At 37.2% G+C, this 144179-nt stretch overlaps 1 protein-coding gene across 5 annotated transcripts; it reads right to left on the minus strand.

The window, feature by feature from the left end:
• Positions 1-5714: 5714 nt before the first annotated feature.
• GLS (glutaminase) lies at positions 5715-84683 on the minus strand. 5 transcript variants are annotated; one of them, XM_032860210.1, is made up of 18 exons: positions 84049-84679; positions 69608-69704; positions 69125-69246; positions 64250-64379; positions 63413-63492; positions 60766-60929; positions 54452-54510; positions 46597-46629; positions 46447-46505; positions 43117-43183; positions 42531-42581; positions 39932-40108; positions 37906-38037; positions 34634-34726; positions 10143-10204; positions 8947-9023; positions 8803-8866; positions 5715-6082 (listed from the first exon to the last, which is right to left on the minus strand). In XM_032860210.1, exons 1-18 carry the CDS (start codon positions 84450-84452, stop codon positions 5926-5928), a joined length of 2028 nt encoding a protein of 675 aa, XP_032716101.1. In that variant the 5' UTR covers positions 84453-84679; the 3' UTR covers positions 5715-5925. The 5 variants fall into 5 exon arrangements, with proteins under 5 accessions (XP_032716101.1, XP_032716104.1, XP_032716105.1 ...); XM_032860211.1 differs by lacking the exons at positions 5715-6082; positions 8803-8866; positions 8947-9023; positions 10143-10204 and adding an exon at positions 30936-33587 and having other exon boundaries at positions 84049-84683; XM_032860212.1 differs by lacking the exons at positions 5715-6082; positions 8803-8866; positions 8947-9023; positions 10143-10204 and adding an exon at positions 33535-33646 and having other exon boundaries at positions 84049-84683.
• Between the last annotated feature and the right edge of the window lie 59496 nt (positions 84684-144179).

Raw genomic sequence — 144179 nt, forward strand, 5'->3', positions numbered from 1 at the left:
GACATACAATTGCGTGAGTCCGGATTTTTGAGTAAGGCTGGTAACACCATGTTTCCGAGCACCGGCCCTTCTTAGCCTGCTTGCAGCCCGGACTGCTCTGGCGGATGGGTCAGTGGGAGAGAGCGGGCAGGAAGCAGTTCTGGAATGAGCTGCAGGAGTGCCATGAAAAGCAAACAAACAAAAAAAGTGCTTTGGTCTCGATGACCACAGCTGTCTCCAAATGCGCAAATAATTTGGCAGTTAGTTTGAAATATATTTTGGTACTGCTAGTTTAAGTTCCTAACTTAAAAACACATGGAAATGGGACTCTTGTCTTGGCTCCAAAGCCACATCTCAGACCCACATCCCAAGATCAGAGGGGCTCTTCCTGAGGAGACACTGTGCCCACGCCCAAAGGGGCCATTTTTCTCCAAAGATGTTTTAAGCTAGAAAGCCATGGCCTTCTCAGTAAAAGGCACCCTGAGCTGGGAGAAAAAAAAAAATCTTGTAATGAAAGACATAATCACTACTTAAATCTGGCAGCCTTGACCTAACTGTTGTTTGAAGAGTCATCAGGGGATAGTGGTGTAGGCTTGAATGCTGGCATCATAACAGGACCTTTCTCATCTCTGCATCTGCAGTCTTCACAGCTTGGAAATACAGTTTCTTTATGATAAACATGGAGAACCGTATTTCTCCAGTAGATAAGGGCCTGCCTAGCCCTAAGCTTGTATTCATATATAATTGATCATTATCATGAGTCACCATGTAGATCCTGGCTTAGGGATGTTTATGAGTTTTAAGAGTGCTTCTGGTGTGGTTTTGTAGAGGGTTTGATAAGCACAGAGTTTTTATATACCACCTGAGAAAAATTTCTCCTTATCAAATAGGAAGGAGATTCCTGAGATGGCAATAAATGATTGAGCTATTTATTCAGCATTAAATGACCAAAATCTACTTAGTGCCTGTAAGCTAAAATGGAATATTAAGTCAATAAACAGAGCACTCCTTTCACCTCTGACTGTCCCGAGGAAAAAAACTAGAAATTGTTTTGAAAACTGTGGTACCTACTGTTTGGACCAGGATGCTGTTGCCAGAGCAATGGGTATTTTGTCTGAGTGGCTTCTTTTGGGTAGTTAAGACTCACCCACTGTACTACTGTACTAGTTCATCAAATATTACCAAGCACCTGCAGGCAGCCAGCACTATTCTAGACATTTGGGAAACGTCGGTAAGCAAAAACAAAGAGCCCTGCTCTTTTGGAGCCCGAGATGTGAGATACTGGATCATAGGTTCTAACTGCATTACTTATGGAAACATAAGATTTTGTGAAACAGCCAAAAGCTACAGATAACTTAAATTGTTCTATAAAAATATCCACAATTCCAAGGAAATGGCATTTAAAACAGTTTTAAGAAGGCTAAAGATAATGTGGTTTTTAGAACCTTCTAATATGAATTTTATAGCTCTTTAAAGATACAATCATACCCCGCTTCCGAGTTTTGGTAGACTAACTTCAGGTTTATGTGTATGCTGTACTGAGGAGTTAAACCTCTTACTTGGCCAACTGAAAAAAAGTACTACACTTAAGCATTTGTAAACATAGTAAATTTATATTGGGCATACAAATGTAGGGGTACCTCAGTGGTACCTTTGGCAGGAAGCTAATAATCGGTTTTGCATTCTCATACTATGTGAAGTCTGTGTTTCCTAGTGCCCTCGCACCACTTCAGTGCCCTGCTGGTGGTGTGTTGACAGCCTTTCCCTGGTTTTCTGTACATGCACAAAGCAGTTTTTGTTATTAAGACTGCTTGTTGGACTCAATTCTAGTAGACTCTTTAAAAGACATGTGGAGACGAGCACCTGGGTGGCTCCATCGATTAAGCATCTGCCTTTGGCTCAGGTCATGATCCTGGGGTCCTGGGATCAAGCCCCGCATGGGACTGCCTGCTTGGTGGGGAGTCTGCTTCTTCCTCTCCCTCTGCCTGCCGCTCCCTCTGCTTGTGTGCGCTCTGTCTCTCTCAAATCTTTAAAAACAAAACAAACAAAAAGACATGGAGAGGCAGCCAGGGGCAAGGCTGGAGTGCGTGGAGGCATGGAGTTGGGTCCAGGCTCCAGAATAGAAATAAAATGCCCAGTCTTTGCCCCTTTGCAATAACTGACTTAATTTTCTATCCTTCCTGTCCCAAAACACACATACCTTCCCTGATCTTCTAGTAATCACATCCTTTCTTTATGTAACTATAAAGTACCCCTTCCCCCAAAAGCCCCTTTTTAAAGTCTGACCTAACACATTCACCAGCTGCTTCCCTGTGCTGTCTGGCCTATGAGTCACGAATTTACTCATTTACTCATTTTACTATGAAAGTAAGTAAAATTAGAAAGATTACCCAGTCCTTAAAAACAGCCCCAGAAAAGTAATACGCTCCTGTTCTATCAAGGATAAGCATGATTTAACTTTTCTCTATTTGGTGTTACTCGTGTTTCCCCTGTGCTGCTGCGCTGCCTCTGTGCGCGGGTGTGCGCACGCGTGGCTCCTGGCGGCCACACGCGGCAAGGCTGAGCGCTGTAGCACTTAACGCTTGTCTTTAAAACTCTATAGTTTTAAAGTCCATAGTTTTCTGTCTGAAAAGTCCGAGTTTTCTGTCCATAGCGGGGACAGTGTGGTAGGATGTAGAGAAAGGAGAGGAGACTCGGAGTTCTGTATCACAGCCCCCTCCTGGGTCTCAGCTTCATTTGTGAGTGGGATTAGATGAGAGATGTCTGATGTCTCTTTCTGTCCTAAAATGTCAGTGATGCAGATGGTTCACACCGCCTGACTACTGCAGAGCACTTTGTGACAGACAACTCTGGTAGTTGAAAATGGCAGCCGTGTATTCTCATACTGTCTCTACGGTAAACCACACACTACCCCTAACCCAGTAAACAGGGTTTCTGGCCTTGGGAGCGAATGCCATCCCATAGACCCACGAACCAGGAAGGTACTGCCATTTGCCGGCTTGTCCTGCTCAGACCCTAGTGTGGCTGCACTGGATACAGCTCCCTAGACAGAGGACAAGGCTCTGTGAAAACCACCTCTCCCCTCACTAGTGGAGGTCAGAAGCCCTCCTAGTGAAGGACATGTCTAATGACTGAATTCTACAGATACTTAGAGTGTGTCCTAACTGCAGAATGATAGCGTTAGCTTCTAGAGTGCTGGAAACGTGCCTGTCCATCCTCCCACCCTCAAGGATGAACTCCTTACAGGGTTGTCTTAATCATTGTGAGAACTCCCGCTGCCACCTTGCGTAGTTCCTGGCTCAGAGTAGGCATTAGAAATTGATTTGAACCAACAGATACAGTCTGTATACTCAGCAGAGTTCCTAACCCAGTGATGTAAGAGAACCTTAGTGGTTTTAAAAAATTCATTTTTACAGGTATTTTTTGGATACATGTATTTATTATGCTGTAAAAAGCAACACGACCTGATTTCATTTAAAATAAATATTTCCCAATTTCAGAATACTTACAACTTACAGTTTTAAGATTAGATTCACTTTGGGAGGTTCTGGAAGCGAATACATTCATAGCTGTACAGTCCCCAGGAAGAATCTAAATCCAGCATCAGGTCATTCAACCCCCCAGACTGACAACAGCATCAAACAGTGGACTGCGAATCAGCTCTGCAGCTAACGGGCAGTGTGGGCCGGTAGTGGGATACAGCACGTTACACCCCAAAATGAGATCATTAGAATTGAGACCACCAAAAACAACAGTGTAGACGGAGCTTTAAATAAACAGGACCCTAGAGGCTCTCATGGTACAGAAAAAGCACTGACGATCCTAAAGCCAAAAACGAAAGGATCTTCGGAGTATACTGACCGCAGCAGTTTCGAGCACAGTCCAGAGCACGGACGCCAAGTGTACTTGTCACCAGCAGCCAGAGCGCAGCCCGCGGAGCCACACACAACTGCGCGGGTAAATAAGGGCACATTGGACTAAACCACAAAGATTTTACAAGGTACTTTTGACCTGAAAAAAGATGCAAACTCTCTTCGTTTCCAAACAATAGTTAGAACCTCTTTTCATAAAAGCCTCAAAATTGTTGGTAACCTTTAAGCCACACAGCGGAATCGTCGTAGTGTTTCATTTTCATCCCACAAAGCAGGCGGCTGCTTGAGCAGTCATTTCAGTTAAAGAACATCCCACCCCGTTAACATCTGTGGGGACGGTGCCGTCCCTCCGCAGCAGTCTGCCAGCACTCCCTGTCTGCACGGCTTGGCAGATCCGGGGGGAGGACACAGTGGCCGGGCTGGATGCCCGCCCCCCGCCTCCGTATTCCTGCAGGAGCAGCCAGGCAGCGCGGCTTCGTGCCTGCTGCAGCTCAGGGAAGGGACTGTCCGCGGCTCCTCCGGGAGCTCCTGCTGTCTAGGTAACAGAAGGGCAGTGCCCGAAGCCTCTCACTTTGACTGGAAGCAAAAATGGAAGCATTTGGAGGGTGTTAGAGGGGAAAGGGCCCTTCGGCATGATAAAGACGGAGCAGCAGGGCGTGCTGATAGAACGGGGGAAAAGGAACTCGCTGGATTTGCTACAACAGCATCTGGGAGTGGAGGATTTTGTTCATTTCACTAAATAGGGCTTTGAAAAGGTCCACTTGTATGTGTATGTGCCTGTGCGTGTGCTTTAGATCAGAAACCCCCATTAGCAGACCCCTTTACCTCCGAGGTATGATAGGATAAAGCACAGGTACGTGCCTCCCCAAGACAACAGTGGGTCTCCATTTAAAATGAGGCCTTTTCTTACTAGAGTCGGCCACCAATTATACAGTAATTATACAGCAGAGAATCAGGAGAAAACTGGAGTGATCTGGGGGTCCCCCCAAAAGAACAAATATCTTGATGCCTTTAATTATGCGTTTAAAAATAAAGGATAACTTAATGGTTCCCATACCATCGTAACAACTTTGGTAGCTTAGAGAGTTGATCTGAATTTATCCTCATCTTTATCCTGGAAACGGAAACGTATCTTAAAGAGCTGTGGTAGCTCATCCCTTCCTTTTTTAGGTTGATGAATTTGACTAATTTGTACTTAGCTTGACGAATTTGTACTTAGCTAATTTGTCTCTGGTTCATCACCTGTAGACAAATGGCATAATTGTAGCTCGGATGCCAGATAACGTGAGACCTTTTTTGACTTACGGTGGAAAACATGAAAACTGCATAGAGTGCCGGCACCCACATTCCCAGCTAAAGCAAAGAGGCAAATCGCTAAACATCTGGGAAGAGAGGCTGGACGAAGGGGGATATAGAAAAAGGAAATTTTTTCCAAAAGTATTATATAACTACATTCGCATAAATATTTTGGTCACCAAACATATCTTAAACAGATTCCCTGATAAAGTCTAATCAGAATTGGTCTATGCTACAACACGTTAACTATTTTAATTTTTAAAGAGTCACGCCAGGAAGCTAGGGTGTTGGGAGACATTTAAAACACATAACCCTAAGTGCATATAGTTGTTCAGACACTCAAACTAAATCTACATTTGAAGTCCTGAAAAATCACACACTTTTTGCTCTTAAAGGCAGCCTTGACCCATCTGGACAGACTATACAACAGAACTTCATTTATAAATGCCTAAGTTCATCATACAAATTGAAAATTCACAGAACACACAAAAATCATGAAGACCACACAGTTAAGCTAGCATCGGTAACTACTTCTTTTACATCAAATTATACAATGCACGAGGTAAATATTGCTCACATTATGGAGGGAGATTGTTTTATTTCTATTTTTTCCCAAAGAGATCAGATTTGTCCTGTGTACAATGAAGAAAACTCCAGTAACACTGAAATGACAAATGTTGTAAAATATACATCACTACCAGATAGAAATACACATGTTCTTCATAATCATTTTCCACAATTAAATAGGTAAGTGATTTCTATTTGGGGCTTAAGACCGTTACAACAATCCATCAAGATTCTTATGGACCGTTTGGTTTTCTTTTCCGTTGTCGGACTCTCCTTGAGGCGTGTACTGGACCTGGTACTCCTGGAGGATTTTAAATACATCGTGGTGTCCGAAGTGCAGCGCTTCATCCATGGGCGTGTTATTCCACCTGCATAAGTAGCACAACACGGACGGGGCGTTAGATCGTCCCCACACAGAGATGAAAACGCAGCGTTCTGAGATGCTAAATCTAGCAGGCTTAAGGGCCATTCAGATTTCGCCATTTTACCGCTGTTTACACGGAAGGTACAGAAGGGGATTCATAATTCAAAAAGAGGTCTTCCAGGCCACTTGAGATATGGGGAGGAAGGGAAAACAAGCAGCCATCAGAAATGGATCTTGCAAAAAAAAAAAAAAAAAGAAATGGATCTTGCTCACATATCTGAGTGCGTATGGAGGGGAGGTTCTAGTGTGGACAGATACCATGGACTCCTCTGGGATTCCTGAATTTTAATTTCATGAAAAGCCCACAGGAATGCTCCTTACATAAAATATTCAAGGAAAAGTCAGATATATAACACCCATCACCCTATCCTTTGATCAAAAATTTGTGTTCCTGTCAATTCAAAAATTCCAACCAATCTCAGAAGTCTGGGAATAACCGTGACCTCATTAAGGCCCAGACACACACCGGAGGAGCGGCCTCAACCCCAGAGGGCTTGACATGGTCCTCCTCTCTGGTAAGGATGGGAACCCAGGGACTCAAATGGACCACTGCACCCCCAGAACAATAACAACGCTTTCCACGGTGTGTTTCTGGGGTGTGCTCCTCAGTGACGGGTGAAGACTGCAGCAACTGACCATCTCAACAGCCCTTGGAGAGAAGAGAGAATACCGGGAACTCACAACGCAGGTAGAGGAGAGCGTGAGAATCGGTTCCCTAACACTCGACACAGCTACTGAGCCTCCCCCTCTCGCCGCTGGACTTCTCCATGGCTGCCAGGCGCCCAGACTCCCACTTTTCAATGTGCTACTCCCCCAGCCCTCTGGGTTTCCCTCTTGCCATTTCTTCTTTCCCGTTCTGCCTTCAACGGGAAACCTTTTACCTCTTTAATGGGATCACAGCAGGGAATTGAGGTTTTTTTGAAAAGTCTCAGAAAATATTTCTGGATAAAATTTGGTAATCTTCATTTTAAAAATCAGGTAAGTCATATTTTACATGCATCTTCGCATTTCTCCAATAACAGCTCCTTTTCCACACTGGCCTTCATTAATTTGGGGAGTTGGTGGCCTTAAACGGGGGCAGGGGGCTATTCAGGCATCTACAGCATATAAGGAACTTTCTGGAACAAGCGCGTGTTAACGGCAAGTTACCTTTCTGACAACTCTTCCTCCATGAAATAATACAAACTGTCCACTTCAAAGAATACATTCACTCCAGCCTACTTTACAGTTGAGGGAACACTGACTCTGTGAAATGGGGAAAGGCGTTGTCTCGGTTTAGCTTGTATTCTAGAGTAGCTGAATATCCAGTGACCAAATTACCTAGTTAACTCCTGCCTGTCAGGTGGGCGCATCTACTTCCACATTCCTAGAGGCCAATGTAGGGCAAAAACCAAAACATCTCAATCTTTAGATTAAAAGGATAAAATATAAAGCACAGTAACTGTTTCCAGTGTATGTGAGTGTTTTAGCTGGCATTAGACACAGAGGGCACGAGGACGGGTGGGGGAAACACTCTCTCCTCGGTGTCTTCCTCTAGAAAGAGCTGGTATGAACGTTACCCTTGGGGATAAAAGGGAAGATTGTCTCCCCTAACGTGAGGTTTCAGAATTTTGCAAGTAAAGGTCATGATGAGATAAAGTGTCACCATCCTTACATCACTACTAACAATTTCCAGACATCATAACTTTTCTGCATTTCTTGCAAGCAGCTGGAATTAATAAAACCCAAACTTCTAATTTAAAAAAAAAAAAACAGTGAAACAAAGATCTAATGGCTAGAAAACAATCAACTTGCCCCAAACTTACTGATATACTCCTCAAATATCCAATCCAAAACTCCTAGTGAAACTTATCAAACCTCTCTATGAAGTATTTTTTCCTTCAATTCTTAACCTTTATTCTCATTACTGACTCATCCAGTTCCATAACTCCGGTCACACGATGCGCAAGTCTATGGGCCCGGAGTTGACTTCACATATCTGCATGTGTGACAGCTGCACTCGCGCCTCCTGGGACCATCCTCTCCAGGGACAGCATTTCCTTCCAGATGAAAGGCAGTTTGCCACGTGCCCCAGGAGAGAGTGGAGAGGAGCAAAGTGTACTCCAGGCAGGTTTCTCCCATTGCAGACAGGGCGCCCTTCTCTCCGTTCCATGCCTTCAAATCTCATCTCTTCCCCAAACGATTAAAATTCCACTGCACAGAGCCTTCTAACACGGACACCAACCAAATCTAGGAATTTCAAGAAAGTCTAATATATTCATTTTAGCGTTCTAGGACAGTGACTTTCTTACACATTCTTAATATGCTCCTATAAATGTTTATCTTGTCTACCTGATGAAGTTAAAAGCCCCACAAAGACAGAATTCCTATTTTTTTCTTTTCCAATACAAACCACTGTTTTCTTCCTACAGTGTATTGACTGACAGAGTAACCTGAAAAATTCTGAATAAGACCATCCTTAGATGAGACAGGATATGGGAGAGAGAATGATGAACGTAGCAGAAACGAGGTTTTGTTTGTCACCTTCGTAAGGCACCACAGCAAGCTGAAGAGCGTCTCCAGTATACAGTGCATTTAAATATACCGTCAGCTCAAACGGTCTGGCCCTGTGTAACGAAATGCTGACTTGCCAGCTACGTGGGAGAAGGAAACAGAAGTGCTCACCTGTCCTTGGGGAAAGGGTTGACTTTGCACGCTTCCAGCAAAAATTTAACAACTTCAACATGACCTGTATCCAAAACAAAACGGGCAGATTTTAGTATTAAGTTACATCTGGGAAAAGAAGAAAAAGAATGGTTCATATGTTACCCTCGGCGGCGGCTACGTGGAGGGCTGTTCTGGAGTCATAGTCTCGCTGCTCCATGTCCATGGCTGACAGAGCAAATCTGAAAACACGTGAGAATAGCCATTCGTGATCTACGCGATAGAATTCACACTTGTCACATTTACCCCACCAATCTAAGGTCTTAGAAGACAAGTAAGTGCCATCCTTCATGAGGCTCACTGTTGTTCAACCACTACACAGGCCTCTTCGGGTAAATGCCACCTCCCCTCTTTTCCTTAGCTTTGTTCTTTTTGGGTAAAAGGAAATCTTCACCAGCTGTCCCAGAATTAAGCTTCATTACGTTAAATGTTCAAAACGCAAGAATAGGAGCATACTAAGGTTTGTGCCTCAGAAGGGCGAGAAACTAATACCTATTACTAAAGTTAAATGTTTTTACTGAGGCTCCCCTTCTGTAAAATAACATAGTGTACAGTGTACAAGTATTAATGAGGGAACTTTAAAAAGAACTTTTAAAGTGCACATTGTTTTATTGAGATAAAATTACATAGAACATTATGGAAGTTTAAGGGGGAAAACATGTTGGATTTGATACGTTTATATACCGCAATATGATTACCACAGTAGCAGTAGCTAACTCTTCTATCACATCAGTAATTACTTTTTTCTGGTGAGAACAATTAAGATCTGGTCTCCAAGCAACTTTGAAGTTGATAATGTAATACTGTTGGCATAAATACTAATCAGACTTTAAGACAAAGGTAGGAATTAAGCATAGATATTTTTCCATGTTACAATCCAGTTGCTACTCCATACAAGAAGTCGTAGGTTTAGTGTGCAGCACTCCACAACCCTTCTCGACCCGGTGATCTACCGAACACTAAATGCCCCTCTTTTCACTCCCCCTTCACCTCCAAATGTGGGAAGGGAAGAGGAGATGGGGCCAGAGAAAACATTATTCGACTCCAATAAAACGCTAATGAGCCAGATTAGCTGAACAGGTACACTTGGGTGGACAGAGGTCTAGGCTTCTTGGGAGGTAGAAAAGGACAAAACTACACAGGAAGCCTGAGGAAGTGGGATTTAGTGTAAATTTGTTTGGGTCATTTTTATTAGAAATGGAAGTGAGATTTTAGCCTTAAGAAATGGCCACCTGCCCCAAAGCAACTTCACAAACTCCTGTAAACCATACACTGAGCCACACGCCACCCCATGAACACACCTCCGGAGCGCAGACACATCTCCAGTGTACGCGGCAAACAGGAGGTTTATCACGGACTTCACCTGTGAAGAGAAGAGAGTTCAGGCATCCGAGGGGAAGTAAGTAGAGAGACTGTGCTACTGTCACCGGCAGTGATCTCCGTGTGCTCCGAACTCTCAGCTGGGTCACACGCACAGTTACCCCAGTGCACTTCTATCACCAAAGAGGACACACGTGTATTTTTTTTTTTAATAGAGGGTTAGGAGAGAAAATTCATCAGTAAAGATAAGCTACACGAGAAGAGGGAGTGGAATAATATTGGCATGAAAGTGGAAATTTGGGACCTGGGAAACACACATAGTTGGGGCAAGAGAAAATTGTTTAGAACCTTTCTAATTTAGTCAGCCTCAGTACCATGAGTGGACTTCTTCTACTCACAAAATTCACATCACATCTTTGTTAAAAAACTAAATCCTGCTGTAGAACTGTCTAATCCCTGCCAGCAATCACTGTCCTCACCAATCACTGGCTTCTCTGGAAATCCTAGGAGACAACGTTCAGTCTTAATCACCTTAAACTTAAGGACTCTACCTCCCTGGAAAGACAGTCTTCGGGTCGATGCCCAGGTGGTCTAAAGTAGGGCGTCCCAGAGCCTGTGGCCACTGCCTCTGCTTAAAAGGAGGGTGAACCCAGATTTTAAGTCACTGCTAATGAGTGCTCCAAGACTTCAAAGTGTATCTTCCTCTGACAGCTGCCCACTTGCTTGTCTTTACAATTAAGGAAAAGGCTAGTTACCCTAAAAGGTCATTAGATTTTGGCCTTCCTTCAGAGACTTTATCCAGCCCTATTCTTGAGAAACTGCTGAACACACAATGTAAATACTACAGAAATTCCCACTTTCATCTTTTGCAACTTCCATATTCATACTGATGCCCCTACTGGCACTGGACTCAATGGTTGAAAACAGGAGTTGAATTGGAGGGATGGAAAGTAACACAGCTACCCACCAACAAAGCCACGGGCCTGGGACATGCGCTTCCAAGAGCTTAACCGGGACCCTTCCCCTTTCCACAATGGCTTCCCTCTCCCCGTGGCTTTCCTTTTAAATCAAACTGGAACTCGCCATGGTTGGATTTCTCTGGGTCAGCATTTTCACAATATGTTCTGTAGAGACTGCCACACATGCTCCAGGAAAAAAGGGTCCTATAGTCAGGTATTTTCTTAAAATATTAAATCCCCTTCTTGGAGATTCATGGGCATATGAAGGGCTCTGTAAAGTTCTGCAGTATAAGAACCTAATTACCAGTACTGTAGACATTACTCCAGGAAACCTCACCCTTACTCTTGTGGTCTCCCAGCTTCCCTTCCAAGCCGCCTGCTCCTGCCCGGCCTGTGCTCTGCGGTCCGTCTCCTGCTAACCCTGAATCTGGAACCGTATTCTCATGGAGGTGGAGGGAAAAGCTTCGTGGAATCACAGAGAATGTTCTGAGAGGATATAGTCGCATCTCTCTTCCCATTTCTAACTGTCCTAGTCCCACACCTCAATTTGATACATTTTAGGAAAAACAGCCTTTTGAAAAAATGTCTTCAGATGATTTTGATAGGCACTCTTCTTGGTTAGAAACCACTGTTCCAAGTGCCCTTAACTTTTTTTTTTTTTTAATTGGATCCAATGGGAATCTCCTTCCCCTTGCAGTCTTGGGCCCACGGGAAAATACTGGTGAGCTATTATAAAAATTCATCTTCAAATTTCCAGCTGGTCTCTCATCAGTGCTTGACAATTTTTTTTCCCTGATTGATTCCCTTTCGCTCTGTCTTCAGGCCTTTTAATACCTGTGGTGTCCCCTAAAGCAGATGACCCTGACCACAGCTGTACTTCGATAGCTCTTCTAACTTCTCCCTTCTCTATTACACAAAACATCTGCTTCCAATACCTATTCTCCCTTTTTTCTCTCCAAACCTCCAAGCAAAACACATCTATCCTTTTTCACTTCTGAGACTAACTTCTTTACCTATTCCTTAAAATATATATCCTCCCAGTCACCTAAACTTGCCCCCTCATTTACCCTTCTTGTTTCCACACCTCCAACCTTTCCCTCCCTCGCTGGTACCGATTTCTGCCTTAATATGGACACAACCTCAACCTGTTTTGAAAAATCAACCTATAACCCTACTGCTACCCCATGCTGGTGCATATTTTCTGAAAGCAGCTTGTATTTTTAATTCCCTGCAAATCGCCTCCTCATCCACGATCACTTCCACTCCCCCGAGCTCCCGCAGCCTTCCCGAGCCTGCTTCTCGCGGACCCCCCGCCACGCCTGCCCTTTTACTCCTTGTGTTTGGAGGGGCCGAGGCCGCAGCTCGTCCTCCGGCTGTGCAGAACCCCCTCCCGCGGCCCCTGCCCGAGAAGACACGGAAGGCGGCCCCCATCCCTCTGCTGTGCTGGTCCTCAAAGGTCTCCCATTCCTTTCGCCCAAATGACTCCCCAATCCACATCTTTCATCGAAATCTTTGTTCCTTCGGCTGAACTCAACAGCTCGCTTGCCTGTCACGCTGCCACTTCAAACTCAAAAGCAGCAGCCCCTCCGCGGCTGTGACGGGCTGCGATGGCTCCGCCACGCCTGTCCCCGTCTGCCCGCTCGACGGTGCCTCCGGAACGCTCCACAGGCACCTCAGACTCGCACGAGACCGAACTCGATTCCCACCTCCCAGCCCGTTACTTCCTCCTCGGGGCTCCCTCGCTTGGGGAGGACGCCGCGATGCTCCCAGCTGCTCCGGCCCAAAGCCGAGCGTCACCCAGAGCTGCTGCAGGAGCTGCGCCCGCCGAGCCCCCGCCCCAGGACGCCCGGCCCAGTCGGGGTAACCGGCCCCGCTGTGGTGGCCGGCTCCCAGGGACGCCTGATGGGGGGGAGGGAGCCTTGGCGTACACGCGCCGAGAGGGTCTGCTCGGGCAAAGGCAGGACTGGCTTCTTTCTAATTCACACAAACCCACTGTGCCGACCCTCGTGATACTCCCTGAAGCCGCTTCTCACAACCCACGTCTCACCCACCCACACACTTGCTCTACCTCCCCAAAAGCTATTTGGAATCCCACGGCTGGTCAGCACCTCCAGTAATTCCATCCTAGGCTCCCTCGCCTCACCCGAGGACGGCCATCGCCCCCCAACGGGTCCCTCCTCTCCTCTTGGCTACCACGGGGATCTGAAAACACAGGTCATAGCACTCCCAGCGACCCCCCTCATACTGGAGTAAGATTCAGACCCTTTCCCACGGCTTTCAGAACCCTCAGGGCCTTGCCGCCCAGCCACACTGCGGGCCCCCTCCCGACCACTCCGCCCTGGCAGTGTCGGCCGGCCGGCGGGCTCCCTGCCGCCTTCGGGCCTCGCTGTGCTGCGGGGACGGGCCTGGCCCAGAGAGGGAAGCTCCCGCCCTCATCCTTCAGGGCTCTACTCAAACGTTACCTCACAGGTTCTAAAATACTGACCTCTTTTTCATCATGCCTTAACCCTGACCTCGCTTTTTCTCCTCAGAGCACTCATCGTTATCTGACATCACATGTATTTCACATTACAGATCTGGTTTTATATAAATATATACTTAAATTAGTTTCTTATCTCTTTCCCCCATTAAATGTAAGCTCCATGTGAGGCAGGCCTTACGTTCACCCCACTGTAACCCCAGGGCCTACGGCACGTAACCGGTGCTCATTCAGTGCGCACGGACACCAGTTAACACACTGTACGCCACAGATGCAGAGTGTCTACACCAGTTAAACCACAACTGAAAGAATGTGTTTACTGGCTAAACCAATATTCTCTCCCAAAGCATCAGATATCCACATTGTTACCACCACCACTTGGGGAACTAAACTGTAACCATTACTAATTCTTCTACCTTTTTTAACTTTTACTTCAAATACCACCAAATTTGTTCAATCCGAACTGCTGCCTCTGCTTCTGGTCCTTCCACTCACCAGCACTCTCCCGTAGATTTCTCCTCATCTTCCCCAAACATTGCTCTGGTCTTTAAAGGCTTCTCGGCATGGGAGTGCCAAAAAAGTCCCCAAATCATTTTTGATAAAATTTGAATTCTTTAGCCTTGCATTCACGATTCCTCACTCTGGCTAACTCACTCTTTTCTTCTTAACCTCAACAGAACAAACCTGGTCTTACCTACTGCTCTTGTTTCTACCTTTGTGTCTTTGCTCCTTTTTCTCCTTTTGGAAACCTCTAGAGCCAAACCCCTCCGTTCCTTCAAGGGCTGGCCGGAAAACCTCGGAGACCCCTTCTTGGCTACCACACTGCCTCAGGCATCTCATTCAGCCTCCACTCTCCATGTGACCTGTTGCCCGTCGCCTGCACAGTGTTTTGTGACAGCATGTGCCAAGGGGTCATCAGTCAGACCCCGTATCTCCCACTACAACCCTGAATATAACTTTTGCTCCTACGAAGTCTAAGTACACACTTTTCACTGCCTGAAAGCCTCTTTTCTCCACCCATTTCTCACTGCAGTGTGATTTGCAGCCCCTCTCCACGAGCTCTACTCCGATCTCTTCGATCAGAAGTCATCTCTTTCACCGACACTTCCCTCCCACGGCACTACCGCATATGGTAGATTTACTTACGTGTCTTACTTATCTCCTCTACCACCCAAGAGAGATCCAGAGTTCCAACATGGATCCCACTAATGCATTAACTACCCGTAGTTCTTATTCTTTAAAGTATATTAGTCCTTCTGAGCCATAAATCCTTGATGATTTCCAGTGACTGCATGCCAAGAACTACATCCCCTTTATAAAATTCTGAATTCAGACCAAACTAGTCTGAAGAGAGTTTTTATACATTGTATGTGTCACTTAATTATTCAATATTTCCAAAGTTCTAAAACTACATATTAAATAAGGCCCAAGCATGGCTGGTTTTAGAATACAATCATTTCACTGAGAGTGTAACACTCTACTCACAAGCGTGTTTCAGCTCAGAGAGAAACACAAAACGAGGAAAAAAATCAGGAGACTGTAATGTACAAAGGCTCTGTGATTTATCGGGGGAAAAATACTAGCTTGCCCTAAACAAATTATTAAAGGGTAACATGGAAACGTAGTATTCATCCCATGAAAACAAAAAGCTAGCTGCAGGACTGAATTTAGTCCAAGTCATAGATCAAGACGAGAAGGAGCTGGGTCACAAAATGAGTGTCAGGCACTTCTCGACAGAAAAACACTAGGGGGGAGCACAGGCATGGGCACCATTTAAAACCACATTTATGCCAGCAAACAGCCACCTATATTTTTAAGGTTTGCATAAATCACGAAATGAGCTCTGAGCAGAATGCCAAGAAAGAAAATGGAACAGTTTAACAGTTCTGAGACAGCAGATGGAGTGTTATTTCATTTAGGGACGGCGCACTTCCTGGTCTCCCCAGCTACACTGGCACATCCTCTGGAGCGACGAGCACCGTGAGCCAAACTGGAGGGGGAGGACAGCCTATGAGAAGCCGCGTGCGACCCCAAGCCAGCCCTCGCAAAGGATGTGGGTGTGCTCACCACCGATTGAGGCTCAGTCCCCTAATTCCCAGCAGAGACTTGGGTTATGTTACCTTTAAAATACCTGTCAAGAAGGCCAGTGTAGACAACAGGGAGTTGACATGAACTGCTGAGACAGATTCCTCTGTCGTGATGAATCACTCCTTGGTACAAAGCAGCAGAACACACAGAGTTCAACAGTGGCCTATACATGAAGGGCTCGGATGTTTAATGTCTGCTTCTCCAGAGTAAAGAGAAACTTCACTTGGGCACGTAGCCACTAAAAATATATAAATTGTTAACCAGCTTTCCCTTCATACTGCATATTTTCCAGTACTACTACATTTTTCTTATCAAATCTCTGTGTCAGAACCTGCCAGAACCAGACAACCTTATCTTAGTTTATTTATACAAAGTCATGACAACAGTGGGACAAAAATGTTACAGTTCACATGAGTTCCTTTAACACTAGCATGCTTGGCATATCAAAATTATACTTTTTTTTTTCCAAAATAGCTAAAAGCAGTTGGACATTCTATCAATTTTATAATTCTAAAACAAGACATTCCTAACTCTCCAATCCTATCAGTCTGTTCATTTTAAGCCTGTGTAAAAGTTGAATGGTGTGGCTTTTGTCTCCTTTTCCCAAACGCCTTAATTCTGTACAAGAAGCAATTAGAATTACACAACACCATTTTACACTTATATAATGAGCAACCTTGAAAAATTCAACATTTTAAAAAGTTGTAATTGTTTTTAAACATTTCTGATAGGCTGGCTATAAAATAAAATTATAGGTATATTTTATTTATTGCTACCACTGAGGTTAAGGGCCTTGGCTCAAGGTCATATAGCATATGAATTAGTAATGTAGCTGGGCTACATTCTCAATTCTGTACAACTACACCATGGTAATGTGAGTCCTTAGTACACCTCACTGCTATCCAAAGGACAGAAGAAAACCAAAGGATGAAATGGCAATTTAGTTCTAATCCATAAAGGTCCTTTGCTAAATAGCAGAAGAAAGCAGGGGAGGCTGGGAGGGAAAGGCTGGAGAAGAGAGACAAAGAGGGAAGAAGAAAGGGAGGACTGATTCATTAGCTTATTTCCAACTCTGCTACCAACTGCAACACTGTGGCTTACCCTTGTTTTTCTTTATTGGCTTCTGTCTTCATACAAAGACTAATGCAGCCCTTTGAAAAGGCTTTAATGAAAGAAGAAAAAGCACGTAACCGAAAAAGCATCCCTCTGTTCCTACCACTTCTAGTGTGACGTAAGCCACTCTCTCATTTCCAGCTCACTACAGTATCTGTTGCCACTGGACAGACACTCTTCTTCATCTGTTAAATAAACCATCATCACTCCAGATCCAATTCTGCTTTAAAAGCTTCACGCCAACTTGGCCTTTTAGAGCCTTTAAATGAAAATAAGTTTTCAACCTTCTTTCACAAATATTTTTCTTAAAGTCACATTAAGAAATACAAACCTATCATAGTATGGCTAAAGAAAAATTAATATCCTACCAACAAGGGTAGAAATAAATATAAACCCGCGCCTCTTTCCCTTATTTAATATTCATGTATTTAATATGATCTTATTTAATATCATATGGCCACGTAAAAACAAAATTATAGTACTTTTGTGATTAGAAAGTGGAAGGTGAGTAGGAGGCTATACATGCTCCCAAGCTTTTCCACGGACTTACTCAGACACAATTATTAATCTGCTACATGCAGACAAAATTAATCCAAACTGACATGATCAGAGGATTAGAGAAAATCCCTTCAGGGAATAACAGTCCAGCAATTTCATGACACTTCCAAATTTTTAATGTAGGAGGTGCTCATAGGATAACTATAATAGAGAGGAATACATTGAATAGTAAATTTTACCCTAAAGAGGAACACAGAAATTTCACTTACAAACCCTAACTTCAAAATGGCAGGTCCAAACACTGCATTCTGCTTGATTAAAGAACTCTCCTAAGAAGACCATTTTCAAAATTTCTCTGAACAGATTAACCTGAAATAATTTTAGTTATTCTTAAATTAAGAAGTTGCGACTCTATCAAAGAAATCTGACAACCCATGAAGACAAAAATTCAGATTATTTGGAAAAAATAAATAATATGAAGCACCTACTCTCTCTGGACTGAGCTAAGTGCTTTAAGTGTTACTGTCTGTTATTATTCAAAGGACAGGAGACTGAAGGCTAATGCATTTAAATTAACTCCAGCAAAGTAATGTGACCGAGTGAGAGCTCATGCCCAGTCTGACTGCTGCTCTGGGCTCAGCTGCTCTCAAGCACTTCGCAGGATCTCCTGCAGATTTCCTAACAAAACCTGAGATGAGATTTCCTTACCAATATAATACCAAGACTAAAATCAGAAAATAGCAAATAAGGAAGTTCGAAGGGAAATCAGAGATCCTAATTTTCTATTGAGGTGCTAACCAAAGGTATTTTGTTTTTAACTGAAAATAGAGGAACAAAAATCATTCAACTTGGCATATCAATGCCACAAAAGGAAAAAAGCTAAAGATATCTACAGTCTCTGCCCCGAAGTCTTTAAAAGTGAAATATGAGTTTTGGCTCGATGTGAACACAGCAAATAGGATTGCTACAGCATTAGCAGCAAATAAGTAACTTCTCTCAGTGGTTCATGTTATTCTGGTAAACGCCAATGAATGGCCTAAAAAATACCAATGGGCCCACTAGCAACCCTCCCTTCATAGCCAAACATAAAAGTAGCCAACAACGCATCTTTGTGTGGCATGACAGCATTCCTAATTGAGAATCCAGCAACAAAGAGGAAGAAAACTGAAATGAGCAAGGGCAAAGGCAGTGGTTTCCCTGAAGAACAGAAGTGCATTTTCCATGGGACAAACCCAGAAGTACTGATATGGCACAGAAAACTACCAAAGTTTCATATTCGCTGTCTTCCTGGCTCTCTTTCTCTCTTATACAAATATCTGTAAAACTCAATGAGGCCTGGTTAACATTAGTGTGTTCAGACAGAGGACAAGGTGTCACACTTCTGGCACGATCAAATGTCATGTTCATTTACAATTATCATTAACTAAAAAAAAAGTAGGTAAAACCCCAAAGAGTCAAAGAAACTAAGATCAAAGAATAGGACAGAAAGAGAAGAAAACGGTCACCAAATGCTTGTACATAATACTTTAAAACAAAACAGGGTCAGGGCAAACAGAATTATTAAAAGATTCTCACACTGTCTAGTAGAAATTAAAGATAAATATACACAAGATCCCTGAAAAGAGAGAAGGTTTTTTTCTGCCAAGGAAAGCAGCAGTAGAGACAGAATTACATCTTCAATTTAAAGGACTATCTGTGCCTCGCACGCCGTCAATGCTGCTACGACAAAGCAAGGCACGGGGACACCAATATTCTAGTTACTCCAACCACAATACAGTCTTACTGACTGCTTCGATTCTAGAAAGTAAGTCTCATCTCCAGAGAGCCATACTTCATTCTCTACATTCTTTAATGTTTATTTTACGGTTCTACTGAGGAAAGTCTGACATGCCGACTTTATGGACAACACACAGAGCAGGCAAAATCACATCTGTTTTTCTAGCACTGTGCACTTTTCAAAGCACTTTCATAGACATCGTAATATCATTGAATTATGCTAACAGGTTCCTCCAGCACATATACAAGAAGCTGCTGGAGAATAGGGTATTTTTAAGACCCTTAAAAATAATGCAGTGTAACACTGTGTGAAAAAAATACATAAATAGGCAAAAAAGAAAAAAAAAGTCATTCGAGCACCATTCTTGGGGCTTATCATGAGACTTCTTAGCATATATCTGTATTTTAACATTCATAATTCTTATCAGTAATATTTTATTTGAAGAAAGGAGGATGGACATGGCAAAATTATACACGGAACTCATCTGTGAGTGAAAATTCTTTAAGTAGAATCAAATTTTAAAAGGAAAAAGCCTAAATGTCTTCTATATAGGGAGGGTCTAGATTCCCAAGGCTACTGTCAAAATCACTCTCTGGTAAATGCTCTAAAATCCTTCGCCTGATCTCCTGCAGCCCTTGAACCTAAATTTGGAGTGCGGCTATAGGATAATGGGGGGGAGGGAGGCGGGGGCAACAGAGCAGATTAGCGTCACTGCAAATCCAGGGTTACCGACCTCAACACTATTCTGACAATGTTGCTATTTTCTTCAGCTCTGCCCCACGCTTCAAGAATAAACATTTCCATCTTCTTTATGCCCTGAACCGCACAGCCTCCCACCAACTCAACTCATTCTCAGCAGAAAACCTCTTCGTACTCTTCAGGAAAATGGAAACCAATGGGCAGTAACTTCAACTTCTCCCTACCATGTCTGCAAACCTACTTACCAACCTCTGGATGTCCTAATTTATTGGAAGAGATGCTTTTCTTCCCACCAAAGCCAATCCCCGACTTGTGCTGAGAGCTCCATTTCTTTCTAGAGACATCACTTTGCTGGTCATTTCAGCTCTCCTGTATCTATTTCAAATTCTCCTTCTTTACTTTTTTTTTTTTTTTCAATCAGGAGCCAAACCTGCTCTACTCCAATAGTTCTCTGACCTTTAAATCTCAAAGCGAAGAAAATTTTCGTAACTGTGGGGAGGAGATGACCAGTATGGACTGCCAATTTTTTAAAAATTTCTGAGCACATATAATAAAATAGTGCCACCATCTACAGATATCACTTACTAAATAAAAGGGCATTTTAACACCAAAAGAAAAGTAGGAAAGATGTAATGTAAATGGATACCCCTCATTTTACTTAATGCTAATCTGCTTTGGTATAGTTGACTGTTCCAAATTTCTTAAAATACTCTTTCCTTGACTTCTACTGTATGATGCTGGATTTTCTTCTAATGGGACATTTGTCCGTAGTGGGAGACTTGTGAACTACACTACTTTTAAAATGGGAGTCTCAAGGTTCCCTCTCATTCTGCACTGTCTTTGGAGCAATCTCACACAGCTTGCCAGTTTCAAATCTACTCTCTCCACGCTAACAACTTACAGAAATGTATCTCCAACTCAGACCACTCTCCTAAGTATTTAGGCCTATATCTGATACTCAGCATCACTACTTGGGTATCTCACAAATATAAATATGGCAAATGGAAGTTGGTTTTCTCCCACTGCCAATTGCCTATTATCTATCTATTCCCTACCCCATTCATGCAAAAGAATCTCTACTAATTAAGGATAGCAATGTGCCAGATAAAAATTCTTCCTTAGATTCCCTTGTAGCTAGTCTGGTAAGTATCAGATGGATTTCTGGAAACTGATCTGATTTAGGTATCCCTCTTTCTTTTCTTCTTCCACTGTGACCATGCGAGTGAGGCTAAAGGTGGAACAGTTATCTTGCAACTCTAAGGTGACAGGCAGGAAGTCTGAAGCCAACACACTAAGGTTGGTTGCAGTCTATCTTACAGATGCTGCACATCCTGGATTTTCTAACCCCAGACTTCTTGATATATTAGAATAACCACATTCATCTAAACCGCTATTAATCCTACTCTTGATATCTAGTCAGACCCTTGTTACCATAACCAAAATTCATTTCTCCCTGTACTCCCAAGGTTGTCTCCCCAGCATTCTCCATCTTAGTAACACAGCACCATCTGCCCTATCACTCACACGAAACCCCGGTGGTCCATGTGACATTCTCATTCTTTTCCTCCACCAAATAGATCACCAGGCACTGCCAAGCTTCATCTCCTCAACATTCCTCCTGTCTACCATTCTCCCATCGATTTCCCCCTTTAAGCCACTATCACAGCTCATCTCAGGCCCAGAACTCAACTTTTGTCTGCCTCTAATCCATTCACTACAAAGCAGAATTTTAAAGCCAAATCATGTCATTCCCCTTCTTACAAGCCCTGAAGTTTCCCACTGCATCTTTAGTCCAAAACTCTGAATGTGGCAAGATCCTACATAAATATTTCCCAAACTGTATTCAGAGAACAGTCTGCAGCAGAAACACCTGGGGCGCTTATTAAAAATGTAGATATTAAACCAAGTTCAAATGTACATTAAGATACAAAGCCCACCTTACCCCATGTGGTCTTTGGAGACTCATCCAGGGCCAATCTCCAGTCACTTTGCCTCACCCCTTCTCCCATCATTTTTGCCTTCTTTCACCTTCACCATGTGCTCTTTCCTGTCCCTGGGCCTTCAAGGCAAGCTATTGTATTAACCCTCACCCTCCCTCTAACTCATCCAGAACTTAACTAACACCTTTCAGAAAAAAACCACCGTACCTACTGAACCGACAAAATGTTTGTTTTTTGCTATACCCTCTGCTGGCACTCTGTATGTTTCTGTCATTTCTTATATTTGCTTATTTCTTAAAGAAATAAAATGTTATAGATATAGCTGAGTATTCTCCGTGCACTCATTCCCCTCCTTCCCAGAGGTAAGCTTTAGTGAAGACTGGTACGCACATTCTTCTACTTGAACTATGTTGTACATTTATCTCATAAAGTCTGCTGTATAGGTGTATAAAGTGTATATAGTATATACCATTTCCCGTCCATAATGTTAAAATGTACTAGATCTACATGCATCAGTATGAACAAATCACTTATCACCATTTTAAATATTAATTATTCCTTCGATATCTGCATCCTCTTCTAGATTGCAAATAGGCAAGGTCCTGACCACGCTCACTATCACATATCCTAAGTACTCCGCAGTATCTAGCATGTATCAGGCAAGAGACAAGTACTGACTGAATGCAGAAGCAATCAGTGAATTAACAATAGGATAATGCTCAAGCTAATTATACAAAGTCTGAACTACTCCATCAAATTAAATTGGCTAAATATCTCAAATTGTGTGCTGCTTAAACAAAAACTAGTGAAATACTGAGAGATAACTGGTTCTCAGTAGGAAAAAAAATTTTGAAGTTATACTTTTGCAATTATATAATTGGATTTAATCTTAGACATTGGTAGAAGATCTATATGTAATGCCAGAAATGAAGAAGAAAAAAAACAAGAGGAAAACAAAATTCTTGGTATATAGAATAGATGAAAAGTTGTTTGATAACTAAGTAAACAGGGACTAATAGTACTGAATTGGGGACCTAGAAACCAAGAAATCAGAGTCCTGACCACTTTCTTAGAGCCACTTCAGTGGAAAAGAAACTTCATAAAAAGAATGAAGTATCTGTCCACTCTTATACCCTACCACACTATTATAAAAGCAATATTGGAAGAACAACTTAATTGGAAAATGGGTACATTTACTATCAGTTTCCCTAAGGGCATTGGGATAGGCAGAAGTTATTTTTTAGATATAATTTCGTAGCAGAATTGTGTTTCTTCATAGTTCAGTACACATGGCATGTTTCTTTGATTTTGTTTGTATCAAATATTATAATTAAAAATTGTAATGTATCAAATATTATCATTAAAATAAAATGCATATACAAGAACTATAAATGACTGTAGATGAGAATACAAAATTTATCACTGAATCATTCTAGCTTGTGTCTAAAAAATGTTATTCTAAAGACGTGCAGATGTGAACAAAGATGAATTCGTTTTTGGATATCAAGGTTTCAGATCCTGGAACGCTTATATGTAAGATCAATAAAAACCCCTACAATTGAGTTCTATAAAAAGCTTTATGGAGTCAGGGTTTATAAAGGTTTTAATAAATTGAGGTTAGCTAACAGACATTTAGAGAAGACACGACACAAAGATTTAAAAACAAATCTTCTAAGTTTTAAAGAGTTATAATAAACATCAGCTTTTAGTGCTAATACACTAGTTTATATTTAATGCTGTAGGAATATACAATGAGGAAACGTTTAAGTAATGAAAAACACATAAAAAGCTAAGCTCAAAAATTATTTCACTGTAATAGTTGGGGCTGACTTGTTGTCTAGTATGGTCAAATTACATTGGAATTAATTTTCTCACTTATCCGGAGATATTGGTGAAATGTGATGGAGACACTGACTGCATTATATATGTTATAGTGAAAACTGAAATTCTCACAGGAATAACCTTGTTCAACATAATATTTCCCTTTTTTTGTTCTGTCAAGGCACTCTGAAATTGTTATTGTCCTTAAATTTTCAGGGAATATCCCAATTTTATTAACAAGGAGGCGTAAGTTGCTCCACTTACATCTTGCAAAGGGAAATAATATAGTCTGTGGTCAAGACAATGGGCTCTGGAACCAAAACTGCCTGAGTGCAAATCCTGGTTCTACAGATCTAAGAATTTTGTGATTTCAGGGAACTTTCAAGATCTATACAAATCTATAGAGGTAATAACAGCACCCACTTCATAGACTTTAGGGGGATAAAAAAAAATTCTCAAAACATCACCCTGGTTAAACCATAGTTAAGTCACAGTAAGTGCTAAAAGTTATGCTTTTAAAATTTTCAAATTTTGATGTTATCAAATTTCTGCTGATGGTGTATTGGGCAGACACCATTGCTAGAGTTGACTGAAATTACTGACACTGAAAGCAAAAGAGTAAGTCTCCAGAAAACTGCAAGATCCCTGGGTCAGCAAACTGGATCACCTCCATTTTGGCCCACACCTTTGAGGACAGGTCACTGTATATTCACTTCTAGTCTGTACGCTGCCAGGCTTCTTGTGACAAGGGGCTGGGAAAGGAATGCTAGACTTCCAAGATCTTTGTGTACGGGGGCAGGCATAACTGAGACATTCTTTTTAAAATCGCTGCCAATTTTAGGTGCAAATGGTAACTTCAAACCCGTGATTAAGACTTTTTATAGATTTACCATTACCTGTATCAGAGTGAATGATAATGGTACACTTCCTGAAGCCAAGTGTACTCCAACTCTGGAGAAAAGGTTAGTCACAGAACCTGTAGTAAATACTGTGTCTTCAAAAATATTAGAACAGGGGCACCTGGGGGGCTCAGTGGGTTAAGCCTCTGCCTTCGGCTCAGGTCATGATCTCAGGGTCCTGGGATCGAGCCCCACATCAGGCTCTCTGCTCAGCAGGGAGCCTGCTTCCCTCTCTCTCTCTGCCTGCCTCTCTGCCTACTTGTGATGTCTGTCTGTCAGATAAATAAATAAAATCTTTAAAAAAATATTAGAACAGGTAAAAGAGAATAACATTTATGTAAATTTTTAAGGTAGAAATCAAGACTCAGAAGTTCATGCCAAAAAGAAAAAAAAAAATTTCCTGCCTTATATCACATTGGGTTACCCACCCAGATCCTATGCCCAACTTCCAGCATTCACTGATCCTATTTAAGTCCAAAAAGCACTAGGTAACACCCAAGTTTCAATTTATTGAGAATGTTTGCAGAAGATTCTAAATCCTTAACTAAAACAAAATTCTAAAATTCACAATAGCACTGAATGGGGATTTTTGCAAAGCAAAACTACAAAACTCCATATGCAAACATAGCAACAGCCCTCTATCCAGAGTCCCCAAACATGAGGTAAATGCACTAATACATGAGACCATTACATGACCATTACATGACCAAGCCCAACATGTAAGGGATACCAAATAAACAGCACTGCTGGTTCTGAGGCAGACATATATGGTGGATGTAAAATAAAAGTGCACAACAGAGACAAAATAAAAATTAATGCTTCTCAAGTTTTTATTACTTGGCTAAAAACATAGCAAATTAGTTTTCTTATTCCTTTGTTTCTCCTTCAGGTGAAAAAAAGTCATAGGTACTCTAAGTTTTGTTGTAATACCGTGTTTTAGTTGAAATCACAAACACATAAGTAGAAAGTTAAGCTCTACTCCCCCACCTCCTTAAAACCATGCTCTAAGGTTTCTCTTTCAGGTAAAAAGAAGAGACATTAAGGCAGGAATATTTTATTGGTATGATTTAAAAGGGTTAATTGTATTAGTCCCCACAGAATCTTAACAGAATCACTTGTTCTATAATTTCATCAAGAGATATTAATAAAGTTTCATTGTGCAAAAAATGTAACATTCATTTCAATTCAAAGTAGAAACAATATTATTTAGTTCACTTCTTTATTTATGTTGTAAATCTTGTGCAGAGACCTGGACTCAGATTTTGTATTCAAAGTTGAAGGTAAAATATTAAATTACCAACAGTAGATTCTATCATAATGAAAAAAAAGCATGAATTTTAACACTCATGTTTTTAACTTTTTAAAGAAAATAATTCTAGAATGGCTAATGTCAACAATACCTAAAAGATTTGGAAATGAACATATCACAATACAAAGGCTTGAAAATGAAAACCCATTTTGAGTAACTCTGATATAATTTGTATGTTACCTCATTTTCAGCCAAAAATAAATTATGACAGGAAAAAGTTAAAGAAAGAATACCTGAAATTAATTTATTTTGTATTTTTCAATTAGGATCTTTAATTGTGACTGTGAGAGAGAACAAAACAACAAAATATGGATGGAGTCCAATGAATAATTTATACCATGGTTTTATACAACATAATTAATCTCATGTAATGGAACTAAATGAACCCTCAAAGGATAATTGTAATTGCCCCTTAGTGATGATTTGTGAAAGGCACATACAAAATAATGAAAAGTAGTAATTAGAAAGAAAAGTTTAGCAAGAGGCTAAAGATCATGATTTTAATTTGAATTTTCCAACAGAATGGTCCAAATATGAATAAATAGTATAACTCATGGGAGAACTTCCAACCACTCTAATTTTAGTAAGCGCAACGTGAAAACAAGCAGTTTATATTGCATAAGAGCCAGTCTCCTAGAAGTCCGGAGTCCGGGTTCTCATCTATATAAACTTGTGGAGAAAAGAGCCAGCCATTAGGTAAGCTTAAATTTTGAGAAGTAACGCATACTTTTTTTTAAAGAATAACACAATTTTAAGTTGCAACATTTCTAAGTCAACAAAAGCTTTTAAAAAGTAGCGCTTTTCAAGAACAGCAATATAAATTTCCTTCATAAAGAAAAAATAAAAGTCCCAGAACTATTAAATGGACACTGGAGCTAAGGACAATATACATGATAGAATTATATACTGACAACTTAGAAGCCTTGTTCTGAAGTCACCCAGAGATCCAAATATGTAAAATAAAAACAAAGGAAATTAGCTAGATATTTTGCATAGTATATGCTGGGAAAAATTAACTTGCAAAGAAAAAAATTTTTCTTCTAGAGAACATTTGTTTAGAACTCCAATAACCTTTTGCTTATTTAACCTTTTTACTTATATATTTAACCTAAACCCAAAGAAAGTTATTTTAAAAAGCAATTGGTGCAACATTCATTTTTAGAGTCACATTTTTGCGATACTTCCTTTCTTTCAAAAGTTCCAGGGTAGTGCTTTATTTTTAGAGCTACTGTATAATTGTTACATTCACTTCTAACTTTACTAGTCTTTATAAACTGCGGCCTAAGACTGTTTACGAGAAAACTACAATTAAGTATTATAACTACTTTTTTGATGGGACAATCAGTGTGCCAAATAACTTACAGTCATATTAACTATTGTCAATTATGCTTTTCATTACAAATAACCAATACACAAAAGGCTGTTGTAACAAAACACAAAACAGACCAACTCCATCAAGACAGACAAAAAAATATTGTACTTATGTTAACTGAGAAAGCAAGGTGTTAAGAAACCTGGAAAAGTGAGTTTGCACTGGATAAACTTTAAGATTACTTTCAAGTGCAGTTATGGCATTCTTATCTATTTTATTTTTTTAAAGAGACAGCATGGGTGCATACGACTGGGGAAAGAGAGAGAATCTTAGGCAGACTCTAGGCCCAGGGCGGAGCCTGACTCAGGGCTCGATCTCACAACCCCAAGATTATGACCAGAGCTGAAATCAACAGTCGGACACTTAACTGACTAATCCACCCTGGCGCCCCTCAATTAATAAATTCTAATAAATTACAAGATTATGGTAAGAGAAAGATCAAAGAATTAGGAAGGTATAAATATGTTTTAAAAATAAATTCTTCAGCTGCTTACAGAATATGAACTAAAACTGTAACTCAGGGCACCAAGTGGAATTACTAGACAGAGGAGATTTTCATTATATAAACAAAAATTACCAATCATGTTAATATGGAAGCAAACCTAAAACTTGATCAGTAAGAACTATTCCTTTTAAAAGCTAAGCCTTCCAGATAGATAATTTCAATAATCTGAGGTATTAGCATTGGAAATATTTTATTTAGCAAGGTAAATACTTAATGAAAAAAAATCATTATTTTTAACAATACTATGTCCAGAAAAATCATATCCTCAGATGTCAAAATTTGGCTTAAAAATAGATATACCAAGCTGTTCTTTATCATTGAGATTTAATATTTCTGAGTTAGTAAATGAGATTTAGAGTTGAAAGTCTAGTAATGGTGTTATAAGATCAACTGCCAAAATTTGTCACTTCATTACTCTTTCTTTCAAGTTCATCGCAGCATTTGGCACCAAGAATCAAAATCTCTTTTTTTTAAACCCCATACATAAGTTCTCAATAAAAAGTAATTTATGCAAAAAAATACACAGATACCACAAAGAAAAACAATGCCCTCAAATGCTAATTTGTGTCATTCATTTTAGTCAAATGTTAGTGTAATTGATTAGAAAGCCATTATAAAGCCTAATCAACATAGGCTTTACATATCTGCATATCTTAAAAATCTCTACAACTTCTAAAATTCACTGTAGTAGATCTACAATCCACAAAACAAATGGTAAAGTCAACCTTAAAACTAATGATCTTTCATATTTCAAAATATAAGTAAAAAAGAACATTTTAAAACTATAGTATAATAGAATCACTTCATTAGGTACAAAGATTTATGACTGGTCTCCTTAACATTTTCTTTTCAAAAAGTAAGTATGTTTTCTATTACTATTTAAGAAATTAAGGACTCTTTAACATCAAGTTTCGTCAGCTCTGTTTTATGTTTGATAGATTTTGCTCTAGATGCCTTTATAGTCGTTTTAAAAACTAAACTGAAACAGACTAAGTGTAACTCTAAATTTCTTCAAGTCTGTATGGAATTCACTTTGATAAACAACTTGGGCAGGGGAAGAAAGAAGGAGGATAAAAGTCCAATGAAATTCTCTCCCAGTCCAATGAAATTCCTTCCATTTTTATGCAGTGTAAGAAACAAATGTTTTAACTATATTACAATTTGAAATAAAAGAAAAGTGGCTGAATTTAATTAACTTGAATATATTTTCCTGTTTAATTTTGCCTTTGAACTCCAGGACTAAGGTAAAGTCTATCCAGAATAAACCTAAGTGAAAATCTGAAGGATGGCCATGATGCATCCTAACAGCTGTATCTCCAACATCCAGTTTTGGTTTTATTACACAAAGTAAATATTACATTTAATGTAAAATAGTAAAGGAACTGAGCAGAAATCATGTTACTTTTTGAAAAAGCTGTATTCTAGCATTTTCAAGATCGATTAGAAGAAATACCCAAATTTTACAAATGAATAGTAAAGCACATTCTTAAAATAAAAATTGTATACAATTTTTAGAATAAAACTATTCCATAAGCTATTCAAAATGAGAAGTACATTATTTAAGTTGAATATAATCCTTCCATATAATAAATTTTAGAAACTGCCATAAAGTCAACTTTCCACATGAAATTTGATGTTCTTATTTTCCCTTTTATGGAGTTCCCCAATACTCTTATGCTCTTACTCTGACAGTGCAGGTAGCGAATAGGCGTAAAAAAAGAAAGCACAATCCTTAGAGTTAAGTTGAACAAGTAAAATATGTTATGTTTTATAAATCCTGGGGGCAGCAACAATATTAAAGAGTTCTATGATAAAACTTGGAATAGGAATAAAGCAAAGAACCATTTACACATAACATACTATGTGGAAAAGATTGCTGCTGATTTTCAGAACATGGATGGATGGATAGGTAAATGGACGGACAGATAAAAAGACAGACTTAGATGTACTCACAAACACATACATATATAACATGCACAATTTATATATACCTTTCCAGAATATATCAGTGTTTGTTTCCACATACGTACATGCCTATGAAACTCTACACTGTCAGACAAGACCACCAAGCTCTTTGAGTCACCTCTCCCTTTCCTTCAAACGGATTAAAAACAACAAAAAAATTCCAAGTGTATCTTTAAAAGTAAGCAATCAGAAACAATACATTTTGAATATATCACGACACTTGGAACTCCATATTTACTAGTCCCCAAAGAACTGTATAAAAAATCCCACAGATAAATACAAATTCTTATAAACAATGGTATTTCCCTTTCAAATAGTTTTAAAGTTCTACAAAATATTTGGGACATCTTCTATGGATACAAATGATAGATCTGAACAAACAAGAATATTTAAAGTACAGTTGACCTTGAACAATGTTGGGGTGGGGGTTTGGGACACTGGCCCCTATGTAGTTGAAAATCTGCACGTAACTTTTGACTCTCCCAAAACTTAACTACTAATAGCCTACACTGACCACAAGCCTTACCAAGAACATAGAGTTGATTAAAACATATTTTGTATGTTACAGTAAGCTCTTACAGTAAGAGAAAAATGTTATTAAGAAAATCATCAGGAAGATAAAATACATTACAGTACTACACTATAAATTAAATTACACAAGTAGATCCATGCAGTTCAAACTTGTGTTGAGAGTCAACTGTACAATGCACGGAGCCTCATAATTTGGACTGTGCTGTGTAAACATACAGAAGGAAGTAAGCTCCTTCTGAAAACTAAATTCCTTAAAACGTAGGTAAGGTGAAAGTCTGTATTATAGTTATTTCACTCAATATAAATTCTGCTGTGAATGACAACTCTAAAGCAGTATTATGATACTCTTCATTTGGTTTAGCAGTATGTTTTTCTTCCACTAGACAACAGATAAAACAACACTGACAAGTGAGTAACATCAGTGATACTCTTCCTCAGAAAGCATAAACAGCATACAGGGTAGACTTTTTTTTTAAGTTGTCAAATGGAAAAACAACAAAAAAAAAATTGGGAGAAAAGTCTTTATTCAAATACTTCTAGTACAACCAATAGGAAAACGTCCTCTCCATCAAAAAACCCCACCAACTCTATACTTTGCTTAAGAATAAAAAAAATCAAACAAAGCCCTTTTGAGTATTTCCAGTATCTCTTCACAACAGGCTCAGAATTAAAAATATAAAACATTTTTAATAGTATCTTCATAAAAGAAATTTTCTAAGTTAAAATTCCAACTACTTGTACTTAAAATGCTAGGGTTGCTTTCATCAAAACAAAACAAAACAAAAAAAAAAACCAAAAAAAAAAAAAAACCCAATAAAATCAGCTTAAAATAAATTTATTGTACAATACAAAAAGTAGGCATACTAGAAAATAAAAGGTACATTATTAAATATACAAAGCAAACAAAAGAAAGCTAAATAACACAAATGTTTTAATCCAAACACTAAGATAAAATGCACAACATTTTGCTAAAATAATTTCTCAGGAAGGATATGCATTTCAAACGAAATGTTAATAATGAAAAAAAAAAGAAAAACAAATGAGCTAATTTCTAAATGCTTGAATATCAAGAATCTGTAATGGCATGAAACATTAAATCCACAATACTGGGTACTTTTCAAGAACTTTATTTGAAAAGGCATTAAAAATACTGATGGAATTGATTTAAAGAACGTCCTTAAATCTGGCAAAGATTTTCCTTCTTTTTTTCTTTTTTCGTTAAAGTTTGAGGGCCTATTCACAGTATCTTCCATCTTCTTCCATTTGGATAACTTCCTACAAAAATTTCTGGATACTCACCCTCACAAGATTCTTTAAACAGTTAGCCTAGATAACATTACTTCACTGGTAAGTGTGCATTTACTCCTTAGCAATGTAAGTGCAATACATTAACAACATAATTTTGAAATCTATATATATGGGCACAATAGGAAACATTAAAGTTTCATTTTATAAAGTAAAACCAATCTCCAAATGAAATAGTAAAATGTAACAATTTAGAGCATAGGGGAAAAAATAAAGCTTTTCCCCCCAATCTATCAATTAAGACATTCCCCAACTGCAAATGGCTTTGGTGGAACTCATAGTACAAATGATACTGATTAAAGGTGTTGCAGAGGTGAGGGCTTCAAATAAAAACCCTCTCCCTTGGAAATGGCCAAATCGGAAGCATCTAGTGACATATGCATATGTACATCAGAGAAATATTCAAGTAACCATAAAACCCTTGATAAAATCCTCTAAAAATTAACATATAATTATTTAAAGTTAGCTTAAAAAGCTTTTGACCAACACCTTTGGAAGGGAACTTCTTTTTCTATTATCATAGTTCCCAAGTTCCAGACATCATATGATCAAATTTTTTGTATTTATATTTAAACCAGTATCTAAATTACTCAGTGAAACCTGTTTTATTACACTATTATTTACTTTCATAGACGTTATCTACCATATATATGCCATAACACTAAAAAAAAAAAAAAAAATCAACTATCAAGTTCTCCTTCTAGACCTGAGAACCATCACTGCCCCTCCAAAATCTACAAGTTTAAGAATGAATAAAACAAAAACAAAAAATACCTTGCAGGTATAGGATACTGTGGAGAAAACTGAAGAGATATTTGGAAGAAGGAAGAAGTGTGAATAGGTCCTAAAGAATTTTACAATCACTTTGCCAAGACAGTCTTTAAACACTGTAAATTATCCAAAATAGTCCTTCTCTTAAAAACAAGTTTTGATTCTCAATATTGCATTTTTATAACCAAACAAAAGGATTCAGATCTAACATTTTAGTAGTATGCTTACTACCATCAGACTGAATTCATTTCCTAAGTACTCTAAAAGAGTTCAAATAAAACAAACTTTATGAGATGTCATTATAATTTATCATATAAGATTCATTAGCATCTGTGAAATTATTAGGATAATAAAAATATTAAAAGCTAAAACCCAAGACTTCACCATTCATACTTAAATATAACATAGAAAAAGTAACGTGGGTAATACAAAAATAAAACTGTTTAGGTAAACATCTCACTTGAGGACACTCACTGTTGCTCCTTCTGAGTAACCATTATAGCTTTTTAACAGTGAAATGTCATTATCTTACTTCTGAAATTCTTTGGCTGGAATGTTTTAGTAACATAAGACACTCCTGTACATGACAATTTTGACAGAACATAGAGGAATTGCAAAATAAAAAAAGCACAGACATGATTTATATTTTAAAGTATTTGATAAAATTTAAAATGAAGTTTTAAAAAATTTAAAGGCAATCTATCACTAAAAATGGCATAAAATGTAAACTTAAGCTAATTTTATAATCTACTGCTATATTAAATAATTTGGGATTCATTATTTTGCCTTTTTAGTTTTGTATTTAGCATAGAAATAGCTTTCTACTGCCCCTATAGACATCACATAAATTTTAAAACTGGGAAAGAAAAAACAAAATGTAACTAAATTTATGAGTTCAATGTGTGGGTTTTAGAACCTAAAAATTAATATTTCTTACTATTTTAAAATGAGGGTTAAGTTAAAATTTTAATTATACCATGAAAAAATTTAAAGGAATTTTTCCTTTTTGCATCTTTAAAAATAAAGCAAATTTGCTTTACTTATTTATAAATACTTTTTAAAGACCAACAAATCCACTTTTTAATCTCTTATCTTTATACAAAAGATTTAAAGGAAAAAAAGCTTTACGGCTCCAGCACCCAAGGTTGAGAACACAAAAAAACTCAAATAAATATTTATAGTATGCAAAAAGGCTAAAGATGTTTGAGAGATTAAGTGAAGAACATTCTGAAACTATAACCCATTTCTTTAGCTTTTTTCTCCCAGACTTTCCATTCTATATACTACAGTTGTAGAGATGTCCTCATTTGACTCAGGTGACACTTTTTTCCATACTGTCTCTTTTAAAGCAAGTTCTTGTTGGAGACTTTCATAGTCCAATGGTCCAAAGGAATGCTAGTTGTTCAAGCAACATACATAATTTATTAGTGCACTTGAGTGAAGAAAGGTCCAAGCTATAAAACGGTATTTTTCAATGAATGTTATTAAAATCTGTTAACATTTTCACCCACCACCATTTGATGTTTTGTTCCATGTTACTCATGTTGACGCTCATGGAAGTTTCTATTCTGTTGGCTTTGCATAATTCTCATATATTATTATAAGTTACTTTGGAACTAACAATAGGAAAGTTTTCTTACTATGCATAAAAATAATTTCTACTTTTAAGTGCTTCATATTAGCTTTAAGTCTAATTAGTTATTTACTATAAACATTTTCCAAATGGGATATAAAGGAATGTAATTAAAATTCAAAACAAGTCCTTGTTCCAGTGAGTAACTATGAAGACAAAAAATCTTGTTTCTGAAATTTAAGTTCTGACTCTTAAATATTAGCTCTAAAAAAAGTATGTATGTGCAATAATATGAAGCCAAACATACTGATAAATCAACAAATATTACTTTAAAATAAGAGTGTCAAGAATTCTGTGTCAAACACTTTTTATAGAAAGTATTTCATCTGTAGTGGCCACTAAAACTATGAGGCTTTGAAAGATTTTTCACTAATACTATAATCCCTTTCCCATTTATAGATCCATCCACACCAAAATAAACTTTAAGACTATAACTGACAAATATTAAGAGTAAAAAAAACCAAGGCTTTCTTTTATAACATTGTAGCACTTTCCAATGTTGTTTTCTTGGAACAGAATTAATTCTTCTTTTTAACAGAATCAATTCTTAAAAAAATTGCTTGAAAGAGCAGGAAAATGGGTGGTGGGTAAACTCTGCTGCTAGGCTAACCAGTAAATTTAAATAAAGCAGCCACATCTATATACTATCACGTCCAGGGTAAATATGTCAACAATTTGTGTGCATTCATTTGTGATTAGCAAATAATGAGGCCACCAGCAATTAAACTAAGTTCTATTCAAACAGATGAATCTCATTTTCTCTCTTAGAAAAATATTACATAATAATCTAAATAAGAATTTTGCTTACCCTTTGATCACCGCCTTCTCTTCGAGGATCAAGTTTTTTTGCAAAGTGTCTCAGATTATCATAGTTATGGAAATTACAGAGAGAAACAAGATCCTGTAAATAAACAGAACAGGTGTTAAGAAACTGGCTATTCATTGGCCATTGTTTTTTCACATTTTAACAAATCACACTAATATTGTCTAACTTAACTACTATCTCATGGAAAACACCACTGCTTGTTATAAAGCTGCCTGATGAATCAAGAAGAGAACTGAAATCAGAATGAGAAGACAGGGACAAAAATTTTGAGAACACTGCTTACTAGCATGACCCTAGGACTCAACCATCAAATTGTTTAACTTTCATTTCCTATAAAATGGGCCATATGAAAGAACTATTCTATCAAATAACTGTAAAGCACCACAAAAATATAAATCGATATTCTGGTTATAATCTATAAGCAATCCAACGTCATCCTCTAGCTTTTGTAAAATATAAGAAACTGAAAAATAAATCAGAATTTTAATTGAGAAAGTTTGCAGAAAAATTATGGTACACAATATAGAGTCTATGAAGCAGCAAATGTACATAAAACCAGAAGCTGAAATATTAGCAAACTTGGATAACATAAAATACTGAACTAATCAACAATAATAACAATTTTATTTTGCAGGGCTTATGTCCTCAAAAAACAGACTTTTCAAGGTAGTTTATGGATAAAGATATTCAAACATGAAGATTAATGATGATATAATAAACTATAATATTCTTAATTGTCTTTAAATTTAAACCTTTCCAAGTTTAATAATTTTAGTTGAGCTTCTGGAAACTGAAAACTATTTAAAACCATGACAATTAAAACATCAGCTTCAAACATAATTTTCTGTGGGAATGAGTATATGGGAACTGTCTGATGGAAGCAATTTGAAGCTCCTCTATGAGTACTTCCACAGCTACCCCAGTAACTGGCAGAATGCCAACAAGCAAAAAACTACCTAAATGACTTAAAAAAAAAAAAGAATCACTGGATGGTTCCACTTATATGATCATTATCATACAATATCCATTCATGATAAAAACCTTCAACAAAGTAGGTTTAGAGGGAATATACCTCAACACAATAAAGACCATATATGAAAAACCCACAGCTAACATCATACTTAATAGGGAAAAAAACTTCAAAGCTTTTCCCTTAAGATCAAGAACAAGATGTCTACTCTCACCACTTGTATTCAACACAGTATTGGAAGTCCTCGCCAAAGCAATCAGACAGTAAAAGAAACAAAAAGCATCCAAATTGGTAACAAAGAAGTAAAACTTTCACTATTTGCAGATGAAATGATACTCTAGAAAACCCTAAAGACTCCACCAAAAAACTACTAGAACTGATAAATGAATTCAGTAAAGTCACATGATACAAAATCAATATACAGAAATCCAATGCTATTGGATTATTAGTTTTACACACTAATAATGAAACCACAGAAAGTAAAGAAAAAAATCCCATTTATAATTGCACCAAAAATAATAAAATACCTAGGAATAAACTTAACCAAAGAGGAAAGACCTGTACTCTGAACTCTAAAACGCTAACGAAGACGACACAAAGCAATGGAAAAGACATTCCATGCTCATGGAATGGAAGAACAAATATTGTTAAAATGTCTACACTACCCAAAGCAATCTACAGATTTAATGTAATTCTATCAAAATACCAAAAGCATTTTTCACAGAACTCGAACAAACAAGCCTGAAATTTGCAAAAAAAACCCCACAAAAGACTCTAAATAGCCAAAGCAATCTTAAAAAAGAAGAACAAAAACTAAGGTATCACAATTCCAGACTTCAGTTCTATTACGAAGCCATAATAAAACAGCACAGTGCAGGCACAAAAACAGACACAGATATCAATGAACAGAACAAAACATCCGGAATTAAACCCATAATTATATGATCAACTAATCTTTGACAAAGTAGGAAAGAATATGCAATGGTTTAAAAAGATAGACTCTTCAATAAGTGGTGTTGGGGAAACTAGACAACTGCATGCAAAATAATGAAAGCGGACCATTTTCTTACACCATACACAAAAATCAACTCAAAATGGATTAAGGAACTACAGTCAAGATCTTTCTAGATATGTCTCCTGAAGCAAAGAAAACAAAAGCAAAAATAAAGTATTGGGACTACATCAAAATAAAGTTTCTGCACAGCAAAGGAAACAATCAACCAAACTAAAAACAACCTATTGAATGGGAGAAGATACTTGAAAATTACCTATTAAAATTAAGGGTTAGTATCTAAAATATATAAGGAACTGATATAACTGAACACCCCAAAATCAAATTATCTGATTACTAAATGGGCAGAAGACATGAACAGACATTTCTCCAAAGACATGCAGATGGCCAACAGACACATGAAAAGATGCTCAACATCACTCGTCATCAGGGTAACGCAAATCAAAACCACAATGAGGTATTACTTCACACTCCTCAGAATGGCTAAAATCAGAAACTAAAGAAACAAGTGTTGGTGAGGATGTGGAGAAAAAGGAACCTTTGTGCACTGTTGATTGGAATGTAAACTGGCGCAGCCACTATGGAAAACAATATGAAGTTTCCTTAAAAAGTCCAAAAAAAATGTTAAGAAAGAACTATTCTATATCCAGTAATCACACTATTTGGCATTTACCCGCAAAATACGAAAACACTAATTTGAAGGGATATATGCACCCCTATGTTTACTGGAGCATTATGTACAATTGCCAAACTATGGAAAGAGCCCAAGTGCCCGCTGATGGATGCATGGAATAAAGAAGAAGTGATGTGTACATATATACACAATGGAACATTATTCAGCCATAAAGAAGAATGAAATCTTGCCATTTGGCTACAACATGGATGGATCCAGAGTATAACACTAAGTGAAGTAAGCCAGTCAGAGAAAGAAAAATAGCATATGATTTCATTTGTTTGTAGAATTTAAGAAATAAAACAAATAAAGAGGGGGAAAAAAAGAGATAAACTAAAAATAGACTCAACTATAGAGAACTGCTGGTTACCAGAGAGGTGGGTAGGGGGAGATGGGTGAAATAGGTGAAGGGGATTAAGAGTGCACTTATCATGATGAACAATGGATAATGTATAGACTTACTGAATCACTATATTGTACACCTGAAACTCATATACATCATCATATATTAACTATATTGCAATTAAAATTTTAAAAAAATGGATTCATTGGATGTTCTACTTATATGACCATTATTTTCATTAAGAAAATTTGCTTACATGACAGAAATGAATTCCCTTAACACTGTTGCCCATCTTGTCCAGAGGAGGAGACCAGCACATCATGCCCATGACATTGGGCACAACTAAAAGAATTCCCCCAGCAACTCCGGATTTTGCAGGAAGACCAACCTGAAAATAATTTGAAGAAAAAGATATTCATGTTAACATTTTAAAAAAAGGGAGCTTATGTCCAACAATAAGGGAATTGGCTTAAAAATTATGGTTTACATACACACAGAATTCTAACATTACAAATGTTGTGGAAAAGTATCTTTCAACATGTATATAAGGAACAAATGAGAAAACACTATTAGAGCTGAAATATATTTGAATATAGAAAAATTTGAAAAGATATACTCTAAGGATTAAAGTCCATTACCTCATAAATTGTGGGGCTATGCATGTTTTTATTTTAGTCTCTTGGCCTATATTTTTTAATTCTATAATAAATATGAATTCAAGTATAAAAAGTTACTTTGAAAAAGATATTCTGTGACTAGAGAACAATGAGAAATTATAGCTTCTTAAAAGATTCTCTGTAGGGATGGCTCACTCATTAGCATCTGCCTTCAGCTCAGGTCATGACCCCAGGGTCCTAGGATCAAGCCCCACATTGGGCTCCCTGCTGGGGGGAGCCTACTTCTCCCTCTCACACTCCCCCTGCTTGTATTCCCTTTCTACCTCCTGCTTGCATTCCTTCTCTTGCTATGTCTCTCTGTCAAATAAATAAATAAAACCTTTAAAAATTTTAAAAAATTGAAAAAAAAAAAGATTCTCTGATACACTGTCAGAGAACTGTCTGAGGAAGAGAAGTAAGATGGTAATTTAAACTAATCCTCTTCAAAACTTTTAAGTTTGCATTCTGTAACACTTGACAGTAACTATGATAAAAGACAGTATTAATATCATCAGGGCAGTATTCACTAATGGCTTACTAACATTCCGATATTAAGTATCTATTGCTAGAAGTAATCTTGCATAAAACCTAAGGAAAAAAAAAAAAAAAATCACCTGAATGGGATATTCCAATTTACCAGGAATGCAAGATACAAAGAACAGTGGCATGGATAAAATTAAATCTACACTGTGAGGAACTGTACAGGATAAATGACCCAGTTTTTTTCAACTAAAAACAAGAAAAAAGAAAGGTCAAGGGGGAGAACACAGATTTTAAAAATAATAATAAAGGGAGATAAAACCAATCACAGTGTATGCCCCTTATTTGCATCCCAAGTCAAACTAGAAAATAATTTATAAGACAATCTAGATCAGCTGAACACTAAATATTTTGATGCTATTAAAGACCAAGTTGTTTTTATCTTTTTAAATGTAATAATGTTGCTATGGTTTTTTAAAAACGTCCTTGTCATTTAGAATTACATATTAAACTACAGCAAGAGTATGACGTAAAGATAAACAATATTGGTCATGCACTGATAATTACTGAAGTTGAGTAGTGGATAACACATTAAATGCATTTCTCTATTTTTCTGTTTTAAAAATTTCAAGTAAAATTTTTTTAGGGCATTTTGTCTTCACATAAGCATGAATAAGAAAGTCTATAGATTTCACAAGAGTACACAAATGTTCACAAGGGCAGGACAGAGCTTTATGCAGTATATTTTTGTTAAATATACTTCAAGTGCTTTAAATATCTATGACAATAACCAAAGATGTTAAACATCACAATTATGTGCACCTTCTGAACGTAAGGAGTTCTTGAGCATATGTAATCACCATAATGCTAAATATTAAGAAAAAGCAAAGAAAGTCTATACTAACCGTGTACATTGGAATGCCTTAAAAGTAGAAGTCATGCGGTTCTATAAATTAAACTTCAAGTACTCAAGAATATCTGGTAGACTAACTCTATTCCTTACCAAGTCTGTAACAAATTAACCTTGAAAACAAGTCTCTCTTGTTTTTTGTTCAGCTTTAAAACCAAAGTTCAAACTGTATTTTTAAAAGAACTAGTCCAGACTAGTTTCTTGCAGTAGAAAACTGAGATCAAACAATTACTTACATGGAAAGCAAACTGCCCTGAGAAATCATACATGCCACAGGAGTGCATCAAACTCAGTGTGTTCCGAACTGCTTCGGGGCTCAGTACTCTCTCCCCAGTAATTGGACAGAAACCTCCGTTAGCCAGCGTTGCAGCCATCACACTGGCTGATTCACAAGTTACTTCAATGGAGCATAACTAAAAGGAAAAAAAAACTGTCTGAAAATCCAAGTTCATGCTACCAAGTTCACACTATTTTTTGTACTGCAGTTGACTTCTAAGATAATCTGTTTCATCTGGTATTTTATACAGATCTGAAACCTTTCTTCTAAGGGGATTATTTTAATATAACTTAATAACATTCCAAAGATTTTAATTTGAACGAAGTTCAAGCCCCTTTAAGGTTTATCCCAATTTGCCAGTTACATAGTCTTCTAACAGCAAAACTAGGATAGGAAGAGCCAGCCCCTAAGCACTAACATTTGTAACTGTCCAAATGATATTAAAAGTTGTTTAAATATTAATACTTTCTAACAATTGTTTTTAAATCAAAAGAAAAGGGAGCCATGATATATTTTTAAGATAAAGCAACATACATCAGTAGTATGATAGAAAGCATCTACATGAGAAATTACCACTCAAGGAAAAAAATGCTAAAATGCCTGACATTTCACTATGGCAAAGTTCAGCATCCCTGTGTAGCAATATGTAAAAAATTAAGGGAAGAAAACTCTAAGATCGCTCTAGCCTGAATATTCTGTGTGCCTAAATCAAAATGCTACCTTTTAAATCACTTATTAATATTCAAATATTTATTTGATACTGCTTATGGGTGCTGGATAAATTATAATCTATAAAAAAAGGCAAAGTCCAGTTGCAGTATAGTTCAGAATTTTCACATTTAAATACAGTCAAAATAATGGAAAGAGTTTATCATAGCAGACCCAAATTTACCCGTAAAATGGGAACAATAAATATGCTCCATTTTATTTTTCCTTTATAGCAACCAAAACTGTGGGGGTGGGGGAGGAAGAAGAAGAGAAAGAAGATGGAAGAGGGAGCAGGAGGAAAAGACTAGGTTCTCAACGTGTAAGCATTCCTTATCCATAGTTCAAGATTCTACAAGAGGCACAAAGAGGTTTGGGAGAACAAGAAGGAAAACTAGCTACAGTGCATTAGGAAACTGACGGGGAGCCACTTTTTGTCTGACTTTTACTTTTATTTGTATTAAAATCTCTTCCCTATTTCTTCAAAACTAGAAAACCTAATTACTATACTGACCCAGACAGCAAAGACTTATTAAGCAGATTTAATCATGAAACTTTCTAAAATAAGTAAGATTTAAATTCCAATAATCATTTCTCAATTTATACTTGGTATTAATTGGAATTTTGTTTGCCATAAAATGATATACTACAAATTTTACAAATCCCAATCTGAAAGTACTTTCCTGATACCCTGATGGATGTTCAATTACATATAGCCATTCTCCAAAAAAGTAAGGCTTCTATGGCCTTCTCTTAATTTTTGCCCAGAAGTACAGACATTTCACAGTAGATTAGTAGCACCTAGGCTGTAATAGCCAAAGTAAAGTATGTATACCAAAGGAAAAGAAGCATTAATGTATGGAAGAAATTCATACGGGCTAGGGCAAAAAATAGGGTTACTGGATATAAGTAAATATGATACTATATATATAATACCTTTTGAATTCAAAGAAATTTCACACATATCATCTCATATTATCTTCAATGTAATGCAGAAAGTTAGGGTAAGCATGTGCTATACATAATAAAACAAGGTCTAAGTAACTGAAATTAGGTCACATGGTTAAAAAGTGGCCAGATTAGACCTTTATTTTATATTGATAGTCTGGATTCTCGATTCACAATTCTTTACATTAGCAGGTGACAAACTGTCATCAAAATGTACTTCATTATCAATATTTCTTATATATTCTTGAAGATTACAAGTTCTAAATTCAAGCACATCTTGTACAGACAGATAAATGTAAGGTTAACTAGAAATCAATGGTAAGTAATTTGTTATTATGTAGCTTGATATTATAGCCCATCAGAGGCTCCAATGTTACTGTATCTGTAGGAATGAAATGAACTGAAAACACAAGGAGAAAAGAGAGCTGTCCTGGAAGGTTATTTAAAACCAAGTTCTATAACCACAGATTATGTTTGGTTCACCTCTCTCACAAATGCGGAGAGCTACTTTAACTTGGGAAAAAAACCATCAGATGACACTGCAAAAATGAATTAAACCAACCAAAAAACTGCCTCTTCAAGATGAATATAAACCCTCTGATAAACAAATAAATTCTCCAAAATTGAAAAGCTAAGAAATCAGCTTAGTTTAAATAAGGACAAGCGAATTTCTAGAGTTATACATAATTTTTGACACTTCTTAAATATAGCGTTTTTACAGAAAAAACCTCCCTCTTACATTCTGAGGCATGACATTTTGGAGAAAAAGACATGAAATTATCTTTTATGAAGGCTTTTTTGGGAAGGTCAATGGTAAATGTATTCTATCTTAATCTGGAGCCATGATTCCGCAAAGTGTGACACACCTATTTATATATACAATTCATACAGTTAAAGTAAATTACCTGGAAATAGAAGTCTAATATACCAACCATGTCTGTGCCTTCTGGAAAACACTGAAAAAAACAGAAAGGCAATTAAAAACAAGAATATATGCACATAACTAAAAGATACATAAAGATTAAATTTAAAAAGAACACAAATGTTTCACCTTGAGAAAACAGCACATAATTTGTAAACAGTATAAATATGAAATAATGAAGAACAATAAAATAAAACTACATCACATACAGATTTCTAAATACTATAAACTGATTCATAATTCATAAACTAAGTTACTGGATCACTCTTAAAATTTAAAAATCAAATTTAATCAACAACAGTCTGGCATTACACTTTTGGAAAAATTGGCTAATCCTTAAGCAAAAGTTGCATTAATAAAACTAGTCAAATACTTGAATACTGCCAGATTTTAAATCAATTTAATGTTATTACCATTTTGACACCATTAACTCAAGAGTGTTTTGCAAAAATTTCTGCACTTCAATAGTAATAGGTAATTCCTTATAAGTTGTTGCTGAGTTCTTAGCATACATCCCAATGTATTTTATTAAATAAAATAATTTGAAATAGAAACAAAAATTCAAAAACCTTTTTTTCTTTTAGGTAATATCCTATTGCAAAGTTTCGATCTCCACTTTCTCTTTCAGACTGAAACCTAGGAAGAAAAAAAAATTACTCTATTTAGAAAATTTCTCTACTTATTATTATTATTATTTATTATTATTTATTTATTATTCTCTACTTATTATTATTATTAAGAGTATGATTGTTCTGTAGTTTAATTTATATAGCAAAGTACAGTATAAAGAACACTGACCTAAGAGTAAAGACTGCTAGGTTCCAGTCCCAGTTCTGTCAAATAGGCTAGCTATGTGTCTTGAGGAAGTCATTTAAACGGCAATTCTTGTAGCCTTAACTTTCTCAGCTGTAAAAGGACTGAAGTGAGGTACACCCTTTCTAATCTCCGTATTTTGTGAATAAAGAAACTAATTTTAAAATTATCAAATATTCCACCATTAAAAAATATACTAAAAAGTTGCAGAATCTTCTGGATCCTCAAAAAGTATAATAATCAATTCCAACTGAGGGAATGCATGGAAATTTCACTGAGAGAGGGACAAATGAAATGGGCCTTTCAGCATCTGTTGGATTAATGGATTTCAGGGGGAAGCCTAGGCAGTGGCAAATTCCATGTAACACAAAGGTAAAAAGTATAAAAGACAGAACTTCACTGAAGAATGGCACATATTCTGATGTATCTGGGAAATAGGGTTCATGGAAAAGAGTGGAGAAACATCGAACTAACAAAGGAGACTAGGACCACATTATCAAGACCGATAAATGCTAAAAATGGCTGATTGCCAACAAAATGAAAGCTTAAAGGCTTCCAATCAAATTACCTAGTCAGATCTATACTTTGGAAGGATAACTCTAACATCAGTTTGGGAAAAGGGAAAAAGAAAGGATGAATGATGTTATTAGGAGACTGGAGTGTTAAGAGCCACTGAAAGCCTGAACTTAGGTAGTGGTGATAGGAATGGAAGGAGAAGTGCGATCAAACATGAGAGCAGTTCAGCAAATCTTCCAACCTGATGGGAAAGAGGAGAAACAGGGTGAATGAAGTCTGGTACAAAAGTCTAGATTTCTAATGCAATCTACTGAAAGGATCATGATATCAACTGATGGGAACCCTGGAGCAAAGAGCAGTTTGAGAAGAAAGAGAATGAGTTTTAATTTTAGACAGATTTAATTTGCAGTACATTTGAGAAATCAACCTACAAGCTTCCAGAAGGCTGCTGACAAGAGGAAACATGGGTGACACACTTTGTATTATCGATCATGCAGTTGGGGGTGGCAGTCCCCTCTAACTACATGTTTTATAGTTTCTGTGGTCAGAAAAACAATGCTGAATGTGGAAAAGCTCTGGAAAATAAACTTGTCAACCTGCATGCCTTTAAAAAAAATCAACATAGTGCAATAACTACTCAGCAATGACCACAATGCCCAGCATTGGCTCTGTTCAACAAACACTAAATCAAGTGCCTATTATCTGCCAGGTAACAGGAATACAAAAGTGAACTGGAAGATATTCTATCCAGGTCTAACAGAGATCAGAGTCTAACAGCAGTGATGGGGCAGAGAGACAAAGAGTAAGCTCAATTAAATATGGTAATATGAGACCACAGAAGAGAGGTGAGATGTGATTCACGAAAAACTTCTGGGAAAAGATATTTAAGCAGATAAATAAAAGTTGGTACAGCAGAAAATTTTTGCCTCCTGAAACATGTAGTACAAAGTATCACCTAGTTAGTAGTCATGACAAAACTGTTTCAGCTTTATCTAACTACAGGAAACAATAGACCTATTCAAAACAGAAAATATCCACTATAGCCCATGGGCCAGATGTAGCCTGCTGCCTATTTTCATAAATAAAATTTCTTGGAACACCACCTCATATTGTCTATAGCTACTTTCTTACCAAAACAGTAGAAATGAGTAGTTCAAAGAGTTTCTATGGCCCATAAGTCTGAAATATTTACTATCTGGTCCTTCACAGAGAAAGCTAATTCCTACTTGGTAAAAAAGTGATTGGCACTCCTCAAAGAAAGCCATTTAGTAAAATTTTATGAAGCAAGGGTTTAGGGCAGGGGGAACTCTTCTATTTCAATAAAGCAAAAGAGACAAAAATGCCTTGCATGAACCTTAATTAATTCCTGGGGAAAAAAGGCTATCACAGGCATTTAGGGGACAGTTGGGGACATTTACATATTGAAGATATTTTTAAATTAACGTTAGTGATCTTAAATTTGTTGATGGTATTGTGATTATGTAAGAGACTGTCCTTATTCTTGGAATATACACGTTGTTATTTAAGGGTGAAATGTTATTCAATTAGTTCAGGAAAACAATCCCATCATAATCATGTATATTTACATATATGTACATATAGAGAGAGATACACGTTTTTAAATGCCTCTATTTAAAGAAAGAGGTTAAGGAAAAGCAAATGAGACAAAATATTAATCAAAAAATATAGGTGAAAATATCCAGATATTCATTGTTTATTCTTTCAACTTTTCTGTAGACTGGCAAATTTCAAAATTAAAAAATTGGGGTCAAAGGCAAGTTAGCCAGGTAGAGAAACTGAGAGAGGTAAGACAGGGCACCTGGGTGGCTCAGGCAGTGAAGTGTCCAACTCTTACTTTCTGCTCAGTCATAACCTCAGGGCCATGGGAATTGACCCCGATATGGGCTCCTCGTTCAGCCCAGAGTCAGCTTGTCCCTCTCCCTCTGCTCCCCTGCCCCCACCCCAGCTCACACATGCTCTCTTGTTCTCAAAATGAGTAAATAAATAAATTCTTTAAAAAGAGAGAGAGAGAGATTAAAACATGTATCACAGGCAAAAAGAAAACAATAACTATCAGCAATTTTTTAAAAAGATTTTGTCAGAGAGAGAGAAAACACAAGCAGGAGGAGTGGCAGGCAGAGAGAGAAGGCGGCTCCCTGCTGAGCAAGGACCAGGGTGTGGGACTCAATCCCAGGACCCTGCAGTCTTGACCTGAGCCGAAGAAGCCACCCAGGTATCCCTAACTACCAGTAATTTAAGGTACAGTTGGGTTCCCTTCTAACTCTATAATTACCCACAAGAAGTTTATCAAAACTGTTTAAAGCATTTATTTACTCACTGAAGTAAACCCTAGGACTTATTTACTCACTGAAGTAAACCCTGGGACCAACAAGCGAAAACAGATTAATTCTAAGTATATTGTGTATTACAATAGGGAGAGGGGTGGTAAAAGGAGGGAGAGAGGTGGGACAAGACAGCATTTAAAATAGAATTCTATAATCTAGTTACAGTTTGTTAATTTAAAGAGGCCTGGCCTATTATAAAAAACTTAAGCCACAAATCAGACTCACGTTGCATTACTGAATCCAACATATTCATTGCCAGCCATCTTATTCAAAAACTGCATCACCTGTAAACCAAAATTAGAAAGTATTAGTCAAAAAACAAATATATAAGGAATATAAATATAGCACAAAAACTGAATTCCATATTGCACTTACATAGTCAAATTTTTCAGCATTATTCACTCCTTGCTGCAAAGAAATGAGACATAAATGTTAATATCGGCATCACCCCACAGCTAAGTTTTAAGTGAATATAGTACCAAAATTTCAAACTGCTATCATTATGATTAATATACTGTGCATTAGTACTTTTAACACTAGGAAATACTCTAAAATAATTTAATATTTACATAAACTTTCTACATATTCTTTTATTAACACCAATATGTTGAGAATGGATCTGAATTATAAAGGGAATGCTTTATTTTAAGTATATCTTTACCCAACCCAAAGTTACAGAATTTTAGTTACCCCAAGTTCCCTTAACTTTCAGGACAACACATAATATTCTAGAATGTATGTTATTTAATTTCATATTTTAAAAAAACTTAAAATAAAGTTTCACCCTTAGAAAAGAATTGAGTATTTATAAATTATGGTTTCCAATTTAGAATGATCTACTTATATTTTTAAAATAAACTTAAACCAGTATTAGAGTTAGAAAAATGAGTTATGTTGCAAAACTAACTAAAATTTTATAATCCTAGTATATGCAAACATTCTGAATACATTCTGCTAGTGTAAAGAAAGCTCTACCTTTCACATCTCAAATGTTTTAACAATACTTGAACTAAAAAAACATATATTCCATAGTCTCTAAGAAAATTAGCTACATTTGAACTTAGCATTATGCCAATTCAGAGCATGGAAGATGTATTGTTTCATCACTGCTATTTCTGGGTATGTTAGCTACTGCAATGTCAATAGGAAAAACCTATGTAACGTAGATCAGTTCAAGTAGCCAAATGGTTTCATTTTACCTCGGCGAAGTTTACAAAGCAGTAAGATGTAGATCTGAAATCAAACGTATTAATTGGTGATGTGCACCCAAAAGAAACAATACATCTCTAATTTTCAAAACAGGTTTAAAATAATTTGACAACTAAAAATTTTTAAACAAATTTCTTAACTTTACCCTCAAATATTCTAAAACATTACACTTGCAAATTTTATTATGAGGGGGAAAATCTGTACCACAGAATTATTTAACTGAATAAAGCCAGGTTCATTCTCCACTTTACACGTGGACTAGGATGTGGCTGATAATCCATGAAACCTTACAAATCAACTTATTTAAGAAAGGATGTCAATCACATATACAGTCAGTAGCTGAAAAGAACACACTATTTCATCAAAATTAGGCATTAACAAAGCTTAAACAAGATAAGGATAATTTAGCTACAGCCATATTGTAATCACTATCTATGTATTTTCTCTAAAGTGCCTTTTGACATATTTTAAGTTTTCTTTCCTTATAATACACCAGAATTCAAAATGTAAGTCCAAAGGTGTTCAATGAAAAATAATTAAAAGAAGAAATTACCAACTTCATTGAACTGTTGCAGTTGTCAAAATATTCCATAGATCCTAATGCTGTAAAATATGTAACAACATTTAAACCACAAAAACCTTTTTAACCTTTGAGAAAGCACAAAAAAACAAAACAAAACCAAAAAAAAAACACAACTCTTTTGGAAAATGATGTCAGCATTTGCATTGGGATGTTACATGGGTAATTACCATTATACAATTAATCAATGTAAAATAGACAGGTCATACTGAACTTTCATTCTCTGACCTAAACTGTCCCTACAAAAAAATACAAATTTGCTTTATTTAGCTGTCATGTTTAATAAAAAGAACAGAAAAAAAACCTTTCAACTCTAGACTATGGTCACATGCTTGGTCTACTTTGCAGCTTACTAAATTAAAGCACAATTGAGTTTTGCTTCTATGCTGTTTTTAAAAAACAACTGATATTTACGAACATCAATTGTTATATAACATTTTGGATAAGCTATTTGAAATGTCCTAGGCAGATTATATAAACAAGCAAAATAAAGTATCTCACTGATTTTTGTTGACCCAAGAAAGTTTCTCCCCAAAACTTTTCCCATTTAAATGTAGAAGCACTTGATTAATGTTTGTTCTTACCATCTACCCTGAAAACAGTATTTAAGTCAATAAAATATATTTGCCCCTGTATCTCTTGGGAGGATTCAGTGTATCTCAGGGATATATTTCATTACAAAATGTCAGTTTCTAAAAACAAACAAACAAAAAAACTATATAAAGTTTATCTGCAAAGATGTAAAAGAAAAAGCACACATAAAAAATAAATGAGAGTAAAACCCCCAAAAGCAAAAATGTAAACTGTAAAAAAAAAATCCATCATCATTATCTAGTAGTGGGGTACAGAGGGGTGGAAGAAGAGATGATATGAAAATCAGAAGCCAGGAATGGGTACATGGGGGCTAGTTATACAATCATGTTTATTTTGTATATGTTTGAAATTTTTCATAAAAAAGTTGAAGAGAAAAATATTTGTTAATAATGTCCCATCTTAATTTACAGCTGTTACTTTATACAGCTAAAATTAAGAAATTAAATCTTCCTATTTAAAAATTTCCGGATGTATGAGTTGAGAAATTTTGCTGACAACAGAGAAGTAGACTGAAATAGGAAAGGTTTTGTTAGAGCAATACCACTCGGCTCTTTACAGATAAAAAAGTCAACCCATCCTTAAAACTTAGACTTAATGCTCCTACTAACAACTTGATCAGATCCTCTGTCCATTTTGTTGAAACCAAAGACCTAGAAACAACCTCATATACAAAGGGTTGTTCCACTCTTTGCAATGATTCATATCCTCAATACCACTGACTCTAATATTTCAAAATGTTCTTTTTTGTTGGTGCCCAAGAGGTTTTTACAACCTAAAGCAGTGCACTAGAGTAAAATTTGGGATACATGAGAAGTATGCCTTCTTATGAAAACTGGAAGGAAATATCTGGACCAAAGGCAGACTAATTTTAAGAAAGACACATATGAAAACTGAAATTTGGAAACTGATAGTCTTAAAACTATTAATGCCCCTTTATCTCTTGAAAAAAAAATTCCCATAACAAGATTATGCTTAGCCCAGTTTTAAGTCACTCTACAACCATTATTAGATATGTTATTTTAATTCTAGAAAAAGTTATAGTGATACATAGTAAGTACATTAGGAAAAATAAATAAATAAATAAATAAATAAATAAATAAATAAATAAATTGGAGAAAACATATTCACCAAATGAAATTTTTTTTTTCTTTTGGTGTGTGTGAGAAAGTGTTTTTATTAAAGGAATGGGACAGTCCTCATGGGCAGAATGAGCTGCACTGTTATTGTAAGGAATGACTGATAATATACATTTAAATTGTGTCCTTGGGTAGAGATAAAGGAAGTTTCTAAAGGGATTTTCATATGTTAAAAAAGACTTACAGGAACCTGGAGATCAAATGACTTTTAAAAAGCAAACCATGTTTTGTCTGAAAACAGTAGTAATGGGATCCAGAGACTAGAAAAGTATACAAACTAGTTTCTCTGTAAACATACGTACACTAACTTAAGGAATTTCCATTTCATCAAAGAAAACTTTATGAATGAAAATGTGATAAACAGGCACAGAGTTTTAAACACTGGCTGTTAAAAGAATTAATATAACCCTGTTGGAGTGTTTTTATAGCCTGTTTTTACAACAAACATACTCCTGAATTCAATTATGAATTATACATTAAAACACAGGTAAAAATATTACTGTTAACAGGGATATATGCTAATAAATTTAATATAAAAATGATTCATGTGAAGTCCATGCATTAATCAGTTATTTTGTAAGTAAATCATTTGATTTCATTCATAAAGTATGGAGGTGTAAAAGCAAATGGAAAATTAGCAATCACAGAGGAAAGAGGCATAAAAGAGGCAAAAAGAAGTAACTGAAAATGATTTTATAGAATACTCTTAGTTTAATCTTGCCACAGGAAATGCTTTAAAGCTAAATAATACTTGGAGGAGTCACAGTAGATATTACAGGTAAAAAAATAATATTCTAAATCTAGTATTATCTAAATTAACCCTAAATATAAAAAGTTCTGTTGGCAATAAATTATTTGCCTTTCATTAAAAAAAAACCTCAAACAATTCAACTTATATAAACCTGGAGTGAATAAAACAATTAACACAATAAAATCACCAAACCCAAGGCATCACCCAGAGGTCCCCAGAGCCATAAACCACCTTAAAAGTGTGGCTCACAGGCACATCCAAAAGGTTGCTGCTAACATAACCAAACTGAGCACTACATACAGACTAACTAAATTCATCCTATTTTCATGGAGAATGATTGAACTGTCTTTTAAAAAGAAAAAAAAATCTGATTTTTTAAATTTAAAAATATTTCTGATTTAAAAAAAAAAAATCAGGCTTCTTTAAATGACAAAAACTGGAAAATATCACCAGAATAAGGAGAGACATAAATACAGAAGAGAATGTAACTTATGCTTTACCTTTAAAATACAAAAGCAGAATTATGGCAATTATATTGAAATATGTTGTCCTCATTTTCCCACCCCAACTATCAAGTTACCTGAAGATCTTAACTTTTAAACTAAATCTAGGTGAAGTTTTTACCATTGCAAAGAAAAAAATTACATACATATACTGCTATTTCATCCAGAGTTAACTGTGCTCCTTTCAAATTTATTTTTACTCTTCCTTTTAAACAAAGCAACCATATTATCATCATCAGATAAAACAAACTGCATCAGAAAGTATTCCTTTAAACTTAGTAGTTACAGCAAAGAAAAAAAAAAGGTATTAATTTTATAGTTGTTTAAATTATGTGCATTTTAAGTACAAAATGACATTTGGTTTTTTTGAAGGTATTTACCTATATAAGCTTTGTTTAAAATTTTAAATATTGGAGTTTTCCTATAAGTTTAGTAGTTAAGAATTTATGCAACAGGTTCCTTCTGTCCAAATCCTCCTCTTTTCCACAATCTGCTAATCCTTTTGAACATTTGCTCTGCCTCTTCCCCCATTTCCTGAGGATCATCTCCAATCCTACAAGGAAAAAATATCAATACTACAAAATTAAGAAATAAAGAGTCTTACTAAAGACTCTACTTAATTTTTTGGGGTGGGGTGGGAGAGGACTAACATGAGGAGAAGGTTTTAATAGCAGCACATAAAGTTGAAGTTTGAAAAAAAAAAAAAAAACAACACCATCCTTAACGTCATCAACTAAAAGAGCTAAAAAATAAAATTCACATCTAGTAGCCATGGTAAAATATCCACACTTTGGATACTCAAATGCAAGCTCCCGAGAAAGCATTAGTTCCTTACAGATAGCAGGTACTGAATAATGTCCAAAAATGACTGTATTACACCCACTAAAAATCAGATGTGACTTTTAAGCCAATAAATTGTTATCTTTTGAGCCAGTTAAAATTAAGAAAATAAAATTCCTGCTTTTTGGACAACATAACCATGCTAGGTAGAGACAAAGATGTCATCAAGAGAAGCAGCAAATACGTACATTAAATATGGTAGAGTGAACTGTAATGAAGTGCAAACAAACCAGATTTAGCTCAGGCCCGGCTCTACTGCTGTCAATCCCTGTCTAGTCTCCGTTTCCTCACTGCATAAAGTAAGTAGGCTGAACTTGAAGACCCTTTCAGCTACGATTTTGTTACCTCAATTTCGATTACCAATTCAGAAATACGTGATCGTACAAACTTCACAGATCACATACAGATTTTTTGAGGCATTCTGAATTCTTTAAAAAAAAAAACAACAGTCTAATGAAGTATTACATTCTGGGACAGTCAGTTTTACAGAGGGAGATGAAGCTTACCCCTCCAAGACCTAGATGAACTTCATTAAAGAAAGAGAAAGAAACTTGTGAAACACTTCTAAAAACAAAACAAACATTCCAAGAAAGTGACCTTAAATATGAACTATATCCCAAAGCCTCATTTTCAACTTTGCCAGTAAATTAAAAATGTTTATATATTTAAAATCACTGATCAAATTTATAAATACAAGATGACTCAGTTAAACTTTTGCACTGTTGGACACTGAACCACATTTATGTTGTGTATATGCGTTCTTTTTCACTGTTTCATATTAATGTGGCTCAATGTGACTTTTATGGCTCATGACTGCACATGAGAGTGAAACAGAGGAAGTGATGCTGTGATGTGACCATACATGCATTTACATGCAGCATTTCAGCATAGTATATGAAACCCATGAATCATTAAACGAAAGATGTTTAAATGCATGCAGTTAAGGAAAGCTTCCTTTAATCATTTATACATGCCCTTTCCTGAAAATATTACTGGTGTGCTATGTTACTCTTTCTCCAATGTAAGTGTTCTTCAACTTGGACTCACAGATCAGCTTCGAAGGGTCTGTAAACTCCTTAGTTGATATAAAATCATCATTAAGTGAACATTTTTCTGGGAAGACCCAAAAAAGGTTTAGAACCATTCTAGTGGTTTTTCTCATCAAGCAAGCACTAATACATAGGTTGTGTTATTATAACTTTCCTTACCTCTAATTTGTTACTTGTTCAAATCTAAACAATTATTAATGGGACTTTTCTCTCATCGCAGTGTTCACTGAATTTCATTGTAAGGACCCATTTATACTTGTGTCCATCTCACACTACAAGGTAAGCAAACTACCTGAAGGAAGGACTGTGGCTAGCACAGATTTGTATTATAATTTTCTACAATAAACAAATATTCTTTCACCTCAAACTGACAACTTTTATCTTGGGTAAAACAGTCATGAATAGCCAAATATTATAATGGGCAAAATAAAAATTTCCATAGTCTTCTAAATGAATTACATTAAAGAATAATCCTTGGCTATAATACCTACCTCACTAGATTTACAAGGATTAAGTGGACCAATGCTTACAAAGTATTTGTCCTAAAATAACAACTAAACATACATAATTCTTATGACAGTAGTCTTCTATTTGAAAGCCTTTTCTCACGAACATATAAAATTTATGAAAAAGGATTTCCAGTATAGAAATTATGTATATTTTTATTAATTGGGCCAAAGGCCCAAATATTCTTTATGTAACCAGGGTATCCCATCCTCACTAAAGCATCTACAAAGCCATGTTGTTATGTTTTTTTATGCTTGGAAGAGATAAACACAGATTCACTGAACAAAGTATACAAGTGTTCCAAACATAAATGAGATTTATTTGAATATGAATGAAATTTATAATTAGAAATTAAAAATCTAAACAGTATCACACACTCAAATCATTTTCAAATACTTATTCCAAACAACATTAGAGCTTCCAATTATTAAGGCAAACCAGACACTAAAACAATCAAAACATATAATGTAAAACAATACATAAGAAAAATAATATAACTTAATAATTGGAATAAGTCTTACTTATTTTAGTTATGATAATAAGCAAAACAAATGAAAGAAGTTTAAATGAAAATCATGAATGTAGCTCCTGAGAGAGTAGTAGGACTTCGGAATATTCAAGGGTAAATGTACTTTGTCTTAACACAAAGTACCAAAACATTTGTTCCTACATATGCTGATGACAAACAGTTAACAGAAAATGCTTTTAACTGTGTTTACATCTGTTTATTTTCCAAGAGCCAAAAGGAAAGGGAAGAAAAAAATATCAAAACTTTACGAAGAAAAACCTCTGTGCCTATTGTTCAGCAGAGACTTCTTTTTGAATTTTTGCCAGATCTTCAGGTCAAGGGTAACTGAGTAACTCTACAGTGAGTCATCTGTTTTTTAATTTCGTCCTTGAGACTGTATTATTTATTTTTAAATAAATAAGAATTTTAGCTTTATACCATAAGATTTTTTAAAAAACTTTTCATAGTTCTACATAAATAATCCAAGATTCATCTTTATGCCTTAGTTATTTTTAAAAACTTACTAGGTTAAAAGGAATTGTCAACATTTTACCTTTATTAATGAAGTCACAACAATTGCACCAGCATTTACCATAGGATTGTGTGGCTTATCTGTAAAATATAAAAACAACAGCATCATTTCAAATACTTGATATCATTTTCCATGATGCATAGGTATTTCCTGTGAATACAGATCTATTTTCTTTATGTAAGATATCGTTAGTCTTTTTTTTTTGGCAGGGAAAAGAGAGGGTGAAATAATGCATTTAAGTCATTTACTTATCAAACCAATAATATATTTCTATAATAATTATATAGGAAAAAAAGATTCATATGTATTGAAAGACAGTGAATAGCAGTATAAAAGTACATTAAAATTTCCTAACTCTACCATTTCCTAGCTATTTGACTGTATGCAAGTAACTGAACTTCACTGTGCCTCAATTTTCCCACTGTATGTTGGGAGTAATAAAGAACATCAACACCTCAGTGAGTCATAATTTCTGAATGAAGTAAAACACATGAAATGCTTAAATGTAAATGGCACACCCTTATGCACTCAAATGTTAAAAAATAACCTTGAAAGCAGCTCATCTGGTATGAAACCACTTTTGCTTTTTAAAATGCCTTATTTTGGGGACACCTGGGTGGCTCAGCTGGGGTCAGGGGTCAGCCCCGCACTGGGCTCCCTGCTGGGCTTCTTTACCTTCCACTTCTGCCTACCGCCTGCTTACTTGTGCTCTTTCCATCAAATAAATAAAATCTTTTTTTAAAAGTGCTTTATTTTTGTTGTTATGAATACACACATACATATGCAGAAAAAGAAAACACAAACACTATAAAGGGATATACCTATGATAAAAATATTACATGGGATTTAAATGATATTCATTTATTTTTCTATATTTCCTGACAGTAAAGATGTATTTATCTTAAAAATACTTAAAATTGAAGTTCATCCAAAATCCGATCTCTTTTAATTCTTAGAACAAATAGAATTTCAAATCTCAACTGATTACCCTGTCATTCATGGCATGGCACAAATGCCAAATATTAACGCCTTAGGACACTGAAAACATTTATCTGAAAGCACAATTCCTAATTTATCTATTTGTGGTAGTGATTTATTTTGGGGGGAACAAATTCTTATCTAACTTGATAATCCAACAGAATTCACTTACTGCATAATTATTATTCTCCTTAAATTTTAAGCAAGTTGCCTTCTGTAAAATTAATCTATAACTAAATAACTCTGAGCTCTGGAGAACAGCCTGGCAGTTCTTCAACAATTAAACAGTTTCCATATGACTGAGCAATTCCATTTCCAGGTATATAACCAATAAAAATAGAAATAAATAAATACGCACACATGAAAATTTGCAAACCAATGCTCACAGCAGCATAATACGTAATAGTCAAAAGGCGAAAAACAATTTAAATGTCCTGTCAACTGATGAATGTCTAAACACAACGTGATTATTTTTATTGTGGTATTATTACCCATACAATGTAATGTTATTCAGTAATTTTTTTTCTAATTCTATTAATCATTGTCTTGTTTTATGAATCATAAATAGGAGAGTATCATTATTATCATTATTTTGCTTATCATTATTTTATCATTATTTTGTTATTATTTTTATTAACATAAAATGTATTAAATTAAATGTACCCAGGGGTACAGTTTGTGAATCATCAGGCTTACACACTTCTCAGCACTCACCATAGCACATACCCTCTTCAATGCATTTTTTAAAAAGCAAAGTACAGATGCAATCTACCACATGAGAGCACTTTAATACTCTAAGTACAACAGGCCAGTCATAAAAGACCAAATATCATATGATTCCATTTATATAAAATATCCAGAACAGGCAAACCATCTTTTTCTTTTTTAAGAGAGTGAGTGAGCAAGCAGGGGGTTGGGGGGTACAGGGAGAGAAAGAATCTTAAGCACACAGGGCTGGATCTCAGACCCTGCGATCAGGATCATGACCTGAGCAGAAAAAGTCATGACAGAGCCACCCAGGCACCCCCGAGCAAGCTAATCTATAGAGACAGAAAGTAGATTACTAGTCGCCAGGGTGGGAGAGAAATGGATACTCACTGCTAATAGGTACAGGCTATCATTTTGGGCAAAAGTGTCCCAAAATGGATTGTGGTAATGGCTGTGCAACTCTATTAATACACTATAAGCCACTGAACTCTACACTCTAAATGGGTGAATTATATGGCATGTGAAGTATCTCCCAATAATACCGTTAAATTTTTTTTATTTAAAAAAAAAAATAAAGACAGAATATTAGGTGATTGACAGTTTACCAGTTTCCCCTCAATATAAGATCAACAATGTGATTTAGCAGCTATGGTTTAAACACTGTACGTTTTGGGTTACTCATGATGATGATTAGCTCCAAATGTTAAAATTTAGTATAATATCAGAGTATTTACAAACAAGAGTTCACCTATCCCAAATCTCACTAAGAAAAGTCTGCCTTCTCTAGGTCACACAAAATGAGAGCAACTACTGTCAAAGAAAAGTACTACGTGGCAAGAGGGAGCCAAGAAACAAAAAATTTTCAATATTATTCACCTGGGGAAAAAAAAAGATACAGACAGAAAACAATACAGAGATCAGCCTGTGCTACATTAGTTTATATTTATGTTTGTGTAGCTGTTTCTGTGTGTGCCCTTTCATGGTTTTTTGACATTATCATGTTTAAGCTCTAGGGCCTTTAGGAGGCAGCTAATGTGTATATTCCAATGGTAACACATAAATGTGTGCATTTAATATTATCTAAATTACAAATATTCTGCAAATATCACATCAGCTACATTCAAGACGACCTTTCAAAGAACACTAAACCATTTCATGGCATGACGCTGCAATTTTCAGATGTAAGCAACTGCTCTTTCTGCCTTTGGCTCAAAAGCCAGACACCTCAATGTTTGGAAATATACCAGATACTATAATATAACACCAGCATTACTGCAGTCTAAAACCTATGACTATAAAATCTACTTGCTTCCTGCTCCACTCTAGGTAGGAGGGGAGAATTGAAAGGTTCTATTTAGAACAAAATTTTATTTAAAAAATACTCATGACAGCAGAAATAACACTTAAGCTAATTAATAAAATCTACCATCTGAAGTAATGACAAAAATTAGCTTGGTATAATGATAAAATGGACAAGGGCAACATGTGAAATTTAGGGGCACTTTTAACTAGAATGCACAAAACTGTTTAATTTTAGCCAAGTATTTATTCTCCAAAGTGACAAAACATGCATTATATTACACTAGCAAAAGTTCTCCAACTGCTAAGCATATGAACCTTAAAAGATGTGGATCATAACTGAGGCTATGTCAAAGGTTGCTAATGTACATACTAAGAACTAAAAATGTATTAATTTCAGTTTGATACGGATACTTATATTTTAAGTATTATACTAGAATTTTAAAGGGCAATATAAAAATTAAAGTATATTCTACATAAAGTTTAATCCTGCATTGCCCACTTACCCAACCACCCAAACTTTGTTCTTCCCATATAAAATTCAGTCCTGTCTTCCTCATGTAAATTAGTTCAACACCTCTCTTTCTCAAATCTTTCACAATATAAACCAACATATATATTTTGGCTTCTGTAAATTACACACTTGTAAGATAAGAGTTTATATTTTGTCTGCATGTATTAGATAGATGTATAACTGTTGCCATATCCTTTAGCATTAGCTACCTAAGTTACTCAAAGAACCAACATCCATTTACCCTGCATAAGCTGTTAACAATAGAGTGGAAGAAGGCTATGTAAGTATTTGTTAATTAATCTAATTTCTACTGTAAGATAGAAAAAGACTTCACTAGGTGACAGCTATTTCCAAAAACTGATTATCTCCATCAAGTAACCTACTTCTTGACAGAAAGTATCAGACCAACTCTCTACCACAGCACTAAAATGTTTTTATGTTGTTAGAACACTGTAAAACTACTGAAGTTAAAAGAGTACTGTAATTTTTTTATTATATTCACATTAATCTTAACTTATCACAATCTTACAAAGCTAGAAGAATATAAGCACACATTTTTTTTAATTTTATAATGCTAGATGCACAGACACATGCACATATATGAAATGTATAGTTTCATCATAAATCTACCCTTGAAGTTTTAAGTATGAAAAGACGGATAAATTGTTTTTATCTTGGGCTAGTTTAAAACCAAAACTTTAGAGCATAGAATCTATGCAGAAGTGGCACAGTGAGGCCTTCATTTTCCCATTACTTCTGAGACTCCTGGACCGGCTTGGAAAAAAATCAAAGACTATCAAGGTAAAACCTCTTCTTAAACTTCATATTTCAATTATAAACCAGTGCTAAATCCCTTTTTGTGATTTTTTTCTTATAGACTACTGTGTCAGTAAATTATAATTTTAAACTCATAAAGCTACAGAGCAAAAAAAGGTATTACTTGTAATGTTCATTTATTCCATGCCCATTTTATTTCTTTGTGTTTCTCAAATATTTCTTCACATTTGAATTCCTGTATTTGTTCATTTCTATTCTTTAAATACCTCTCTCAAAGCCAATCACAATTCACCAGAACCACCTAGATTATTCTATTTTGGCTTACATAGAAAAATATTAACTTTTCCTATAAAATGCTCTATCTTGATAGAACAAAAAATACTAGTTATTCCCATATTAAACCTGGATGTCAATGGGCTTAATAAATAAGGTTCTTCTGCATATGATGACCTTATTGAAATTGTTGGTTTATGATAATGTCCATAAAATCAACAGCAGCATCAGGACAGAAAGACTATGGTGAACTAAGTAAGAAAATATAATTGCTCTCAAAACAAATAGAGAAGCACAAGAAAATATCATTTTTTTTCTTTTAACTTTTATTTATTTTAGAGAAAAAGATTGCAGTGGGGAGGGGCAGAGGACAAGCAGAGAGAGAATCTCAAGCAGACTCCCTGCTGACCATGGAGCCCCACTATGGGCTCAATCCCAGGACCTTGAGATCATGACCTGAACAGAAATCAAGAGTCGGATGCTTTACTGGGTGACGCACACCCAAACACCCCAAGAAAATACCATTTTTATAACTTCATTAAAAAAACAATAACAAGTATAAGGCACATTTCATTTTTATCCAGCACAAACAAAAATTGCAAAAGTGTACTTGTCACAACCATTATTGCAACCATTAAACTCCTTCACTCTTTCTTTGATTCTATCTTCACTCACCACGAAATGAGCAACACAGTATATGTCAGAAAGACTGAAATAAAGAAACCAATATATAGGTTGGTGTTTAGAATTAAAATTTCTATCAAAAAACAACAAGCAACCAAACAAAAAAAAAAGGTCTATCAAGGGTGCCTGGGAGGCTCAGTTGGGTAAACATCTGCCTTTGGTTCCGGTCAAGATCTCAGGTACCGGGATTGAGTTCCGCATGGGGCTCCCTGCGCAGTGGCGAGTCTGCTTCTCCCTCTCACCGCCCCCCCCCACTCATGCTCTCCTTCTCTCTCTCTCAATAAATAAAATCTTTAAAAATAAATAAATAAAATAAAACCTCTATTAGCTCAAAAGTACCTTTGTCCTCCCCCTTTGCTTTTAAATTCCTATTAAGTGGTAAGATTTGTTAGTTATCAAACTATTTAACATGTTCCTTTCAAATATTAAATGTTATGTAAAAGAAAAAGCAAAAATATTCATTATTATAACCACAGCCACTATAAAAACTTGTTATGCTGGAAGTTTTCAAATATATATGAAATACAAAAGTAGAAAGAATAGAATAAACATCCATGTAGGCATCTAAGTTAGCCTCAATATTTACCAACATACAGTAATAATTCATACCCAGCACTCCCAACTATACTCACTGAATTATTTTACAGCAAATCCCAGACACTGTAAGATTTTATTACAAGATATTCTCCTATATGTGGTTAGGAGTGAAACAGAAATCTTACTCCCTGCCCCATCTTCTCTCTAGTCCTAAAAAATATATATACATTTTTAAAAGTAGGTGATTAAACAAACTATGTCTATGGGTTTAACAGAAATTCCATGAGAAATGAAAAAAAGTACAAATGTTTTTAATTTTCTTCAAAAATATTAAAAAATAACTTCTTAGATTTTTTCTGAGGTTTTATTTATTTCTTTGTCAGAGAGAGAGAGCACAAGCAGGGCAGGTGGCAGGCAGAAGGAAAAACAGGAAGCCCAATGTGGCACTCACATGACCTGAACCGAACGTAGACACTCAACCAACTGACCACCCGCGCGTCCCAACTTCTTAGATTTAAATAGGAAAAAGGGGTATTTCTTTTTCGAACTTTTATATTATTCTTACCATCTTCATTTAAAAACAGTTTGTTGAATCTTAATCCACTTGGCTCTTTCCCAACATATCGATGAACATATTCTGTTCCAAGATCATTAACAGCAATGGCATATTTCAAAGGTTTTACACATGACTGAAGACAAAATGGAACTTTGGTATCTCCAATAGAATGCCTATTTAAAAGTAGATTTAAAAAATAATTAAAATCAACTGGAAAAAATATTTGAATAACTGGAGTTATTTTTACATTTTAATTCTAATTTATAAAGGTTTTCCCATAATTTTACCACAAGTTTACTTGGATATTAAAGAATATAAATTTTTAAAATACTGCAAAAAAAAGGCAAAAGCTTAAAAGTATGCAAGTAATAATATGGTTCAGAATTAGATAATAAATAAGTAATGTGAAAATTTTCCTCTGAGGCTAAAAGGGTTTGGCCCTCCTTACTCCTACCAGTATTCAAGCATATAAAATGAACTAATCCTTTTAGAAATCAGTCACCACTTCTTCACCCATAGGTTTAATCATGGCTACACAGTGGTGGTTAGTTTTAAATAGGGCACAGTTTGGATCTCACTCTATTCTCTGAGACCTCGTCCATAAACACCTTAGCCTGTGAGCCATATCTAACTCACAATTCCAGCCCCGTTAAAATAAACAGCACCAAGTTTTGTAAGCTGTATTAGAGCTGGCATTAATGGCATTATTATTACCACGTATCCAAACAATAGAACAAAAAGAAAGCTCTATATGTTTCCAAACTGGGATATAAATGAAGTACAAAATAGGTTTAAAAATGGAAAAACTGACTGACTCTATTATAATGTAAGGGCAGAGATCTTTCTTTTATTTACTGGGATCCCAGGTGCCCTTTGCCCCAACACAAACCAGTCAATCATTCATTCAGAGTGAAACTCATTCACAGTGAAACTGGACACTACTAATAACCGCCCCTGGGCAAAAAAGGCAAAGAAAAGGCAAAGAAACACCAGAGGGCCAGCCACCTTACTTCCAAGTATATTATGGAATATAAATACATATGAATAGATAGTAAAAGTATGTAATATTCTTCCTATCGTGTTTAGGAATAATTTCTAATTCAGACTATAACTTCAACTTGATAATCATTCTTAAAACCTGACAAGAGCCTGTCTTATTACCTTTCATTTAAAAATACATATGTTCTAGTCCAAAGTCAACTTACCTAAAAGAATCATTTCCACACACAGAGAATGTTTAAGAGAACAATCATGTGCACACCTTGCATTATAATCATTTCCTCCAAATATAAAAATTTCCTTTACATGATAAACCATTTCCTCCAAATACAAAAACAAGGTATCACTCTGTACTAGAATAAAGCCATGTCTTCCCATGTATTTGTGTCCTTTTATAGCACCCAACATTTAATTCAACACACAATTAATGGTTAGTACATCTTACGGCCCCAAATGAGAACAAAAGCCTGTGATAATGGAGAGAACAACATACTAGAAGTTAAGAGACCCAAGTATTTGTTTTACCTCTGCCAGTATTAGAGGAATTTTGGGCCTCAGATACCTTAATAATGAATGGGCTAAGTCATAGGTCTTTTTACTGTAAATACTTGAGGAAGATAGTTGGTAAAAAATAAAAAGATAACTTAGAAAGAAGGTATTTAAGATTGAAAATTATAAGGCTAAACAACTTGTAGTTTTAACAAAATTTAGGATAAAATTAATCACTGATACAAATTCATAAAGCTATATGCACTTAGGAGATGTACACCTTATTTTATATAAGTTATATTTTAATTTAAAAAAATACTTTAGTAAAAAATAAAAGGAACACAAAGATTGTAACTCTGAGCTAACCCTTCAAATTAATTTAAAAAATTGAATTTTCTGGCATGATTTTTCTGACTTGACAAAACCAAATTATAACATGATAAGAAATCCTTATATCTTACTCACAGCGTAATAAAGTCATTCTTGAAAAAATATTCCAGAATTTTATCAACTTTTCAAGGGCCTCACATAATTCATTGATTTTAAAACCAAATCATTCTCTTTCAAGTGCCTTCACACATCATTATCCTTTTTATAATTCTGCTAGAATGTCATTTGTCAATGGTTCTGCCTACAGCATGAGCACTTCCCAAAGATCGCTTTCATGGACTTATGAGACCCCGAGAGTTTGCGCACGACTTCTCACTTAGCAAGTGACAGACAAAAACCCACTACTATAACACTGTACCGTCTTAACTACCACATCGCTCATATCTAGAGCATGAGCAACAAAGACAATGAGAGGCTGTTACTGTTAAACTAAGAAACAGAAACCAATTCTATTAGTGGTCAGTTCACTAGTGAATAATTTCATGTTTTGACAAGTCTGCTTTTCCTAAGAAAACTGTAATTGCAAGTACTTGAAAAATAAATACTCAAATAACAAGACTACAATTGTGAATGAGATGAAATACCTCATAAAATTTAATGTAAGACTATTTTAGTTGAGTTTTTAAAAATTAAATTAAAATCTAAACTTATTTTCCTTCTTGAATTCCTGTCATGTTATGGCTAGTTTCCAACAAAGATGATCCTGTCTCCCTTGCGCTCACTGTTACGTAAAATTCAAAGCTTAAAGTTGGTTTTCATGAATTTGAAATAAACTCACCTCTGTCCATCTACTGTACACACAGACACACCCCACAAATCAGGACTGAACTTGGCTAGCTGAGGAATATAATCTGCAACCTATACAAAATATTGGGAAAAAAATTAACAGAATACAAGCAAATAATATTTCTTCTACCAAAAAATTCATCTTAATTAAGCTTCCATGAATAAAGAGTTATTTTATAGTACTCAGTGGCTTTGTGGTTTACCTTTTATAATAATATTCATAAAAACTAAGGGCAGAAGAGAGTTGAGGATTACAGGTAAGATCTAACTGACTTCTCTCAGTCTCCCTCGTCCCATGTTTTCCAATGCATTCTCAATTCCTAGAGAATTGAGAAAAGCACATTCTAAAAGAGAAACTAAAAAAAAAAGAGAGAGAGAGAGACTAAGACTTGATTTTCTTTAAACGTAAAGAAATAGAACTTTTTAATCAAAGTCATGGTAGCAGGGTTTCATTACCTAAAAACTTTCAATACAGAGAAAAAAATCAAATAGCCCTTAGTATTTTATTTAGAGAATTTTTCAAATTTAATGTTCGAGGGTATCACATTTACAGAAATCCTTAATAAAGTTACTCTTTTTTTAAAGAGTTAAAAGCCATTTCCATCATCTGAAAATCAAAAAGAATTCTTAAACTTAAGATTTCTCTGTAGCCCAAATAACAAAACTGAATATTTAAAATATTTTAAAAGATTTAATCCAGTAGCTTCACTTAAGCTTAAACTTCTTAACTAGCAAAGCACACAAAAACTCCACAACCTGAATTTCTATACCTCAACTTGAGCTTAATTAAGTGACTGGTTTAGGAAAATATTCACATTAAAAATTTTACCTTTCCTCCAGACTGCTTTTTAGCACTTTCAAATAACTCATCAATGTGAGAGGTAAAAGACATAAAGTCAGGAATGACAAACTTTCTTCTAAAGGCTTGTGTCAACAAAACAATGTTGCTCTGAACACATCTGTGGAATGTAAGAAAAAAATTAACTTACTGGGTGCCTTTCAAATATTAGTAGTTGGTAATAACAATATTAATTAGGAGAATATTTAAACAATTGAGAAATTTGTCATTTTATATAACAAACTAAAATCTATAAATTATACTTTCTATATTATTTTCTTTCCTTCAAGCAGTCTTTCATGAAGTTGCTTGTAGGCTGTTGAGCAAATTTAATAAATTAGATTGCCTAAAAATTGTGTCAAAGATTAAAAATCAGAGTGTTCCACCAGGTTAAATATCAAGAGCATCTAAAGACAAGTTTCTTATGCCTATCAGGGTTAAGCATTCAGCATGACATTTTGTTAACAAAAATTGGACTTTAATATGTCACAGTTGAGAGCCTGTTTATTGATCCATTAAGTAACCGCAGACATCTATCCTTAGTTCCTATATAACTATTAGTAGTATTTCACAAAAAACTAAACTTTTTATATCTTAACATATTTTCTCTAAATTAGTGTGAAAAATCTGTATTTCCAAGCTAACAAATAGAGATAAAATCAACTTTATTTAGTCAGATTAGAATAAAATACTTGTAACAATAATGTATAATTATAAATAAAATTATATATAAAGTAGTACAATAATTAACTTTACTTATATGAATCACCAAAAATATGAAATCACATTATTCTATTCACTATAAGATATGTAATACACTATGGAATAAAAGGTCTCATTGTTAAAAACTATTTAAAAAGATATGGTAAACCATGAGGATGGGAGAGCATGAAATCTAAGGATTTGAACCAATATTCTGCTTTGTTCTAAAAAGGATTTAAGCCAGAAAAATCAATATATTAACGTAACCTTAAAGAAGAGCTTTTTAAATAGGTTACAGTGAACCACCTTCTAAGCTCATCTTCTTAAGAGTCTCAGTAATGTGGTAAGAGAAAGTTAAGCCACGAACTACGGGAAGTTATGTAACTTGATTCCTCACAGGTGAATGATGTGATACTTTATTAGCTTCTTTGGGAGGGAAAAACCATCCAAACTGGCATTCTCCATAAAAAGTAAGCTTCAACTACTCTTCATCTGTTCAACCATGAGAACACCAACATTTTGAGAAAGAGGATTTCCTTACTTTACAGATAAGAGAACTACCTGCAAGTAAATAACTTGCATTAACTATAAATACAGAAACGAAGAACTAGACACTCAGTATTTCTTTTTTAGTTTTTATATCTCAGTATTTTAATTATAATAGTTCCAAATGAAACATCAAATTAAAATTAAAAGTCGATTTCACTTTTAACTATTAATAAAAAATTCAGAGATTATACTCACTTGGTCAGTATAAAATTAAAATACGGATTTAAAATAATATAGGTTATTTCCAATGACAAAGATGTACCCCAGTCACAACATGAAAAAATTATAGTCCTAATTTCTATTATTAATAAATAGACATAGAAATAATTGACATCCCAGAGATAACAGGTATTTACTTCAATATCAATAATTCAATGAATTGTTTTCTCACAGTTTCAAAGCTAATCTAAAAATTAAGTATGCCAATGATTTAATATTTAATGTTTTAAATAGCAATTTAATTTGCACATATGAGAGTTGTAAGAAATATATACTAAAGAACACATTTCTCAGTAGGAAAAAGTTAAGACAATTCCTGGTGTTAAAGCATTGTATCTGTATCAAACTTAAATCCTAATTTTTCAAGAAGTTATACATGGAAAAATATAAGGACTACTAAGCAAACTTAAATTATTAACCTACTACTAACTATTTAACTATTTAAAATTAATCAGCACTTTTAAAAGGAAGCTTTATAATTAACAAAACTCTATAGTCAGTGAAACTGGTTTGTTATTGTTTTTCCCTCTATCAGAAGGTGCTAGTAAAGCTGTGGAACTGACTTCACTGGTGAATCACTGTGCAAAACACAAACAATCTTACCACACAAGAAAGTGTTTACTGCAAACTGATGAAAATTACATGTAGTAAATGTTTTCGTTGGGAGTGATTTGAATATACATGTCATGAATGGAACTAGAAAATTAAGAAGTTCTACATAAAAATGAATTCTGAGAAGGAAGTGCTCAGACTTTTCAGCAAGTCATAGCTTTCTCATGCTTTGGCTTGCTCATCTGTAAACTGGGAATAATAATCTTTCTTCTTAAATGTTTATGATTAACAACTATAATGCACATGTTTTAGAAAGTATCTCCTAATTTTCATCAGTAAAATAACATAATGGAGATGAAGTTGTTTAAAAAAATCAATATACAGATACAAAGACTACCATTCATTTTCCTCTAAAACCGAAAAGACCAAAAAATCATGATCACACATAAAAATAGTTCTAATATCTGTATAGTTAAAAATGCATAAATAAATAAGGCATTAGTTTTCAACACAATTATCTACTTCTATCAGTTTAAAGGATTATTGGCATTAAAAACAATTACTTATCTAGATGGGTACAGGCAGTCTCCAACTTTCACACAGATTATATTCCAAATAGTATGCTTAGAATTCACTTTCCCTTAAAAAAAATCCTATGTAATCATTGTTGCTCAGATTACCCTCAAAGGCTAAATATATTAACCAACAATATTTTCTGGTAAAATTATCAACACACTGACTTCAACCAAACCTATCCACCTTTATAAATTATTTCCCTGAGAAGTTGGGATTGGGAGGGAGACAAACCATAAGTGACTCTTAATCTCACAAAACAAACTGAGGGTTGCTGGGGGGAGGGGGGTTGGGAGAAGGGGGGTGGGGTTATGGACATTGGGGAGGGTATGTGCTATGGTGGGTGCTGTGAAGTGTGTAAACCTGGAGATTCACAGACCTGTACCCCTGGGGAAAAAATAAATATATGTTTATTAAAAAAAAAAAAATTATTTCCCTGAGAAAATGAATTCACTGTAATATCTCCTTCCCATCAGCATGGAGAGGAGTTAGTTTATTTAAGCAACATTAAACTAGAAAACTTATTTTGAAAAAGAAAAAAGAAAAGAAAGCAAGAACCTCTCTGGAGCAATCACCTTTGTAGGTGACCTCAAAAGGTTAATAGTCAGTCAGAGGTTTGAATTACTTCATTCGAGAGATGAAAAGAGAAATCGTTACGCCTATACGTGGAGACTTTTCCATTGCCTGCTTATATAAAACACTAAGCATTTGTCAAGTTAGGAACTGCCTGTATTACAATCATCAATTTTTTTAAGAAATTGGATTAGTATTTAAAATATGGTAATTGCTATTCTTTTATATAATTATAGGCAGAAAATAATACGATTATGTTTCCTGGCTTCATAATCAGTATACTTAGTTTACTTTTAATTTCATATTTAAACATAGCAACATGTTTATAAAGCACAAAAAATTTTAAACAGACTAAAAATGTATAAAATACTGCTTTCATTTAAAATTCCAAAGCAATTCCTCATGCCTATTATCAACAGATGTACCTACCACCTGTTGACAGTTTCACTCTCAGGTACACTAAAATAACTCTTCAGAAGGCGCCATAATCAAGAGTACTTTGCTCGGAGAGCTCATGAACGCTAAAACTAATCCTTATTGCAAAGGCACAGCTAACAAATTATTTCCTCCCCTCCACAAAGAAACATATTTCAAAGATTCAAAAATCTTACCACTAATTCTAACATGAACCTAAAATTTATACTTTATAAGGTCAGCTGAGTTCACAGAATCAAGAACCTTGTGGTAAAAAGACAAGAATCCAAAACTGTCAGCAGTGCTTCACAGCATGCCAGGAAATTCTGAAGGACTTCAGTTAAACACTTACCTTAAAATGACTTAATACCTAGGATATTTCCAGGAGACATCTAGGACAACTCATCAAGTCCCCAAAAGAAAATAAAACTAAACAAAAATACATACATACATAAAAATAAGCTTTCAAGGTAGATGCTAGAATTCTTTGCATCTATCTCAACTTACCCTATCGTCTAGAAAAAGCCAATGTGTTACAGTAGTGGTTATAGTTTTATACTGGCTTTTACCTAACTCTTATTCGTTTAAAATGCCATTTACCTCTTTGGGATCCATTATAAACATGCTATCTTTTAAACCATTAAGAAATCAGACAAGTAGGAAGACATTAATGAAGATAAATACTAAACAAATAGGCAAATATAGGAAAATCAAAATAAGCATGTTCATTCAACCAAATCAAGGTATTAATCTCTAAAGCATCTTTAGTTTTTAAATATTTTCAGGGAAATAAAAGCAGTCAAAAGCCCATGTAACAATATGTCTGAAGAGAAAAGAGAAGCAGACAATGGAGATACGTAAATCTAAGGAACACATGCTGTCTGAAGACTTCTCATTTTATGATGTCATCTAAATCACCTTGTAGGAAAGAAACAGAGACCATATTCAAAAAGCCTGTAAGACATGCAGAAGAATTGGAGATCAGTTTGTGACAAGCCAGAGTGTGCTCTATTCAAACTGAATGCAATCTCCATATACTGTAAATTGGAAACATCTACGCCTACATTTCCTTAGAGCAGTTTCAAAGAAAAGTCTACTCTTACACCCCTGTGCATCATAGAACCTTATGTGCACCACCTTTGTCAAACAATTGATGTTTATAAATCCCCCCTTTTTTCCAGTTACACAAGAAGCACTGGCATTCAAAGATGCAGTTTTGTTTTAAAAGAAAAATCACCATATAGCATAGCAAATCACCATTAAAGGTTTGGCAGAATTTTTTACTTTTTAAAAAGATCTTTGTCTAGCATGACACCATCTGATGTTGTTTGAAGAGTTAATCTTAACATATCCATACACTCTTTCAACCTGGGATCAGACGTTCGCAATCCTGTAGATTTGAGTGCCTGTTTTTAAAAAAATAAGAGTTTGTAAATACATAGTGCAAATAATGTATATGCTTATTCCAACTACAAGTTTTTATTCCTGTATATAAAAATTTCTACCCAGGACCTGAATATGTATATGGGCATTTTAGTGTCACTATTACCCACTTCCTGGACAAGTTTCTCATTGTTTCTTTCATTTTCTTTCACTGATTACCTTGAAATGAGCATGATGAAAATTTGAAAACATAATAAGAGAAACAGTGTCAGTCAGGATCTACATGTCAGATGAGCTTTAAGACTACATTTTGATATTACTGCATTATTGATTCAATATTACTGATTTTTAAAAAGTGTAACACAGAAGAATATAAAAACTTACTGTAATAAATTTATGAACAGGTATTTTCTCTTGTCCTTCTGCAATTGTATAGAACAGCAAATCTTCCAAGCTAGGTAACAGACCCTGTTTTATTTTACTAAAGGGAAAAAAGAAAACAAAATTAATCCTTGTGCAAACATTCTAATGGATTTTAGGTATATCCATTATTAAATAATCCCTGAATCACACTACAGCTAAGCTGATCTACTCATCAAGACTACTGTCATGATAAATGCTAATTTACCAAACTCAAACCAGTTATTACTGAAAAAGTAGAAAATAACTTATTAATGAATATAGATTTTTTTAAATCTCAGGTTTTAAAATCTTGATTACCATTTCTAGTGCTACTAATACCGAGTCATCTGTTACGGTGATACCCTCCAGTACAGCCTAATACAACACCCAACTCTAATTATAGAACTCAGCAAATGATCGGGTAAGAGACAATACTTTGCTCTGTTTTTTTAAAAATATGATGACTATATTTACATATTATTAAAATGTTAACCTGATTATAAAACCTGGGGGAGAGAGCAATTACATACTGGACAATAAAGACTAATGTACTAGTTCTGAATCCTAGCTATAATACTTACTAGCTGAGTCACCTTGGATAAATTAAAGAACCTTTCCATGGTTCAATTTCCTCATGTGAGATGAGATAATAGTGCCTACACCTCACAGGGTTGTTTATTGTGAGGATCAATTGACTGGAAACATTCAATGCATTTAGAATGATGACTGGCAGAAAGTAAATACTCAATAGATGGTAATTGTAGTTAATATTTCTAAAGTGATCTAGGCTTACGTATACAGACAAAATGCCACAAATCACAAAGGAGACTGTTAGAATATAATTTTTTTACTATAAAAAATACATTAAAATCTTAATTAACTAATGAACTAGTATAAGATGCTGTAATTAATCAAACATTTAAACAAGAAAGGAATTTTTTCCTATCCACTAAAAAGCTTTCAAGTAAACTATAATGAAATTATAATCTATTTTTAGCTCTGAAACTATAATTAACACATTTCCATATTCTGAACATCAATGACTTTATTACAGTGATGCAAGGATTATAGATCTAGGATAAAACAGATCTCCTCCCCATCTGTTAAAATGTGAGAGAGAAATACAAACATGTATGGCACGCTGTATAAAATATTCTGGAAAAGACTTTATATTTCAAGAAAGCAACAGAGAAAATTAAACAAAAGGGAAGGATGGAATACTCATTTTAATAATTTTAGAACTTAATTGAGAACAACTCTGGACTAGCCATAGGTATAATGGCAAGTTTCACAGGAAAACTCTATACATTACTTTTGTAAAATAGACTGTCACAATTGCTTCTATACTGTTAAAAAGAGCTTTTCTAGGTATCTAAATATTTCCTGAATTACCCCAAGATTATTTAATAGTTCCATACTTCAGTAAGACCATACGTACTTAATATTTCCTAATATAATTACCTCCCTATTATTCGTGGCCCATATATTTCCATCCTAAAAGACAACAGAATATAAACTTGGTTCATAGAACATGAACAGTTGTACAAACATATATCAAATTTCTCCTAAAAGAAACATTAATGTTGATATTAATATCATTTAAACTGGCTTTCAAAGCTGTTACACCAACTTTTAGGTTTTAAAATCAACCTTAAAATATATCAATTTCATGCCAAAGTTTTAAAAAATAAAGAGTATTACCATAATTTAATGGCATATCCTGGAATTATAAACTTCTATGTATATAATGAAACAGGAGTTCAGATAGGTCAAGAAGCTTCCCAAGACTGCAGAGTAGCAAAAATGGATTTAGAACCCATTTCTCCAAATCCAGAGCCCAAATTATTCATTACTACAGTATACTGTCTCTCAAACTTACTAGCTAGTTATTAATTTCACAAAGTAGAATTTTTCTAGGACTTACCCTGATCCAAAACCATTAACAGCATTCAACAATGCTGATGACTTAATTATTTAAAGAAAAATTGAGCTAGCCATCAAAACAGCAGTGGAAAATAACAGATCAATTTTTTACAGAAAATGGTTTGTCAAACTTCAGATAGTGATAGTTTGTCACTTTAAAAAACTGCAGAATAAGCTTTCTATATATTTACACCAGTAAATGGTATTTGCTTTGCCTAAAAGCTAAGCAAATGACATAAAATATACACTTCTTTAGCTTATGGTACAGAGCACAAAAAAAAATTAAATGACCATATTATTGTCACAGCTAGCAAAAAAAGGTAAATATTTACTTGCTTTTGGATGAGACTAATTTTTATCCATAAAAAAGAGATTTGTCATCTCTAAAAAATGCTTACAAAATAAATAGGTCAAAATTGATACCTATCTCAGCATTTAAAAGTTCACACTCTGATTTGAGAATGAGTTAGCATCAACTCTGGTAAACAAATAAATGACAAGATTCTCCCCCAAGCTTCAAAAGAGGAAGAAATTACTCCAAAGATCTTTCTTGATGTTACCCCCTTTTCTCTCTCCAAATTTAATTAATACGACTTTGTGGCTATTAAAATTCAAAAGCTAAGGGGCGCCTGGGTGGCTCAGTTGTTAAGCGTCTGCCTTTGGCTCAGGTCATGATCCCGGGGTCCTGGGATGGAGCCCCACATTGGACTCCCTGCTTGGCGGGAAGACTGCTTCTCCCTCTCCCCCTGCTGCTCCCCTGCTCTGTTCCCTCTCTCGCCGTGTCTCTAACAAATAAATAAATAAAATCTTAAAAAAAAAAAATTCAAAAGCTATAAACTATAGTTTTAAGCATATAGCAACTAGAAAATCCTTCAGGCGTACTCAAGTTTTAATGGCAAAAAAAATAGATTATAAGAGACTTTCAAATCACATTAGCCACTAGTGATGAACCTGAGTGAGCCATCCAGATTTCCTATGGAAAAATATAAAATGGTTATGACACTCAGCAACTAAAATAAGATATACATAGAAGATCAGTAAATCCAAAGAAAAATACTGTTTCATACCTTTTTATTCTTTCCCTTTTATTTCCGCTTACTTCCTAATTTCTGCCCTTAAGATCCTTTCGCTCTCATTTTGTGCCTTCATCTACCTACCCATTCCTTCCTCTACTTTATACCCCTACAAAATACTTGCCTAGAACATAAAAATCATTATTTAAGAAGATGAAAAAGAAAAATACCATGTATTTAACTGGCATCTATGACATGTACAACAGTATGTTAGTTGTTGCTCACAGTCTAAATTGAAAATAGAAGACTCACATAATGAGGAATTATAATAAGACTATGGGATCCACTCTAAAAAATTACTTCACTGTGGACTAATAACATAAAGCATTTTTAGAAGACACAGAATTTCAGCTGGACTTGAAAGATGGTTGGAGTTGAAAACATGGCAACAGAAAGCGATTTCCAGCGAAGAAAACAGAACCACCAAAGCAATGAAGGTAAACATTCACTAGGTGTTTACAAGGAACACCAGTGAAAGCCTAAGATATATGAAAGTGCCCATTTCTCCTTATAAGCTGTGAAAATACTTAATTTTCAGGGTTGAGAGAGATCTATATAAACAATAAATGAGACTACCTCCCCAAAATGTAATATGGAGTTTAAATTCAGGGTGAATTTCTGCAACATGAAAAGAGGTACTATCTTTGTTTATTGATCAATCAAATCAGTTACCCAATACCAAAGGACAATTTAAGCTCCTCAGTCTGGTATTCAGTTCTCCATATTTGGCTTTGTACTATCTATTCCTAAACTTATCATTTTAATTAATTAGACTCACCAACCTGCAAATAAATCCTGCTACTGTGCCTTTAATTTTTTTACCTATATAAGCCTTCTGTTTATAACCTTCCTTTTCCTAATCCTTTAAGGCATCAATGATCATTTCAATCATTTGAGAGGGCTTTCCCCAACCAGATATTCTATACTCTTTTTAGCATGCACTGGACTGCATCACTAAGTTTTGTACTTCTCTAATACAGCCTATTGTATGCTAAGCATTGGGGATATAAAGATGAATAAAGTAAAGATGCTCTATAGGATAGAGAAGACTACAGCAATGGGGCAAGTACTAGGACAGAAGTGTAAGAAAAGTATTGGCAAGTACAAAGTAAGCATTCAATTTTGCCTTGATGGGTGGGGGAAATCAAGTAAATATAATTTGTAATTAGGAACAATCCTGTAAACTCTCTGTCATCAGTTCAAAATTTTATTAATTAAAAAACTAGTATCAAATGAAAGAAGGAAAATGAAAGCAAGCCTTTACTAAGGACAGCAAAATGAGAAGAAAAAAAACTGAAATCAACTATATTGTCCTATTTTGTTAAATAACATTTCATGTTATCTGACTTCTCTAAACTATAAACCTTCAAGACTGGTGTATTACCTTCTTTTTTTTTTTTTTTGGTGTGTGTGTGTGTGGAGGTTAGCTCCATGTACATCAAATGCATTGTATAGTATGATAAACCTATCAGATAATTAGAAACTTTTCCCCCCAACTAGATTTAAAAAAATAAATAAATAAAAGTCCAGGGCACCTGCGTGGCTCAGTCGTTAGGCAACTGCCTTCGGCTGGGGTCATGATCCCAGGGTCCTGGGATCAAGCCCCACATCACCCCACATCGTGCTCTCTACTCAGCAGGAGGTCTCCTTCTCCCTCACTCACTCCCCCTGCTTATAGTCAGTCCCTCTCTTGCTGTCTGACACTCTCTGTCAAACAAATAAAATCTTTAAAAAAAGAAAAAAAAAGATCCACTAAGAGAACACAAAAGAATGCTTTGGTATTTTTACTTATGTCATCACCTTAAAACAATGATCTTTAAAAAGAAATTGGAGTTGTTTTTAAATCAGTCTATCATTCTGAATTTCAAGTAATCTGATTGATAGTAATAGTTGTCCATCAAACCAGCAAATTAGATTAAACCAGTTGAGACTCACAGACATGGAGAACAGTAGTGGTTCCCAGAGGGGAGAGGGGTTGGAAGCGGGGGCCAAAATGGGTGAAAGGGATCAAGAGGTACAAACTTTCAGTTATAAAATAAATAAGCTATGAGGATGTAACTTACAGCATGGGGAACACCATCAATAATATTGTATCCACTTTGTATGGTGACAGATGGTAACTAGACTTACTGTGATCAATTCCCAATTCATGAATATGTGGAATCCCTATGTTGTACACATGGAACCCATACAATATGGTATGTCGATTATACTTCAATAAAAATTAATTTACTAAATAAAACTATGGGGTTAAGAGTTGAACTGATGAGGGGCTGACCACATATCATAAGTCTGACAGTCTGACAAGTGACAAATTCTGCTTATTCTCCAAATCATTTTGCCCCAAGGCTAATTATTGGTGGAATTTAAAAACAAAATCTTACATATTTTAAGGCTTTACTGTTAAGAAATAATCTCCTACTATCTTAAAACCCTATGTGCTAAAGTAAGGTTTATAGATAAGGACTCTGATGTCAGAGCCCAGCACCATGTCTAATGTCACACAGTTCTTAAGTGGCTGGACCAGAATTAGTCGTGGAAAGCTGGTCTTTGGTTTCTAGTCCTGGATACTTCCCGGTATACCACGCCAACTATGCTCAGTTATTAGTCCTCCATTTTAGAAGGAACACCTGGAGCTCACTCAGAATAATGAAAGATAGAAGACTCCTTAGACACTGAAGAATTTCTAACCAAAATGTTAGCGGGAATTACCTATGTTAGATAACTAAACTGTTGTTCAACCTTGTTAAAACTGTATCCTATACAAAGCGAGGATCAGACTGTATTAAATTAGGGCTGCTGTTCTGATTGGACTTCACTGAAAATTACCAAGAGAATGCCAGAGTGAGAAGCACCAAAGCCCTAAATCTTTATGTGAGAAGTGGCCAGGCTCTCCATACAGTTGATGGCAATTTGTCCACATGTACAACTTTAGAAGTCTAACCCGGGGGGCAGTCTGCTGGTCTCTGAGAGGAGGACAAGGACCTGGGCAGGTCAAGTCCCTGATATTCCACTCTGTTATTCCTTCCAACCACCTATTCCCTCAGTCAAGTATCCTTTAATAAATCACTCCAGTTGTAAAAATACAGATATTATGTGAATTGTTATTGTAAGCACTTTAATACCATTCTAGAAACGATGTCTTTGAAATAATTAAAATATGTAAATAGAAGTTAATGTAAGGCAGACTTCAGAAATACAAAAAAAAAAAAACAAAAACAAAAACAAAAAAACCCAGCTCTGAAATGGAAGGTGCAATATTCTAAGGGAATTAATTAACTTCAGTCAAGGAAGTATTCAGGCAGAGATAAGTAACAATTTTCAGAGAGTATAAAAGAAGAGGAAAAAACATCAGCTGGGGAGATGGTATGTTTTCTTTTTTTTTTTTTTTTAAGATTTTATTTTTTATTTATTCATTTGGGAGGGGAAGGAGGGACAAGGAGAGGGAGAAAAAGGCTCCCCACTTAACAGGGATCCCAGAACCCTGGGATTATGACCCCAGTTAGCCAAAGGCAGATGCTTAAATGACTGAGACATCCAGGTGCCCCAGGATATGGGTTTTTAAGGTCTCTTCCAATCCTGTACCTAAAAAAGTAATCAATTCAGTACAGTATTTTATTAATCTACTAGCAGATGAAGAAAACTAAGTCCTAATATTGCAGGAACTTTAGTCATTTAGTTAGGCCATTTTATGTGGCCAACTTAGAAAATATGTAAAATGAGGTGGAATTCAATGTTTTTAAAGTCACTTCCAATTCTAATTCTCAGTTTTTGAGCTGCTAAGATAGGTGTCCTCCTAAATTCCTACACTAAAGACTATAAACTTTACTCACACAGAATATACATACACACACACACAGGATCTATATTCACACATTTTATATAAAAAGTCTAATTATTTGAATGCTTTTTAAAAAGAGAGAGCACTTATGTCACTGAACTGTAAACTTAAAAATGGTTAAGATAAAAGATTTTTACGTTACGTGTATTTTACTGGAAAATTTTTTTTTAAAGTTAAAGCAAATTAGGCATGGAGGGTGAGAGTAAGAGAAAACAGGCCGAGTGGAGACATGAAGAACAGGAACAAGATACAGCAACCGAGGATACAAAAATCCACAAAGGAACAAATCTTCCAAAGTACAACTAGTCAGAATATGAGAATATACATTACACAACTAAATACAGTTTAATGTTGGGGCCACCAACAGCAAACTATAGCAGCCCCCCTGTTTTTGTACATAAAGTTTTACTGCAAGACAGACATGCCTATTCATTTACCTGTTGTCCACGACAGCTTTGCTAATAACTGCTAATTTGAATAGTATTAACATAGACCAGATAGCATGCAAAGCCAAAAGTACATACTACTTGGCCCTTCTGAGAAAAAGTTTGCCAACACGTGCCTGAGAGGATCACTATAGCAATGCTCCCTTATGGTAAACTCTAAGTTGGAACAAGAAATATTAAACTTTATTCGTTATAACTTTTACTGTAGCAAAAAATATGCAACATTTTCTAAGGAGACCTATACTGAGAATAGTTTAGGAATAAAAAAGCTTGATGTTTGCAAATAGTGAACACAAGTGGAGAATTCTGATGAGAGCTGTACAAAGCTGTACAAAGACTCACAATCTTTTTTAACTTTTTAATGTAATGTAGGTACTTCCTGTTATATGTACCAGAAACAGGATATTAGGTTAGTAGACTAAGCAAAGTAGAGATTTACAATTTTAAAATTTAACAGATGTGGTTCTTCTAGTTATAGAAGTTATACATGCAGTTGATCTTTGAACAACATGGGTCCACTTATATGTAGATTTTTCCAAATGCATTTTTACTGCAAATGCATTTTCTTTTCCTTATGATTTTAACATTCTTTTCTCTTGCTTACTTTATTATAAGAATATAGCACATAATACATAAAACATAATAAAATATGCATTAATTGACTGTTCATGTTACTAGTAAGGCTTCCAGTCAACAGTAGGCTATCAGTAGTTACATTTTTGGGGAAGTCAGGAGATTTTTGACTGTGAGGGAGGCTGGCACCCCTAACCTCTACATTATTCAAGGGTCAACTGTACTCATAATGAGAAATCTTAGTAACTCTAGAGAGTCAGGAAAAACAATGTCCACTTTTTATTTTTTTCATTTTTTATTTTTATTTTTTTTTTAAGCTTAAGGATCACTTAAAGAGCATACTGCACAGTAAATTTTGTATTCTAACTTCAGGCTTACCATTGTCTTATACCCCCAAAAGTATGTGTATATATCTTAAATGACTGAGTAAGAAACTTTCATATGGATGTAGCATCATTTACTTAATCATTCCACTAATGTTAAACCTAAGTTTTTCTCCATTCTTCTCTAGTATGCATAATACTGTGCCAGAAGTATTAGTGAATAAATCTTTCTACAACTCAGCCTAGGTGCCTAAAAATGTATGAATATATTTAAAGTTTCATACAGTTTAAAAACTGTTCTTAAAAAGTCGGCATTCCTAAGAACTCCCACCAAGAATCTTAAGTGCCCATGTCGCTCAGAATACCCTCATGAAAGTAACGATTTAAAAATCTTTTTTAGGGGCACATGGGTAGCTCAGTTGTTTAAGTATCTGCCTTTGGCTCAGGTCATGATCCCAGGGTCCTGGGATCAAGCCCAGCATCAGGCTCTCTGCTCAGCGGGGTGCCTGCTTCTCCCTCTCCCTCTGCTCCACCCCAGCTTATGTGCGTGCTCTTGCTCTCTCTCTCTCTCTCTCTCAAATAAATAAAATCTTTTTTAGGGGCACCTGTGTGCACACTTTTAAGTGTTTCAGCTCTTGGTTTCTGCTCAGGTCCTGATGTCAGGGTCATTAGATGGAGCCCCATGAGGAGCCACATTGGAATCTGCACTCCGCGCAGAATCTGCTTGAGACTCTATCTTCCCCTCTTTCTGCCCCTCCCCTCTAAAATAAATAAATCTTAAAAAATCTTTAGAAGTCTGTAATGGAAATTAGGAGGCAAAAATATATATGCAAATCCTGAAAATTATTAACTTACTCTCCATTATGTAATATCAATAGTTCCATGTTAAATTATTGCTTTCACTACAAATATTTCTTTAGAACTCAGTAAGCAATGTTACATACCAACCAGAGAATACTTCCCAAAGGAAACCAAGACAACACATTAACATACTCATACCACATTGTAGGTGGCCAGAAAAATTACCAAGTACAATAATTAGTTGCATGCACCCTGTCTCATAACCAAAGCAGTTTTATACCTGAGCAGATCTAAGGATAAAATCTTATAGTGTCTACCTAAAAGCTATTTAACTCACTCAGAGATATCAACAATTAATAACTATTTTTACAAATATATCTGTTCACTCAGCTTTCTTAAGCATTCCTCTTACTAGCAAATGACTTAAAAGGTGAAAAGGCCAACAGGCAACTCCTTGATTTATACAGGATTTAAAGACTGAGCTCCTCAAAGAATGCAAAACCTACAATCAGACTTTCAGTTTCTATAGCTATAATTTTTCTTCACTTCATAATCACAAGGAAGTAATATATCTTTTTACTTATTTCAAGTAACTTTTTGAAACTCAAACCCACAAATGTATTCAACAAAGTTCTCTTTAAAATGACATTTAGCTTTTTCAGATTAAAATAGTGCCCCTCCCACCTGTTACTTTTCCCTACCTACTGCTTCAAAAAAAAAACCTGAATTCAATTTGGTAGTCATTTCCTGAGTTAGTTGATTTTGAGTAGGCAGACTTTTTTGTAAACACTAAAGCCTGAAAAGAAGCTAAAACTCAAAGACACTAAAGTTCAAGATCTAATTCACGCTTTCAGTGAACTTCATCTAAAAATTAATAAGCAGCATGTAGTTTGTTAATTACAGATCACCACAGATACATTCATGACTAAAGAGATGTGGTTTAATATAAACATTAGACAGCAAATAATGTTATGATGTATATTACAACTGGACATTAAAAGTAAACTAAAACTCACTGATAACTGTAATTTTAAAAACTTTTTTAATAGAGGAAACCACAAATAAAACCAGAAGGGTTCACTGAAAGCTCCCAATTAAATATATTTCAATCTCAATTTTAATGAATTATACATATGTTCACTTTTACAAATGAAAAGCAAACACATTATTAAAGGATGACAGAATTTGTCACCTATTTCAGAGATGTTCTTTCACTTTGAAACGATCTGTATCTGCCAAATACTGTCTCAACTTCATTATCAGTACCGTGTATAGACCCAATTCAATGTTTGCTGAAATGCCTAGGCATTTAACCTTACTCTGAGATTTAATTCTTATAGCATATGATTCAATGATTCTTTGACCCTCACTTTCCATTTAATAAATATTAACTACCAAAATAAGTCACACAATCTGAAGCTAGGGTGCTGTGGGGAAGAGAGGCTGTGGGAGCCTTGATCCCAGGATCCCAAGATCATGACCTGAGCAGAAGACAGAAAACCAAGTCACCCAAGTGCCCCTTAATATATTTTTAACTCTGCATATTTAAGATACATTTTTAAAGGCCATGACTTCATGCAGATGAGCAAACATTCAATTACTAACTGCATCATGGGTATGCAGTTTTTGACAGATACTACCAAACCACCCTCCAAAATAGCTGAACTAATTTATACTTCCACTAGCAATGTAAGAGTTCCTACTCCCCTCACCAGCTGCATCACTTGATTTAACTTAACATCTGCCCATCCGATAGGGTAAAAATGATCTCATCGTTTTGATGGAATACTGTTTCCTGTATCGTCAGTATTGTACCCTGAATGAATTACCTGCTTACTAAAGAACATACATGTGCTGATATTTTCCCAGCCTAGTCCTTTTGTTATATCTTTTTCCTTTCTAATTAAACAATAAAATGTCCAAACGGAAGGTAACAAAAATGTCCCTCATTCCCACCCTGCTAGCCCTTTGTCACTCTTTACTCTTTACTAAGATAGGATACCCACTTCTGAGCTTTACAGAAATGAAGCATGGCATGCTTAATGGGGAACAGTATGATGAAATGTCCATGGTGGGCAAGCATTTGGCATTAAGGTTGATCAAGACTACTGAATGCTACAGCATGGTTTGCAATTTTGATATAATGCTCACTCCAGTCTATTGATATTCTGGAAGGAAGAGTGGTAGTTTGAAATCAAAACTCTATAATTAATCTCAGAACAGTATGCAAAATAGATTGAAATGGGACAGAAGAATGAATATGGGGGCACAGAATTTAAATGTGGGTCATCAAACATGTGGAGATAAATGTAAGAAAAGAGTTTGGATAAGAGAAGAAATATTACCATGAGAGTCAAAGCTGAGAGAAGGCACATGTTGAGAAGACAGACAAGTGGGAAAGAAGCAAAAGCTTTAGCCTCAGGGTTTACTCAGTGAGCAAATCCAAAAAAGAGCCAGGAAAGCAAAGAGAACAATTTAAAAAATGAAGATAGCCAAGCCAAGTGGTTTTCAAAATGATGAAATGATAGCAACAGAAATTTAGGTGTACTCCAGTCAAAACTGAGCGAAGATCATTACATTTTCTCTAAGATACCTAAGATAGAAGTAAAATCTTAAGCTACATCAGGAATCTAAACCAGACTGAAGCTGGTTGAAGGAAATGGCATAGCCTAGGATGACATTGGTTCAAAGAATCTGACTACGGAAAAAAAATCTAAGTAGGTTAATGCGCTTATATCCCACCTCTTTCCAGAAAATACGGTAAAGTTAATAAAATATAGTAAGACCTAGTAAAGTAGGAACAAGAAATAGCTCAGCCGTGTTAATTAATGAAAGTTGTATGGTTATTCAATTCACTCTGAGCTGAGTATACAAGCTAAAAAGATAAACAGTGCAAATCAAGTAGTTTTATGTTAGTACAATAATTTCTCAAGAGAAATTTTTTCTGGAAATTAAAAAAACCAAAAGAAATTTCTCATATGTGAGCCTAAAATTCAAAGGTCAATGTCCTTGTCATGTTTTACAATAAACGAAGCAATTTCTTGTTTAATAAAGATTTATGTAGTATTTAACACATACCAAATATTGTCCTAAGCCTTTTACAAAATGTCAACTCATTTAATTTTCACATGGCTCTTTCTTTTAATAATCCCCCATAAAACCTGGCAGAGTCCTGAGTGCTGGCATTCCAGATGGCTGGCTGACTGAGGGATGAACTGTGCTTTGGAAGCTGAGCATTAGAAAGGATAACAGGATGAACGGGAGGCTTACCTCCAGAATGAGAGAAATGTTTATCACAAAGGCAAAATCGAAGAAGTTGAAGGAGGAAAGCTACATTTGGAAACCACAGCATTCAGGAAATCGAATCTTTCATAAGATTTAAAAAATTTTTGGCAATCCTGAGACCAGTGCTCTTCAACTTTATATGTGGATTAGAGGCAGCTGGGGTTCACTCTTTAAATCCTTGACTGAAAGCTCTCAGGATTATCATATACTTGGATTGTTCCTGAGCCAGTCTAGCTATTACTCCAAACGTTGGTGGCAGAAAAATAAACTCCTTTATACTAAGGTAAACAAGATTCCCTTATTGGTTATTCAAACTCCCGGGGCATCTGAGCAAATACTCTTAAAGGATTCCCTCTCTAGATCGGTTTTCTTTGGTGGTTAGGATACAGTACACGACAATTTTTATGCATCATTGTCAGTAAGTATTAGCCAAAGTGTTTGAAAGTTATTGCTAAGAGATCATCTCTTATTCAGAAGACAATGAAGCTAGAAACTTCTGGGAAACATGTGAATCACAAAAGGAGCTCAATTTCCTAACTGATAAAAAGGGAAAAAAAGAGGGACATTAAAGCCACTGAGGAGACACAGACTGGAAGACATTTTCAATAGAAAGCTGCTCCCATTCTACAGCCTTAAGAACAACTTTTAAATGCTGGCAATTGCATTTTGGAATTCCGTAACTCCAGGCTCAGGTATTTAAACGAGTTCCAAGTCTCGTAAACCAGATGATAAGGTATAAGAGAGTTCCACATGAGATTAAGCACACATTCTATTCCCTAAAAACCATGAGAGCTCAAAATTTAACAGAAGTCTAGCTTTCCGGACCTTGAAGGGATTTAAATCATCTAAGATGTTAAATGACTGCCTATGGTCCTACGGCTACTTTGCCGCACAAAATCATTATCACAGAATACCACAAATTTTCCCCATCACGAAATGTGTGTTTTTTTGTTTGGTTTAAGTGACATTTTTCAGTCTGGGAAAACTTTAGCTTGGAATGTTTTAGGAAGGTGCCAACTTCAATTACAGGAAACATTAGGCCGGCCTGAGACTGAAAATACAAAAATCAAACGGCACTTTCAGTTTGACTTAAGGTGATCTGAGGCTGGAGACAACGTGGAACGTTAAGTCACAGGGAGGCAAAAGAGGTCGCCTAGTGTCAGCACAGCGTCCGCAAAACAGTGAAGTATAAAGAAAGCCTACAGATATATTTTCACTCACATGGAAAACAAAGTTTGGGTCCATTTATGTCACACAAACTATCCAAGAAACTGCTTCCCATATTGTGTAGGAAAAACCCACTGCGTTTTGGGTCGCAACTGCTGTGCGGCACAGATGACAACCTTCTATCGCTAAGCCACGAAGGCTACACGGCTCGGATTTTCCAGTGTTTTACCAAGTCACGCTTCATCTTGGCTATTCTGGTTTTTATTTTTTAAAATTCACCCACTCATGAGAGGCATCGGACAGGCCAAGGCTGGTCCCAGGGCAAACAGGTAGTCTCCTCAGGCGCGCCCCATCTCGGCCACATGACTCTCCTCCTAATCCCGCTGCGAAAACACGATTTCCGGCGCCCCAGATGGCTGCGCAGCGCGCCGGGAGGCGCCACTCCAGAAAGGTAACGAACGTTCTGCCACGCGAGGCTCCTAAGGAGACCGAGGCAGCGAGCGAACGGGGGCGCCTCAGGGGAGAAACCCGAGCCGGGGAGCGACGAGTCAGGAGCCGGGAAGGCACCGGGCGGGCTCCACACCGACTCCCGAATGTCACTCGGCGGAGCGGTTCGTGCGGCATCACCCACGAGAGCTGGGCCGGCGCCAGGTGCTGCAGCCGGGGGCCGGCGAGCGGCGCACGCGGCGCGCACAGGCGGCCGCGGTTCCCGGGAGGGGGGGGGCGGGGAGGGGACCAGGCCGCCCCCCCCCCACCGCGGCCCCCGCGCGGCCCGCGCCGGGGGCGGGGAAGGGAAGTGGGGGCCTCGCGGAGGGGCGACCGCAGGGAAGGCGCGGGCGGGGCCGGACCTAATCACATGGCGCAGCCTGCGCAGGCCGCCGGCATCTCTTTCTTTCTCTTTCTCGAACCTCCCCTCCCATCCCGCCCCACCGCAGGCCCCTCCCGGGCCCCCCGCAGGGGGAGGCCGCCTCCGCCCGGCGGAGACACTCACTTTTCGCCCGAGGCCACCAGCTCCTTGCCCTCACTGTTGCCGAACGCGTCCGTCTCCCCGGGGCCGTCCTTGGGGCCGGGAGCCGACGGGGCCGCGGGCGGCGCCGCCTCGGGCTGCTGCTGCTGCGGCGGCGGCGGCTGCGGGCCCCCCTTGCCCAGCTCCTGCAGGATCTCCGAGGGGGAGCTAGACAGTCCCCGCGCGAGGGGCCCCGCCGGCCGGCCGCCCCCGCCCCACCACGGGTGGAGACGCGCGGCGGCCGCTGGGCCGGCGGTCCCCTGTCCCCCGCCTCGGGGACGCCGGCACTGTGTGGCGAGGGGCTGCGCCCGCCTCAGAGCCGCGCAAGAGGCGGCGGGAGGCCGCAGGAGCAGGTCGCGCAGCACCGCCGAGCCCCGCAGGCGCATCATGCCGCCGGCTCTGTCAGCACCCGCTCGGCGGGGAGGATGCTCGGGGAGTGGGCGGCCGCTGTCCTCCGGAACGCGGCCTCGGGTGGGACGCCGAGAGGGCGACAGAGGACAGGAGCGGCGACGTGGGTGTGGTTTCGGTTCCGGCTCTCGCAGCTTCTGCGGCTCCTACGCGGCTGCGGGCTGCTGCTCCTCCTCACACCGCCGAGGGCTCCGCACTGAGGCTGAGGCGCAGGGGAGGGCCGGAGACATTCCGCGCTCACCCTCGTGGGGGCGGGAGGACACTGGCGTCCTTCCCCCTCTCCCCGCTGCGATTGGCTCGTTCCCTCGACCTCTCTCCTGATTGGTGAATGGAGCAGTCAACTTATCTCGGCGCGGGGTGCGCGCTGAGTCGGGGCGGGGGCGGGGGCGGGGGCTCGGGCTCGGGCTCCGGCGGAGGGGGTGGTTGGGGAGAGGAACCCGGCTGACGTGCGAGGCGTGGGAGCCCGCTGGGGCTCCAGCTCGGTCTCTTCCTCGCGCTTTCCCGCCGCGAGGCTGCACTCGTGGGGACCTGAGGACCCGGGGACCCAGGGGTCTCCGCGTTTACGAAGCGGATTGGCTCCCGGACTCGGGGGCTTCGAACCAGCGGTGGAGACCGACGGGCAAGCCGAGGGGCCGGCAGCCGGCCTGGTGGGCCGCAGGGGGCGTCTGGGCCGCCGGAGCTGGGCTGGTCCAGGCTTGCGTTGGCCCGGCGGTCCGGAGAGGGCGTGAGGCGACACCTCCGGTGGCCGCGGTCCAGGGAAGGCAGCCCCAGACGAACATCGTCTCCCTCCCAAATGTTACATTTACTTGAAACTTTCCATGGTTGGCCACTACCCAGATGCGAAGTGTTTTGGAAAAAATGAGCAAAAGCCTTTCAGCTATGCGACTTAGCCGCTGGGAGGGCTGGCGCCCGGGCGAGGGCGGGGAGGGGGAGGAATTCCAGAGCACGACTGCTTTCCTTTGAAACAATTATTTTTTTTAATGTACGCTGGTATCCCCCAAATGTTTCTGGGCAGCAGGGATTCCCCGAACATTAGTTTGCTGGAAAGCAAAATTGTGGATACTCTTCTATTTTAAAAGCGGCTGCATCATTTTAAAATAGGAGCCTCCGAATACGGGTCCCTTAAATGGCTTCGGCTTCGTATCCCTCCATCCGTTTATCCTTTTGGACCTGTGGGGAAAGAGCCAAGGATGGGGTAAACTCCGGGTTTTCCTCTGAGTCCACCTATGCCCTGGCAATGCGTAGACCCACGAAGGTCAATGGGGTGATCTTTAAGACACAGGAAGGGTGGTGTTTGTCAGAGACATCATTAACGGATCACCAGGTTGAGTCATCTAATTAATCTTAAAATGTAGCACTAGATTAATAGAAAATCTGCTGTACCTAAAGGTTATGTGACCTTTGACATGTCGGAGTCTTGCCATATTTAAATTTTTTCTGGCTGCTCTTTAACCGGAAGAACCTAGAAAAAGCTATCATGTGTCAATCACTTAAGTACCTTAAAAAAAAGTTAAAACACTGGCAAATTATTTATAGGGCTTTTATTACTGCTTAAGGTTACCCGTCACTAAAATTTGAAGAGTCAAAATAATAATAATAATACATTCAGGAAAAGGAACGTCAACTTTGGGAGGAAAGGTAGCAAATACCAGCCCTGCCTAACCTTTCCAGTCTGACTTACCAATGGCATAAACCTGAATACTGTATGACCTCTTACGTATGACTGATTATCAGTTTTAACTGTCTCCCACATCCAAGCTATTGACAAATCCAATTCTTATTTTCCTCCTGGTTTTTCCTCTTAGTTTCTCTAATTTTCCTATGAAAATTCTAATGTTTAAAGGTTTAAATACTTTATAGTATACTTAACAAATGTGGAAAACAGACCTAATAATGGATTGTTGTCTAGAGTTTCTACTTTCAGGGATGAGCTGATAAAAATGGACACATGTTACTCCTAACATTTAGAAGAACTTAAGAGTCTGATGAAATTAAACGCTTTGCGAAAACCAGGAGAAAGTTATAGACAGCAAATTAAAACTACAATAAATAAAATTAAAATGTGACTCATTCATACTCTCATTTGATTCCTTTATCTTATAATGTTTTTTAATCAAAGACAACTGGGTAACCATGAATTGGAGTTAATTACTATTTCCATTAGATTAATTATTTGCCTAATAAATTACATCAACATATAAAACAAAATCTATCCCTGTAAAAACATTTTATACACATACGATAGTCCACCAACATATCTACAAAAGAGAAAATGGATCTCCAGATTAACAGGGGGCTGGATTGTCAGACCTACTCATAGACTTCTCTTTGCTACTAGGTAAGTGCAGCCATCCCACAGTAGGCTGTGGTCCCATAGCTATTGAGAAGGTAATGAACCATCCAAAGGAAAAGTTGGAATTTATGCACTTTGTCTCTGTTCTAACTAGAAGAACAATTCCTGAGTTCCTGTGTTCCCTTTGAAGATTAAAAAAAGCTAATGTTTCAAGATAATAATGTAAGCTATGTGTAAGTTCCAGATTTTGCCTTTCACAAGAACTAAAAGATTATTTGTTGACCTAAAGCTAAGTAGAAAATAATTTGCCTAACAGCTTAAGAGAATTGACTATGTTTTTTGTTTGTTTATTTGAAATTCTTCTATTAAGAGAATAGAGTAAGATTCAGGGAACCTCTAAACAGCTTCTGCTACTACTTCCCTTTCTTCTGTTCTATTTCCTGCATTAATTGGCCAACTTCCTAGTCTTGCTGATAAACTCTGTCAAACATGACTTATTATTCCAAAGCTGAACTTAGGTCTGTATTAAAGTAGGTATTAGATCCTTCATCTATACAATGGTGATAATATTAACACCTTATCTCACAAGGTTGCGAGGACTAAATGAATCAATATATATAAACCACTTGGAACAATACCAGTAGCGTTTTATAAATGCTAGCTATAAATATTCCATGAGTGAATAAATTTTGTTTGTGCAGTGTGATTTCGTTGTCACATCTGTTGTCACATCTAATGTCAAAACATTAGATGTTGTCTAATCTGTTTTGATTAGATAACATCTGTTGTCTTATCAAAAGCTAGATAAAGTTGTTTTAAACCATCTAGTCATAAAATATCATTTAAGAAGAAGTTAGCTCCACAAAATGAGATCATTTACTCCATTTTTAGAAAACAAACCAATAATTACCAAAGTATCTTAAAATAGAAATAGACTGCTCTAAAGACAGTAAGATTAAGCAAAGCTGGCCTCAGTGCCCAAGGTACCAACTATTTACAAATAACTTTTATAAAAAGTACTACAGGAAGAAATGCTAGATTAAAAAGAAAATGTATGTTTCATATATAATTAAGTCTAAAAATCTATTATTTGCTACCTATGTAAATCAAACATCTCTTCCTTGTGACATCACACAAAAACAGAAAGATTTCCATCAGGTTTGAAGAAACTACTTGAAGTCTCATCCAAAATACTAACTACATGAAATTTTTTGGTGGGTCTCCTGATGGCTGGAACAGGAATCGGGTGGTAATGAGTTATTTTCCTTCATTTGGATGTATACAGTGAAGATTTCAATTAGTTTGGTTTATAAAGTTAATATTGGTTATACTTAGATCACAATTATATGCATGTGTTCCCTAGATATTTATTGATTTTTCAAAGTAATTTTAATTCTTATTTTTTGTAGTATAATAAGAAATATTAAGTTGGACTAAACCCCATCTCCATCTCAAAGATAAAAAAGTCTTGCTTGTATAATAAGCAAAAACCTAAAAAAAAGGGGGGACGATTTTATAAATATTCCAAAAGTCAATCAAAAGGATACCTTCTTGAGAATGAAAATAGCCTCTATGGTAAATCAAATTACTATTCCCAAATATTTTATGTCCCTTCCAGTGGGAAGACTTTACCTCTTCACCTTCTTGAATGGCAGGCTTGGCATTTTGCCTTAATTTTTATTCAATGAAATATGAAAGAAAGTGATGAGTGCCACATTGACCAGGAATTTTAATAGTAATCACTTAGTTCTAACGTCTCTCTTTTCTTTATATGACAAGAATGGCATGTCCCAAAGAGTGGATGCCCCTTCACCAGGGTCCCAGAAGGATGAAATGAAGTTGAAGATGACTGCGATTGACAAATAACATGAAGAGAAAGAAAACTTCCTGTAAGTAGTTCCCATTTAGGGATTATTACCATAGAATAATTTAGGTTAACTGATGTATCATCCAACTTGAATTAAGATGAGTTGGCCACCATGAGACTATGGATTATAAAAAATATTTGAGAACTCTAAAAGATAATTAAAGAAAATAAACTTTATTATAATGTTGAAAGCTGTTTCTTTTCTCTAACAATATTATACATATGTATATGTATCTATACATATACATAATATAATATTATAATCCAATTTTCATTTTTTAATGATTCCTTTTAAACTTTATCAAATTTTGCCTAATCAATGATGGCTGATACAACTAGTAAGTAGTATAGCTACTCTGTAAACATACTTAAAGAGTGCAGCCAACAGACAATATCCTTGAAACCGTATTAGGCTTTATGAAAGTTACGAGTGACTAATGTTTAACTGAAAACCTTATAAAAAATTATTTGGTTCTTGGCTATCTCAAGCATAAATATGGAAGGAATTCTTTTATTAATAAAATATGGATAAAGATATATCCATCCTTTCTTTGAAGTTAAGCTATTTATCTTTGTAACATTCCTACTAGGGACAGGTGTCAATTGCTAAATTTTATGGCTATGAAAGTTATAAGCTAATAAAGTCACTCAACTAATACAGTGGAGTTGGCAAAGACTCACTTTCCTTGCTTTCTATTCTTTTGAGCCTTTGGACAAATACCTAAAAGAGATATGTTTATGGATACAAGACACCATAAAGCTCTTAAAAATCTTTGGGAATAATTTCCCAGTGCAAAGCTCAGTAGATAACTTGAGTAAAACAGACTAGGTTATAATGCATCAGGGAAGGATGAGGCTCTAGTAAATTAGAATTGGAATGGTCTGTCTAGAGGGGAAGTAACTAATGTACTCTAGCTAGCTTTAGCTAAGTGGAATGCAGGCACTGTTAGCTAGACCTTTGTATTCTTTAAGATAATGCAGAAATATGATTTTTAAAAGTAAACAAAATCTTCTGATTGTTTTTTTAAAGACTTTATTCATTTAACAGAGAAAGAGAGAGAGGGCACAAGCAGGGGGAGCAGTAGGCAGAGGGAAAAACAGGTTTCCCGCTGAGCAGAGAGCCCTTCGCAGGGCTCAACCCCAGAATCCTGGGATCATGAACCAAGCCACAGGCAAACACTTAACTGACTGAGCCACCAGGCGCTGCAGCTGATTTCTTCCTTATGCTGAACCCTCTGCAGTTTCTCACCTGGCCTGGGTTCTGTCTGACCTCTGGATCTTTGAACTTGCTGTTTCCTCTGCCCAGAAGGCCTCCCTAACTCCTTACTCCCTTTAAGATCAGGATTGCTCTTGTTGATTTGTACACCAGACCCCAGCACCTGGTGGTACCTGGAAAGTTCTCAAAAACAAATGAGGGCATGATCTAAGGCAAATAGAACAACCATAACTCAAGACACAAGAGCAATATGTAGAGTGTGAAGGATTCTGTGAAGGAAAAGATGCTATCTGGTTTGTGGACTTAGATCAGCCTTCATGACGGGGGTGGGGGTGGGGTGGGAGATTGGGAGGTGTAACAGATGACATGGCCCTGAGGGGTGGGTGAGATTTCCATTTGGCCGTGCAGGGAACAGCGTTCTGGAGAAGGGAATAGCAGGAACAAAAGCAAAGAGATAGGAAAATTCTGGATAAGTCTAGAAAACTTTAAGCCACCAGTTTGCCTTCAGGTAAGATTTGTAAAAGGGAGTAACAGATAACAAGAGCAGAGGTGCTGCTTTACAGAATAAAGTCTTCTGATTTATAAAAGTAAGCAACTCATTCAATTTTTTTAACACTATACTAGTCAAACAGAACATCTGCAAGAATAACTTGGCCCGTGGGCATGTTTCCAGCCCTATCCCGAGCAATCAGATGATGATAGTGATGTAACTCTGTTTAAGCTTTATTCCCCAGCACATATTCTACTCCAGATGATTAGTCCTAACCAGCCATGAACATGTCGTTCCCTATGAAACTGCTGCAGCTGTCTTGCTTCCAAAGAGAGGAACTAGCATAAGAAAAACCCAACATACCAAGGCCAACAGAGGAAGAGTCTAGAATATCTATGATATTCATGAGCTACTGTCATTCATGAGAAGCCAACTCTGATACCTGCCCTGTTATATGTGATACATTTCCTTAAATCATCTCAAATCCTGGTTTCCATTAAGACATCCTGATTGATTCAAAATCACACTGTAGGAGATTATTTCCATCTCTTTCTTACCTTGAGTTACAATTTATCACGTCCCGCTTCTCTTTTTCTAACACTGCTAGATTATATATCTATATTTAACTTATTTGCATATTGTTTGAGGGCCACATAGGATAGCCTTGCATAATTTAAAGGATAGAGTGGGAGACACAACAAGCATTAAGAAGCTTGCCCCAGTTTGGACTCCGGATCATTTCTGTAATCCTCGATTTGCTTCTCTTCTCTCCCAACAAAAAAATATTGAGCCATATTAAGTCAACCAGCTTTGTTTTTCTGCTAGACTTCTATACTTGTGCCTTATTTGTTAGTGTTTGAACTTCAACTTGCTATCCTCCACTCTTGCCAAAATTTTCAATTTTCCTTCACCTAGCTGACTTTTCTCCTTGGAGTCTGCTTACACCATTCTTACCATCTTGTATGCCCTAAGCCCCTTTCCCTCTCCCCATCCAAATTCCACTGACCCTTCAAGGTCTCCATCTTACATCTCCATGATGCTCTCCAATTTCTCATATAACTACACATTTACCTTCATAAAAGTTGTTACCCTTATAACAGCCATTTGAGATTGGCAGCTGTGTATAATCTTATTTTGTAAATGTGAAAATTGATACAGAGGTTGTAAGTAATCTGCTCAATATTTCTGTGACTTGCTTTAAAAGTGGCACATATTTCTTGATGCTGTGGCTTTTACCACTACCACTGCCCCTTACTAATCTCATCTGGATATTCCTTGTCTTTTCTAAGAACTCAGCTCAAATGGCATCTCCTTTAGAAGGCCTCCCCTGACCTCTCTAGGCAGGGTTGAAAGGTTCTTCCTCTCCGTATCAGGGCTTACTTGGTAGTATCTTCATTTATTGCATTACTGAAATTATTTGTGTGCCTCTCTTCCAGCTAGACAGGAGGATGTACATCTCTTTGTTTTCAACATATCCACCATCATTTTCTTTTTTTTCTTTTTAAAATTTTCTCTTTTTTAAACAATTTTATTTATTTATTTGAGAGAGGGCGAGAGTGAGAGAACACAAGCAGGAGCAGAGGCAGAGGAAGAGGGAGAAGCAGGCTCCCCACTAAGCAGGGAGCTGGATGTGGGACCAATTCCAAGACCCTGGGGTCATGACCTGAGCTGAAGGCAGACCCTTAACCAGCTGAGCCACCCACGCACCCCTCCACCATCATTTTAAATAACATCATTTTAATAACTAAAATGAGGCTCAATTAATGTAACATAGGAGTTTGTTCGCTAGAAAATAAAGGAAATTATCAGAAAAAATGAACCTTTCACAATTTTATTTGACTCTTAAGAAATTACTCCTCTATATTTCACAAAGAAGAAGAAATTTATTAAAAATTCAAACTGACCTTATGGACATCTTGTTTTTAGTGACTATCTACTGGCACCAATCACCATGGTGGGAGCTAAGATTACATAGAGGAGTAGGAAAGACATAATCTTTTGATGAGGTAGATGAAACTCAGACAAACGTAAACTCTTAATTAAAATATATTAGTGTAGATGCTATAAACATTACATATATGTGTATATTCAAAGGATGAAGAACTGGAAATGAATTCTATCAGGGAGATTATGAAATATTCTAGGAAGGAGGTAGCTATTCGTAGAAATCCAGATACATAAAGATTGACAAGAACATTCTTTAAAGAACAAAAAGGGAATAAGTTAAATTGTAGGTTCAGGGAATTCTAAGTAATCTGAAGTGGTATTAGCACTCTCTTCTAAGTGTTTCCAGTATCTACCTGTGTTAAATTGCATACCTCTGCTCTCTTAAAGTCGGATGTATCCATGCAACTTGCTTTGACCAGAGAAATGTTATAAGCTTAAAAATCCAATGCATAATTTTCTGTCTTTCTCTATGCCACTGTAACTATTAATACTTAAAGCTGGTGGCCGTTCTGTCGACTTCAGTCTCTGAGGTCAGAGAAAGAAACTTTGTCATTTTAAGCGTCTGTGATTTGTGGGCTATTTTTTTAAAAAATTTTAAAAATTTATTTGAGAGAATGAGAAGGGAGAACACAAAGGGAAAATGAGAGGGAGAAACAGACTTCCCACTGAGCAGAGAGCCCGACATAGGGCTCCAACCCAGGACCCTGAGATCAGGACCCGAGCTGAAGATAGATGCTCAATGGACTGAGCCACCCAGGGGCCTCTATTTGTGGGCTATTTTTGTCAGAGCAAAACATTCTATCCTACTTATTCCATCTAATATGAGAGGAAGGTGAGAGAAAGAACATTGGATCATAGAGAAGACAATCATATTGGTTTCACTTATAAAGGTCAGCCTATAAAATGACCATTTACTCAAAAGTATATGTCCAAATATTTAAATGCATGAATTTGAATAAGCATATTTTATGCTTTTTCAATTGAATGCCATTTTTAAAAAATTTATTTATTTGACACAGAGAGAGAGATCACAAGTAGGCAGAGAGGCAGGCAGAGAGAGAGAGGAGGAAGCAGGCTCCCCACCAATCAGAGAGCCCCATGCAGGGCTCGATCCCAGAACCCTGAGATCATGACCTGAGCTGAAGGCAGAGGCCTAACCCACTGAGCCACCCAGGCGCTCCTTGAATACCACTTCTGACCAGCAGTTCTTATTTCCACGACTAACTCCAAAGTTGATAAATGTAATCTGAGTTAAAAAAATAAAAAACATGCCTTCATAATCCATCCTTAAGTTAATCTTATCATTACACAGTCACTAACCTATGTGTTTCAGATGGGGGGAAAATAACCAGTCACTTATAGCTTCGGTATTTATTAGCTACACTTGTATTGAACACCAGATGCTGTTACATTTCTACATTTGAAAGAGGCATGGCACAAATGAAAATGCTTATAACTTGAGGAGAGACATGCTTAAATTTTATTTCTAGCAGAGTGTATTGCTTTCACACAGTACTGCCTTCATGGATTTTACCTCCCGGATAACATTCTTTACATTTTAATAGAGGTTTCTAGAAATAGTACTTTAATCCAAGAGAGTGACTGAAATAGTGATAACTTGACATCTCATGATAGGCAAAGATAGGAGCCATGTATGTTGATTATGAGCTTTGTTAACATCATACCTGAGAGAAGAAATTAAGAGGATAGTATATACTGTCTAAGTAAGTTTATGTAGACAGAGGAGGAAATGAGGTAGGAAAAGGTCTAGACATAAGGGGTTAATATCCTAAGTGGTAAGAATGGAAAGCCAAAGGCCAATGAATAGGTTAGAATACAGATCTTAAGATACCAGCAAGACTTAGAGGAATACCAAAGAAAAAAGAGAGACGAGAGGATGAGAAACAAAGGTGGACATTCTGAAGATAAACTTAGTCTCCTTCATAACTGTGGTTTGTTCTCAATAATTTGTGATATGGGCCAAGGGAAGTACCTTAAGTGTGTGTACTCCCTAGTATCTGCCCAAATGTTGAGAGGAAAATCAAGTCCTTGTACAGTAAGAGATCCAACAAACAAATTTTAAGTCCAATTCTGAGGACTAAATTTATGTTTATATATGAAAGAGTTTAATAATGGATATAGATCTCTAAAGGCTTTCTGAATTTTCTTAAAGTACAGCTACGGGAATTCTCGCTCCAGCCTGGCCATTGCTCGGCTGGTTGACCCGGGTAAATCCCTTGACCTGTCAGTGCCTCGGTTCCCACATCTATTAAATGGAAGTTTGGCCTACATGATCTCAAAGGCGGATCTGAACTATGATTCTGAGCATGTGATTCAGGTTATATGCAGTTGTAACATTCATATGGAGATTATTAGACACTTATTGATGGGATCGCATGTCTTTGTTTCCAACAGGTACTATAGGAATTGCAGATGACGCATTCTAAATATCAAACAAGGTTGAACAATGTTTTAAGTTCAGTGACTGGACAAAAGCTCTAAGCAGCCTAGCACATGGCAGTTTTACAAGAGCAAAAGGGTCACACACTCTTAGGTTAATAATCAAAGATACTGTTAAGGGGTGATATGAAAAGGAGCAAAGAAGAAGAAGAACGAAGAACCTCAGGGTTGGGTGGGAACTGATCCCAGATGGGGAGCAATGTCTCTGTAACCTGGTTGGTACAACTTCAGTCTCAGTGGGGTCTCCCCCAGGGTAAGCATTATCAGACTATAAAGGCAACTATATTCAAGGGTATTTCATGCATTGTGTAGCCACTGGCACTCATGCTTATGGCAGGGGCTCCGTAGTCACTCAGCCTGATCGTGCTCACTGTTATTAGAAGCAGCTGTTGGCTCTGAGGAGCCCTGGCAATCAGACTCCAACCGTCTCCAGGACAGTATTTTGGAGCAAACTTTAGTGCGGGCTTTCAGAGAATCATTAGTGAAAAGAGATAACCATAAGTAAATAAAAAGCAGGTGGATTGGTACAAGTGGTGTTACAAAAATAATCTTCAAGTCAATTACCGTTTTCCTTCCTTTTCTTCCTTCCTTCCTTCCTTTTTTTTTTTTTTTTTTTTGGTGCTTTCTAAGGGAATGGGATATCTCGGCTTCACTTAGCTCTAAATAATAAAACTCTTTCACTCCTAGCAACCACTGCCTGGAAAACAACCTGAAAAAGAGATCAAAACAGTGAAAAGAGGTCTTTTGCACATTTAACAATGTTAAGAAAGGTTTTAAGAACAAAATTCTATAGAAGTTTTAATCACACATGGCTGTATCCAGTATCCTTTGGATGAGCAGCTGGGGTCAGGAACTTCCTTGCTGCAAAAACACGTATAAACCCTTTGTGATCACTGCATTCTGGATATGGCCATCACCTAACTTACAGAATTTTATGATCAAACAATCACTGAGATATTATCGGTATGCCCAATGCATTAACTCCAAAATAATAAAACAAACTGTACACTTTTTTTTTTTTTTTGCTTCTCCTAGTGTTATGCTGGACAATTTGTATAACTTCGAAGGACCTCAGTTCCCCCACTTTGGGGGGCTGTTGTAAGAATTAAATGAGTGATGCTCAGGGACAAGGCCACACAGAAACTCGCAACTGTTAGCTCCTTGTCCCTTAATCCATTTCTGTCAAGCTGGAATGATCATAAACTATAAAATCGGATCATATTACCCTTCGTCTTAAAACCCTTAATGGCTTCCCATTACATTTGGGATAAAATTGACAATTTGTAACCTTCATAACAAGGCTCCTTGGTCCTACATGAATTGTAGCTGCTTCTTACGCCAGTTACCCACTGAGTTTTATGCTCAGGCCACAATTGCCTTCTCTTGGGTCTTCAGATAGGCCTGACCTGTCTCATGGTTCCAGCATAGTAGTAGCACAAGAGGAGATTTGGGGTGCTTTATCTGTTATAATATGCATTGAGTCCACCTTTCCTTTGAGATGCGCCACTCATATTTTGTAGCTCTTATGCCAAATGTTACGTGAAAGGAGCTTCTAGCCCACCACTTAATCGCTGCCCCTGAGGCCCTCCCGTATTGCAATTTGGAAACCATCACTGCTTCTGCGTGTGCTGCTCCCTCTGCCTGAAACCCTCACCTTTTCTCTCTGTTACTGGCAAAATCGAGGACAAGGGGACTTAGAGAGGAGAAGGGAGTTGGGGGAAATTGGAAGGGGAGGTGAACCATGAGAGACTATGGTGAAAAACAATCTGAGGGGTTTGAAGGGGCGGGGGGTGGGAGGTTGGGGGAACCAGGTGGTGGGTATTGGAGAGGGCACAGATTGCATGGAGCCCTGGGTGTGGTGCAAAAACAATGAATACTGTTACACTGAAAATTAAAAAAAAAAAAATCTTACTCTTAGGTCTCAGCTTAAATGCAACCTACTCAAATATGTTTCCTTGTTAAGAACTCTCCTGAAGATGGCGGAGAAGTAGCAGGCTGAGACTACTTCAGGTTGCGGGAGATCAGCTAGATAGCTTATCTAAAGATTGCAAACACCTACAAATCCAACAGGAGATCGAAGAGAAGAACAGCAATTCTAGAAACAGAAAATCAACCCCTTTCTGAAAGGTAGGACCGGCGGAGAAGTGAATCCAAAGGGACGGGAAGATAGACAGTGGGGGGAGGTGCCGGCTCCCGGCAAGCGGCGGAGCCACGGAGCACAAAATCGGGACTTTTAAAAGTCTGTTCCGCTGAGGGACATCGCTCCAGAGGCTTAACTGGGGTGAAGCCCACGCGGGGCCAGTGTGGCCTCAGGTCCCGCAGGGTCACAGAAGGATCGGGGTGTCTGAGTGTCGCAGAGCTTGCGGGTATTAGAACGGGGAAGCCGGCTACAGAGACGGAGCCGAGGAGTGACTCTCAGCTCGGGGTTACCTTGAACCGGTCGCAGGCTCGGTCAGCTCGGAGCGCGGCCGGAGGCCAGGGTGACGGGAGCAATTGGGCGCTGTTCTCTGAGGGCGCACTGAGGAGTGGGGCCCCGGGCTCTCGGCTCCTCCAGGCCGGAGACTGGGCGGCCGCCATCTTCATTCCTGTTCTCCGGACTCTACGGAAAGTGCTCAGGGAACAAAAGCTCCCGAAAGCGAACCCGAGCGGATTACTCAGCCCGGCCCCTGGTAAGGGCGGTGCGACTCCGCCTGGGACAAAGACACTTGAGAATCACTACAACAGGCCCCTCCCCCAGAAGATCAACAAGAAACCCAGCCAGGACCAAGTTCACCTACCAAGGAGTGCAGGTTCAATACCAAGGAGAGCAGCGGAATTCCAGAGGAGGAGAAAGCAAAGCACGGAACTCATGGCTTTCTCCCCATGATTCTTTAGCCTTGAGGTTAATTTAATTTTTTTTTCTTTTTCAATTTTTTTTCTCTTCTGCTAAATTTTTTTAACTTTTACCCTTTTCTTTTTTAACATTTTTAACTAGTTTATCTAATATATATATATTTTTTTTCCTTTTTATATTTTTTCCATTATTGGTTTTCTTTTTTTATTTGTTTCTTTTTTCTTTTTTCTTTTTTTTTTTTCTTTCTGCACCTCTTTTTACCCCCTCCCCCCCCCCCCCCCCACGATTTGGAATCTCTTCTGATTTGGCTAAAACACATTTTCCTGGGGTTGTTGCCACCCTTTTAGTATTTTACTTACACCTTCATATACTCTTATCTGGTCAAAATGACAAGGCAGAAAAATTCACCACAAAAAAAAGAACAAGAGGCAGTACCAAAGGCTAGGGACCTAATCAATATAGACATTGGTAATATGTCAGATGTAGAGTTCAGAATGACGATTCTCAAGGTTCTAGCTGGGCTCGAAAAAGGCATGGAAGATATTAGAGAAACCCTCTCGGGAGATATAAAAGCCCTTTCTGGAGAAATAAAAGAACTAAAATCTAATCAAGTTGAAATCAAAAAAGCTATTAATGAGGTGCAATAAAAAATGGAGGCTCTCACTGCTAGGATAAATGAGGCAGAAGAAAGAATTAGCGATATAGAAGACCAAATGACAGAGAATAAAGAAGCTGAGCAAAAGAGGGACAACTACTGGACCACGAGGGCAGAATTCGAGAGATAAGTGACACCATAAGACGAAACAACATTAAAATAATTGGGATTCCAGAAGAAGAAGAAAGAGAGAGGGGAGCAGAAGGTATATTGGAGAGAATTATTGGAGAGAATTTCCCCAATATGGCAAAGGGAACAAGCATCAAAATCCAAGAGGTTCAGAGAACCCCCCTCAAAATCAATAAGAATAGGTCCACACCCCGTCACCTAATAGTCAAATTTACAAGTCTTAGTGACAAAGAGAAAATCCTGAAAGCTGCCCGGGAGAAGAAGTCTGTAACATACAATGGTAAAAATATTAGATTGGCAGCAGACTTATCCACAGAGACCTGGCAGGCCAGAAAGAGCTGGCATGATATATTCAGAGTACTAAACGAGAAAAACATGCAGCCAAGAATACTATATCCAGCTAAGCTATCATTGAAAATAGAAGGAGAGATTAAAAGCTTCCAGGACAAACAAAAACTGAAAGAATTTGCAAACACCAAGCCAGCTCTACAGGAAATATTGAAAGGGGTCCTCTAAGCAAAGAGAGAGCCTAAAAGTAGTAGATCAGAAAGGAACAGAGACAATATACAATAACAATCACCTTACAGGCAATACAATGGCACTAAATTCATATCTCTCAATAGTTACCCTGAATGTTAATGGGCTAAATGCCCCAATCAAAAGACACAGGGTATCAGAATGGATAAAAAAACAAAACCCATCTATATGTTGCCTACAAGAAACTCACTTTAAACCCGAAGACACCTTCAGATTTAAAGTGAGGGGTGGAAAAGAATTTACCATGCTAATGGACATCAGAAGAGAGCAGGAGTGGCAATTCTTATACCAGATCAATTAGATTTTAAACCAAAGACTATAATAAGAGATGAAGAAGGACACTATATCATACTCAAAGGATCTGTCCAACAAGAAGATCTAACAATTTTAAATATCTATGCCCTAACGTGGGAGCAGCCAACTATATAAACGAATTAATAACAAAATCAAAGAAACACATCGACAATAATACAATAATAGTAGGGGACTTTAACACTCCCCTCACTGAAATGGACAGATCATCCAAGCAAAAGATCAACAAGGAAATAAAGGCCTTAAATGACACACTGGACCAGATGGACATCACAGATATATTCAGAACATTTCATCCCAAAGCAACAGAATACACATTCTTCTCTAGTGCACATGGAACATTCTCCAGAATAGATCACATCCTTGGTTCTAAATCAGGTCTCAACCGGTATCAAAAGATTGGGATCATTCCCTGCATATTTTCAGACCACAGTGCTCTGAAGCTAGAACTCAATCGCAAGAGGAAATTTGGAAAGAACCCAAATACATGGCGACTAAACAGCATCCTTCTAAAGAATGAATGGGTCAACCAGGAAATTAAAGAAGAATTGAAAAAAATTCATGGAAACAAATGATAATGAAAATACAACAGTTCAAAATCTGTGGGACACAACAAAAGCAGTCCTGAGAGGAAAATATATAGTGGTACAAGCCTTTCTCAAGAAACAAGAAAGGTCTCAGGTACACAACCTAACCCTACACCTAAAGGAGCTGGAGAAAGAACAAGAAAGAAACCCTAAACCCAGCAGGAGAAGAGAAATCATAAAGATCAGAGCAGAAATCAATGAAATAGAAACCAAAAAAACAATAGAACAAATCAACGAAACTAAGAGCTGGTTCTTTGAAAGAATTAATAAGATTGATAAACCCCTGGCCAGACCTATCAAAAAGAAAAGAAAAAGGACCCAAATAAATAAAATCATGAACGAAAGAGGAGAGATCACAACTAACATCAAAGAAATACAGACAATTATAAGAACATATTATGAGCAACTCTATGCCAACAAATTTGACAATCTGGAAGAAATGGATGCATTCCTAGAGACATATAAACTACCACAACTGAACCAGGAAGAAATAGAAAGCCTGAACAGACCCATAACCAGTAAGGAGATTGAAACAGTCATCAAAAATCTCCAAACAAACAAAAGCCCAGGGCCAGAGGCTTCCCGGGGGAATTCTACCAAACATTTAAAGAAGAACTAATTCCTATTCTCCTGAAACTGTTCCAAAAAATAGAAATGGAAGGAAAACTTTCAAATTCATTTTATGAGGCCAGCATCACCTTGATCCCCAAACCAGACAAGGATCCCATCAAAAAAGAGAACTACAGACCAATATCCTTGATGAACACAGATGCAAAAATTCTCACCAAAATACTAGCCAATAGGATTCAACAGTACATTAAAAGGATTATTCACCACGACCAAGTGGGATTTATTCCAGGGCTGCAAGGTTGGTTCAACATCCACAAATCAATCGATGTGGTAAAACACATTAATAAAAGAAAGAACAGGAACCATATGATACTCTCCATAGATGCTGAAAAAGCATTTGACAAAGTACAGCATCCCTTCCTGATCAAAACTCTTCAAAGTGTAGGGATAGAGGGCATATACCTCAATATTATCAAAGCCATCTATGAAAAACCCATCGCAAATATCATTCTCAATGGAGAAAAACTGAAAGCATTTCCGCTAAGGTCAGGAACACGGCAGGGATGTCCGTTATCACCACCGCTATTCAACATAGTACTAGAAGTCCTAGCCTCAGCAATCAGACAACAAAAAGAAATTAAAGGCATCCAAATCGGCAAAGAAGAAGTCAAACTATCACTCTTCGCAGATGATATGATACTATATGTGGAAAACCCAAAAGACTCCACTCCAAAACTGCTAGAACTGGTACAGGAATTCAGTAAAGTGTCAGGATATAAAATCAATGCACAGAAATCAGTTGCATTTCTCTACACCAACAACAAGACAGAAGAAAGAGAAATTAAGGAGTCCATCCCATTTACAATTGCACCCAAAACTATAAGATACCTAGGAATAAACCTAACCAAAGAGACTAAGAATCTATACACAGAAAACTATAAAGTACTCATGAAAGAAATTGAGGAAGACACAAAGAAATGGAAAAATGTTCCATGCTCCTGGATTGGAAGAGTAAATATTGTGAAAATGTCTATGCTACCTAAAGCAATCTACACATTTAATGCAATTCCTATCAAAGTACCATCCATTTTTTTCAAAGAAATGGAACAAATAATCCTAAAATTTATATGGAACCAGGAAAGACCTCGAATAGCCAAAGGAATATTGAAAAAGAAAGCCAAAGTTGGTGGCATCACAATTCCGGACTTCAAGCTCTATTACAAAGCTGTCATTATCAAGACAGCATGGTACTGGCACAAAAACAGACACATAGATCAATGGAACAGAATAGAGAGCCCAGAAATAGACCCTCAACTCTATGGTCAACTAATCTTCGACAAAGCAGGAAAGAATGTCCAATGGAAAAAAGAGAGCCTCTTCAATAAATGGTGTTGGGAAAATTGGACAGCCACATGCAGAAAAATGAAATTGGATCATTTCCTTACACCACACACGAAAATAGACTCAAAATGGATGAAGGACCTCAATGTGAGAAAGGAATCCATCCAAATCCTTGAGGAGAACACAGGCAGCAACCTCTTCGACCTCAGCCGCAGCAACATCTTCCTAGGAACATCGCCAAAGGCAAGGGAAGCAAGGGCAAAAATGAACTATTGGGATTTTATCAAGATCAAAAGCTTTTGCACAGCAAAGGAAACAGTTAACCAAACCAAAAGACAACTGACAGAATGGGAGAAGATATTTGCAAACGACATATCAGATAAAGGGCTAGTGTCCAGAATCTATAAAGAACTTAGCAAACTCAACACCCAAAGAACAAATAATCCAATCAAGAAATGGGCAGAAGACATGAACAGACATTTCTGCAAAGAAGACATCCAGATGGCCAACAGACACATGAAAAAGTGCTCCATATCACTCGGCATCAGGGAAATACAAATCAAAACCACAATGAGATACCACCTCACACCAGTCAGAATGGCTAAAATTAACAAGTCAGGAAATGACAGATGCTGGCGAGGATGCGGAGAAAGGGGAACCCTCCTACACTGTTGGTGGGAATGCAAGCTGGTGCAACCACTCTGGAAAACAGCATGGAGGTTCCTCAAAATGTTGAAAATAGAACTACCCTATGACCCAGCAATTGCACTGCTGGGTATTTACCCTAAAGATACAAACGTAGTGATCCGAAGGGGCACGTGCACCCGAATGTTTATAGCAGCAATGTCTACAATAGCCAAACTATGGAAAGAACCTAGATGTCCATCAACAGACGAATGGATAAAGAAGATGTGGTATATATATACAATGGAATACTATGCAGCCATCAAAAGAAATGAAATCTTGCCATTTGCGATAACGTGGATGGAACTAGAGGGTATCATGCTTAGCGAAATAAGTCAATCAGAGAAAGACAACTATCATATGATCTCCCTGATATGAGGGAGAGGAGATGCAACATGGGGGGTTAATGGGGTAGGAGAAGAGTAAATGAAACAAGTTGGGATTGGGAGGGAGACAAACCATAAGTGACTCTTAATCTCACAAAACAAACTGAGGGTTGCTGGGGGGAGGGGGGTTGGGAAAGGGGGGGTGGGGTTATGGACATTGGGTAGGGTATGTGCTATGGTGAGTGCTGTGAATTGTGTAAACCTGGAGATTCACAGACCTGTACCCCTGGGGAAAAAAAAATATATGTTTATAAAAAATAAAAAATAAATAAAAAAAAAAAATAAAAAGAACTCTCCTAACACTCCACTCTTTTCTTTCAAGCAAATGAGTAATCCTGTGTGACTGTTCTTCTGCTACCAGACTGTAAGTTTCTAAGGGCCTGGTAGGGTGGGTCCTTCTCTCATGGCCACATTCTGACACGGAGAAAGCATGCAGGAAATGCTTGCTGCTGGAGTTCAAGATTTTCTAACCAATAAAGTCCACCCAAAGATACAGCGAAAGATATGTACCCACTCCCCATCACCCATGGAAAATTGGAGAACATGACTCCAGCCAACCTGATGTCAAATTTGGGCATCTTTCTTGAGCCACATGTAGGAACAGAGAGAGAAAATGCCTTCAGCAAAAGATATTTGTATGCTGGCCTCTTCCTACTTCCTCTTTAACTCACTTCCTCTTTTTCACCCTGCTCACTGCATTTCAACATTCACAAATGGTTCTAGAGCAAAATTAGACTTTGTGTAGAAAGAGGGATTTGAGACAGAGGAAGTGTACTACTGCGAAGGAAGAGATAAACTGTTCACACTGCCTCAAGGCTCTTCGGGTCCTGAGCTCTCAGCAGAAGTACCCCGCCAGGCCCACCTTTGTGCCTTGTTTCTAGCCCATGTCACATTGTCCTTGGATGTTTACCGAAGGGCCAAGCCACTTGCTTTAGTTTCCTGAGCTGTGCTTCTGCATAGGTCTCTGAAAGGAAGTACTAACACGCTTTTCTGTTTGGATTCTAGGTTTAGACCATTACCTTTTAGTCATGAAAATATACCTCACAGCCCACCACCTTTTCCGATAATGTAGGAGCTTCTGCTAGAAAACCGCGGCTTCTCTCTCTTCCTTCCATAACAGTTTATGAAATGTCCCCAAGTACCACGCCCCGTGCGAGGTCCTACCTCTTATGCCTTCTTTGACCTCTGTAGACTGTCTAGACTGACAGTCTTTCCCTAAGTTTTTTGTCCACTTTGAGTCTTCCTTCCTATCTGGCTTTGATTTTTATTTTTGATTTTTTTTAAGTTTTTTTAATCTTTAAGATTTTTCTTTAAGATTCCACTCTCCATGCTGGTCTGACATCTCTCACACTATTCCTGTTTGGAAACTCCCAGTATAGAAGGCAGCTCTTAGAGAATCTCTTGGAGAGATTTCCGTGCTGGTGTTTAAATGTATATTTACCATTTAACAGCCATACCTGAAGTCACCTCTGAGTGAGAACCCGAGGCCCTCCCTCTAAACTGTGAGCACACAGTGGCATTTGCTTTGTCAGGCCTCTGTGCTTTAACTTTACACAAAATTTCTATTCTTTCATTAGCTGAGGTTGCCATGTACTCAGGTGTTTTTCTCCAGAATTTTGTGGTGTGTCTTGCTTATTGAATAAGATAACTGGAATAAGAACGGTCATGGTGCCAACTATCTATTTTTGTGCTGTCTACCTCATTCGCATAATTTTCTCCCCTCACTTCCAACTTTCTTTTTTAATTATTTATTTATTGGAGATAGAGAGCAAGCACAGGGGAAGGAAGGGGCAGAGGGAGAGGAAGAGAGAAACTCAAGCACAGTCCACACTCATCATGGAGCCCTATGTGGGGCTCCGTCACCCAACCTTCAGATCATGACCTGAGCCCAAACGTTAGCTGACTGTCCCACCAAGACGCCCCTTGCTCCAACTTTCTATAGTAGATTTCCCCCTACATGTTAAAACAGCTTTCAGGAAACATTCATGGAAATCCTTTATAAGTAATAGAGTAAATTTAAGGAATCATCTTCCAGGTCCATCTTTAAGTTTAACCTTACAGAGTGTGAGGCTTTGGCAGTCGTCCTCGGCACCATGACTCCACTAAAGAAATTTGGTTGTCTCCTCTTGTTTCCTCTAAAGTCACATCACAAAAGGTCTATCTGTTCCACCCATAAGTGAGCCCTTCTGTGTCCCAGTGTTCCAAGCCCTCCCCTTCAGGTCTAAGGCTTACCTCAATTTTCAGGGCACATTCCTCTTCTGCTCCTGTTTACACAAATGAACCCACTTCAGTCCTAATCTCATAAAACCAAGCAAACTGTGCCCAGAAGGTATGAATGGGGAGAGACCATAGACGGTGGACTGTGGACTGAGGTTTTATTTAGTTAGCAGAGAATAACTCCAGAAAGTTACCAAAGCTTCTACACACATATTTTCTATATTTTAACATAACCCTTCATGTTGCAGGCTCTTCGGTAGGGAGAAAAAATGCCAAGAAATATCTCTGTACTGAACCTAAATTCCATGGATTCAGATGTATTATATATAATCCAAAAAAAAAAAAAAATGCAGAATCATAGACTCAAAGAGGTGGGAAGGAAGGGACTTCAGAAATCCGGCCCGCTCCCCCATGTTTGTTAATCCCCTCTATATAGCATTCCTCAAAACTGGCCATCCAGCTACAATTTTTAGAAAAAGATTTTTTTAAAGAAATGAGCCTAATTCTAAAACCCAAAGAATGCTCTGCAGACAGCCTGCATCAGAATCACCAGAATATTGCCGAAGTGTCCTTGGGCCCCTAGATGGACAAAATCCTCGGGGCTGGGGTACAGTCCAGCAGTCAGCACCCCCAGGTGTTTCTTATGCATGCTTGAGTCTGGAACCCCGCATTCTGATGGAGATCAGCTGAGGCAGATCTACCAGGGCTGAAGGTCTTTTATGGCTTGAGTGGAGCCGTCTGGGCCTGCAGGCATTTTCACAGGAACGTGGTAAAACAGCTGCTACGAACTCACCCCCAACGTTATTTTTTTTTCCCCACATCACACTTAGAAAAGCCGAAAGCATTATGAATGTGGCAGATACATAGGTTTCTACTTTCTGATGAAGATGAAGAAAGGAAGCTGGTCCCTGGACCAGGGAGAAGGAGTCAGAACAGAAATATTAATGCTACAACTGGTCCTGGTGAGATATGTTCCAGGTACCCTGGCAGCATATCTAGGCAACCACACTAAGCAAACTGTTTGAATATTAATGACAATCAGAGAAACGAATATATTAGGAAACAAGTTAACTGATTCTAGGCAACGTGGAGCTATCGTGATCAGCTTGTTCAAAAGATAAAAACATCAATGTGCAGAGGTGTATTATAAGACCAGAATTTGAAAAGGAAAACAGCAAAAGGAATGTAGACACAATTCAAGGCATAATAAAATAAACCTTAGTAATTTAACCATTTCAACCAAAGCGGCATATTTTTAGAATGAGGAGTACTGCTCAGTCTCCCTTTGGAGGAGGCTCATGTTGAACATTCCATAAAACCACAGAAGCTCAGAGTCAGTACACAAGAGTCAGCTCTGTTGAAAATGCAAGAGCCAGAAATGACACATACCTAGGAGATGACCAAAAACTGACCAAAAACTAGCTGAGAGAGAACAGAGAAATCCATTCTTCTTTCTCCCACAGGGGAAAAAAGTATCAAACTACACCTCTCTTAACCTCCTCCTCCCTCTCCCCCCACCCCCAAAGAAAGAGCACTCGACTGGGAATTGAAAAACCTAAATTCTAACCCTGGCTCTGCTATTACCTGTATGACTTTAACCACCAAACAGTCTTCGTGACTCTCGATTCCCTCACCTATATGTAACGGAGTGTCTCGGCTGAGATTGGACTTCAAAGTTTGTGAAATTTTGTGTTTTTTTTGGTCTCTACAAGTAAATATTTATTTTTATCATTCTTATTTATTATTCATATTTAATACAAACTGTTCCTTCATTTTAGGGGGGATCCCACAATGGTTTCTTTTAACTACACAAATATAAGGCAGGTGCCCTTAATCTGAAGACGTTATTAAGCATTCCAGTTTGGTAAGGGAAATGGCCGTTTGTGTAGCTTTGAGCTAGATTGCTATCTCCAAGTTCCTTGTGTGAGTATGTGTGTATGTGTGCTGACTTGTATTTCAGTAGTAAGGAAAGAAAACGTTTTTCTTGGAAGTGTTTAAACAGCATAGAGAATGCACAGAAAACTGCAGCTTCTACTTCTGTTTGAGATAACTTTGCTTAAAGGTGATAAAGAGGGGAAGAAATTCTACTTTGAGAGACACTGGGTCTAGCAGAGTGGGGCCTTGGAGGCCAGTGGACAACAGAGGGCTCTTCCTCCCACCTGGGGTCGTTTTGCTGGGTAAAGGCTGAATTAGGAGTAGGTCATGGGTCGTGGACTGCTTAATAGTCTTGAGCAGAGATGGCAGCAGGTTTCTTAAGGAAGCTTCAGCTGCAGTGGACATTGGCAAGAAGGGTCCCAAGTGGGAGGAAAATGACTTGGTTTAACTGCGTGTGGGAGGCAGGCACCCCTTCGGTGACTCTCAGAAGTAATAGGGAGATACTTTGCATGTTGGTGCAAGTGGCGTGAGCTGTGAGAGTCGCCCTGGGGCATCTGAGGTAAGCCGTGTATGCGAGGTTCAGCACTGGCCGGTACATAGGGGCTGAGGCACGGCGCAGAGCTGCCTGAAGAGAAGTAGGACCTGGGGACAGAATTGTTTCACATCCAGATGTGATAGTTTTGCTCATTTTACATAACTTACTTACCTCCCAGAATTGGAGAGCTGACGTCTAAATCCTGTCATTCTATCATCATATGATTAGCAACATCCTTAAATTCAGGTAGTTACTTCTCTATCCTTAAATTTTACTAGTTGCTGCCTTATACCTCTCTCTATTTTAGCCCTTTTAATAGTGAATGGAATGACTTGTTTACATGACCCTCTTTCTCAGTAGAGGGCAGAGGCTTATCTTATGAAATCTATCTCCTACCATAGTGTCTCATTCACAACAGGGACTCAGTAAATAGACCCAGGTCTCAGAGACCTGGATTTTCATTTTGGTGCCGCATTATCCCAAGCAAATTACTGATTTAAGATCTAGCACCTTTGTCTGAAAGTGTTGACAATAATGCTTATGTCATGAAATCGATTTAATAATTAAATGAAATAATGGTCATTGTTGCTGGGCTCACAATAAGTGCATACAGATGAGAGTTAGCTGTCAAAAGTTGTATTGAAAATGGCTCAGGGAGAGAATCATCTAGGGTGTTTCTGTTACACTAGAAAAAAGGAGTGAATGTTTTTCAACTCATCCCCTCCTTTGAGGGCTTTCTATGTGCAGGCAGTCTGCACAGGCCCTGGCGATGGAGCAATGTTAACATGGCCCCGGCATTCCTGGAACTCGAAGCAGAATGACCCCATTTTTTTTTTTTTCAGCATAACAATATTCCTTTTTTTGCACCACACCCAGTGCTCCATGCAATCCGTGCCCTCTCTAATACCCACCACCTGGGTGACCATTTTCCTAAACTGGCATCTAACCAACACATAGACCATTAGGGAAGAAATATAATTGGCTTTCTTATCAATGTAACCAATGATTTAACCATCTATACAACACCAAGTCAGCATCATTTTGTACCAAATGTTCAATATTTAAAATAGAAGCCCATCTTAACTCTTACTTTGAGGATAACCATTAATAAGCAAGAACATATTCATATTTTCAAAAGTCATGTTTCCTACCTTCCATCCTCTTAAAATTACCCCAGACTTTTAAACAAATTGTCCCACAATTTATTTCCCACATAATTTTCTTTTAAATAAATTGTTTTAAACTTTATTTTCACATAATTTTTTTGTCAATCATGTTCTTTGAGCATTATCTAATTAAACAGCACTTTCCTGAGCCTTTTATACATATGTCTAATCTAAAAGAAACGAAAGGACTTTACTCCCCTGATGAAACTCTTTATGGCCCCTGAAACTTTGATCTACTCACCATAAACTAGAAGTCTATTTTGCTATGATGTTATCTAGTTCTTATTCTTACTCATATCTTTAAACCATGTAATTCTAATGCTATGAGAAATTAATAAAAATAATACAAATTGACTTATTGGAAATTATATCAAGTGAACAATTATTTAAAAATCAATATTTTAGTGTGTTACCATGGCATTTGAGACAAAGGACTTCTGTTCTCGTTTTTTCTTATGTACTGATTCTTTAAAAAATGATCTATTGAATGAGACCAAATGTGACTCCAAAAATAGATAAAATTCTGAAGTTATGTTAGCCCCAAAGGGAATGGTTTCTTTCAGGGATACTGTCACAATATTAGATGGATCAATGTCAACCATTGAATGATTCCTTATTAAGCTGCCATCTAAAGAAAGCCTTTACTTTCAGAAAAATTTCCCATCCTTTTAGTCTTATTTACTGACTTACAGTAACACAGTTGACTGGAACTAGTTTGAGGATGCTGAGGGGAAAGTTTACATCTGCCTTTTTGCATTCATGCACTGTGTTCCTGAACAGAGATCTGCCTGCTAGATGTTCAAGGCTACTCACCACCTGTGACACTGTGGCTAATGGAGTACGTTGTGCTTTCTGCAGAGATGGTTCTAACTGGCTCTAAAACGGCCAGCTAATAGTCATCGCCAGTGTTATTCCAACATTTGGAAATGTGTGGAAGGCACGTTGGTTATCACAGTTACTGGGCAGGTGGAGTGGCAGGGTAGATGTTAGTGGGTTGGGACCAAAGGTACTAAAATTTCCTTCCACATGTAATACCACTCTATAATACAAAGAATTGTCCTGCCCAGAATGCCACTTGCACCCTTATTTTGAGAAATATATTTTCTTCCAATAGGAATTGTGGAAAACTGGGCCGAGCTTGTTGAAATGGAGGATCCTACAAGGTAGGGAAGAAACCACCTGCCCCTCGAGGGTTTTGTAAGCATGTAATTAGGAATTCTTCCAAGCAATGTGAAGACTTAGCCCATTTATGGGGCGCCTGGGTGGCTCAGTCGTTTAAGCCTCTGCCTTCAGCTCAGGTCATGCTCTCAGGGTCCTGGGATTGAGCCCCGCATCAGGCTGTCTGCTCAGCAGGAAGTTTGCTTCTCCCTTTCCTTCTGCCCACCCCCTCGCCCCCTGCTCATGCTCTCTCTCTTATTCTCTCTCTCTCTCTCTCTCTCTCAAATAAATAAATAAATAAATAAAATCTTTAAAAAAATAAAACAGACAGCCCATTTTTTTCCCCTCCAACCTCAGGACAAGAAAACAACGTTGAGGGACACCAAATGACCCATCATGCTTGTTGCAGAAAGCCCCACCAGTAGAGTCACTTTTATGCATTAAGGTATTGTCTCTAAAAAGAGAATAAAACATAACTATGTTTCTAAAAGGGATAAAACTAGAACATACCTTAGAATGGATTAGTTTTTCAGATTAGTTAGTCATCACTGTGGCAACTAATCCCTAAGAAAATAGATCATAGGCAAGTAATATGGATATGGGCATAATAAAAGAAGGGATTGGAAAGGGGAGAATTTCCAGAGGTGAGCCAAAAAGGACTTTGAGAGACCAGAAGAGCAATCGGGTGCCTCAAAGAGAGATCAAAACAGGAGATGTCAACAATAATTTTTGCCCATATTTGACCCATATTTCTGCGGCTATCAGCGTTCTGAAAAGAAATATTTCAATGCCAAAATAACCTTATCCCTTTGAAGGCAGAAACAATATCTTTTCTATTATTTGCTTAATTCCACAATGCTTTGCACAGTGAACTTTTAATAATTTTTGACACGTAAGGAATCAAAAATACTTCTTCTTATATTGGCTTGTCAAAAAGCTATTAGATTCTAGGTTCAATAAAATACACAGCCACACAATGTTTTGTGTTGTGTTTTAGGCTTACAGCACAATTTTTAAGAGCATGAATGCATAAGCTATTTTCTTTAAGCACAAGGAATGCTTCCAGGTGTTTCAGAGGAAATCGAAATCGGATAAAAATGGACTTTAAACTCCACGTCAACATTCTATATTTAAAAGGATTAGGCCACTTCCTCTTGTTTTATATAGAACCACACATTTTAAGATTTGAAGCAATGTAAATGAAAGTAATCTTCCTCAAATAATACACAACCATGGTTTACACGGAAACTTGGTATTTTTCTCGAGTCATATAATAATAGTAATAACAACAAGATGATTCTTAAAATGTTATAATACAAAGGTAAACAAGACATGAGTATTTTGTTTTAACATGTTACATCTCAAATATTCTTAAAGTATACTCTTAAAGTAGATGAAGAACTTAAGCTTCATGTTAAGAAATCTATCGCCATAGCTTATTACAAGCCCAAGATGTACACCTACAAGTCTTGAATATATACTCTTGAATCCTGTACATGTGAGAAAATTGTTAAGAAGACCCTTGACTGAGTACAGACTATGAGCACCACCAACTGTCACTCTGTTTAATATTTTTAGTTTTAGGGGCGCCTGGGTGGCTCCGTAGGTTAAGCCTCTGCCTTCAGCTCAGGTCATGATCTCAGGGTCCTGGGATTGAGCCCCACATCAGGCTCTCTGCTCAGCAGGGAGCCTCCCCCCCCACCCCCCTGCCTGCCTCTCTGTCTGCTTGTGATCTCTGTCTTTCAAATAAATAAATAAAATCTTAAAAAAATATTTTTAGTTTTAAAGGCACAACTTTGGATCTAAAAACATACACATCCTATGTAGTACCTTTCTGTGAACTGGAAAAAGTTGCCTGTTTTTAGGGGTAGGTTGAGTCCTCCCCCGGCCTCCCCGAGCATGAGGTTTCACCTGGCTTGTCCATCAAGTGTCTGCGTAATGCTCAGACTGAAGGGCTGTCCGTGGCAAGCCCTACTTACATCTCATAGTTCACGACTTCTCGCCTCTGAGGTCCATCTTCATTTTCTGTTAATCTTCACATTTGTCATGACTCTTTGTTGACCTTGTAGTATTCTTTTTCTGTCCCCCTTTTATCCTTTTCTACACTTACCTCCACCTGCTTCCTAGAGAGATACTTCCTTAGAGCTGGAGGAGACTGAGGACCATTGATAGTGGGAACTGTGGTGTTCACCAAGGGATTCCATGTCCTGATATGTAGCTGACATGGAGAGGAACTCTGCTAATATTTGATGAATGAATGAATGAATACATTCTAGAACTAAGTACTATCTCACTAGTTAAGCAATTCAAGTTCACCTAATTTGTAGTGACAAATCAATATTAAGACCCTGAACGTAAGTAATTTCTCTGCTATTCTTGCAGATTACATGTAGAGGATTTAAATTCCAGATTGACCCTTCCTGACTCCTCTTCCAGACAACCTTCTCCATCAAGGTAGTCCTGAAACTAACCTGTGTAAAAATTAACTAGTTAACCAAACTTGCTGGGGGGAAAATTCCATTTACTATATTTAACTTAAGAAATTATGTTGGGAATAATTGGACTGTATCATGGCAATAATGCATTAGTGCCTCACAGAATTAGTGTCCATAATGAATGTTGACTCTGAATTTTCCTCTCCAATTCTCTGGGTCCATTTGAAAATGTTACACACATTTAATATTAGCTTTCTTACAATTCAAAATGTTTCTCACATCTCAAACACATATCATCAATTTATTTCTTTTTTGGTTTAATGTTAATAGTAAAATAGCTTAAGATGTCTGTGGATTAGATGGTCAATGATCATAACAAAAGAATAATACAGGGACACTTTTACACTTGTACTGAAAGAGGAAAAATTAATATTTCAGAATTTCATTTTTTTCTGATAGTAGTAAAGTTCAGTATTCAGAAATTTTGAGCACCACACACGTTCTATATTTGGGGACTGTGCTAATGGGATTGATTAAAAAACGCATCAAGACCACTAAAATATTTTTTCTGAATCTACTTCACTGTTAATACAAATCTCCCTTCATATGATCTGGTGTCAAGAAGCTGTTGGTTATGACTAATGCTAGCTAATGCATATGAAAGGAATGATAGAAAAAGAAAATTACCATTTTATAGTTATTTCTGTAATAACTTATTTAGAGGTGTGTGTGTGTGTGTGTGTGTGTGTGTGTAGAAAGGGAGAGACTGCAAATGTGGCAAGAGGTTAAAAAATGTTCAGTCCGGATGAAGAGTATATGGATACTTTTTGTATTTTTCTTTCAAGTATTTTATACGTTCATAAATAATAAATTGGAAGAGGAGGTAGTTGACTAGAAAGGTTATATGGAGGCTGGGACTGTAAACAAAGGATTCGGATATAAAAATATATGGGATTTGGCAAAATATGTGCTTTGATAGAAGACACTTTTTTTTTTACCCCCAAACTAAGAATAACAGAACAATCTAATAAATCAGTCATTGGGTCTTTAAGTTTTGGATGAAACCGAGAGATATTATATGTTGAAAACAAAATCAAATTTTGTTTTCATGGGGAGCTGGATGGCTCAGTCAGTTGGACATACAGTTCTTGGTTTCAGGTCAGGTCGTGTTTTCAGGGTCTTGAGATGGAGCCGTGTCGTGCTCTGCACTCAGCATGGAGTTTCCTTGAGATTCTGTCTCTCCATCTCCCTTTGCCCCTCCCCTGCTTGCTTGTGCATGCTCTCTCACTCTCCCTAAAATTAAAAAAAAAAATTGTTCCATTTATTCATTGAGCAAATAATTTTCTTGATCCCCATCATACGCCATTATGTTCTATGTGGTACAGAAACAGCTGTCAGCAATCAGAAAGATCCCACTCTTAGAGCGCTCACACTGTGTGGAAGTAGAAACAGCAATAAACACATAAAGAAGTTAACAAAGTAATCATAGAACGTTTGTCATTTTATGATCAGCTTATTTCACTTAGTACAGTGTTCCCAAGTTTCATCTGTGTTGTAGCATGTGTCAGAATTTTTTTAAAGCTGATTGATAAGAAACTTACTTGTGTCATTTTGCTAGTTGTTTTCAATATGTTTTATAGTTTTTTTGTGCCCCATTTCCTGCATTACTGTCTTCTTTTGTGTTTAGTTGATTTTTTGTAATGAAATGTTTAAATTCCTTCATTTCCTTTCGAGTATATTCTACGTCATTTTATTTGTAGTTACCATAGGGATTTAGTATTCTAAGGTTGTAACACTCTAACTTGGATTTATGCCAGCTTAACTTCAATAACATACAGTAACTCTTCTCCTTTACATGTCCATCCCTACTCCTTTCAGTTGTTGATGTTACAAAATTATGTCTTTATACTTTGTGTTTTTTAAAACATAAGTTAATGATTTTTAAAAGTGTATTAATTTCTTAAGTAATGTAGAAAAAAATGGAGTTACAAATCATTGCAACAATAGCAGTAGGTCTTATAATTGCCCATATATTCACCTTTATTGAGAACTTTATGTCCCCATATAGCTTCAAATTGCCATCCAGTGTTCATTCATTTCAATCTGCGGGTTCTCTAGAGCATGTCTTGCAGGGTTAGTCTAGTGGTCATGAACTCCTTCAGCTTTTGTCTATCTAGAAATGTCCTAATTTCTCCCTCAGGTTTGAAGGAATTTGTTAAATACGTTCTTGGTTGACAGGTGGTTGTGGTTGTTGTTTAGCATTTTGAATGTATCAAGCCCGCTGTCTCCTGGTCTCCAGTTTCTGGTGACTTGCTTCTTTCTTGCTGCTTTCAAGAATCTCTGATCCTAGTGTGTCTCAGTGTGCATATCTCTGAATTCATCCTACTTGGGTCTTGGAACTTCTTGGATGTTTATGTTCATGTCATCAGATTTGGGGAGTTTGGGAGCATCATTTCTTCAATATTCTCTCTGTTCTTCTGTCTCTCTCTAGTCAAGACTTCACTATCTGTATGTTGGTCTGCCTGATGGTAAATCACAGGTCCGTTACACTCTTCACTTTCCTTCAGGTTTTTTTTTTTTCTTTATGTACCTCAGGCTCAATAATTACCATCATCCTATTTTCAAGTTTGCTGATTCCTCTGCCTGCTCAATACTGCTTCTGAATCCTTCTAGGGAATTTTCCATTTCAGTTATTATTCTTTTCAGTTCCAGAGTTTCTTTCTTGTTTCTTTTAGGTTTTCTGTCTCTTTATTAGTATTTCCATTTTATCATTTTATCATACATCATTTCCTTAACCTTCTTCATATCTTCCTTTAGTTCTTTGAGCATTTTTATGACAGTTGTTTTAATGTCTTTGTCTAGTAGGTCCACCATCACTTCTTTTCCAAGGACAGTTTCTGTTGGTTTAATTTTTCCTTTGAATGGGTCGTATTTTCCTGTTTCTTTGTATATTTTGTGATTTTTGTTGAAAAATGGATACTTAATCTAATGATTTGGTAACTGTGGAACGTAAGATTCTTCCTCTTCCCTGCCCCCCACAAGTTTTGCTATTTGGTTTATTGTAGGCTGTCTCTATGCTGGGGAATCAGTCTGAAGTGTAAACCTAAGGTCCTTTCAGGTATTTTCTGAGTTGTATCCTTTGTCTGGTATGTGTGGTGACTTTCTAATTTCTCTTAAACATATATATATGTGTGTGTGTGTATACTTTTGCTTTTGAATAGCCTAGTCTTTAGTGTACGGCTCCCAAAGGCAGAAAAAAAAAAAAAATGAAGGGGAGCAAAAGGATGCCAGTTCTTTAAATCCCCAGAAGTCTCTTCAACTGAAATGAGAGTGGCTTGCAAAAATGAGGGAGGTGTAACAATAATGATCACTGGCTCTTTGCCTGTGCCTCTGTGGTCAGAAATGTCAATCAGCCATCAGAGAATAGATCCCACACATTTGGAGGACATATTTTCCCCCCCCACCCTGGCTCTGGCAGACTGCATGCAAGCTGTTCTAGAACATGTGTACAGCTGCCTGCCACAGGTCTGAAGGGTGGAGGATGGGAAGCTGCTACTGTGGTCACTTTGCCTCCCGGAAGTTTCAAAATTATAACACCTTGTATTATATAGTATTCTACAGTTTGTTTTCATAACATGGATTGTTTTTATTCTTCACAATGACATGAGCAAAGTTAGTAAGGTCAAATAGTATTATCCCACTCTTACAGTCAAGAAAATTTAGTCTTGGACTGTAGTAAATAGTAATGTATACTCAGTGAGCGAAGAGTAATAAATCAAGCATTTCTCACTCAAAGCTAGAGTTCTGTTTGCCACCCAAACTGCCTCTGGAGAGCAATAATAATTTCTCTACAATACCGGAAAGTTTGACACTGAACAATGAGAACAGTCTAGGAATCTGGAATGAGAAATATCACAGCCGAAGCTTCCTTGACCTGTGAGACCATCAGTTGCTCTCTCTGCCTGTTCCGATTGTGAATAAACTCACAAAAAAGTGAGAAGGCAAAAAAGCAAGAGGATGCTGTCTTTCTTATCCCCTCCAATAGTTTCTTCCACCTGCTAGAGAGAGAGAACAAGCGAAGTATGAAGTTGAGGGGCGCCTGGGTGGCTCAGGTGTTAAGCATCTGCCTTTGACTCTGGTGATGATCCCAGCATCCTGGCCCACATCAGGCTCCCTGCTCAGCGGAGGGCCTGCTTCTCCCTCTCCCACTCCCCCTGTTTGTGTTCCCTCTCTCGCTGTGTCTCTCTGTCAAATAAACAAATAAAATTGTTAAAAGAAAAGTATGAAGTTGGGAGACTCCATCTAAGCAAGTTCCTCATGGCAGCCATACAATTCTTGCTTTTACCTGCAATTAAGAGAATGAGCTGATGTCAAATTTGTTTGAAGTAACAAAATATATCGCCTCTCTAGGAACGACCTGAGTCCTTCAGGATGTGGATTTAGGATGAATATTCAAATTTCTGTTTCAGTGAGAAGATAAGTACAGAGTTAGAATAAGCTGATTTAATTTAATTTAAAGTAGATAAAGTAGATAAGCATTAATTTAAAATATATAAAATTATACCTAAAGTTTTATCATTTAAAATTATGTTGATGTCTGTATTGGTGCTCAATTATTGTATTCCTTGATGGTGCAATGTCATTTTAACAAAATATGGCTGCTGGTTCTGACCATGTGATGAGATATTCATTGCCCCCTGGTGGTAGTTTTCCTCAATTCTAGCTTTAATTTTAAGGGATGAGGTGACAGTGAATTTCAGTGTTTGGCTCATTTGTGTGAGGAGCATGATCCTGCTGGGTGGGCGAAATGCCCGCTTCCAATATCCACACAACTGCTTCCTTATATTGGCACAAACGGCCAAGGCGAAAGTCAGTACTGAAATGGGAATTGGTGACTCAAATACTGAAAATAAGTATTCATTAACACAGATATTTGAATGATAATCAGTACAATGTGGGGTTATTTTTTAAACACATATTATCAAATATTCAGGGTGTGTGCTGGGCACAGCTAAAGCAGGGAGTGCCAAAAACACTGGGTAATTGTCTTCAGCCCTCATGGTTTTGGGATTGTGCGTCTGGACCATGAGTCACTCGGGCAGTTAGCCAATTCCCCAACTGGTGCTAAAAATGACCTGAAAGATAGTTTTCTCATCTGTAAAATATGGAGATAATAATACTATCTGCCTTATAGGGCTATAAAAACTCAATGTTCTCAACACACTTAAGGGCGGGTATTTTTTACACATGAATATACTGTCCAACCTACTTCCATACCTTAGGTCAACAGGGCAGGCAGGTAAGACTTGCTTATCTTCTTATTATACCCTCTCCACAGACTGGGTGTGGCTTTTGTGGGTCTTCCTCATTCTTTCTTTTAATATTAGTTTTTTAAACCTGATGTTCCTGTATAAAAATGTTCAGAGCAGAAGGTGGCAGAGTACAATGTGATTTGGGCTGGTTTCCATTCCTACCCCAGAGTCAACCATGTATGAGAGCATGTTAAAATTGTGTCTGCATGAAAGGAATGTGGATACTAATTTGTGATGGAAAATTACAGGAGTCCATGAGGAAAGTACTACTATAAAGTATTACCTTTCACAGGGGAGTCAGGAATGCCTTCATATGGACTTTGTTTACTTCTTCTTCTTCTTCTTCTTCTTTTTTTTAATCGGGACTCTGAAACAGTAGAAACATCCCTAAGGTTCCAAACAAATAATTTAAAACTGTGAATTACTGGGCCCAAGAGTTTTTGGCAAACAAATATAATACGAGGAATTCTCTTAATTAAAAAAATCTTTAAGACATTCACTTTCATGTGTTTCATATTTAAACATGAGAATGTATTAAAGAAAAAAAATTGCTAAAAATTAGAATCTACCCATTTCTGTAATGAGAGCTATTAATATGAATATTAAAATGAGAAAATGTTTTACTCCAAAGAGAATACACAGTATAGCATATTAATACCAAATACAAAGTGAAAGTATAAACAGTGTGAATGGCTTTTTAAGTAAATATTAGAGCACTTATATACTCAAAGAACTCAGCAGAAGAAATTTATATGCTTAATCAATGCTAAGATTTCTGGAGCTCCTCTTATTGAACTAGTTTTCAGTCCTGTTCACGTTGAAAATTATTCACGCTGGTTTATGGTCCTGCTTCATATTGAAACCATTTAGAGGATGGTTAGGCTTTGTATGTGATCATTACATAAAGGTGATAATATTTTGAACATGACCTTTGTGGGCCAGTGAGCAGGATTAGATAGGAAGTTATACAGGGATTGAAGAAGGTCTGTTGGGGAGGCGGAGAAATCAGGTGGCATTTGAGACAATCTAAAAATCAACCAATCGAGGCAGTTAAAAAGATATAAAGATACATGAGTATTTATGTAGCCATAGAGATGGCATGAAATCTTTCTTTGGGACAAAATATTTTCTCTGCCCTCAGGTAATGCTCTAAGCAATAGAGCAGGGTAATGACTTATCAAATAAATGGGTATTTTAATAAAACAGGAAAATGAGAAACATATTTAATCTTATGCAAAAACTTCAAAGTCCTGTTTAAGAAATATGGAACTCAACAGAGAAAGGTAAGCTATTAGAGAGAACAGATGGAAGCTTCCCCCTGAGATAATCCTGAGCAGAAACTTCAGTACCTTCCTGGAGAATTTTGAATACATCTATCTTCTCAATTTTTTTTTTTTTTGGAAGAGAGAAATATTTATGAAATGAGTTTGTGTGAAATTGGCTGCTGTTCAACTCTTGAAGAAACAAGCTGCTTATCTAATTCCTGTCTGAAGGGCATTTATTTTTAATAGTGGAAATTGTACCAGCTACCCAATGTCTCACCTTCTCAGTGGAGGGGGAAAAAAAAGATCTTGAGAGAGGAGAGTCTCCGAAAGACTTTTAATTACACCTCAAGTAATTAGATAGTTGTATGACCAAGTGTACCTACACACATGCACAATAGAAAAATACGTGGAGAAAGATACACAAACACATCTTCACAGAGACAAAGATAATTTATTAGCACACTGATAATAAAGATCTATGTAGTACTATGTGAAAAAGAATAAATTTAGGTTTCAAAGCCTCCTATTAATTATAAATATATATGGAAATATAGACTAAAGTAAATCCCTAGTATAAAATGCCATCTGAAATTCAATTTCAAGATTCAACCACTTGTGTTTCACTGAAAAGAAGAATGACTTTAATGATTATTTAAAAAAAAAAAAACAACCTTACTTAAACATGCAAAAGATTCCAGTAACTTAAGAACTGTAAATAGGAACCTCATTTGTGTGTAGGCTTACACCTTTCTGAAGGCCATCCTTCCAGAGGGTCATGGCTGATACCCTGGAGACCATCTGAGAATGGTGTTTGGATTATTTGTCCTGAAAGCCTCTTCTCTCTTATCCTTGAACATCCATCTTCCACTTCTCTGCCTGCTCGCCCATTCTGGTGCCATCTTCCTGTAGGTTATCCTGGACTTGGCATTTTACTAAATGGAAGTTTCATGTCATATGCCACTTTGGAGATTTCAGCATATGCTCACCTCTGAATCATTTACCAAACCTTTTCGTAAGAATGCCTTAGAGCCAATCCCTGGTGTTAGCTCATTGTTTAAATCTCTTCATTCAGGAGGAATGGAATGTTAAGTGGCAGTTTCAGCTGATGTCCTAAAGTGTGAGCTACCTAAGTTAATTGTAAACTTATTAATTTTAGAGTTACAATGCTTAGGCCCCTTACCCACAGCAGGGGCATAAGGGTGGTTTTATTGGGCATTTGAAAAATTGATTTTTTTCTTTCTTTCTCTTTCTTCCTTTCTTTCTCTCTCTCCCTTCCTTCCTTCCTCCCTGCCTTCCATCCTTTCTTCCTTCCTCTTTCCTTCCTTCCTTTCATGAGTTGTGAAGTATCAACCCCACCTTCTTTAGCTCAAGTCAAGAGTGAATCTTAAAGTAAACCAGCAAAGTAAATTCTTTTGGGGGCGCCTGGGTGGCTCAGTGGGTTAAGCCTCTGCCTTTGGCTAAGGTCATGATCTCAGGGTCCTGGGATTGAAAAAGCCCCGCTTAGGGCTCTCTGCTCGCCAGGGAGCCTGATTTAAGAGTGAATCTTAAAGTAAATCAGCAAAGTAAACTCTTCTTATGTAAAGGTAGGAAGAAAAGCTAAGTTTCTACAGAGACAGGAGAAAGACCAGACCCACTGAATAAATATAAGTGGACAATGAAAGAGAAAAATTTGCTTTTCTTCTGAGCACATCCTATAAGATGGGGCTTGTTCAATGAACTAATTCTACATGCAAGTGCCCATTTACCCTTATCTTTTATTTAGTGCTTTTAGAGCAATTCTTTATCCATAAAATTTTTTCTCTGATGATTTTTATTTGTTAAGTGTTTTTAGTGTAGAATCTTATGAAAGGCTAACACAAACATCACATTTATGGCTGCACTTTTATTAAGGTATTTAATTTTACTCTCAAAGAAGCCTAACATATTACTTAGATATGATTTTCCCTTAATAAAATGTGTTTTCTATCAGTATGTCAAGTTTGTGCAAGTTTTCAGTGATCTTACACTCCATGGTAAATTCATTTTTAAAGCTTAGATAGAGGTGAGACTTTCTGCTCCCCCTGCCTTTTTTAAATCATTAAAACTCAGAATAATAAGCTAAGAGATAGAAGTCAGAGAGGTAGTGGTCTCAAAGAAGCCAGTGGAAGGAGAAAGTTTATAGAAAGAAGATCAATAGAGTCAAATGATGCAAAGACATCAAGAAGGATAAAAAAGAAATTATGGTTATCTGGGGAGTCTGGAGTGACCTTTTCTTTTTCTTTCTTTCTTTTTTAAAAAGATTTTGTTTAATAGAGCGGGAGAGGGAGAGCATGACCTGGGAGGAGGAGTAGAAGGGGAAGCAGGAGTCTGATATGGGGCTTGTTCCCAGGAACCTGAGATCATGACTTGAGTGGAAGACAGATGTTTAACTGACTGAGCCACCCAAGCATCTGCGGAGAGACCTTTTAGAATGTCTTTGGATGGAGTGGTACTTTCTTAAATTTTCTATCTCTTTGTTGAAGTTTTCACTGTGTTCATCCATTCTTCTCCTAAGTTCAGTGAACATCTTTATGACCTTTACTTAAAACTCTTTTTAAGGTATATTAGTTATCTCCACTTCAGTAAGGTTTTTTTTCCTGAAGTTTTATTTTGTTTTTTTTTTAATCTGGAATATATTCCTCTGTTTCTTCATTTTGCCTGACTCTCTGTTGGTTTCTATGCATTAGATGAAACAGCTACCTCTCCCAGTCTTAACAGGTTGGACTTGTGTGGGAAATGAACCATATCACAACCCTTCCCTAGTTCTTGGTTGTCTTTTAAGCCTTGTGATTATCCAAGCAGCCTATAATATTTTTTAATAGCTCCCAGTAGTTGAAGATGGGCCAAGACCTGTCAGTGTCCCAAAGGAGATCTCACTTAGCACTTACACTCATTCAAGGTGCCTGGAAACCAAACCCTCAGGCAGCAGCTTTTAAAGTATGCAAATGTATACAGCCTGTGGAACTGGAAGTGTAGCCCTGATGGCTACCAGAGCCAGGTGATCTGGAGGAGTCCCCTGCGCAGCAATCACAAAAAATCAAGACTCCAGACAAGTGCATAAGCTCTTTTCCAGATACCCCCCAGCTGTAGCGAGGCAGAGAGAGAGACCAAAGATGGTATCATCAGCCTATATTCCCCAAGAGCAACTCAGTAGACTCCTAGGTGTGTTCCAGACTAAAAGTCTATCCCTCAGGCCAAAACTCCTGCACATGCAAATAGGTTTCTTTCACAGAAAGACTGGGGGGATGTGCTTCAGTCCACTTTCTTCATAGTGCTCTGGGCGTGGTATCCTGCCAAGAACTATTATCCCATTTTAGTAATGTGGGATCCAGAACACAGCCGCACCTGGCCACTGGAAGCAGGTGGTCAAAGAGCATTCCCTGGGCAGCAGCTGCAAAAGCTAGGACACCAGACCAAAAAAAACCCAACAACAACAACAAAAAGGCACCAGATATATGTAAGAGCTTCCCCCTGGAAGATACTGGCATTCTGGAGCAGGGCAGAGATATAATACAGAAAGGCCTACTGGCCGTAGCAAGGAAGACAGGGGCATAAAGATGGCACCCACTGGAAAATTTGTTTAAAAAAAAAAAAAAAAAAGCAAGAGGTGGCAGCTTTGGGTAAGAGCAAGGCAGAAGGAGACCATGATGATGGCATCTACCAATCTCTGCCCCCAGAGAGTGTTCTTGCAGGCTCTTAGATGTGTGTTAAGTTATATACCTCCACCTCAGACCAGCATTTTAATATACTCAAATGAGCCTCTTTCACTTAAAGTCTGAGCAGAATGCTGCCTCTGGGCTGGGCCCTGGGGCAAGTGACTCCCAGCACAGGAGTCCTTTAAGAACTATTTCTCAGATGGCTACATACAGTCTTGTACGTCTCATGGATATAAGCCTTGTTGGCTTTCAAAGCTAGGTGTTTCAGAGGCTCATCTCTCAAGTGCAGGTCTTAAAAGCAGGGGTGCCTGATATGGGGTTCAAACTCCTCACTCTTCAGGCAAAAGCTCTGGGTTTTGAGTTCCTTTCCAATGTGGGTCACTGTGCTGGGACTGGGATTTATGGTGAAATTATACTCTGGCCTTTCCTACCCCTTTGGATGGGGTTTTCTCTCATTTTCTGAGGTATAGTAGTTGTTCAGCCAGCCTTTAGGGTTTTTTTGTTTTTTCCTCAGAGGAATTTGTCCCATATGTAGCTGTAGACTTATTGTGTCCATGGGAGGAGGTGAGTTGAGGCTCTTCCTATGTCACCATCTAAAACTGGAATCTGAATGGGGAGGTCGGAAGAGGTACAATGACGAGAAGACTGAGGAGCAAATGTGAGGTGAAGAATTGAGCATAAAGATGTTTCATGCTTTTTCAAGAAGTTTGACTTTGGGGAACAGAGTGAAGAGGAAGTTTTTGTGTTTCTTAGGTTGGGGGACTTGAGCCTATATGGAGACTGAGGAAAGCAGAGGAATAAAGGCTGAGTGGGTAAGTGGGTGTAACTGGGCCCTGGAAGGGAGAGGAGGAAGCATCTGGGAAGATGGGGCGGGTCTGGAAAGAATGTGTCCCCTTAGACAAGAGGGAATGTGCAAATATATAGTTAAATCAGAGGTGGGGAAGCTGGAAGTTGAAGGAGTTCACAACTCTTGGTCTCAATTTTCTTTGCGATGTAGGTGATAAGTTCATCTGCTGAGTAGGTACACAAGTGGAATAAAGTTATGCCCCTCACAAGGGAAACTGGAAGCTGAAATTCCAAGGGGTACACCTTTTTCTAACTCTAATGAAGGTACCAAAAGGACTAGCTACAGCCTTTGGTCAGAGCTTTAATAAGAGTGGTGAAACTTGGAAAAGTATCAGATTCTAAGGAGGTATCCTACAAATGGTGGGCCAATTAGTTGAAGAAGATCTGAGTATTATCACAATTTGATCTAATCACTCTAACTTGGTTGTTGGAAAAAATGGGGTTTAAAAATTCTCTGATCCCTTTTAAAGGAAATACTAATTAAAGCTGTGCTTATTATACGTTAACTGAACTGTCACTTAACAATTTTAAACAGTGTCTTAGTTTTGGTCTTTGAGTCTCAAGGCATTTGAATGTTCTTCTTGAATTCTTTTTTGACATGTCTAAATTTTAATTGATGCATTTAATACAATTTTTCTGTGATATCTTTGTGAAGGCAAATTTCCCACTATTGAGAGGCTGGCCTTGCAAATTCCAAATTAGACCAGGTTTTTCTGGTGTTATTCTGAAATAAGTGAACTCTAGAAGTGCCCATTATTGAGTCTTGTTTAATTTTAATGAAAGCCATTTATGTAATCCTCTAATTATTATTGAAGACCTACTATACCAAAGCACTGTTTGAGACCTTTATTATATATATATATATATATATATACAGTGAAACAGACTAAAAAAAATCCCTGCCCTTTGTAGCTATGTCTTGTCTCTTGGGAGCCCTATCCCTGGAGAAGGAACCTTGGAGTAGGACATATTGGTTGTGGCTGGCAAGTCAGAGTGTGTGTGTTCAGTTTGTGGGCTGTAGTGCGCTAATCCCTGAATCCTAGGCCATTTCTGATGTTCATCCCTTCAGAGCTCATTATCATGTCTGTTTTGTTTGTTTGTTGGTTTGTTTTCATGCAGAGAGAATGTAGGCAAAGACAAAAGAAAATCAGAGCTACCCTTCTTTAGGGAGGAAAAACAAATGCCTGAAATAGTTATTTCAGATGTCCAACAAAGAGCCACCCAAAAGGATAAAATGAAACATGGAAATATGTATATAATTATGAAAAATATATGGGAAATAAAGTAAACAAGTACTGTCAATCAAAGCCCTTGTTAGCTAAATCTTGGGAAGAAAAATTAATATTCCAAGAAGCTTTTATTTCAAAATGTTGACATCTCAGGGCACCTGCATGGCTCAGTCAGTGAAGCATCTGCCTTCAGCTCAGGTCATGATCCCAGGGTCCTGGGATTGAGCTGGAGTCAGGCTTCCTGCTCACCAGGGGAGTCTGCTTCTCCCTCTCCCTCTCCCTCTGCCCCTGCTTGTGTGTTCTCTCTCTTTCAAATAAATATATAAAATCTTTTTAAAAAAATGTTGACATCGCAAAGATACAAAACTATTCAGCAACGAAGAGCTGGGGCGTTCCTTCCCTCATTTTCCCCCTCCTTTTCTTCCTCTCTTCCTCTTTCTTCCTTTTTCTTTCCTTTTTTTTTTTTTCTCAATGCAGAGGAAGGAATTTTTAGGCACAAATAAAAGCAACCAATATTCTTAAAGAACAGGTTGATAAGAGCAGCTGTTAATAACTTATGGTTGCATCATTTGATTCTCTTACAGTGTAGTTTGGAGACAACATATTTCTGTGTCATTAAAGTATTAGACAACACCGTCTTCAGATTCACCCTGAGAATGGGCAGGGTGTGCCCCTGTGTGGGAGTGTCAGGAAGAGGCACAAAAAAGAGATGTCAACCATTGCCATCCATTTCTCAAAAAGCATACTGGGCAGATTTCCAAATTCCTGTTACAGTCTGTTTTTGGGTTGTTGGTTTTTTTTTTTTTTTTTTTGAGTACAAGATGATTAGCTGCTTTGACGAATATACTCCTCCCTTACTAACAACAGCTGCTATCAAAAATCACTAGCAGGAAATTAAAGTCTGAAGTACTGTGTGTCCTGTTTATTTCAGTGAAGTATGAAATCTATTTCTTAAGGATCTCAAGCTCCTTAAGGATGAGACTTTCATTTTCAGGCATATTCGGGTTAGTGTTTTAAATGGTTTCCTTTGTTTTGTATTTAATGTTTACTGTACCTTTTGTTTAAGCCACTAAAACTCTCTAGCAGAATGCATATGTGGAAGAGTAACACATTGGGAATCAAAGTCATTCAATTCAGTCATTAGCAATTTAGCTCAAGACTGGTCATGTGGTTTTGCCAGAGAAAATGGACATGGTGCCATGGCCACCATGGAGGGTTAAGGGAGAATAAACCCAGAGAATAGAAAAACTGGGATGTCCTGATGGGGTGTCACAGATAGAGGGAAGGCTGGGTAAGCACGTAAAATTAAGAGGCAGTGGGGGAAATTAGAGAAAACTGGAGATGATGGCAGGGGGTTAAAAAAAGGAAGGAGTCACTGTAAAAAGAGAATGGGTGTTAAATCTTGTTTACTTCCCAAATTTCCCTCAGGCTGGTCCCACTCAAGAGAGCCAACAATCACCTCTGATGGTACAGGGAGAAAGGGATTCTGCTTATGCCACAGGGAGGAAAGGGCTCTCATCAGGAGTTTGAACATCCTTCTTCTTCCTTTTTTTTTTTTTTAAGATTTTATTTATTTATCTATTTGACAGAGAGAGCACAAGCAGAGGGAGCAGCAGGGAGAGGGAGAGGAAGAAACAGGCGACCTGCTGAGCAGGGAGCCCAGTGCCAGTCTCTATCCCAGAACAGTGGGATCATGACCTGAACCGAAGGCGGATGCTTAACTGACTGAGTGGCCCAGGCACCCTTTGAACATTTTTCTTTAGCACACATCTCTAGACTTAGCTTCCTTTGCCTTCATAAACCTTCCCAGGAATGGTGTTTTACCCCTTTCTGCTCTGTTCTTGACCACAGATTGAGAACTACCAGGATCTTCTGAGCATCACTTTCTAATTAGAGTGTCACAAATGGCACTGATATATATAATCCAAAATTGTGGTTCATTCACTGTGTCCTCTGATGTTTACATTTTCCTGCTCGTGTGTATTCTTCATTGCTTCCCCTTTTTTCTTCCTTTCCTTTCCTTTCTTCCTTTGTATACCTCCTGGTTTCTCCTCTTCTCCATCAGTATTAATTAACCCTTCAGGTGGGGTGCTGTCAGAGCCAAAAGATCATGGCAATAACTTTTCACTTTTTACTGTTGTAGTCAGTGCTTCCCTTTAGTCGTTTGTAGCAAAGCTCACTCCCTCAGAGGAAAGGATGAGGAACATAAAAATTTTAAAGTTGAAAGGTACTATTTTAGATATAAAAATACTGGCCTTAGTTACCAAACATTTCATTTTCATTCTTAAAGGTGTCATATGAGTATAAGAACTCTTAACAGAAATATAGAATCCCAAAGATTAATTCATTGATTTATTTACTCACTAAATATTTGTTGAGTAACTTCTACAGAAAATAATCTTCCAGGTGCTGGTCATACAAAGATAAGGCATGATCTTTGCCCTGGGGGAGGTTATCATTTAGTAGGGGAGCCAGATGTGTAAACATAAAATTGTAATACGGAATGATGGGTGCATAATGGCAGTTCATGTAAACTACTGTTTCGTTAAACGGAGGTAGTCAAGGACTCTGCCAGGCTGAGGCAGGAAAGGCTTCCCTGGGGAAGAGATTTTGAGCTGAGTGATGAGAAATAATTGAATTCACAGCAAAGAGGGAGGCGTGAGCACTGACTCTAGTGAAGTTTGCCTTGAGCATGGAGCTCATGTTAGGGTTAGTAGGAGATTTAGCCCCAGCGATAGCCAAACTGAAAATGGAAATATGAGAAATGCTGAGGATGTGAAGTGACAGGTAGGGCTCAATAATGTAGCCCAAGATGATGAAGAGGATCCCCAGATCTCTCTTTGGAAAGAGGCGTAGATATTGTTTAGTCCCACTTTTGACTAAATGCAGGAATCTTGTTCACAGCATTTGCGCGCGATGGCTCGCTAGCCTCTGTTGAGACACTCCCAGGCACGGAAGCCGTCTGACTCACAGGCAGCAGCCTGCTGCAATCTGGACGGCTTGGACTGAGGAGAGAGCCGCTTTACAGAGACCTGATACCTGCCTGCCCTTAAATCCCATCCACTGTTCTTAATTCTGCAAAGACTTGGTCTGTTTTCTTTACTCTCCATCTGGGCCTCTTGATTCTTAGAACAGTCGTTTATCACTCCATAGTCTTCTCCATTCTTCTTCCTTCAGAACATTCCTAAGGCTCCTGAAAAATCCTCACAAAATCTCTATTGGTCATAATGTGACATTTGAAAGAGGCAGCTTTTCACATTTTTCCAGAGATTGGATGTGGTGCCACAAGTGTTTAATGCCATGACTTTAAAATATGAAACTCTCTGACTTAGTGGTCATTTGAAGTAACAGTCTTGTTTTATTATTATGCAGAAGAAAAGAAGATACGGTTTTACTGTTGGAATGGCCATCATCAAAATGCAAATGATAACGAATGTTGGCATGGATGTGGAAAAAGGAGAACCCTTGTGCACTTTGTTGGGATTGTAAATTGGTACATCCAGTATAGAAAACAGTATGGAAGAGCATCAAAAAATTAAAAATAGAACTGCTAAAAGATCCAGAAATCCTACTTCTGGGAATATATTCAAAGGAAATGAAAACAGTAACAGGAAAAGATACCCTCACCCTGATGTTTGTAGCAGCATTATTTATAATAAGCAAGACATGGAAACAACCTAAGTGTCCACTGACACCTGAATAGATAAAGAAGCCATGGTGTATGTAAACAATGGAATACTATCCCGCAATAAAAAAAAAAAAAAAAGAGAGAAAATCCTTCCATTTGCAGCAACATGGGTGGACCTTGAAGGCAGTGTGCTGAATAAAATGTCAGACAGAAGAAGGCAGATACTGTATATCTCATTTATATGTAGAATCAAAGCAAACAAAAACAAAAAACAACTTCATAGACAGGCAAATTTGTGGTTGGGGGGTGTTGGAGGACAGGGGTCAAAAGGCACAGACATCCAGTTGTAAGGCAAATCAGTACTAAGGATGTAATGTACAGTATGATGACTATAGTTCACGCTGCTGGATGGTATAGACGGAAGTTAGGAGAGTTAATCCTAAGAGGGCTCAACATATGGAGCTTTTTAAAACTTTTCTTTATTTTATCTATATGAGATGATGGATATTAATCATTTCACAGTATATGTGAATGGAACCATCATGCTGTATGCCTTAAACTTACCCAGCAGTCTATGTAAGTCAATTATTTCTCAGTTCCACTGGAAAAAGGCGTTACGGCTTGATTCAGATAAAGTCAACATTTCAGACTAAGAGAATGAAATAACATTCAAGCTTAAAGTGATCTTTGAGATGTTCTTACCCAAGCCCATATAAAAGACCAGGCAATGTATGACGGCTTGATGATGATGAGTCAAATTATTTGTTAATACCATTTGAAGATTAGTTGATGGGTGACTAGACATTCCTGTATTGCCAGATTAACACCAAACAGATTATTTTCTTTTTTAAACTTTATTTTAACTCCTATATAGTTAGCATACAGTGTTGTATTAATTCTAGATGTGCTATAGTGGTGCAACACTCCACACATCACCCCGTGCTCATCACAACAAGAACAATTCCTTACTCCCCATTTCCTATTTAGCCCACTCCCCCACTCGCCTACCCCCTGGTAAGCAGCCATTTGTTCTCTATAGTTAAGAGTGTTTCTTGGTTTCTCCCCCCCCTTTTTTAATCCTTTGCTTGATTGTTCAATTTCTTAAATTCCACATATGAGTGAAATCATATGGTATTTGTTTTTCTCTGACTTATTTTGCTAACATACTCTTCAGTTCCATCCATGTCGTTGAAAATGGAATGATTTCATTCTTTTTTATGGCTGAATAATATTCCACTATATATATACCACTTCTTCTCTATCCATTCATCTATCAATGGACACTTAACTGCTTTCATAATTTGGCTATTGTAAGTAATGCTGCTATAAACATCAGAGTACATGCATCCCTTTGAATTACTGCTTTTGTATTCTTGGGGGAAATTCCCAGTAGTGTGATTACTGCACTGTAGGGTAGTTCTGCTTTTAACTTTTTGAGGAATCTTCAACCTGTTTTCCATAGTGGCTGCACCAGTTTGCCTTCCCACTAATCGTGCACATGAGGGTTTTTTTCATCCACGTCCTTACCAACGCGTGTTCTTTCTCGAGTTTTTTATTTTAGCCATTATGACAGATGTGAAGTGATATCTCATTGTTGTTTCAATTTGCCTTTCCCTAATGATGAGTGATGTTGAATATCTTTTCATATGTCTGTTGACCATCTGGATGTCTTCTTTGGAGAAATGTCTCCTCATGTCTTCTGTCCATTTTTTTATTGGATTATTTGTTTTTTGGGTATTGTATCAGTTCTTTATATATTTGGGATACTAACCCTTTATTGGATATGTTATTTGCAAATATCTTCTTCCATTCAGTGGGTTGCCTTTTAGTTTTGTTTCCTTCACTGTGCAGAAACTTTTTATTTTGAAATAGTCCCGGTAGTTTATTTTTGCTTTTATTTCCCTTACCTCAGCAGATGTATCTAGAAAAATGTTGCTATACCCAATGTCAGAGACATTACTGCCTTGCTCTTTTCTAGGAATTTTATGGTTTTAGGCCTCACATTTAGTTTCTCAATTCATTTTGAGTTGATTTCTGTGTATGATGTAAGAAAGTGGTCCAGTTTCATTCTTTTGCATGTAGCTGTCTGGTTTTCCCAACACCACTTGTTCAAGACACTGTTTTTTCCATTGCATATTCTTTCCTGCTTTTTTGAAGACTGACCATGTATTTGTGGGTTTATTTTTGGATTTCCTGTTCTATTTATCTGTGTGTCTATTTCTGTGCCAGTACCGTACTACAGCTTTGTAATATAACTTGAAGTCTGGGACTCTGATTCCTCTAGCTTTGTTCTTCCTTTTCAACATTGTTTTGGCTATTTGAGGTATTTTGTGGTTCCATATAAATTTTGGGATTGTTTGTTCTAGTTCTGTGAAAGATGCAGTTGGTATTTTGATAGGGATGGCATTAAATCCATAGATTGGTTTGGGTAGTATAGATATTTTAGTAATATTTGTCCTTCCAGTCCATGAGCGTGGAATTTCTTTCCATTTCTTTGTGTTGTCTTCAATTTCTTTCATCAATGTTTTATAGTTTTCAGAGTACAGGTTTTTCACCTTTTTAGTTAGGTTTATTCCTAGATACTTTATTATATTTAGTCCAATTGTAAATGGGATTGTTTTCTTAATCTCTCTTTCTGCTACTTCATTATTAGTGTATAGAAATGAATCAGATTCTTGCATATTGATTTTGTATCCTGTGACTTTACTGAATTCACTTATCTGTTCCAGTAGTTTTTTGGTGGAGTCTTTAGGGTTTTCTACATTCAGTATCACATCATTTGCAAATTGTGAAAGTTTTACTTCTTCTTTACTAGTTTGGGTCCATTTTACTTCTTTATGTTTTCTAATTGCTGTGGCTAGGACTTCCAGAAATATGTTGATTAAAAGTGGTAAAAGTGGACATCCTTGTCTTGTTCCCGTTCTTAGGGGAAAAGCTCTCAGTTTTTCACCATTGAGTGTGATGTTGGCTGTGGGTTTTTCATATATGACCTTTATTAAGTTGAGGTATGTTCCTTCTAAACCTACTTTATTGAGGCTTTTATGAAATGGAAGTTGTACTTTGTCAAATGCTTTTTCTGTATCTATTGAAATGATCATATGGTTTTAATCCTTTCTCTTACTGATGTGATATATCATGTTGATTAATTTGTGAATAATAAACCACATATATATCTCACGATCAAATACCAATTTGATCATGGTGAATGACTTTTTTAATGTATCGTTGGATTCAGTTTGCTAATATTTTATTGTGGATTTTTTCATCTATGTTCATCAGAGGTATTTGCCTCTGTCAAAATACCTCAGAGGTATTTTGTAGTGTCTTCATCTGGTTTTGGTATCAGGGTGATACTCACCTCATAGAATGAATTTGGAAGTTTTCCTTCTTCTTGTATTTTTTGGAAATATTTTGAATATTTTTTGGAGTATTTTGGAAACTACTTTGGAATAGCTTGAGAATAGGTATTAACTCTTCTTTAATTGTTTAGTAGAATTTTCCTGTGAAGCCATCTAGCCCATCTGGGAGTTTTTTTGATTACTGATTCAATCTGCTTGCCAGTAATTGGTCTATTCAAATTTTCTATTTCTTCCTGCTTCAGTTTCAGTAAGCTATATGTTTCTAGGAATTCAACTCTTTCATTTAGGTTGTCTAATTTGTTGGCATATAGTTTTTCATAATGTTCTCTTATAATTGTTTGCATTTCTGTGGTGTCGGTTGTTATTTCTCCTCTTTAATTTCTAATTTTCTTTGAGTCCTTTCTCTCCCTCTCTTCTTTTAATGTGTTTGCTAGATCAATTTTGTTGATCTTTTTAAAGAACCACCTCGCTCCTGGTTTCATTCATCTGCTTTACTGTTTTTTTAGTGTCTATGTCCTTTGTTTCTGCTCTAATCTTCATTATTTCTTTCCTTCTGCCATTTTTAGGTTTTGTTTGTTGCTCTTTTTCTAGCTCCTTTAAGTATGAGATTAGGTTGTTTGAGATTTTTCTTTCTTCTTGAGGTAGGACTATATTGCTATAAAATTCCCTCTTAAACTGCTTTTGCTATGTCCCAAATGTTCTGAACCATTATATTTTCACTTTCCTTTGTTTTCATGTACTTTTTGATTTCTCTGATTTCTTGGTTGACTCATTCATTGTTTAGTAGCATGCTGTTTAAGCTCCAGGTATTTGTGGTCTTTTCAGATTTTTTCTTGTGGTTGATTTCTAGTTTCATAGCATTGTGATGAGAAAAGATGCATGGTATGACATTGCTCTTTTGAAATTTGTTGTGATATGTTCTGTGACTTAATATGTGATGTATTCTGGAGAGTGTTCCTTGTGCACTTGAAAAGAATTTGTATTCTGCTGTTTTAGGATGGAATGTTTGGAGTATTTATCGGTTACGTCCACTTGATCCAGTGTGTCTTTCAAAGGCAATGTTTCCTTGTTGATTTTCTGTTTGGATTATCTGTCCAATGATTTAAGTGGCACATTAAAGTCTTCACTGTTACTGTATTATTATCAATTATTTCCGTTCTTGGTTAGTAACTGTTTTATGAATTTGGGTGCATAAATATTACAGTTGGTATATCCTCTTGTTGGATTGTCCCCCTTATATATTTATATAGTGTCCTTCTTTGTCTCTTATTACAGTCTTTGTTTTAAAGTCTATTTTGTCCAATGTAACTATTGCTACCCAGGCTTTCTTTTGACATCCATTTGCATAATAAATATTTCTGTATTCCCTCACGTTCCACCTGCAGGTGTCTGTAGGTCTGAAATGAGTCTCTTATAGGCAGCATTTAGATGGGTGTTGTTGTTTTTTTTTTAATCCACTCTGTCACCCTTTGTCTTTTGATTGTAGGATTTAGTCCATTCACATTCAAAGTAATTATTGATAGAATACATTTCTTGCCATTTTATTTGTTTTGTGATAATTTTTGTAATTTTTCCCTAATCTTTTCCTCTCTTTCATGGTTTGCTGGTTTTCTTTAGTGATATACTTGGATTCATGTTTCTCTATTCCTTGCATATCTATTTGTGGTTTTTGATTTGTGGTTACCGTTATGCTTTCATATAACATCTTCTGCATGTAGCAGTCTATATTAAATTCATCATTGCTTCAGTTTAAATCCATTCTTTAAAGTTTCCTCTCTGCCCACCCACCTTTAGGTATATAGTGTCATATTTTACATCCTTTTATTTTGTGAATCCTTGATTGATTTTTTGCAGAAGTACTTATTTTTCCTGTTTTTGTGTTTCCGACTTTTTAAAAAAAATTTTTAAATTTTTTTATTTGACAGACAGAGATCACAAGCAGGCAGAGAGGCAGGCAGAGAGAGAGGAGGAAGCAGGCTCCCCACTGAGCAGAGAGCCCGATGCAGGGCTCGATCCCAGGACCCTGAGATGGTGACCTGAGTGGAAGGCAGAGGCTTAACCCACTGAGCCACCCAAGCACCCCAGTGTTTCCGACTTTTCATACTCTCAGCTATGGCCCCTTCTGGCCAGCAAAGTTCTTGGTGAAAAATCTTCTGATAGACTTATGGGATTTCCATTGTACATAACTGTCTTCTTTTGTCTGCTACTTTTTAAGTTTTTTTCTTTATTTCTACTTTTTGCCATTTTGATTACTGTATGTCTTGGTGTGGACATTCTTTAGTTGATTTTGTTGTGGGATCTCTGTGCATCCTGAATCTGAATTTCTGTTTTCTTCCCCAGATTAGGGAATTTTTCAGTTACTACTTCTTCAAATAAATGTTCTGCCCCCCCTTCCCCTTCTGGGATCCCTATCATGCAAATGTTATTATGCTTGATGAAGTCACTGAGTTCCCTAAATCTATTCTCATTTTGCATAATTCTTTTTCTCTCATGTGTTCAGCTTGATTAATTTCCAGTACTTTTTCTTCCAGTTCACTAATTTGTTCCTTTGCTTCTTCTAGCCTGTTATTTATCCCATCAAGTATTTTTTAATTTCATTTATTATATTCTTCATCTCTGACTGGTTCTTTTTTATGTTTCTATCTCTGTCTTAAGGGTCTCACTGATGTTCTCCACTCTTTTTTATTTTATTTTATTTCTTTTCAGTGTTCCAGAATTCATTGTTTATGCACCACACCCAGTGCTCCATTGCAATATTGCCTCCACAATACCCACCACCAGGCTCACTCAACCCCCCACCCCTCTCCCCTCCAAAACCCTCAGTTTGTTTCTCAGAGTCCACAGTCTCTCATGGTTTGTCTCCCCCTCCGATTTCCCCCAACTTGCCTCTCCTCTCCGTCTCCCAATCTCCTCCATGTTATTCCTTACACTCCACAAGTAAATGAAACCATTTGATAATTGACTCTCTCTGCTTGACTTATTTCACTCTTTTCTCAAGTCCAGTGAGTATCTTTACGATCATTATTTTAAATTCTCTATCAAGGCATATTTCTTCTTTTAAAAAAATATTTACTTATTTGTGAGTGAGAGAGCACGTGCAGTGGGGAGCAGCAGAGGGAGAGGGAGAAGAAGGATCTCCACCAAGCAGGGAACGTGACTCAGGACTTGACTCCAGGACACCTGAGCCGAAAGCAGATGCTTAACCCACTGAGACATACTGGCGCCCCCAAAACAGATATTTCTTATATCCCTTTTGCTTAAATCTCTTGCTGTGGTTTTGTCCTGTTCTTTCATTTGTGACATATTCCTCTGTCTCATTTTCCTAACTCTCGTGTCTGTTTCTGCGTGGTTGCAAAGTCAGGTATGTCTCTTGTTCTTGAAAGTAGTGTGTGGATTTTTGCAAAACATGCACAAGTCGGGGAGGGGTGCAGTTTTAATAAGGTGCATCTGTCCTCTTGGAGGGGGCAATATTGGCAAGGTTTGCATGGGTCTTCTGGGTGAGGGGATCCACAGCGTGGGGCCCAAAGCAGGCCTGGCTGGAGGTGTTGGGGCATGGTATAAGCAAGTTAGATAGTCAATGCTGGTGCTGCGCTGGTTCCCACAGGTGGCTATGTGTTTATGATGAGGGGAAGAAGACGGAAATGATGCCTGCCCATTCCTTTGTTATTGGAGAAGTCCCTCAATAATCTCTGAAATTAGTAACTAACTCTTCCTTCCATAAACCCCATGCACCTTTAAAATTGCTGCTTCCAAGCTGTATCTCCATGGGCTGTTTGCTCTACTGTCTCTTTAAAGGCAGTGCTCAGCTTCCTCTTGCCCTCTGGCATCTCTCAGGGCTAAGCCTCTTGACTTTTTAAAGTTCCAGGCTTTAAGTCCTACTGGTTGTAAGCTCTCATGGAAATCAGAGGGACTGAATTTCATGAGTGCTTAAATGAAATTCAGTCCCTCTGACTTTCCAAGCCAAGTGCTATCGGGATTTCTCTTCCCCTTGCAGCCTTCCCAGTGTGATAGTCTGTCTCCGGTCCCCTCTGCAGTTCCCTCCTTCCAGCAATCAGGTCTTTGGTGTTTAGGAGTCTTCACTTTTTCTACCCTCTTTGATGTAGCCTCTTTTCTACATTTAATTATGGAGTTTGGCCAGTCGTTAGGTCCTTTTCTGGATTGTTTGCTCTGATGCAAGCGTTACGTAGTTATGTCTGTGGCACAAGATGAGTTTAGGGTCCTCCTTCCCTGGAAGTCCAAACAGATTATTTTCTAGTCACAAATGAAAATAACGCTATGCAATGGAGGTATCCAGTGGGCATGACAATAAATAAACAGTTAGGTTTCTAATGATAGTTCATCCACATAATATCTTTTAATGAGATTGAACATGCAAAACTTGACATCGCCTATGATGTAATTTAGTAAGCAAAAATATCTATTAGAATACACAAAGTTCAACAGATGGTACTGAGACAATTGAATATCCACATACAAAAGAATGAATTTGGACTCTTTCCTCACACCATATACAAAAACAATTCAAAATGGACCAAAGACCTAGATGTAAGCACTAGGATGGTAAAACTCTAAAAGGAAGCACAAGTGTAAATCCTTGTGGCTTAGGATTAAGCAATGGATTCTTAAATATAACTTCAAAACACAAACAATTTTTAAGAAAAATATTAATTAAAACTTCACTAAAATTAAAATCTTTTTTGTATCAAAGGTCATTATGAAGAAAGTAAAAAGACCACATATAGAGTGAAAGAAAATGTTTGTAAATCATCTATCTGTTAAGGATCTAAAATCCAAAATATATGAAGAAACAACCCAATTTAAAAGTGGGCAAAGGACTCAAATAGACATCCCTCCAAAGAAGATATACAAATGACCAATAGGCACCTGAGAAAGTGTTCCATATTATTAATTATTAGGGAAATGCAAATCACAATGAAATACCACTTCACACCACTAAGATGAATATAATTTTTTTTAATGGAAAATAACAAGTGTTGGTGGGGATGTGGAAAAATTGGAACCCTCATACATTGATGATAGGAATGTAAAATAGTACAGCTACTGTGGCAAACCATTTGGCAGTTTTTCAAAAAGTTAAAGATACAGTTACCATATGAACCATCAGTTCCACTTCTAGATATATAGTCTAGATAACTAAAAACTTTTCTTTGTTTAAAAAAAAATGTGTGCAGGAATGTTCATGTCAGCATTACTCATAATAGCCAAAAACTAAAAACCATTCAAATGTCCATCAGCTAATAAATGGATAAACACAGTGTGGTAATGTAATATTATTCAGTGACAAAAATGTAACATGTACTGATACATGCTACAGCATGAATGAACCTTGAAAACATTATGCTGTGTGAAAGAAGACAGACACAAAAACAAAAGATTACATACTGTATGATTTCATTTATATTATGTGTCCAGAATAGATAAATTCATAGAAACAGAAAGTGGATTATGTTGTCAAAGGATGGGGGGAGAAAGGTATTGGGAGTTACTGGGTTTCTTTTTTGAGGTGATGGAAGTATTGGAATTAGGTATTGGTGTTGGTTACACAATATTGTGAATATACTAAAAGTCACTGAATTCAACACTTGAAAATTATTAAAATGTTGGCTTTTATAATAAGTGAATTTTTATCTTAACCAAAATCTTTTAAAAATAATACACAGTTTTATTTTTTTATTATTTTTTAAAAAGATTTTATTTATTTATTTGACAGATGGAGATCACAAGTAGGCAGAGAGGCAGGCAGAGAGAGAGGGGGAAGCAGGCTCCCCGCTGAGCAGAGAGCCCAATGTGGGGCTTGATCCCAGGACCCTGGGATCATGACCTGAGCCGAAGGCAGAGGCCTTAACCCACTGAGCCACCCAGGCACCCAATACACCCAAGAGTTTTATATGTGACTTCCATTTCACAGTACATTCAGGCACTAGGGAAACAAGCTAAATGATAGCAGGTGGGAGCAACAGAACAAACCCAGGACAATTGGACTGACCTTTAATAATAACATAAAAAGGTGACCGTGCTAGATATTGGAAAGATATAGCAGAATACCCTAAGAAGTGTGTGCTTTAATAGTAAGAATATAATGTTTTTACTGTTTTGTCTGTCAGCATTTTATCATTTTCTGACAAGCAAATGTACCACTTCTATAAGTATATTTAAGATACTCACTTGAGGTTATATGGCTAACGGGGGGAACTAAAATGATTCAGAAAAAGACTGAAAAGTACAAGGTAGGACTCATACTTAGATATTGGCTCCAAGGAATAAGTTCCAAATATCTGGGTTTGGAAAGGAGCACAATATCCATATGTGGGTGTAACATGAAGATTTTCCTATTCGTTCCTATATTTATGTTTCTTTAAATATTTTCCCTCTCTCTCTCTCCCCCCTTTGTTCCTTTTCCCTCACATCCTTCATTTTTGCTCTTTCCTGTCTTTATGTTTCCCACCCATCTTTGTTTTCTTGGTTTCTTTCTTTGGCCCTTCTCTGAGGGTCTGCATCTTCCCTTATCCGTTCCCATGGAAGATGCTCTTTACGCAAGTAGAAAACAGTAGTTCTTAGGATGAGACCCTGGTTGCTCTGACATTGCTCACAGAGGAAGTTACTCTTTTGTAAGCACAGGCAAAGAAGTCAGTGTTGCTTCCAACCTTAAAGACATCAAAGTTTGTAAGGGACTGTACTATAGGAGACAGTGGGTGAAACTCCTGGCTCCATCCATAGTTTGGATAATGGAACTGTAAACATAGGGAGAGGAGATTGGGAAAATTGGATGAAGTGGATCCTTTCTTCTTGTTTATTTCAAAGGACAGATGTTTGCAGCACTATGGCTAGAAGTGGATTAGATTGAGGGTTAGCTCCTGGCATTGTCTGATACCATAATTTATCTACAAACTGATTCAGTCTTTGAGAGCCTGTATGCTAGATCAGGAGTCAAAGGTGGAAGTTAGAAAGACATGAAAGAACTCAGGAAGATTGATAACTTTGATAATTTTTTTGTATTTGATAAATAACATGGTATTTTATGAATTACAAGGTAGAAATTGTTTTATTATGAATGTGTTGACTGATACATAGATTTTTTTAAAAAAATCTGTTTGTTTAACTACATGATCATCTATAACTTGAGTTTCCCCAGGCCTTGCCAGCCTGTAGTATATACAAAGGGAATTAAAGTTACATTTTGCATTGTTTAAAGTATATTTACCCCACTTGCTCATGTAGGACCTCAGATTCCTAAAAGATTTGCCCTAAAGAATTTCTGAGAATCTACACAGCATCCAGTCAGCTATAATGAGCTGTTCTTCTGCTGGGTTCCTCTCCTGAGCTGGCAGCTGTGTCCATCAGTGTTGCCTCATTCTTCGCTATACACTGCCAATTTCCACCACTGCTTCTCCAGCCCACCACTACTTCCTGTTCAGTACCTGAGTCTCTGTGATGGTTAATTCATGTGTCAACGTGATTGAGCTAAAGGATACCCAAAGAACGAGTAAAACATTATTTCTAGATGTATCTCTGAAGGTGTATATGAAAGAGATTTGCATTTGAATTAGTAGACTGAGTAAAGAGCATCCACCCTTAGCAAAGTGGGGCATCATCCAATCCATTGAGAGTTTCAGTAGAACAGAAAGGCAGAGGAAGGGCAAATTCATGTTCTCTCTTCTTGAGCTGGGCATGCATCCCCTGCTGCCTTTGGATAACCGAGTTCTTGGTTCTCGGGCCTTCAGACTCAGACCAAAGTATTCCATTGGCTTTCCTGGTTCTGCAGGAATCAGGAAACAGTAGTGGGAACATATAGTATTTCTCTTTTTAATTTTTTGAGGAAACTCCATACTGAGAAACCTCCACAGTGGCTGCACCAATTTACATTCCCAACAATATTTCCAGAAGGATTCCTTTTTCTCCACATCCTCACCAACACTTATTTCTTGTCTTTTTTTTATTCTAGCCATTCTGACAGGCATAACGTGGTATCTCATTGTGGTTTTCATTTATATTTCCCTGACAATTAGTGATATTAAGTATATTTTCATGTATCTCTTTGCAATTTTACATCTTCTTTGGACAAATGTCTATTTAGGTCATCTGCCCATTTTTATTTGGGGTTCGTTTTTGTGGGTTTTGTTTTGTTTTGGTGTTGAGTTGTATAAGTAAGACTTTTATATATTTTGGTTATTAACCTCTTATTGGATATATTATTTGCAAATACCTTCTCCCATTCAGTAGGTTACCTTTTTGTTTTCTTGATGGTTTCCTTCACTGCAAGAAAGCTTTTTACCTTGTGTAGTCCTGATAGTTTATTTTTGCTTTTGTTTCTGTTGCCTGGGGAGACATATGCAGAAAAATGTTGCTAAAGCCAGTATCAAAGAAATTACTGCCTTAGTTTTCTTTTAGGAGTTTTATGGTTTCAAGTTTCATGTGTAGATGTTTAATTCATTTTAAATTTATTTTTGTGTGTGGTATAAGAAAGTGCTTCAGTTTCATTCTTTTGTATATAGCTGTTTAGTTTACTCAGCAGCATTTATTGAAGAGGCTATTTTTCTTACCTTGTATATTCTTGTCTCATTTATTGTATATTAAGTGACCATATAATCATGGGTTTATTTCTGGGGTTTCTATTCTGTGCAATGATCTATGTGTCTATTTTTGTGCCAGTAACATACTGTTTTGATTATTACAGCTTTATAATGTGTCTTGAATCTGAAATTGTGATACTTCTAGCTTTGTCCTTTTTCTTAAGATTGCTTTGGTATTCATGGTCTCTGTGCTTCCATACAAATTTTAGTATTATTTGTTCTAGTTCTGTGGAATATGCTATTGGTATTTTGATAGAGATTGTATTACATCTGTAGATTGCTTTGGATATGGATATTTTAACAATATTAATTTTTCCAATCCATAAGCATGGTGCATCTTTCCACCTGTGTATGTTGTCTTCAGTTTCTTTCACCAGTGTTTTATAGTTTTCATAGTACAAGCCCCTTAGTTTTTTGGCTAAGTTTATTCCCAAGTATTTCATTATTTTTGATGTAACTGTAAATGGAATTATTTTCTTAATTTCTCTTTCACAGAAATGCAGTTAACTTCTGCATATTAATTTTGTATCCTGCAACTTTACTGAAGTCATTTATTACTTTTAATAGGTTTTATGTGGAGTTTTTAGGATTTTCTATGTATAGTATCATATCATCTGCAAATACTGACAGTTTAACTTCCTTCTTACAAATATGGATGCCTTTTTTTTTTTTTTTTCCTGTCCGCTTGCCATAGCTAGGACTTCCAGTACTATAATGAATAAAAGTGGTGAGAGTGGACATCCTTGTCTTGTTCCTAATATTAGAGGAAAGGCTCAGTTTTCAGCATTGAATATGATGCTGTGGGTTTCAAATATGGACTTTATCATGTTGAACTCTGTTCCCTCTAACTCCACTTTGTTGAGAGTTTTTATCATTAATGGATGTTGAATATTCTGAAATTATTTTTCTTCATCTATTTAGATGACCATATGATTTTTACCCTTTGTTTTGTTAATGTGATATATCACAATGATTTGCAAATATTGAATCACCCTTGCATCCCTGGAATAAATCCCATTTGATCGTGGTGAATGATGCTTTTAATGTATTGTTGAATGTGGTTTGCTAATATTTTGTTGAGGCTTTTTAATCTATGTTTATCAGGGATATTGCCTTATAGATTTTGTGTGTGTGGTGTTTTTGTCTGTTTTTTGTATCAGGATAATACTGGTTTTATATAATGTATTTAGAAGATTTCCTTCTTCTTCTATTTTTTGGAGTAATTTGAGGAGAATAACTATTAACTCTTCTTTAAATGTTTGGTGAAATCCACCTGTCAATCCATCTAGTTCTGGACTTTTGTTTGTTGGTAGTTTTTTGATTACTGTTCAATTTTGTTATTAGTAATTAGTCTGTTCAGATTTTCTAGTTCTTTCTGATTCAGTTTTAGGAGATTGTGTATTTCTAGACATTTCTCCATTTCTTCTACTTTGTCCCATTTGTTGGCATAGGCCATCGTCACCAATTTAATAACCATTTCAATATATGCCTAAATTTCTTTGGAATCCTTGCTGGATAGCTATTTGGCAGAGTATGTCAATAAATATATGTACATAATAAAGTTACATTTATTTGAGATGAAAATTACAATATAGTTTGTGGTCTAATGAAAAAGTAAACATTGAAAGTAAGCAGAGTGTGAGATGTAGGGTAACAGCAAAATCAATTTAGAATGCTGGCACACATATATATAAATTTATTAACCTAAGGCAGGAAGTTCAGACAATCCTTGGCAAGATTTTCAAAAAGAAAAAAAAACATACAAACTGCTTTCTCCCTCCCATTCTAATACTCCTTTGATTGCATCTGAGCTCCCTACCCACCCACATATTACAGTAGTTCTTAAAATGGCTGTACATTGAGATGATCTGGGAAACTAAAAACCACTCATTCCTGAGCCCTACACCAGAAGTTCTGAAGTAATTGGTTTGTGATTGGGTTGTTTTTAAATCTCCCCAGGTGGTTCTAATATTCAACCAGGGACTAAGCACTGTACCTGGCTTTGGGAGTAATTTAAGCCTAGACTGAAGAATTAAAATGACTTCTGGTGCAGAGCACCCTGACTTTGCTGGTTCTTACCTCATTCTTCAATTCCAAACACTGGACTTCTGCCTTTTCCCAACACAAAGTGTCCCACCTTATTCTTTCTTCCCTCCTTTTTTCTTTCTTTCCTTCCTTCCTTCCTTCCTTAATCTCTTTCCTTCCTTCTTTCCTTCTTACTTTCTTATGGAATCCTGCCTCATTGTGTCTATGGGTACTGCTGCTACATAATTTCTTTTCTGGATTTTCACAAATTACTTATTCTTAGATCATTTCACACATGTACTTCCTGGGACTACTCTGATACTAACCCTACTTTGGGTTACCTCCTGTTGCTTTTCACTATACTTTGTATATCATGTTCTACCCAGATAGTTATTCATTTGTTTGCAGCTATATTCTTCATCATAAGGTTTGAACTGTCCCTAGGGGAAGTGACCTACCCCAGACCTTAGCCAGTTCTCCTTCTCCTCCTAATGTGCAAATAATTTTTCTCAGCTTGATGGTGTCATTTTATAAGATTTGTAGTGAACGTTGTCAGAGGAGTATAGGAGAAACTTCCCAGGCCAATGGAAGGTTTGAAAGGTACCTCTTTAAAAGCAAATTGGGAGAGGGGGTCCCTAGATGGCTCAAGAGCTTGAGCAGCAGACTCTTAATTTTGGCTCAGGTCATGATCTCAGGGTCCTGGGATCAAGCCCGGAGTTGGGTTCTGCACTCAGTGGGGAGTTTGAGAAGTCTCTCCCTCTCTCTTCCCCTTCCCCCACTCATGTGCATATGCTCTTTCTCTCTCTCTCTCTCTCAAACAAATAAATAAATCTTAAAAAAGAAAAATAAATTGGGGATTGAGACTTCTAGAATGAGGAGCTCTGCAAATCTTCTCCCCAACAAAACAACTATATAATTAGAGAAAATTACTTTTAAAATCATCTAATATCTCTTGAAATTTTCCTAAAGGCAGAACCTTTTTTAAAAAATTTTAATTTAATTTTTTTTCAGTGTTCCAAAATTCATTGTTTATGCACCGTACCCAGTGCTCCATGCAATATGTGCCCTCCATAATACCCACCACCAGGCTCACCCAACCCCCCACCCCCCATCCCCTCCAAAACCCTCAGTTTGTTTCTCAGCTTGGTAAGCCCCAAATACTGGGGCCTTGCTTACTCCTTTCCCAGGTGCTTGAACCACTCCTAGAGAGGTTCCACATTGTCAAAGGCAAGTTGAGAAGATCAGAGGCTACCATCCCTCACTTCCAGCATATGCACGTATTGCTGGGTGTCATTCTGGGAGAATCAGGCTATCGTCCCTGCTCCCAGCTGTACTGTGATTCAGAGAGTCTGTTCCTGAGAAGGGACAGGCCAGAAGGACAAAGGGCACCACACCTCTGCCTGAAGGGACTGAGTTTATCTGGAACAAAATGTAGAAATTCCATGCTTAAGGGTATTGTCCAAAACAAAGAAGATTTTTGTGGAGAACCACTGAGAGGATGCTGTTAGCCCCATGACGCTGGTATTAACAAGAAAACATAATAGCTATAAATAATAGCACAAAAAGGGGTGGAGCATGAAGCTACATAGTAGTAATGACAGTACATTTCTAAATTAACTAGAATCAGTTTAGTAAAAATCTGAAGTAGATTTTAAGAACTATATTGTAATCTGTAGAATAACCACTAAGAAAATAACTCAAAAATAAAATTAAGAAATCATTAAAAGAATTAAAATGTTACACTATAAAAATATCAGCTTAATATGAAAGATAACAATAAAGAGGAAGATAGGAATAGAAAAACATGAAATTTAGAAAAAGAAATACAGTGGTAGATGTGAATCTAAACATATCTCACACGAAATATATAAGCATACAGATCATGAATGTGAATGAGTCTATAGAACATTCTACTTAACAACAGAATTTTTCTTCCTTAAGTGCACTTGGAACATTTTCTAGGATAGACCATATGGTAGGCCATAAAATAAGGCTCAATAAACTTAAAAGGATTGAAATCATACAAAGTATATTCTCTAACCAAAATGGAATGAAACTAGAAATTAGGAATTATTAGCAAGAAAAT

This window comes from Lontra canadensis, unplaced genomic scaffold, assembly GCF_010015895.1.
Source record: "Lontra canadensis isolate GAN:19392208 unplaced genomic scaffold, GSC_riverotter_1.0 scaffold18, whole genome shotgun sequence".
Lineage (NCBI taxonomy): Eukaryota > Metazoa > Chordata > Mammalia > Carnivora > Mustelidae > Lontra > Lontra canadensis.

Excerpts from the sequence above, each read along its gene's own strand:
- GLS (XM_032860210.1), bottom strand. The coding sequence starts at position 84,452 with ATGATGCGCCTGCGGGGCTCGGCGGTGCTGCGCGACCTGCTCCTGCGG. Across the intron at positions 69,247-69,607 it reads CTGTTCATAAATTTATTACA|GCACTCAAATCTACAGGATT; the intron begins GTAAGTTTTTAT and ends TTTTAAAAACAG. Across the intron at positions 64,380-69,124 it reads GACAAAGATCTTTTTAAAAA|ATGTGTTCAGAGCAACATTG; the intron begins GTAAAAAATTCT and ends TACATTCCACAG.